The 144179-nt window shown below is 40.0% G+C and overlaps 7 protein-coding genes across 10 annotated transcripts in view; 4 read left to right on the top strand and 3 right to left on the bottom strand.

The window, feature by feature from the left end:
• Window positions 1-2971, bottom strand: part of LOC124117788 (sulfotransferase 1B1-like) — a 10612-nt gene extending 7641 nt beyond the window's left edge. Inside the window, exon 1 of the mRNA XM_046479798.2 lies at window positions 2850-2971. The gene's annotated coding sequence lies outside the window, so the exon portion shown is untranslated. The remainder of the gene's footprint in view (window positions 1-2849) is intronic.
• Window positions 2972-4898: 1927 nt separating this feature from the next.
• Window positions 4899-18298, top strand: LOC124117782 (N-acetylglucosamine-6-sulfatase-like). Its single transcript, XM_046479793.2, has 12 exons — window positions 4899-5083; window positions 5630-5689; window positions 6388-6591; window positions 7300-7365; window positions 8193-8291; window positions 8701-8871; window positions 10554-10636; window positions 11311-11429; window positions 12203-12306; window positions 14360-14572; window positions 17180-17296; window positions 18063-18298. The coding sequence occupies exons 1-12, from the start codon at window positions 4967-4969 to the stop codon at window positions 18219-18221; spliced, it is 1512 nt and encodes a 503-aa protein (XP_046335749.2). The 5' UTR covers window positions 4899-4966; the 3' UTR covers window positions 18222-18298.
• A 4682-nt stretch (window positions 18299-22980) lies between these two features.
• On the top strand, window positions 22981-33092 carry LOC124117774 (N-acetylglucosamine-6-sulfatase-like). The gene is made up of 12 exons (XM_046479784.2): window positions 22981-23152; window positions 23764-23823; window positions 24422-24625; window positions 24982-25047; window positions 26235-26333; window positions 26823-26990; window positions 28716-28798; window positions 29608-29726; window positions 30560-30663; window positions 31114-31320; window positions 32062-32178; window positions 32867-33092. Exons 1-12 carry the CDS (start codon window positions 23027-23029, stop codon window positions 33041-33043), a joined length of 1530 nt encoding a protein of 509 aa, XP_046335740.1. The 5' UTR covers window positions 22981-23026; the 3' UTR covers window positions 33044-33092.
• A 4717-nt stretch (window positions 33093-37809) lies between these two features.
• On the top strand, window positions 37810-42870 carry LOC124117780 (innexin-11-like). 2 transcript variants are annotated; one of them, XM_046479791.2, is made up of 2 exons: window positions 37810-37920; window positions 40546-42870. In XM_046479791.2, exon 2 carries the CDS (start codon window positions 40546-40548, stop codon window positions 41548-41550), a length of 1005 nt encoding a protein of 334 aa, XP_046335747.2. In that variant the 5' UTR covers window positions 37810-37920; the 3' UTR covers window positions 41551-42870. The 2 variants fall into 2 exon arrangements, with proteins under 2 accessions (XP_046335747.2, XP_046335746.2); XM_046479790.2 differs by having other exon boundaries at window positions 37818-37920; window positions 40543-42870.
• A 12286-nt stretch (window positions 42871-55156) lies between these two features.
• LOC124117766 (muscle LIM protein Mlp84B-like) lies at window positions 55157-85916 on the bottom strand. Of its 2 annotated transcripts, none has more exons than XM_046479770.2 (10): window positions 85804-85916; window positions 73677-73780; window positions 71696-71858; window positions 70705-70847; window positions 69466-69631; window positions 68148-68314; window positions 65646-65811; window positions 65319-65463; window positions 64537-64630; window positions 55157-63591 (listed from the first exon to the last, which is right to left on the bottom strand). In XM_046479770.2, the coding sequence occupies exons 1-10, from the start codon at window positions 85818-85820 to the stop codon at window positions 63527-63529; spliced, it is 1230 nt and encodes a 409-aa protein (XP_046335726.2). In that variant the 5' UTR covers window positions 85821-85916; the 3' UTR covers window positions 55157-63526. The 2 variants fall into 2 exon arrangements, with proteins under 2 accessions (XP_046335726.2, XP_046335727.2); XM_046479771.2 differs by lacking the exon at window positions 85804-85916 and adding an exon at window positions 81337-81729.
• A 5458-nt stretch (window positions 85917-91374) lies between these two features.
• LOC124117767 (fatty acyl-CoA reductase 1-like) lies at window positions 91375-127762 on the bottom strand. Of its 2 annotated transcripts, none has more exons than XM_046479772.2 (14): window positions 126827-127762; window positions 120494-120759; window positions 116391-116566; window positions 114051-114123; window positions 113025-113131; window positions 110637-110814; window positions 106421-106465; window positions 105911-106029; window positions 104964-105031; window positions 99199-99280; window positions 97779-97868; window positions 95225-95354; window positions 94704-94831; window positions 91375-93478 (listed from the first exon to the last, which is right to left on the bottom strand). In XM_046479772.2, exons 2-14 carry the CDS (start codon window positions 120689-120691, stop codon window positions 93319-93321), a joined length of 1554 nt encoding a protein of 517 aa, XP_046335728.1. In that variant the 5' UTR covers window positions 120692-120759; window positions 126827-127762; the 3' UTR covers window positions 91375-93318. The 2 variants fall into 2 exon arrangements, with proteins under 2 accessions (XP_046335728.1, XP_046335729.1); XM_046479773.2 differs by lacking the exon at window positions 126827-127762 and adding an exon at window positions 123756-125828.
• An 8065-nt stretch (window positions 127763-135827) lies between these two features.
• Window positions 135828-136985, top strand: LOC124117791 (extensin-like). Its single transcript, XM_046479804.2, has one exon. The coding sequence runs from the start codon at window positions 135828-135830 to the stop codon at window positions 136983-136985; it is 1158 nt and encodes a 385-aa protein (XP_046335760.2).
• The last annotated feature ends 7194 nt before the right edge of the window (window positions 136986-144179 follow it).

Here is a 144179-nt window from a genome sequence, read left to right as displayed (position 1 = left end):
ACCAAAACAAAGTGTCGAGTTGTAGCCTGAACCGCACACCGAATCCCAACATATACGAATATATGCATATCGTGACTAACGTATGCAGGTTAACACACGTATATACCAAGGAGCATTAGGGTGTACTAGTATGTACTAGGTCATTCGGATGGGGATACAGCACTGGAATGTACGTCCTTTCTGAACATAATCTAATGAGCATCATTATGGAATTATGTCACGTGACGAGTGTCTGACATTTTCAGATACGTTAATATCTGGTCGAGGCACAGCTGTGCTTACTGAAATCATACAGTACACTCTGTTTGCTAGCTGTTTCACGCTGCACTCCGCAATAGTCTAACCATATCATAGCAGCGTGTAAATAATTTAGTCTCCTACTTCAACAACTATAGAGTACTGGGAACCTCATCCTACCCGGGATCCCCACTTGGATAAAACGCTGAACCTTTCATATTAAAAACAAATATTTGTCATTCTTTGATAAATTAATATCAAATGAACATAATCTGAATGTTTGCGGAAAATGTCAATCAATATTGGATTGTGACTTTAATTGAAAAATGATATTACTGTCAATAGAGATAAACTCAAGGATGGAAGAACTTTTAGATTTTCGATACAGATTTATTCATAGAATGATCTACACAAAGAAGGGACAATCAACGAATCTCGTAGATAACAGTGTTTGTACCTTTGTGTGTTTGTTTGTTGTTTAACGCCGCACTCAGCTATATTCCAGCTATATGATGGCGGTCTTTAAATAATCGAGTCTGGACCAGATATTTCATTGATTGATATAATGATCATCGATCTACGCAATTGGGATACGATAACATACATCAATCAAGTCAGCGACCCTGACAACCTGAACCGAAAATAGATATACTTACTTGGCCACTTTTATTCTCAACCTTTGATTCTTAGATCTTTGATGATAAATGCTATGTTTGATTCTGATTGTGTGATTCAACCTTAAGCTTGAAATATGCCACCGTTTGTTCACATTCTTTACAATTGTTTTCACTTTTATTGTGTCATGCTATTGCAATTTGAAATATGTCTTCACTGAGTACTGTCGCACTTTGCAATTCAGGGAACAATATTTATCATCCAAAAATGGTTCCCGCAGGAGATATCGCTTGGGTAAGATCAGCGATATCTATATTGTAGATATCGCTGCAATGAAATTGCATCACAATGCTTTGCAGACCATTGTGATGCCATTGTTACCATGACGTCACAATCAAATGACATCACTAAAGCCTCTGCTACTGAAGCTCTTAGCAGTACTTTTTCCACTTAGGACACTGCTTATTACTGTCTACAAACTGAAAAAGTTGGAAGAATGATGTTGGATGATAAATAAAATCTCACCCTCGTGTCTTTTGATATCAAATATATCAACACTCGTTGATAAAAGTAGAAAAACTCCTCGGCAAGCCTCGGACTGTTTCCACATTAATCAACTCAAGTTGATATATTTGATATCAAAAGACACGAGGGTGAGATTCTCTATTAAAAACAAAAACAAATCTATATACTTTAGGGAAATCGGTGAATATATTTCTAATGGTAAAATCCAAGGTTCTACTGAAATGTGTTTACCCGTGTACAGAAACGGAAAACGGAATGCCATTTTACTACAATATATAACTGAACATCGTGATAAACATACATTGTATGATAATATACTTGTAAACGCGGTTGTTTACAAGGCATCAGTTGTGAAGTTGATTAATGCTGACTGTCGCGTTAATCAACATTCAGACTTGAGATCGTGCAGATAAACAGAATCAGCAAAGTGGTACATTTTCGGCAACGTCATGAAGTGTAATGTTAAATTTATAACAGTGATTTGTATGTTTTTTAATGCTCGTCTTTGTCCTAACTCGCTTGGTAATGATAACCCATCCTAGCCAGACAAACTTGTTGGGAATGTCACAATATACAATAAGGTGAAATGGGTTTCGACGTTGCGTTCAAAACAGATTGACTTTCCCCGGAGCGGAAAACAAATAAACCGCGAGGTAGAAAATCGTCTGTGTCGATTGAAGAAACAATTCAACCAGGGACTAAAGACACCCATCCAATTCGTGGATGCTGTAGGCCATCTGATCAAACTTAGTGATAGTGATAGTGACTTCATTAAAATGGTTTCAATGTGCTCCATATAGGTTGGATCTTTGTTTAAAAAGATGTGCCTGTCATATATTGGTCTATATTTTGTTATTAATGTACCTCAATAAATTATTCTCTCCAAACTGCTTTGTTCTCTGTTTGGGTTAATCCATTTAATCAACAAGGTAACAAGCAGGAGATAAGCTGTGCACTCAATTGTGAACTTCTTTGTTATGAGCTGAAGGGTCTATGGGACGTAGGGGTGTTGGGAGAATACCCTCAGACACAGTGTACTGACTCGGATCCAACCAGTCCATGTTTATCTCCTTAATGCCGAGCGCCAGGCAAGATAAGAAGTGCCATCTTTGTACTTCTTTTGGTCTCAGTCAAATAGAACTGCTAATTATTATCATAAATAAAGTGCAAAATCACGTCTGTGCTCACTGATCTCACTCAAAGTCAAACTTAAGCTCCAATATAGATGACAGGGTTATTTATTGATATAAACCTGAAATGGCATACATGCGAGTGCTTTTGTTAAGGTCGCATTAATAACTTGATCATGGCATCAGTGGTAGAATTCCTTACCACGGTATCTCGCGATGACGTAACATCGTGCGTGTATGAACATTTTATTACAAATAACGTTTAATGTGTATTTTACATCCTTAGAATGTTTTCAAAATGCTTACATAAATATCACGTATTTAATTCCCTATTGTACTTACCATTCACATTAAAGGGTCAACGTCCTTATACAGATGACGGGTGTTTCACAACCCAGGAACCAGTAAATGCCTGATGGAAATCTCGCGTTGATAACGTGATCAGCATTGGGATGCTTAGTCACGGAAACGTGCGAGGAGGTACCTGTTGATGACCTGAATCGTGTATGGCAATTTAAGATATAACCTCGTCTGAATGCAAAGACCACGTGATGGAATGAGGTAATTAAACCTACGGTTGTCGTGTTGGAATGTTCACACATGAAACTGTTCAAAAGCGCGGATATTCTTTCACGAAAAGTTTAGTATTCAGACAACTGGTTTGAAAACGTATCACCGAGTGAGTTAATAATAACGTCTTATTTCGTTTCCTTTTCAAATACCCGATTACATATAAAGGTCCAAATCTGTTATTTAAATTTGGTCGGGGTGCATTCCGCCTTCGGGGTCCAGGTCCACGTATGAACAATATCTACAATTGAGTATACTGGCTGTGTATGTCTAACTTGTTCATGTTGTCAATCACTGGTTCGCCCGCCACAGGATGTCGTGGTGTAGCAAGCCCCAGCATAAAACTCTATTTACTCCTTCGTTTAATGAAACCGTAAAACGCATATTTTTTTAATAATAACTCACTCTCTCCTGTTGGTGCGCGTTGGCGTGAATGAAGTAGTGACCATGCTTCACGTCATGATAATTAACATTTGTCGCCACTCGTCGCTTTCCGTAACCCGCATTCGGCTTCTTCCGTGAAGACACGAGTGGTCACGAATAGCCAATTACCAATTATGGAAACACAATAAACACTTGTCAATGTTTAAAAGTGTTGAGGGGTTAATCCTTCTTGAGTGACGGTGACTAGACAGAAGATTATCGACAATCGCCACCACCTTATTTTCCGGGGCGCGGGTGACCCAGTCATCTTAGGTGCCGAAACCCATTGTGCAGAGTTGCGTCCCTTGGGCGTGCCAGAATCCTAAGATCATTGGTTTGAATCCCAGGTGCGTCCTAATTTTTGGTTTGGCAGCACCGTACTCACGTTCATGGGTTTCACCAAAGTGTTAAATATCTAAGACCTTGCATCACTTTCGACTGCAGCTTTCTTGGTAGTAGTAATACATGCATTTGGGGTTTTACTTCAGCTCACCTTAAATGCAAGTATTATTATACTACTAAAATGGTAGTGAGCTAAGTCTATCCAAATATGTCTAGGCCATACAAATGCCTACAACAAACAAGCCACGCCAAGTTGTTCGCGCGAAGTGTGGACACCTCAGATGCACGTCTGCGTGTTGACATCACGTCACAGTCACGCGATATAAAATCATGCCTCTCAAACTGAAATGTACTCGCAAATCTAAATATAGCACAGGAATTTACCTGGTTACGACCAACGTCCGAACTAAAAGTTACTCTCAGAGTTTCACTTTACTCTTGGCTAAAAGTCACTCTCAGAGTCATTATGATTACACTCCTAAGTGTAGCTCTTGGCTAAGAATTGTTTTAGCGAGTTAAGAGTATTCTTCAGAAAATTCTGAGAATTTTTATGAATACCGCACCAGGGATCGCATCTGGGGGTTCATAAAAATCGCATGTACCCTTTGGTAATATCAGGTCACGAGACAACAGTGTATTGTTTCCGTCATCCGGACGGCATTGTTGACGCCATTTTAATCTTATTGTGACGTGAGGTCAGAATGACGTCACACTAGAAACGACGTCATAGCTGAAGATTGTTGACGTCATTCGACCAAGTGTTTTTTCCGCTGTTGCGACTTGCTGTCCGAATAGGTAAAACACTAAAATTCGTCTCTGTATGTCGACAACATCTTCGGTAATAAATAGAACATTATATGTCAATACATACTCGTATCGTAAACATAGTATGGCATGAACACTTAAATAATATCCTCTATATATAATTACAGTCACCGCATCACAGTCAGATTGATACTGCAGGTGACAACACTATAGTCTACACACATGTGTGAGTAATATTCAGAAACAAGAGTCCCTAAACTAGCTAGTCACGACTGCGTGATTCTGATAAGATTACAATAAACTAGATCACATCTGGGTCGTTTTTTGGACAGGCAGATTTCCCAGCAAAACTTGCAACAATGAAACTAACTGCAGCTATATTTCTGCTTCTTGTGGTATCCGTGTATTGCTCAGCTCAAACTCCAAATATCGTGTTTATCCTGACGGATGATCTAGACACCGAGATTGGTGGCATGGTGAGTAGTTGTAGTGTACTTGAAATATGTACTGAAGGCACAGCAGTAGCGAACATGATTTGACAAATTCTTATCAATATGGGTTTAACAACCTCAAACACACGAGCATTTCCGATTTATAAAGCCTTGAGTTTAAATTTTCGCTTTTAGACAAAAATGAGTTGGTGAAAACTCTGTGACCTCATTAGAGAATTTCGATGAATAGGAACCGTAATATTTTGAGAGTTACAAAAACAGACACATTGTGGTCGACTGACTATTTGCAATTCGCATCAATAACATAATTGTAAAACACGACTATTTTGCTCTCAGGTTGTTGTTTTTTTTGCCGATGTTTGTAATTAAAATATGAGTCATGCTCCAATATAGATGAAAGGGTTGTTTCTTAATATAAACCTGAAATGGCATACATGCGAGTGCTTGTGTTAAGGTCGCATTAATAACTTGATCATGGCATCACTGTTGGTCAAGGACCTGTCTGCATCGTTCGATGAGATACAATGATATTAGATGGTATTAAATAAAAAATGTTTGGGCATCTTTCAGACACCACTCGAGAAAACAAAACGACTCATCGGTGATAATGGTATCACTTTCCTAAATATGGTACGTGGCGTTAGGGTGTTAGACAGACATTCTTTATTTCCTCCAATAATTGAAGAGTGCTTATTATTATTGATAGTCAGCATTATTGACATCACATTTTATAGTTCAGCGTTGTCTGACTTTGTCTGGTACATGACTTTTATATTATCATTGCACGACGCCCGTGTACAGTACTATTTCTGCTCGGGCATGTTTTTTCAACACTTGTACTTGTACATGTAACCGCAGTTATATCATCTCTGCATTCACCAACAGCACGAAAAATAAGTTCAACGATACATAGAAAGTAATCATTTTGAAGATGAAATAAATGCTTCATTCAGAACGTCAGTATCTATAGTATGCAGAAGCTTTGGGTAACCTTTACAGTATATGTTTATGTCATAAGTGATGTTGATAACACTCTATTCGGGCAAATAAAATTTTAATGTTCATTATGAGCATGTTAAAGATAATGCTACCCTTGACATTGTTCTGTAAATTTATTAAAACAATTTAACCCAGGTCCCCCCTCTTGCTTGTCGTAAGAGGCGACTAAATGGATCGCGGATGGTCAGGCTCGATGACGTCATTAATTGCGTGTCATCGTATCCTAATTGGGCCTATAGATGCTCATTGCAGTCGTCATATACCTTGTATATTGTTGAATGCGGCGTTAAACAACAAATAAGCAAAATCTACAGAAATCTTGATTGCAGTTTGTCACAACACCGATTTGCTGCCCAAGCCGTGCCAGTATTTTCACGGGGAAGTATCAGCATAATCACCGGACGTTGAACAACACAGTCGATGGCGGCTGCAGCAACACTGCTTGGCAGCAGACAGAAGAACATAAGGCGTTTCCGTTTCATCTCCAGACACAAGGATATGATACATTCTTTGCTGGGAAATATCTCAATCAGGTTACTACTGTATCTACTACACTGATCTCTCGCTATCGCAAAGTCTGGATAATAAACGACAACATAATTATCCGCCGTTAGATATCCGTTGTACGAGACAAGCGAACGTCGTTTAGACAACTGTATGTTTCCTTAACTTTGCGGTCACCAAAGCAAATGGTTATTATACTTTTGAGGTACATAATCAACTCTTAATATCTCTGTTTACGGAAAGAGGTTTCATTTTCATAATGCGAGAGTTGTGTTTTACGCCGCTGAAACACGACTCTAGTTTCATCACGGTTTTCAATTTGATGTGGGTGGAAATTCTTTTCCAGAACATGTAACTGGCATCGCTGCCATACAGTAAAACCCTGTTGGTCCTGCCGAACGATTGCCAATAGAAACATCTATACAGTGAAATACGGGGCCCGTTAATCCTGATTGCCCTATGCCGGGCAATTACTGTTTGGGACGTCTATATGAAATTAAAGCGATATTAGAGCATACCCATGATTCATTACTCCGTATACTTATTACTCCGGACAAATCAACAGAAACGGTAGGGGTTTCACATGTGTACAAATGGACATTCTGTACCAATGATAACTTTCTCTTCCATTGTTTTTAACAATATCGAACAAATTGTATCCTCGGACACGATGCTATAATACGATAATGTTCCTGATGCAGATAGTAATGTCCCACATCTGTGTTTGTCTCTGACAGTATGGCATGGATACAGTAGGGGGTGTCGGACACGTCCCCCCAGGTTGGAGCTCCTGGGTCGGGCTGGTAAGTGAATATACTGTCACCGTTTCATGTATGTAAATACATTTAAAGTGAGAGAGTGAGATGGGTTTAACGCCGTTTTGAAGGTTTTTACAGTTATGTCACAACGTGTCAGCTTAATTTGGGAGGAAAGCCCGACGTGATGCATGTCTTAGACGTTTACCACTTTGGTGAAACTCACGAGCACGGGTATGGTGCTGACAAACCTAGAAACATAATCGGGACGAACCGGAACTAAAACCCATGATCCTACTTCAGGGTTCTGGCGTGCCCAATGGACGCAACATTTAGACGCCTGGGCCATCTGTGCCCCCAAACTAATAATATATACTAATACTAATAAACTAGTAATAATCAGCCAACACTGGATATAATTAACACAGTCATATGTCGTGCTCTGGACGTTGCTAATAACATAAAGTAATATTTTTCTCCTCACATATGACGTAATCAATCTTCAATGTCGATATCAATGTTGTCTGAGGCACCGCAAAATGTTTTGCTGAGTTGCGTCCCTTTTGCGTGCAATAATCGTATGAACATGGGTTTGAATCCTAGATTATCTGATTCCACTACTACTGGTTTTACTTTACAAGCCTGGATTTCCTCCACCCTGGCACCATAACCCTGTGTCCTTCATACACAGAATTATGTCTAAACTGTATTCGACAAGCCAAAAAAAGGCATCTTCACATCCGTTTGGGGAATGCAGGTTCTTTTACTTTCTTGGTTACAAATAAGCAACATAACAAAAGCCCGAAGCGAGCGGGAAGCAGAAACATAATACTATATTTTCGGCCTAACCCTTCTCTGTTTGTTTCTATTTGTAGGTGGGCAACTCGGTGTATTACAACTACACACTTTCTGTCAATGGAACAGCAGAAACCCATGGTCATGACTATACCAGTGATTATTTAACAGACGTCATTGTAAGTTGAACAACCCTGTGGTACCTTGCAACATATTCTGGTCTTAAGAGGCGAATTAATTGATCGTGTGATCGGGCTCGGTGACTTCGTGTCGTCGTACCCTGGCGGGGTGGAGCGCTGCCCATGATATCAATCAGTGGATTGTATGGTCAAGACTCAAATATTTACAGACCGCCGTCATATAGCTGCAATATTGCTGTGTGCGACGTTTAACAACAAAGAGAGAAAGAAAACAAACAGAAAGTGTACGTTGTGGGCCATTCTGTGTTTGTCAAGCAAGATTTAAAATTATATTTCCCCAAGTTAACATTGTATTTCAAAACCAGGATATCACCGATATCCTAAAAGATTTTTCAAAAAGGAATAGTAAAGCTATTTTATTTGATGCAGGTGTATGTTTGATTTAAAGCATAAACGCGCCAAGGAGTTCCTGGGAGACAAGACAAATGACAGTTCCCCGTTCTTCATGATGCTGTCCACTCCCGCCTGCCATGACCCCTGGGAGCCGGCTCCACAGTATGAGAGCAACTTCCCAGACATACAGGCTCCACGGTTTGGATCCTTCAATACTCACGGAAAGGTAACACTTACAACAAACATTTATTTAGACACACACGTGCATGCGCGTCGCTATGTAAGTGCAATAATCTTGAACGCGACGTTAAACCCTATTTCACCTCAGCTAAAACTTTCTTTGTAGTTTTAGAATAGTGTGTCATATTCACCCGTCTGGTAATGGTCCAGGTATGGATGTACACCAAGAAACATTGAATCTTGATATTTCAGTCAAAGTAAACAATTTTCCAGTTATAACACCGCGCTTTGTTGGTACCAATGGTCAACAATGTTGCAGTCATATCACTGTGGCTTGGTGATACCCATTATCAACACTATCCCTGTTATATCACTGTGGCTTGATGATACCCAGAGTCAACAATATTGCCGTTATTTCATCGTAGCTTGATGATACCCAAAGTCAACACTATTCTAGTTATATCACTGTTGCTTGTTGATACCCACAGTCAACAACATTGTCGTTATATCACTGTGGCTTGTTCATACCCACAGTCAACACGATTTTAGTTATATCACTGTGGCGTGTTGATACCCACAGTCAACAACATTGTCGTTATATCACTGTGGCGTGTTGATACCCACAGTCAACAACATTATCGTTATATCATTGTGGCTTGATGATAACCATACTCAACAATATTGCCGTTATATCACTGTGGCTTGATGATACCCACAGTCAACAATATTGCCGTTATATCACTGTGGCTTGATGATACCCACAGTCAACAATATTGCCGTTATATCGATGTGACGTGATGATACCCACAATCAACCATATTGCCGTTATATCACTATGGCCTGTTGATACCCACAGTCAACAATATTGTCGTTATATCGCTGTGGCGTGATGATACCCACAATCAACAACATTGTCGTTATGTCGCTGTGGCTTGATGATAACCATACCTTACTGTGGCTTGATGATACCCACAGTCAACAATATTGTCGTTATATCGCTGTGGCGTGATGATACCCACAATAAACAATGTTGTCGTTATATCGCTGTGGCGTGATGATACCCACAATCAACAATATTGCCGTTATATCACTATGGCCTGTTGATACCGACAGTCAACAACGCTGTCGTTATATCACTGTGGCTTGTCGATACCCACAGTCAACCATATTGTCGTTATATCGCTGTGGCTTGTTGATACCCACAGTCAACAACATTGTCGTTATATCGCTGTGGCTTGATGATACCTACAGTCAAAAACATTGTCGTTATATCACTGTGGCTTGTTGATACCCACAGTCAACAATATTGTCGTTATATCTCCGCGGCTTGATGGTAACGTGACCAGGCTGGTCGTAACTCATAATATCAATGACTCTTTCGCCTGGTCCAGACACCAGATTATTTACAGGCCGTCAGCTTAAAGCTGGAAAGATGTTATGTGAGGCGTTAAATAACAAACATACAAACAAACAATACAGGAAACCTTGATTTCAATTTGTCACGCCACTAGGTTGTTGTCCAAACAAATAAATGTGTCTGCACCATGGCCAAACTCGTTCATATGTGTGCATATTTCGTTGGAACCTTTTCTGTTATCCCTTCCAGATCCCAAAATCCATGGATATTATGGATCAATCAACACTGAACAGGTGACCTCCAACAAACATAACAATATGTTAACGCAAAAGAATAAGTTTACTTTATGTCTAATCTTTGTTTATGTTAAGGGAAAGCACTGGCTTATTCAGCAAGCTATAACGCCCATGGACAACGACACTATCGCCTTTGTTGATGACGTGTACAGAAGAAGGTACGTTCCTTACAATTGTTCTTGGTAGTTCAACAAACCTGACGGGATCCAGTTAGACCTTTTGCATAAAGTGCACACACTTGAATTGCAGATTCATCTATATATATGTTTCACTGTTATTGTTTCTTTGCGTATTTGTGGGTATTCCGAGAGATGGCGTATCATCGTTCTCCCATGGCGAGGGAAGATGTTTCTGCTTGGTATTCCAGACCCAAAGATTATTTACAAGCCCCAGTTATATTGCTTACTGCTGCAAAAATCAACAGACAAGGCCACCTCCGTGGTCTCGTGGTAGAGCGTCATGGAGATCGGAAGGTCTGTGGTTCGATCCCCTGCCGCGTCATACCAAAATACGTTAAAAGATGGTACTTGTTGTTACCCTGACTAGCGCTCGACATACATGCGATTAAAAGGACTGGCCAGTATACTGTGTCTGAGTGGGGTATCTATGTTCAACTGGTATCTCAGTGGGTTAGCATGGAAATGTCCGGACCAGTACAAGCACACACACACACACGCGCGCACGCACACACACACACACACACACACACACACACACACGCACGCACGCACGCACGCACGCACGCACGCACGCACGCACGCACGCACGCACGCACGCACGCACGCACGCACACACACACACACTTTCCTAATGTACATTTGTGCATTTCAAGATGGCGGACACTCCTCTCGGTTGATGACATGGTGGAAGATTTAGTGAACACGCTGGAAGCTAAAGGACTCCTCGCTAACACCTTTATCTTCTTCTCCTCCGACAACGGCTACCACACAGGTATGCTTGAATTAAAACTGTTATAGGCTAACGCTGTGGTTCTTGGGAATTTAATAGAGAAATGACTATGAAAGGTATTTTAGCGCGACAAGACATTCATTATGAGCAATTCGAATTGATAAAAGAACACTATTGTATCAAGGATTGAAAATTTATCTCCGACTGACTCTTACATTATATATAACTACTGAAGATATGTTTCTAAGTAAAATTGAGCGCCTGCGCCTCTGACTGCTGGTGTAGTGGATAGAACGTCTGCCCGGAGAGCGGAAGGTCGTACGAAAAGGGGGTAATTGTTGTTAACCTGCCTGGCTTTTGGATTTAAGGGGATAATACAAGGACTGGCCGGCTCTAAATGGAGTATCCATGTTAAACCTAGGCATGGTATCTTATATCAACCGGGACAATTCCATGTAGCTGTCTTAGTGCAAGAACTAATCTGATCCCGTTAGTCGTCCCTTACGATAAGCAGGAGACCAACTCTAACACGGTAACTTCAAGGGACAATGGCCCATTTAAGAAATGGAGCCCAACTGCAAGTTATTTGTTTGGAACTAACATAATGTGCATTAGATTTTAGTTAATGATCGTCAAGGTGAAATATCATTGACATATTTTCCCAAGACTCAATCCAAGACTCACCCTGACTAATAGCCACCAAAGTGATGATACTTGAATCACGTGAAACACACATGACAGTGAAATAATCGTATACCCCACTTCACGTCACCTCACCTCACCTCACCTTATACAGCAGTGTACTGCCCACCTAGGTCAGTTCTCGATGCCGACTGACAAACGTCTCCTGTACGAGTTCGATGTCCGAGTTCCCTTGTTGGTTCGAGGCCCCGGAGTTGCAGCAGGGTCAAAGAACGAGGTGAGAAACTGCCATTTGCTTACAGGTTTTCGTAGACAAGTCCAAGCGCATGTCATTAACTTTATGAGGAAATTGTTACAAGTTGATTTCCCAGTCTGAAGGTTAACCAATAAATAGAACGTATAGAACTAAATTGAGAAATCAGTAAATAACCACGCAAGACCAATGTATAATTAACAAATCACATTGAAACACACAGAAATAGGTTCACAATCACAGAAGACAATACAGTGGGTCAAATGTGAAGCATCAGCAAGAAATAAGGGTGCACTCACGAATGTCCAGAATGAATCATGAGTGTTTTAAGTGAGGCAGGTGCACCGTTCTTGAATCCGGGAAACAGTGTTTGAAACAGGCACACAAGTCGGCGCTTTCAGATAGGTACCACTGAACAAGTAGATACGTCATAAGTTAGATCGTAAAATGCCTTGTATCGCCCTTGTCAAACAACTCCTCACAGCGGAGGGTAAGGTGTGAAACGTAGTTTGGAATCGCAACAACTAAGGGAGGCTACTCCGAGAGGTAGATATGCAAACTACCCTAAAACTCGAGATTTTACGAACGCCTCAAATTTGCTGCCACTAAGAATTATTAGAAATATACTTACAAAAGAAAAGTTACAATATATACTGCCACATACCAAATATCCTCATGAGTTTAAGAGCAAACGTGCTATGCCTTTGCATGGTATTAAGAAAGGCGGAGTATTTTATCCGTTACTTAGGCAGGCATGTTCCTAGATCAAAGGCCCGTGAAGATCCGGAGTAGAAAAGGTCTTCAGCAACCCATGCTTGCCGTAAAAGGCGACTATGCTTGTCGTAAGAGGCGACTAACGGGATCGGGTGGTCAGATTCGCTGACTTGGTTGATGCATGTTATCGTATCCAAATTGCCTGGATCAATGCTCATGATGTCATTCACTGGATTGTCTGGTCCAGACTCGATTATTTACAGACCGCCGTCATATAGATGGAATATTGCTGAGTGCGGCGTTAACCTACACACAAACAAACCTAACTATGTTGAAACAGTGTAATACTTGTACGTCACCACAAATATGCGAGTAATGTTGATAGTAGTTCGCATGACACGTTTTCATAAAAAGAAACTTTGTGTAAGTGTGAATGAAATTATGCACCACCTGAGGAACTAATTTTGAACACAATTGCCCAGTGTCTTGATGGACATTGTACAGTTATTATAATTGTGACTTGTATACGTATCATGCGTCGTATGTAAATAGATACTCGCAAACAAGAAATCAACATCCCTTGATTGGCCAGCCATTACTCAAATGTTTAAATGTCAATCGTAGCGTGAATCCAGCTGATTTTCTAACCTATGATTATGACCTGAACTTATAGGTTACGACACCTAACGTGATTTACAAGAGAAAGTCAAAGGTATAAAATAGGCCCAAGTGGTAGAATATGGAAAGCAGACTTTAAAACTAACAAAGTCGCAGATTCAGGATAGATACGGCCACTAGTTCGTTAGTCAGAGACTAGTAACAATCAAGACGGACTAGTTGTATACCACAAAATCTAGTTATTTTACGTAACAACCAGTCCGAAATTAGGTGCGGACTAGTTTGATACGACCAATGGTGTCTGTCCCTGAGAAAGAATTGTGCTATTTTTAACAAATGTACTAAAACAATAAAAGTTAAGGTCAAATCTCCGGTAATGGCTTTTTAAACTGGTGTTTACATCAGCACAAGAAGGGATATGAACTCTTATTTTGGACAATTGTATGAAATTATTAATAAAAAATAATGACATTGAATTGTATTTATATGTTTGAAGAATAAGTGAGTGAGTGAGTATGATTTTACGCCGCTGTAGCAATACTCCAGCAACATCACGGCGGGGGACACCAGAAATGGGCTTCACACATTGTACCCATGTCGGGAATCGAACCCGGTTCTTCGGCGTGACGAGCGAACGCTTTAACCACTAGGCAACCCGACCGCCCCTGAAGAATAAGAATTGTTTGATTAAACCAAATCAGTACTGTCGCAATAACAGAGCCTTTTACACATCCACTATGTTCAGGAAAACGTCCTCAACATAGACTTTGGCCCGACATTTGTGGAGTTGGCAGGTGGTCATGTTCCAGACACTATGGATGGGAAGTCTTTGGCGTCGGTGTTGCACAACACCAGGGATGATTCGGTGCCGTTCAGGACGGAGTTTCTCACTGAGTACCAAGGGGAGACCAACACCAATATATTCTCCTGCTCGCAGTGGGAGAACCAAGGAATGGCGGTATGAGTACATCTGCAGCTTTCTTCTTTAATGTTCAGTGTTATACATACAATCTCCTACCAAAAGTTCTTTGCGGTCAACGTAGTACCTCTGTCACAGGCTATTCAACAAATTGCATAGGGGTTTCATCTATTTCATTATTGAAAAGTTTACACATTTAGGTAAGAATATGTCATGAAATCATTTACTTTCATTGAGCAAATATCCTAAAACATGAACAATTATTTCCATTTGTGTGTTTAACCTTTGCTTACAATGGTTGGACGGGTTGGACGAATAGCTAGAGATACGGCCACTTTCTATATGTACAGATGTAGTGTCATACTTCTCAACGTCGGAATTGTGGTAGCATATCTTAATAATGATGAACAGATTAAAATACAAAATGCAGCAAAGAGGGTTTCGGTTATCCTGACACAATAGGGCTGGTTAGGCTCATCATCAGCTCAGGGCCCTTGCCCCCTCTACACGCAGCCCAAAAAGCGAATGGGACTTCTCCCAAGAAACGCTCCCTAGTCAAACCCACCCAGAACTTTTCGGAGAATGTGAAGACTCCCCAACACATAAGCATTCTGCATTACCTAGATTGTCAAAAGGGCTGTATTCCATGGAGCAAACCCAGGTACTCTCCCAATATCAGTCAACAGATTGGGAGGTACCAAACCTAAGGCACCTAGAACAATGGGGAATAGGACAACTTGGTACTGTGGATGCAAGCGTGACATTTCGAAAGCGAGGTCCGCACATTTGCCATGTTTTTCATCAATCTTGTGTCAATCACATTAGTGTCAAAATGGACTGAAAATTCAATGATATAAATTATTTCATTGGATTTATAAAAAATGACAAGATCAGATTTGTTGGCCTGGACACGTCTGAGGCTGTATACGGGCCTATTCCAAAGAATTTTGTATTTATCAATTTCCATGACGCCCTCTACATATTCCGGGTCGTACCATGGATGGACCTCTGTGTCAAAACCACAAGCATTGCGAAGACGGTAATGAAAGGATCGAACCACTTCATTATGCCGCTTGAGATACCAAGCCAAGTGTTGGTGCCAAAGCTGGGCATCCACTGACAATGAGTTGGACAGTCTCATTAAATTCATTACATTCTTTACATTTCATATTTACATTTTGATGCAAAATCTTACATTGACGGTTTCGAGTTAGAAGTGACTGGTCCTGAGCAGCAAACAGAAAGCCTTCTGTGTCACTTTTCAGGCCAACTGACTTCATCCAAGTGAAGGACTCTGCAGGGTTGCTGATCTCCTCAACACACTGTACATAAACTCGATGCAGTGGTCGCCTTTCCTTGAAAAACTGAGTCTGGGCCGATTTGATATGGCACTTCGCCTGGTTGACACTCATTTCTGTACCGTCCAGCAGTACAGAACTAGCAACAAAATCAACACTGACATTGAGAGTATGTCCCACATACTTGGCTCGTTTAAGAAAACTGAGGAATGCCTTGTTTACATTATGGGTCATGACATGTTTCACAAGAGGATCATCAGACAAATAAATGTGTGCAAAAGTTCTCAATACAATTCTATCATGAAGAGCCCCAACGTTTATCAAACCACGCCCTCCCATAATGATTGGTAAATATACGCGATTGAGGGAAGAGCGTGGGTGGTGGGATGTATTGTCTAACATGATTCTTCGTGTGAGGTGTCAATACCCTGAATTTCCTGTTACGTCCAATCAACTGCACTAAACGAATATGAAAGGATGGGTATAGCATAAGTATTTGTGGCTTTAACTTTATTGCGAGCGTTCAGCTCTGAACTCCAGATTTTCCTAAGTCTTCATTTGTACTCTGCCCAAAGTCTTTCCTTGATATGGGCATTCTGGAGCTTGTCTCTAACCTGCATCAAGTAAACTGACTGATCCTCCATCTTCTACCTTGCCACGTTTCAGATGATGAATGTTGCATTTGTCGAGTCCAAAGGACATGCCAATATCATTAGAAAAGGGCTCGACAAGGAGAATCTGTTTTTTAGTGGCACTAACAGATCCTCCTCTGGTAATAAGTTCAAGGTCATCCATGTAAAGGAGGTGATTAAGGGGTGTTGGGGATCTGTGCTGAGGAGGTCCCGGAAGGATTAAGGCTTATAGGATTTTGTGACAAACAGAAAAGCAAAGGACTAAGAGAATCACCCTGAAATATTCCTCTTCTCATAGAAATGGATTCCGAAGTCACCACCTGCCCCTGCGAATACATCTCAAGTTGAGTTGACTAGTAATTCATTAAAGACTAAAACAAGTAGTCGCTCGGGGAGGTCAGTACATTCCAATGACTTCAAAATCCATTCATGAGGTACAGAATCATAAGCATTGAGGTCACGTTGGTAAGCTTTAGCCTCTTCAAGGATCATTTTCTGAACTGGCAATAGATCCTTGCAACCCCAACATGCCTCTGGCTCCTTTCTGCTCCATGTGAATAATGTCATTGGAAGCGCTTTATGATGACACAAGATCTGTAAGACACCCTGTGAATAGTTTGTAATGTGTATTCAGACAAGTTACAGGGCGGAAGTTTTTGGGATCAGCCAAATCACCTTTCTTTCGGTGAATTATTATTATAATTATTATTATTCAGTACTGTCCCGTGTGGGCCCATTGCGTCTGTGAAGACTCCTGGAACAACACCTACACGTGCATCAGACGGAGTGACGGAGAACAGAATATGAAATTCTGCCAGTTCGCCGATAGTGAGGTAAAACCTAGACAGGATCATGTTGCTATTTCAATATGAATCAAAACGTTAACGCCAGAGAATAATCAGTCTCGTTTATCTGCCGGAACAGATTCCATTGCGCGTAAAAGACAAAAAAAGTAGTGAAAATTATTTGTTATGAATGGATCTCAGAAAATCAGTGATGACACCAAGGGTAAGCATGCTCTAACAGCAGCAAAACGTCAGTTGTCTGAAAGTGTTTTAATAAATCCAACAAACAGCAACAACAAAAATTAAAGATTTGTAACAAAAAAATGAATAAATAATATTTGTACGAAGTATTTTCATGCTTTCGGAACACACTTATGATAATGAATTTATAAGATACGTAATTTGGGACGTATAATATTAGGCTAATTGCAATCTAAATAAACTAAAGAAGATGGTGTAAATTAGCATTTGGTTTCGATTTCATTACAAAAGTCATCGCAACCAATCATGTCTTTAAACACTTACGTTCTAGTCCTTTTTTCCATCTACAGTTCACTGTCATATAGCGGTAATGTTTCGGACATTCATATTTGACAACATTTACCCCAATCCCGTGTTTAGCGTACCATATTCTCACACATTTTATTGATATTAATATTATTCCATTCATATAATTGTCACCACTATTTTGCCATTTACTCCCAATGAAATCTGCTTGGCAGATATTCGAGTCTGGATATTCTTTTGCGTTGACGTTTAATATTAACACAGCCTGTATTTGTGCTCTGATGCCAACTGTCACCGTTTCTTTCAGAGTTTTGAGGAGATGTATGATCTGAGCCGCGACCACTATGAGCTGATGAACATCGCAAAGTCTCACCCCGAGGAGAGATCCCAGCTTCTGGATGCCATGTCTCGCCTCGTGGCTTGCAATGGCGCCTCATGCCGTTCTCCGCAAGCAAATCTCAGTTGAATTGTGTGGGATCTGTTGAGGTGTATCCATAATGTAATGAACATTTTGTGAATGAATAAAGAACGAACAAACTGGTATTAATCTTTTTTTTACAAGTCTTCTCTGTAAAAATTTATTTAGATCTAAACACCAAATTAAACACGTTCCTTGTCCCGTAGACCGCCTCTGTGGTCTAGTGGTAGAGCGTCCGCCCGGAGAGCGGAAGGCCCGGTGTTCGATCCCCGGCCGCGTCATACCAAATGACGTTAAAAAATGGTACTTGTTGTTACCCTATCTGGCGCTCGGCATTAAGGGGCTAAAACAAGGACTGGTCTGTATACTGTGTCTGAGTGGGATATTCATGTTAAACTCGCCGCATGGTATCTCAGTGAGCTAGCACTATAAATCAGCATCAGTCCGGACAAGTATAAGCAGCCACACACACACTATATACATGCTATATAAGTGCAATAATCTTGGACGCGACGTTAAACCCCATTACACTTCCACCACCCCAGGGGGGCACGGGTGGCCCAGTCGTCTAAAGCGCCGCGATTCGCTGTGCAGAGTTGCGTCCCTTGAGCACGCCAGAAACCTATGATTGTGGGTTCGAATCCCGGTTCGCCCCGATTATGTTTCTAGGTTTGTCAGCACCATACCCGTGCTCGTGGGTTTCACCGAAGTGGTAAACGTCTGAGACCTGCATCACTTCGGGCTTTCCTCCCACATTAAGCTGACACGCCATGATATAACTGGAATACTGTTAAAAGCGGCGTTAAACCCAACTCACTCACACTCAACCACCCCCGCCCGCCCGTACCTTAATACGTAGGCCGTCATTGCAGGTAATTTAAAAAGGGGTCTCTCTCTATGGGTTTCGCTGTGCGTCTCTGAGTGCCCGCCAGGCTCAAGGTTCTCCCTCGTACTGATCCTGGTTTTGTCAGCAATATACACGTGCCAATGGGTGAGTTAGTGATTGAGTTTGCTTTAACGCCGCTTTTAACAGTATTCCAGTTATTTCACGGCATGTGAAGGAGGAAAGCCCGAATTGATGGAGGTCATAGGTTTCTGGGGTACCCAAGGCACACAACTATGCACAGCGAATCGCGGCGCCTTAGACGACTGGGCCACCCCTGACCCCGGTATCGACAAGGCCATCGGTGTCCACAACCTGAGTCACCTCCTGTCTTCTTTCAGTGGCGTAGCTACCAGGTAGCACTAAAAAACAAGTGGAAAACACGGTGCTTGGATGCGTGGGCGATGGATGGGCGGTTCGTGATGGCTATAGGACGCCAAGGCTGTTTTAGACACAAAAGACTGTATTTCTGTTGGTCAAACCTATCGTCAACACTCCTGGCTGGGGGCTGGTAAAGGAAACGAAATCAAATATAACAAAAGTGGAATTAAACAACGAAACGAAATAATAGACATTTGGGCTCTAAAAGCTTTCCGATACAAGTGCTTACACTTTGAAATCGTTACAAAATGAAATCAAATAATTTAAAAAAACAAACATTTGTTACAGTTACATGTTCTTTCGTTAATTTTCAAGTTGACCTGCCTACCAGTGTCAAAATTGTCGGTGATGAGCTTGTTCGATGTTGTTTGGTTGTTACGTTACCTTTCCCCTTTTTGCGAACACTTGGTGTCATAACTGATTTTCAGAGTTCCATTTATATTTTTTCACAGCTGTTTTGCCTGTTATGCCAAATGGAATCTGTTTCGGTGGCCAGGCTGGAGTGGTTATTCTCAAGTATTGAAAATTAATATTTTATGAAGAAATCTGGGTTTAACTGTTTTATACTTAAAATGTGTTATGTTCAGAACGTGGTAAGGATATTTCGTGATATCTCTGTTTTAGAAATGTTGCAAGGCCTACTTGTGCTTGTGTTTAATAACCGTTATGTATGTTTAAGAAAACTAAGTACTGCAATATGATTGCTTACATTTCAATTTCCCCTAGCTACGCCCCTCTCCTCCCAGAACAAAATGAAATACTGTTTAAACCGGCGTTAAAACCTAGGCGAGTAAGGGTGTAGTTCTGACAAACCTGGTAACCTACTCAGGGCGAATCCTGCATTCGAAACTACTAACCTGAGTTTCTTGCACGACAAAGGCACCTAACTCAGAAACGCCTGTTGTAACCCTGCCTGGTGCTCGGTGATAAAATAAGGACTGGCCGGCTTGGAGTTAGTATATTGTTAAACTGTATACATGTTAAACTGCTGCGAAGTATCTCATGATCAGTAGCCTGACATCACAAAACCAACATTTGTCTGGACTAGTACAATAGTGCAATAATCTTACATGCGACGTTAAATCCCATTTCACCTCAACTATATTAGCACAACCTGCTAAAGTGTATGTAGAGCCATAAGCATTAAAGTTGATAAGGAAATCCTGTGCATAATACGAAGGCTTGTCAAATACTTCTAAGCCTAACAAACAAAACCAACAATTGTGAAAGTGTTTTTAATTTTATTTTTCAACATTATATGCTTTTCAATTCACTTCTCATATTTTCAAATCCCGTCAGGAAGAAGTTTTCTGAAGCCACCATGAAAAACCCATTCACGGCAGCTTTGAGGTCATCGTTGTCGTCATGGCTCTTTCCACGAAGGTGTTCCTTCAGTTTAGGAAACAGGTGGAAATCACTTGGTGCCAAGCCTGGCTAGTATAGAGGGTGAGGAAGCTTTTCGAGCCAACATTGTCGCACAGTCGAGAGGTGTGAGAAGAGACATTGTCATGAAATAGTAGAACTCCAGCAGTCAGCATTTCTTCTTTGATAGAATCTCTCAGGTGATGAAGCAAATCAGGTGATGATGCAAATAGGCACCGGTAATCGACTTTTGATTTTCTAAGTATCAACAAGGAGCATACTCTTTGCATCCTAGAATACAGTGGCCATAACTTTCTTCACTGATCTTGAAGACTTTAATTTCTTTGGTGCCGAAGAAGTGGAATGGTGCCATTCCAGGCACAGACGTTTTGACTCGGAATCATAGTGGAAGATCCATATTTCACCACCCGTTACTAATCTCTTTTTGAATTTGACGAAATCCTCCTCAATCAGCTCTAAATTTTCTCGGCAATGTCAATTCTTTTTTCCTTAACATCAGAATTTAGAAACTTTGGCCCCCAACGAGCAGATATCTTATTCATCTGTAAATGTTCAGTTGATCCATGGCTTAGACCTGTGTCTTCCTCAAGTTCAGCAATGGTAATACGCCTGTCTGACAGCATTTCTATCGCCTTGATTGAATCTTCATTGATAAAAGTTGAGGGACGTCCAGACCTAAGGTCATCATCAATGCTTGTTCTCCGAGCCTTGAACATAGCTGCCCAACGTTTAACAGTGGAATAGCTAGGGTACTTATCCAAATACACTTGTGACATGCGGTCATGAATTTCTTGGGGAGGACTTTTCTCTGAAGTAAAAAACTTGATGACTGCTCGGTACTCGATCCTTTCCATTTCTGTGTCCATTTGGACCAATATCACGTTCAACAGGGTGTCACTAATGTACAAACGATCTCAACAGACCAAATACACTTGCAATGAACTAATCAAAGTAGTACTACATTGACTAGTTCACTTTGTTATGGGACCCGTGAAGATTCCGGGGTAGAATAGGTCTTCAGCAACCCATGCTTGCCGTAAAAGGTGACTATGCTTGTCGTAAAAGGCGACTAACGGGATCGGGTGGTCAGGCTCGCTGACTTGGTTGGTGCATGTCATCGATCCCAGTGGCGTGGATCGATGTTCATGACATTAATCACTGGATTGTCTGGTCTAGACTCGATTATTTACAGACCGCCGTCATATAGCTGGAATATTGCTGAGTGCGGCTTTAAAAACAAACCAACCAACCAACCAACTTTGTTATGGCCCATAGTTGAAAACTAGACCGGCTTAGAACTTTTTGACCAGCCCTCGTAAATTGACTTCCTATAACAACACATAAACCAACCAAAAGCAAGTACATTGTAACTAACTTCGGTTGAACGAAGAGCGGTAAAACCATTTGATATAGAGAGTAATTCAAGCAGCAAGATTCGTTCCCTATGCAGTGATTGAATCTTATTATCGCACTTCACAACGAACCTCTTTTAAGAACTATACTATTGTTCTGCAACTGAAAAATAAACCACCAAGGACATCAAGTCATCACGGAAACGCCATATGATGAACACGTCGTGTCTTTGACTTAAACCATTATCGATAAGGTGACACTGATACAGGCGGTGTCAAGGGAATCTTTAAATAGCACAATTTCTACATGACTATGCGGAATCCCGGCTTCGTATCTCAGACAGGATTTACACTACTTTGAGTCAGGCTTTCAAAAGTATAATCGTAGATATGTGGAGGACATTTCTAGATTTGACGCATCCGTGATAACAGTGATGCTCGATGCATTTCCCAGTTTTGACATGTACCATATGTTCCCGTGTCTTTGTAGATGAACAATTTACTTGCCCTTGCATGTGTGTGTGACGGGTTCCACCGGTGGGGCAGGATACGCTCATCTGGTATCATCACTATTTGATAGAGTTTCATAAACGCATGCTAGTCGAATCGAAGAATTGACTCTTGCTTTTAATAAGTATAATCTTCACATTTCTGCATGCTCTCGTTTTGGATTCCGTTTAATGTCATGTATTTTTGTCATGTGTGTAGACTTGATGCTGCGTCATCTTTTTTATCTTTGTCGTAGATAAGCTGCCCAAGACAACGTGGGTTAAATAAACGTGTAAGAGATATGAAGAGAGTACTTTATCAGGCTGAAAAGTGGGACACGCTGGTTGTAGGTTAAACCACGAACCATGGTGGACGTCAAATTCATATATGGCGTATTGGCCATTTTGTACGTGTCAAATACCGTTACGGGAAAACCTCCGAATATTGTCTTCATATTGACAGATGACCAAGATTCTGAGATCGGTGGAATGGTAGGTTTGTTTTGATGGTTACCGTTCTTGGTTGTACAAAGGACTGGGTTTTACTTACTTCACACTAATGTATACTGACAGCAAGAAATAAGGGAATAGATTAGGAATTATTATACGGGAAATATATAGACATGTTTATGTTAATGAAGCAGCCCATAATATCAACATTCTGTGTTTTGTTGATATGAGTGAGTGAGTTAGAAGATGAACCTACTGTGTTTTGAAATTAGAGGTAGTATAACGGATTGATACTGGCTCTAATGTTATATTTAGAGCTAGTTTAAATCCGTTGTACCTCTAATTTCAAAACACAGTATATTGTTTGGAACTCTTTCATAGCATAGGTGTCAATACGTGATGAGACCTCGAATTCCAATCTCAAGTGGTATCGCCCGGATATACCTCTGACTGACTTTAACTGACCAATCAGTGTCTTCTGTAACCTTTATTACAGACACGTGAGGGAGGTAAATAAGTGTTCACGGCAAACACCCGGGTTCGATTCCCTTTGAGGCTACAATCTGTCCAGGTCATTCGTGATGTCCCCCGCCGTGACATGGCGGGGATATGTCGATATAAAGCGTAAAACAACGATAACACATTCGTTTCAGACGCCCATGGTGAAAACGAAGAGGCTCATAGCAAATAAAGGAATGACATTTGAAAACATGGTAAGACGATATACTGTGATTTTGTGATTTTTAAACAAAAATTAAAATGTCAAAAACAAAAGCGAAAATGTCAAAAACTAAAATGAAAATACAAAAAACTATTTCCACCACGGTGATAATATTACAAAACGCGGTGAAAAAGGTTTTCTGTATTTTCATTTTAGTTTTTGACATTTTCGCTTTTGTTTTTGACCTTTTCGTTTTTGTTTTTGACATTTCCATTTTTGTTTTTGACCTTTTCGTTTTTGTTTTTGACATTTCCATTTGAGTTTTTGACATTTTCGCTTCACATTTCAGCGATTCAATAGCTACTTAAAAGTACATTTTCCATGTTTTCGGTTGTTTTTATACATGATTTATCACTTATTTGTATGACAAATTGTGTTAATTTGCAAAAGGTTACGATAAAAGTAAGTGAAATATCAAATTATTCTATTCCCTTATGGGCCACCGTACCGTTGTGGGTCATATAAACATTAGTTACACATGACTATTTAATCCGGCAATTTTTCCAGATTATGTCCTTGGCGGTATTGCAATATACTTGTTATCTTTTATAAACTCGAATTTCAGATAATCGTATTTCTATCACTAACAGTTTGTGGGAACACCGGTGTGCTGTCCCAGCAGATCAAGTATTTTCACAGGGAAGTATTTGCATAATCACCTGGCAATAAACAACAGCGTAGAGGGAAACTGCAGCAGCCCCGACTTTCAAAGAACACAGGAAATCAACGCATTCCCTGTCTTCATGAAGCAGCAAGGTTATTCCACTTTCTTCGCTGGAAAATACCTCAATGATGTAAGGATGCATATATCATAATGATATTACGAACCGTTTGTTTTCATTTTTCACTTTACTTCATTTATGACCTGGTTTGTCTACTTATTCCAAGGGAGAGATGCGGTCGTTTTGGCTTACATGTAGAGGAACCACGGGTGGTCTACGGCCAGTAACTAACTGTGAAGGGTTACACCCCTCATTAGTTCTCGACATTTGTTTATTTTAAGACCAATATTTCATTGACAGCACAATGTTAAAAGGGAGGTAAGCACGGCTGTGTGGTATGATGGAACACAATCAACTATGTATTGACTAAATTCAGTACCGATAGTAATGTAGCCTGTTTTTATGATGATACGACGTCGACATTGCAGTATGGTGAGGATAATACGGGTGGAGTGCAGCATGTACCCCCAGGATGGGACTCGTGGGTCGGCCTGGTGAGTACGTAGGTATATTTACCGTGTGCCTGATGAGTTCGTATGTTTATATACATTGGTCCTGGTGAGTACGTATGTTTGTATACATTGGTCCTGGTGAGTACGTATGTTTGTATACATTGGTCCTGGTGAGTACGTATGATTATATACATTGAGTGAGTGAGTTTGGTTTTACGCCGCTTTTAGCAATATTCCAGCAATATCACGGCGGGGGACACCACAAATGGTTATATACATTGGTCCTGGTGAGTACGTATGTTTATATACATTGGTCCTGGTGAGTACGTATGTTTGTATACATTGGTCCTGGTGAATACGTATGTTAATATACATTGGTCCTGGTGAGTACGAATGTTGCCCTCTACATATTCTGGGTCGTACCATGGGTGGACCTCTGTGTCAAATCCACAAGCATGGCGAAGACGGTAATAAAATGATCGAGCCACTCCATCATGTCGCTCAAGATACTGTGTTTGTGCCAAAGCTTGGCATCCACTGACAATGTGTTGGACAGTCTCAATAAATTCATTGCATAATCTACATTTCATATTTACATTTTGGTGCAAAATCACACATTGACGGTTTCGAGCGGGAAGTGACTGGTCCTGAGCAGCCAACAGAAAGCCTTCTGTTTCACTCTTTTCAGGCCAGTCGACTTCACTCAAGCGAAGGACTCTGCAGGGTTGCTATACTGCACATAAACTCGATGTAGTGGTTGTTCAGATAGCCTCTCCTTGAGTCGGAGCCGATTTGATATGGCACTTTACTTTGTGACACTCATTTCTGTACCGTCAATCAGTACAGAACCATCACCAAATCAAACACTAACATTGAGATTATGTCCCTAACGTTTACGAAAACTGTGGAATGCCTTGTTTTCATCATAAGTCTTGACATGCTTCACAATAGGATCATCAGACAATTCTACCATGAAGAGCCCAAACGTTTATCAAACCACGCCCTCTCATAATGATTAGGAAATAGAAGCGATTGAGGGAAGAGCGAGGCTGGTGGGATCTATTGTCTGACATGATTCTTCGTGTGAGGGTGTCAATACCCTGAATTTCTTGTTTCGTCCAATAAACAACACCAAAAGAATATGGAAGAACGGGTACAGCATCAGTATTTAAGGGTTATTATTATTATTATTATTATTATTATTATTATTATTAATCTTATTATTTCAGGTTGGCAACTCTGTCTATTACAACTACAACCTGTCAATCAACGGAACTAGGGAGACTCATGGTTCCAATTACACTAAGGACTATCTGACGGATGTGATCGTAACTATCGTTATTAACTGTCGTATTAGATTTCAAGTAAAGAAGGTCATCCAGCAATAGCCAAATGCTTGACGACCTTAAGTAACCCGCATGGAATTGCTGTGGAAGCTTTCTGATGTAGTTATGTCAGGGTGCACAGGTGTAGTCTGGTTTCATATGCAAGAAGTAATTCAGTTCCTACTAACTGAAACAATGACTGTGTTTCAGTGATCCATTCATATAATTTTCATAACTCTTTTGCCTTTTACGCCCTTGGAATCTGCTTCAACTGATAATCGAGACTGATTATGATCTGGCTTTGCCTTTTTATATATACAAAGAGAGTCATACATACAGCAGCTTATGATGAAAGATTATTTACTTGCGTGTAAAGAGATGCTGACTTTAAGAAATGAACTTTGGAAATTATGTTTATTTATATTGCACTGTATATATGCAACAGAACAATTTGCAGGTTCGGGCAATCTTTTTCTTATTTCCCACATTAAGCATAGGCGCGGCATGGAGTTTCTAGGCAACCAGAATGACGACAAACCCTTCTTTATGATGCTGTCCACCCCGGCATGCCACGAGCCCTGGACGTCTGCACCCCAATACAAGGATCTCTTCTCGGACGTTGTGGCACAGAGAACAGGATCTTACAACACTCATGGCAAGGTCAGGTTCCACCTGTGTGTCAACGCACAATTAAATACGAATAAACTCGAAGGGATTCAGAGTGAATAAGTGCCCAGTACCCCATGCTCTTCGTAAAAGACATGCCTTGGGGTTTCCGGGAAGGAATAGGCGCCCTATATACAATGTTTGTCGGAAGAACCATCCTGTAGGGATTAGGTGAAGAATACATCCGTAGTACCCCATGCTTGTCAGAGCCACCCCGTGTAGTTTCGGGGATGAAAAGGACCCCAACACCCCATGCTTGTTAGAGCTTCCCCGTGTAGTTCTGAGGATGAAAGGACCCCAATACCCCATGCTTGTTAGAGCCACCTCGTGTAGTTCTGAGGATGAAAGGACCCCTATACCCCATGCTTGTTAGAGCCACCTCGTGTAGTTCTGAGGATGAAAGGACCCCAATACCCCATGCTTGTTAGAGCCACCCCGTGTAGTTTCGGGGAAGAAAAGGATCCCAATACCCATGCTTGTTAGAGCCACCCCGTGTAGTTTCGGGGAAGAAAAGGATCCCAATACCCATGCTTGTTAGAGCCACCCCGTGTAGTTTCGGGGTTGAAAAGGACCCCAATACCACATGTTTTGCGTAAGAGCCAACCCGTATGGTTTAGGGGATGAAAAGGACCCCAATACCCCATGCTTGTTAGAGCCACCCCGTGTAGTTTCAGGGATGAAAAGGACCCCAATACCCCATGCTTGTTAGAGCAACCCCGTGTAGTTTCGGGGATAAAAAGGACCCTATACCCCATGCTTGTTAGAGCCACCCGTGTTGTTTCGGGGATAAAAAGGACCCCAATACCCCATGCTTGTTGGAGCCACCCCGTGTAGTTTCGGGGATGAAAAGGACCCCAAAACCACATGTTTTGCGTAAGAGCCACCCCGTCTAGTTTCGGGGATGAAAAGGACCCCATACTCCATGCTTGTTAGAGCCACCCGGGTAGTTTCGGGGATGAAAGGACCCCAATACCCCATGCTTGTTAGAGCCACCCCGTGTAGTTTCGGGGATTAAAAGGACCCTATACCCCATGCTTGTTAGAGCCACCTGTGTTGTTTCGGGGATGAAAAGGACCCCAATACCCCATGCTTGTTGGAGCCACCTCGTGTAGTTTCGGGGAATAATAAGTCCCCAGGATACAACGTTTGTCGCAAGAAGCATTCGGTATGGAATAGGCGAAGAATAGGTACACAGTATTCCATGCTGTTGTCGCAATATCTGACTAAATTGGCTAGGTTTGAAGCCTTTGCAGATGCACGTACCAAAGACTGTGATTGTGGGTCCGTATCCCAAATTCTTCCTGATTATGTTTCTAGCTTTGTCAGCTCCATGTCGGTGCTCGTGGGGTTCACCAAAGCGGTAATGGTCCAAGGACTTATCACTTCGGGCTTTGCTCCTAAAACAAGCTGACACTAGTGCTCAAGGCGACGATAAACCAGACTCTCTAATTGTATACATTCAAGTAATTCAACTTCTTTATGAAGTACGAAGTTCGTCAAGAGCAATTGGCGTATAAAGGCGGAATAGATGTTTCTACATTCGTAAAATGTATATTTTTAAAAGATTTAGTTTCTCCAAAATGATGCTTTAAAAAAAGACACGATATTACTATAAATTTTATATAATACACATTTGTACATAACTGCATATATAATATCTCGTTATATCATCAAGTGTCAGTGATGTTAATGTATTGTAACACAATGATTTTATTTCAGGACAAGCACTGGCTCATTGATCAAGCAATAACGCCAATCCCTAACGATACTGCTACGTATATTGATGGTATATATAGAAACAGGTACGTTACATAGCAGCAACAGCAACACTGGGGGACACACTGTTTATTCACAAGTAAGCAACATTTCAGTCAAGGGATGTCTTAAGACTAATATATAGTCTTTGGTACATTTTATTGCATAATACAGTTCTCCAGATGCTGATTTGTGGAAAAGAGATGAATAGAATGCTTTTTAGATTGATTTTTAAAATACATATATTTCGCAGTCGTGGGGCAGGACTAGGTGTTTTTATTAGGTTTTTAGTGATACAAGACTGTATTTATCTCACAGTATAAAATCGATATTTTACTCGAGTGAAAAAACATTTAATACCGGAACTACTTCCTGTCTGCCTCAATGTCACTATGGTTTTAATAGTAAGACCATGAACGCATAAGATAATGCATTTGTCTATTTATTTCATTTCATGATCTCAAAAGTTGTCGGGCGTATGAGTGGCCCAGTTGCCTAAGACGCTGCAGTTCGCTTTACACAATTGCGTCCAGTGAACACGCCAGAAACATTATCCTTGGTTCGAATCCCAGTTCTCCCGGAATATGTTTCTGGGTTTGTCAGCACCATACCTGAGCTCATTGGTTTCACCAAAGTGGTTAAAGTCTGAGATCTGCATCACTTCGGGCTTTCCTCTCACATTAAGCTGACACGCTGTGATATAACTCGAATACTGTTCAAAGCGGCGTTAAACCCAACTCACTCACTCACTCACTCAAAAGTTGGCATTTCCACTCGTGGCGACACTCAGGTCACTCGATGAAAAAAACCTCATTTAATGCGATTACACCTGATATGAATAATCACGTGATTAAAGATGGCGTACTCTGATGTCCGTTGACGATATGGTGGAAGATGTTGTCAGCACGTTGTTGAAGAAGTTCAGCCTTGACAACACGTACATATTCTTCTCCTCTGATAATGGATATCATATAGGCAAGTATTTTGTCGTTGGTTTGTTGTTAAAGCCGATATTCAAGCTATATAAAGGCAGCCTGAAAATAACAGAGTAAACCATACAAACTAGTGGTTGATATTATAAGCAACGTTTCGCGGTTTCCGGGTACGATGAGAAGCCTCACCACCCGATCTGTGGCGCTCACCACCCGATCCATTTGGTCGCCTCGTACGTCAAGCAAAGGTGATTGTGGTCCTTTTTTTTAATAGGACCACAATTAGTGATTTTTAATAAGTAAATTAATATATCCATAGTGCCAGGCTCATTCAAATCAGATCTTTTTACTACAAACAATAAGACAGCTCTTTTCATGAACGAGGTCAACGTCAGGTCAACGTCGTAATCAGCCAATAAACGTCGAGGCTTCTAAATGCTCAGTATGTGCGAACGAAGCATTCAGAACAACATAACATGTTTCTGTATCTTGAAAACGAACATAAGCGGGCGGTTCCGAATGCAAAATGAAAAAGACGACCCTAGTTTATTGACGTTGATATTTTATGCACCCTGTCACGTGTGCGATATGGCATTTACAGCCCCAAAGGGTGAATTGCCGAGGGTGATTTTGTGTTATGTGTATGTGTGTTTTCCTTTGTTAATATCGAAATTAACGAATGGAGGTGGTAAAGAATGAATCTGAAGTGTTTTAGAAAGTTGACATCTGCTGGTTCAAGAAACCAAGCGTTTAGATTGACGCTTAAAGCTCACCTGACGCGACCATTTCTTGTCGATCTGCAACCAGAGAGGTACCTAACGGGGTATAAGATCTCATTTCAATGGAATTGTACATGTTGCTAAAACTTGTTTATAGGTCAGTTTTCAATGCCGATGGACAAGCGAAACCTTTATGAGTTTGATGTTCGAGTGCCACTGCTAGTTCGAGGTCCCGGGATACGCCCCCGCTCAGTCAACAAGGTCAGTGCCAAGGGGTGTGGTGGGGTGAAATGAGGTTTAACGTCGCGTTCAAGATTTATGCACTTATATAGACACGTCAGATCAAAGGCGGACCAATTAAAGCGTCGCGATTAGCGGATCACGGTTGTGTCCCTTATTAATGCCAGGATCTGTTGATCGTAGATTCAATTCCTATTTTCGAATTAATGATGTTTGGTGTGTCAGCACCATACATACGCTAGTGGTGTGACAATACTGGTACAAGTCTTCCACTGGTCAATGCCATGGTCACGCGACGTTCAAAGCAGCGTCAAAATCAAACTCACTCACTCGTCACATCAAATCAGTCATTGAACATACTAACCTGTTCATGAATTATCTCGAAACAAGCTTGTCATATTTGTGTGTGGATCAAGTGAATTCACTCTTCTTATAACTAGAGGTATTCAAAGGTTGTGCTCCTCTTTCTAGGACAATGTGTTAAACATCGACTTTGCTGCGACTTTCATGGACCTGGCCGGAGCGACGATCCCCGACTACATCGACGGCATGTCCATCGTGCCACTGCTTCACGACAATGCCAAGGAGCCGTTCAGGATTCATTTTCTCACCGAGTATCACGGAGAATCCATTCAAACAAACCCCGGTTGTGCTCAGTACGACAATCAAGGCATTGCCGTACGTTGTCAAACTCTTAGTTATTCTGGGTGGCATTGCCCAAAAGCAAATTAAGCCATTCGAAAGAGACGACCAAATGGATGGTGGTCAGGCACGGTGACTTGTTTGATAGCGTGTCATCGTCTTTGTCTTTTTGTTGTTTAATACCACACTCAGCAATATTCCAACTATATGACGATATTCTGTAAATAATGAAGTGGGCCAAGCATTCCAGTGACTAACACCATTAGCAGTTGGCATACGATGGCATGAATGAACCAAGTCAGCGACCCTGACCGCCCGATCCGATTAATAGTCGCCTCTTACGCCAAGCACGGGTGGATCGTTGCCAGCAATATCAATAACTGGTTTGTCTGGTCCAGACTCGATTGTTTACAAACGGCCGTTATATAGCTGAAATATTGCAGCATTGCAAACAACATACACAATCTTAAGCGTCAAATTCAATTTCTTTTTCGTATTTTGAACATTTTGTCTTGGCATCAAAGGTTAGTAAGTGTTGTTGGTGAGTGAATTCGGGTGAACGCCGTCTTAAACACTGCTTCACGCCGTTATCACATTCTGGTTAGGTTAAAGGAGTGTACTGATAACGAGTTGTTTATTGTTTTTAAACTATTTCGACAAATCAGCACTTCATGTCAATTGAAGAAAATGTTTGTGGCGTACAACAACATTCATTCATGAAAGTAATTTATCCTGACCTTTGATAATAAACTATTTATAGAAACGTGTATGTTTTAGTATTGCCACACCTATGCCCACTGTCAGTGCGAGGACGCTTGGAACAACACCTTTACCTGCGTCAGATACAACGACGGCCATCAACATTATAAATACTGTGAGATCGCCGACAACGACGTGAGTATTGACTGGAATATCTACTCTCGGAGACTTATAAACGCACGCAGCCACGCACTCACGCACACACACACGAACACAGAAGAAACCTATGATCGTGGGTTCGAATTCCGGTTCGCCCTGATTATGTTTCTAGGTTTATCAGCACCATAACAGCGCTCGTGGGTTTCACCAAAGTGATAAACGTCTGAGACCCAGGGCTCTTCTCTCACATCAAGCTGACACGCCGTGATATAGCTGGAATACTGTTCGAAGTCGCGTTAATCACAACTCACAATCAGTCAGTATGGTAAAACCGGTGAGACTATCGTTTTATTTTATTTTGGACACAAATGTACCTATGAAAACAAATTATTGATTATTGATTCTTGGGCCAAAGTACGTTTTAGTCATAAGCGAATTCTAACTGGTTTTTAGACAAGACAAAGGGGGGCGAGTCGTATTGCAGGTTACGGAAAGGGGCGAGTGGTGACAAATAAAAGGAAAAGTTTACAAAGTAAAACAGATTCATTCATATAAAAATAAACAGATATATAAATAACAGATCTCTACGAAGAGCAGGGTCCATGAATTATCAGCATCATACCCGTGCACTTTGGTTTCAGCAGCGTAAATGTCGGAGACCCGTGTCACTTTAAGCGCTTGATACAACTAGAAAAATGTTAAACTCACTCACGCATTATTTCAGAACTTTGTTGAGATGTACGATCTCGAGAGAGACCCCTACGAGTTCATGAACATTGCCAAGACTGCCGACCCTGACCTTGTCAACCAGCTCAAGTCAAATCTCGCCCAACTCTCGCAATGTGTCGGGCCATCGTGTCATGGGAATACAAAGCTACTTAAACCTAATTTACTTATTTAATTTGAGAGATGTCGAATTTAAACATTCATTAAATATATCATACGTCTTTTTTTTGGTGTCTTTGTTTCTTAACATCATTATTTGATGCCACTGCCGTGACCAATACTGTCCACAGATACATCCAAGTATCTGCTAGGTAGTTGCGGGTATGAATCTCAGGTTCACCTGCAATAATGATCATCCTTGAAATGTCAGCACCATATGCAGGTTTGGGCCTTGTTCTTCTTGACAATTATGCTTTTGCTGCTTCTTAAACACCGAGAGGCGGAAAACTCGAAAGAACAGCATTGCTCTCGTATTCCAGCTTGTCGGCTCTTCTTTTGAAGGCTGAAACGCTCAAAAGATCAAAATCGCTCTCGTATTCCAGGTTTGTATCTCAAATTCAAGAAAATGAAAATCTAATTTCAGTTTGTTTAAATGTTTAACGCCACACTCAGCTGTATGATGGCGGTCTGTAAATAATCACGTCTTCGACCAGACAATCTAGTGATCGATATTGTGAACAACGCCGAGTGTGTTCGATGACAGGCAATCAACTGAGCCTGATCACCCGATCGCCTCTTACAACCAGCATAGGTGCCTTGGCGCCTATATTCTTTCGCGGAACCCATACGGAACTGTTTGTTTGTCAGGCTCGGTGGATTGGTTGAGCGTTTTGTTTGTTTGCTTGTTTAACGCCACATATAATCATCTAGCAGACGCATATAAAGTAGGATAATTTAAGGCTTTTGACCGCCATCGCCGCCGACCGTTTTGTTTGACCCCACTCAGAGCGTGACATCAAGGAATATCACATGCATATCTCCACGATGACTGCGACGTTAAACAAATACAATGTGTATAGAAGACAACGTGGTTAAACCCTTGTTCCCCATTATGGTGCAATGTGTGAAGATCGTTATATTTTTTTATTTCTAAAAGCGGGGCGGTTGGATAGCCCAGTGGTTAAAGCGTTCCCTCGTCACGCCAAAGACCCGGGTTTCTTTACCCGACATGGGTACAATGTGTGAAGCCCATTTCTGGTGTCTCCCGCCGTGATATTGCTGGAATATTGCTAAAAGCGGCGTAAAACCATACTCAATCACTCACTCAATTATTTCTAAAAGCGAAATAAAGCCTTAACTCACTCGCTATCTCGAAATTCAAGGTCCACAAAGTGCGCGTGAAACGGTGATTTTAGCACAAGGGAAAACATTCCCTGTTTCACTCGAAGAGGGCCCGGAATACCATGGCGCATACATATCCAAATGCATGGACGTGCATGTAGTCCAAAAGTACTACAGAGAGCTTGGTGTTATTCTCCAGCAGAATGAAACTCCCCATCCAACTGTCACCCATGTTTCTAAAAGATCTGGAACATGAATGAGAGTGGGTATTTTTTAACATTACCCCACAAAAGTATTAGGGCAAAAAAACACCCAGCACTTCACGGGAAAACGTCACTGTCTGTGTTAGTGCTAAGGCATGCCGCCGATCTTTGTTTGCAGGGAGGAAAAAACAGCGACTATTGTTGTCATTCCATCCATCAGATGGCCCCACAGGGGCCTTCTGGACTACTCAAGAAAGGGGCTGGAGGGAAGACGCATGAGTTGCTGAAGACCTATTCTACCCTGGATCATCACGGGTACATCATAGTTTTAGGACTGCCCCTTCATTGTAGTCTGTGGCTCAGAGGTTATGAGTGGTTAAAGTTCACGGGCATTTCACCGCACAACCAAGCCTATATACCTGACGATGCCTTTGCTCCTTGTTTCGATGTCACTCGTAGTTCATGGGTTCCTTTGTTTGCAACAAGCACAGTGTCTGTGGCAACATCAACACACGTGATAGAATTCGCAGCTTCTGCCACCATTATATCCAAGGATATACTGCAGCTCACACCAAGTGTGCCCACAAACACAACAAGCACAGTGTCCGTCGCCCCAGGGTCTATCATCTCCGAGTCATAAGCCACCATTACATACGCGATATACTGCAGCTTACACCAGATTTGTCCTAAAAAACACAGAGCCCATTGCCCTACGCCCCAGGGTCTAACATCTACAAAACAGAAGCCGCATCACACACACACAACCTGTCAACACGCAAGTACATCACCACCATGCCCCAGAGTCTGCCACCCAACATCTCTGCACTATTACCATTTAAGGGTTGTGGTGACACCATTCCCGTTATCACAGACCCAGCAACTGTTCAGACATTATTGAGTGTTATCACAAATACAAAAACACTCAGATACTTGATCTAATGCCTGAACATGTTACTTGGTCTCTTGATGACAAGTTGTCCCGTGAAGATCCGGGTTAGCATTGGTCTTCAGCAAACCATGCTTGTCAGAAGAGGCGACTAACGGGATCGGGTGGTCAAGCTCGCTGACTTGGTTGATGCATGTCATCGTATATCAATTGCACAGATCGATGCTCGTGACATCAATCACTGGATTGTCTGGTCCAGACTTGTTTATTTACAAACGGCCGTCATATATCTACAATATTGCTGACTGCGTCGTTAAACAACAATCAAATAAACAAACAAAACATAGTCAACCAAGTCACCGTGCCTGACAAACATACAAATCCATATGATAGCGGCGTTAAACAACAAACAAGCATCATTGTTCCGCATCTACAACACTTACATCCACAGCACCATGCCGCTTGAATTACGCGTCGGGGTAGAATGAAACACTGTCAACCAAGTATCAGGGCCAGACCACCAGCTCTCCTGCCATCAGCATATAGATCATGAGTTAGTTCACTTGTTATTCTATAAACTATTTTACACAATACCCGAATGTCGACACTTGTTATCCTTATCACAGAAAATCACCTTCCATGCAGCCATATATCAAATATAGACTTTTACGACTGTCTAAGGACACGCATAAAAATCTTTTCTAGGTCAGAATAAAAGTACTTAAACAAACCAAGCATAACGAACAACAGAATACATGGGAGAATAAAACCAATACAAGTTTTATAACCAAAGACCTTTACACATTATGCTGTATTCTTGTTCTGACAGGGTGTGTTGCTTACATTCCGTCATACTATTTAGTATATAGCTCTGTACTGGGATAGGCAATGTAAACTATGTCACTCCTCGTCCTCGCTGTAGCGTTGGTGCAACCTCACCACGTCAGTATGTGCTAATTCATATGTTTGTGTGGCGGTTCACGACTACATGACGGTGGCATGTAAATAGTCGAGTCCGTATGAGGCGCAGTGGGCTTTTTACTATTCATTCGTTATTGTCTGATATGAATAATTAATTTACTGATATCACAAATTCGATATTTTGATATCATTAAATCAGTTAAACAGATCACAAATTTGAAATGTTTTATTGATACCTTAAAATTGATTTTATGATATAAATAATTCACTCCTTGGTAAGTGAAAAGAATAAGTATCCCTTAAAGTCACCCATAAGACTCGGTACCTTGGGTGATTGCCAGCGGCGTGGGACGTTACTCATAATATCAATCATTGGTTTGTCTGGTCACGGCTCGATTATTTAAAAACAGTTGTGATAATGCTGGATTACTGCTGACGGCGGTGTTAAACAACAAAGGTAAACAACAATTTTTAACTGTTTATACTATGTCGGACAAATTGTAGTTAAGGATGTATATGGTGAACAGCTTGGGGTTAATGTTTAATGAGACGTTAAGTCTGATGATGGGACTGTATTATCTGCAGAATATATTGCTTCTCGGCTAGACTGTGTTGGCTAACAGAAGCGTTGTGGTGACAGGGAAAGCCATGAAGATAGCATTCATGTCAAACTAATCGCATCATACTGTATGAAACGGTGTTGAACGATACACGTTAGGACGGAGGTCCTCTTAGCTTAATCAGAAGTTACTCATATCATAAAAACAATTCACTCACGAACGAACGACAGTCGTTAACCCGTGATATGAGCAGGTGAACCAGTTATATAAGGGACGTAGCTAAAAATCTTTACAATCTACAGCTTTAAATCTACAGTTGCAGTAAATGTATTTCTTAAACACTTACATTTGTTTTCTTTGTTGGTTAACGCCGCACTCGGCAATATTCCAACTGTATGACGGCGGGCGGTAAATAATCGAGTCTGGACCAGACAATCGAGTGATGACATCATGAGCATCGACCTACGCATCAACCGAGTCATCTAGCCTGACCACCCGATCCCGTTAGTCCTCTCAGGAAAATCAATTCTAACACTTACAACGCTTATCAGACACAGGCCAAACACAGGCAGGCCCGTACAATATTCTAAAACGGGGATAACAAAGATGTCCCTACCACGTTCTGGACATAACACATTCTGAGTGTAGAATAGTTTCATCATTATGGTATCAAACTCAGATATCCAAACAGAAATACAACAATATCGAACCAACTCATCAACGACAATTTCCATATTGGACAACCTGTAAATTGACCAAAGTGATTCCAGCAATATCACGGCGGGGGACACCAGAAATGGGCTTCACACATTGTACCCATGTTGGGAATCGAACCCGGGTCCGAGTCGGCGTGACGAGCGAACGCTTTCACCACTAGGCTACCCGACCGCCCCAAATTGACCAAATGTCATGTAACTATAACAAACGACAAAAGAAGAACAGCATTGTATTTTGGTAACAATTTCAAAGTGTAAACATTTGCTTTTAGTGCTACGTGGTAACAACACATACGATGCTGTCAGATACAGTTCTATGTTTCATTCGAAGAGGGCCCTGACATCCCGGGCTCGTCTGTTCTATTTATAGATTCTTACACGCGAGGCGCGGGAGGAAACATTCAGATTGTTACCGAGAATTATAACAGATATATTTGTTCCCCCGACTGCTCCTCGGTAGCTGAATCTCACGACTTCACACTCAGGTATTTACGTTCGTGCAAATATCAGTTGGTTCAGGTTGTTTCTAAAGACGGGCGTCATTTTTCCTTATTTCCCATTTTCTGTTAAATGGAATCTGTTCGCTTTGTACATTGCAGCGGACCGATACCATGGCTCTGTTTTCGCATAAGTATGTGTGGTATTCAAAATGCACTGCGTTAACTTTCAGGCCTGTATCAGGCTTATAGTGTGTGATGCATGATACCGATGATCAGATCGTGAACTGGGAATCTGAATGTAGGATCGCTGAGGCGTTTATCAGAGAAACTAAACCTAAAGTCACAAGCGGTTCCGCATCACTAACGCTTAGAAGGTGAAGGTCAGAGTCAGATATGAGTTGCACGACGTTCATATACGAAAATACTGAACTGAATCTTTAGGACATTTGTATTTACCTTGTGAAATCAAGGGGATTACGTCACTTTTTTGCAGTATTATCCACGAACAAAATGAACCATATCCAATCATCTAGATTTGATAAACTGATGTAAATGTCCCTGCTTGGGCATATCAGGGCTATATATCATACCAGACCCGTGAAGATCCGGGGTAGTATAGATCTTCAGTAACCCATGCTTGCCGTAGAAGGCGACTATGCTTGTCATAAAAGGCGACTAACGGGATCGGGTGGTCAGGTTCGCTGACTTGGTTGATGCATGACATCGTATCCCAATTGCGTGGATCGATGCTCATGATGTCAATCACTGGATTGTCTGGTCCAGACTCGATTATTTACAGACCGCCATCATACAGCTGGAATATTGCTGAGTGCGGCGTTAAACAACAAACAAACAAATCATACCATGTGGATCTCCTTCAGTACCACGTTGATATGTTACGTCAAAAGCCTGGGTCATCCTCAAGGTCATAGCCCGAATAAAGTTACCTTAACACAAACCTTAAGACGTTACTAAAGTGGTAAGTTTTTAAGCAATCTTCATTTTTAAGATAGTTTGTATACTGAACCAACCTCTATGTATGTATGACATTTATTTAAGACACCAGCACTCATGTTTTCAAAGAGAAATAAACAAGCGCGTGATTCGATGCAATTGAGGGTCAAAGTCATCACACAGGAACAGCACATTTCTGTCTTGTTAGCTATCAGCCAGAGATCATTTAACCGGAAGTGTTCATTGCTATACACGGTAGCTACAAGCATGGAACTTTCTGTTTCAAGGTTTTACTGAAATGGTCATCCGTTTTTGAAAGGTTATACTGAATTTGACAATGGGCATAAAAGAGTGCTTTTTGTTTTGTTTTTCAGTCAGCTGTGACATAATTTGGTGAAATCAAAATGGTTCTTAAAAAAGAATTCTGGTGGGAACGTTTTGGGGCATTGTGGGGAAGGACACCGCTTCTGTTAGCAAAAACAGTCTAGCCGAGAAGCAATATATTTTGCGGATTATACAGTCCCAGCAGCGTGAACAATCAAATTTCCTTCTTAGTGCGTGTGTGTGGTGGGAAGTGGGTGGATCCTTTCTTTTCTGGATCAAACACGCATACAAACAATGTTGCACTGACCAGGAATACCTTAAATGGGTGGCCATCTCCTGCACGGTATGTTACTGCAGATCGTGCTTGAACTAAACACAAACCTTACCTTACATGCTCATGTGCTTATATTTGAGGGAATAATCTGGATTTTGTTTTGAAAGTTTCATTATTACTGCTATTTAACATTTTGCCTCATGTTTTGCAACCATAAATAATCGTGTAACAATAAGACTATGTGTTTACTCGGCTTTTTGCAATATTCCATCAAAATCACCATCAGAAATTGTCTGCACATTGTACCCATATTGGGAATCAAACCCGGGCCTTTGGCGAGCCGAGCATTCGATTTAACCACTTGCCTAACCGACGGCCAGCTGATGAAAGAGAAGAGAAACAAACGTTTCAGAGGATGGGTTACTAGTATATGTCTCAAGCCCATCCACTCCCTACATGCACGCATGCACGCCCACACACTCAATAATTGTGGGTAACTAGAACAATTTGTCAAGTTGTCAAATATTTGGTGTAGATCGTCAAAGCCTATAATAGGTATACTTCAGTGGGGAACCATTTTCCCCCTTTTTTCTTGTTTTATCAGGGAGTATTACAAAACATTCTATGTCGGAGAAAAGTATTTCCTTAAATTTTGTGAAACCCTGTCTAGTGATGGATGCTGTTCGTTTTCTGAGTAGAACTAGGGGCGGTCGGGTAGCCTGGTGGTTAAAGCGTTAGCTCGTCACGCCGAAGACCCGGGTCCGAATCCCGACATGGGTACAATGTGTGAAGCTCATTTCCCGGGTCCCCCGCCGTGATAGTGCTGGAATATTGCTAAAAGCGGGGTAAAACCATACTCACTCAATCACTCACTCACTCACTGAGTAGATCTATGACGGTTAGAGTGTTTTGTATTGTTGGACGTAATGAGGGGTCCTAATCAGGATGAGTGTTGGTTTCAAACCACTGATCTAAATGTAGTGAGTGAGGTAATGCTTTACGTCACATCGGCAATATTTCAGCCATATCGTGACGAGGATCTAAATGTAATACTTGTTCAAAATGGCGTACAACAACACACTGACGCGTTATATAAATGTATAATTTTGTTTCAGAAGATGTTTTGGAAACGACGGAGAGACGAGGATGATGTTGATCGCCTTAACCGTATCTGGACCCTGCTTATCTTAGTGGTGGTTGGGATAGCCGCCATTGTCTACATCGCCGTCTTCCCAGATTCCGCCATCACCTGTCTACCAGCAGATGAACAGACAAAAGCCGGCACCTTACACTATGCTCTCAAATACTGCCTTGATGAAGGATCATTCAACACACAGTATTATGACGAAAACACATTCTCCTACCACACGTTCGTGCCACTGTTTATGTTCTACCAGGCCTTCGCCTTCATTGCACCCCATCTCCTGGCGCAGTTCCTCAAGAGACTCCTCGGATCAGACTCGGAGTTCCTGTTCCTTTGTGCAGAGAACTGCAAACCCGACACCAGCTCAGACGCGACGTTTATGTCCCGAGTGGCATCCCCACCAGCACCCAGCATCAAGAACACCGTAATATTCATGTTAAAGAAAGCTCTGTATCTTCTCAACTCCTTCATCCAATTAGTAATAATCGCAATGCTTTTTTCACCGGATAAACCTTTCAATACAATCAGGGACAGATACTCCAAAGGTACATCGGAGACTCCTTTTCCACGATATGCAAAGTGTCGATTTGATATTCAAGGCGAAAGCACCCAACATTATCAGTGTGCCCTTCACATTAATGCCTTATACCTCAAGGTGTACATGTTCCTCTTCTATTGGCTTCTGATCCTGGCCGTGGCAAACCTGGTAAGTCTTATCGTGTGGGTTCTATTGCTCCATGTTCCCCGGCTGACCGCAGGGAAGATCAAGCTGTACACTCTGACCTCCGGAGTCAATGATTCCTATTCACCGGAGAAGCAGCAAGCGTTTGTACAGGAGTATCTGGGGAAGGACTACCTGTTGAACATCCTCCTGGCACAGTCCACAGACAGAGAACCCGTGGCTGCAGATCTGACCATGAAACTGTGGCAATCCTACAAGCAAACTCCCTCACCTGAAGTGGAGACGAGTCAGATGTAGTCTTCCACGGATACGTATGAAGCGGGCCGCTTATTGCAATGTGGTTTGGATGTAAACGCATACATCACATGTTTAGATCTAAACATGTTTACGAATGTGTTTAAACGTCTGTATCTGAACACGTTCAGGTCTAAACACATGAAATGAGCTATCGTCTCACAGCTTAAACACAACATTCCCATAGTATTAACAAGTTTTTTACCTCTGCAGATGTCTAAAAATAAATGTTAAAAACACGTTAAAATCTTGTTATAAAATCTATAAAAAGTTATAGGGTTATGAGAGTTATGTACGGTATTCTTACTTGCAAACCGTAGCCTACAATACAGATATAGGATATTCTAATTGGCTTTAAGGTGTTTTTTATCAGCTTACCACCACCTACAATACACATGTACATTATTCTAAATGGCTAATCAAGGCCTACAAAATAGAGAGGGGCACGGGTGGCCCAATCGTCTAAGGCGTCGCGATTCGTCTAAGGAGTTGCGTCCCTTGGGCACGCAAGAAACCTATGATTGTGGGTTCGAATCCCGGTTCTAGGTTTGTCAGCACCATACCCGTGCTCTAGGGTTTCACCGAAGTGGTAAACGTCTGAGACCTGCATCACTTCGGGCTTTCCTCCCACATTACGCTGACACGTAAAACCCAACTCACCTCTTACTCACAAAACAGATATACGGTATTCTCATTGGCTACCCATGACCTATAAAACAGATACGGCATTCTAATTAGACATCCGTAAATTAATAAATAATGAGCTGCAAGGAGTTCTCTTCAAGGCGTCCACATTGACATTGAGGGACTGTTGCGCTAATAATTTTCTCAAAATAGGTGTGACTGAAACTGTCCATATATATGATCCTCTAAATAGGCATGACTGAAACTGTCCATATATATGCTCCTCTAAATAGGCAAGACTGAAACTGTCCATATGTATGATCCTCTTAATAGGCATGACTGAAACTGTCCAGATATATGCTCCTCTAAATAGGCATGACTGAAACTGTCCATATATATGCTCCTCTAAATAGGAAATATTGGACCAGTCTCTGCGTGTGCCAGAAGCTACTGCCCTTGAAAATGCGCGCACTCGTAACGTATTTTGTTGTTAAGCTGAGCGGTATTGGTATGGTACTTTTCCATCAATTAATTAATTAAACATTGCTGATGCGGCGTTAAACGCTATTCACTCATTCACTAACCGAGGATCAATGGTGTTGATGGTGTTCTATTCCAGTACATCAATGAAGTCTGTTTTTATACCTCCACGTTTTGATGTCTTTTTATACTCTAAATAAAAGACACATATATACTGTCTGTGTCTGCGTCTGTGTTTACTGTAAATTTTGTTATGCTTCATGCAACATGGTTATGACAAAATGACAAAATGTGAAACCTGAGAAATGATTCCTCTGGCGAATACCGGTAAATATTTCACTGATTGAGAGATTAAAAATACACACGCAAATAAAAAAAACTGCAGTATTCACATATATTCACTCAACATGTCTCCTCCGTGGGGAATTGGTCCCAGCCCATGCTTGTCATACGAGGCGACTTAAAGGATTGGGTGGTCAGACTTGGTTAACTGACTGAACGGGACGCTGCTCAATAATATTCAGAACAGATATTTATTCGTGAAAAAGACTTGGGCTTCTGCCCCTCGTCTACAGATATAATAAAAATATATATTGACAATGGAGGCAGGAGACGATTTCATATTTACTGTAAACAGGATATATCATCCAAAACTGGCTCCCACAGGAGATATCGCTTGGATGACATCAAGCGATATCTACACTGTAGATATCGCTGCAATGAAATTACATCACAATGCTTTGCAGACCATTGTGACGTCACTGGTTACCATGACGTCTACTGCTACTGAAGCTGTTTGCAGTACTTTTTACACTGAAGACACTACAAATTGAAAGAATGATGTTGGATGATAAATAAAATCTCACCCTCGTATCTTTTGATATCAAATATATCAACACTCGTTGATAAAAGTGGCAAAATCCTCGGCAAGCCTCGGAATTTTTCAACTTTTATCAACTCGTGTTGATATATTTGATATCAAAAGACACTCGGATGAGATTCTCTATTTAATATATTTAGAAATATATAACAATTGTGTTTTACAACTTGTTTGTAGCAGACAAACTAGTTCTAGTTCAGATGGTCTTTCCCAATAATGTTTATGTAAATATCTTGCTCTGTTATTTTTACGTTTAGGACATATAAAGTTCCATTTTTGTACATAATTATCAATGTCTTTGTTTACACAAAGAGACAAATAACCTAGGATTCACAAACAAGGGATTTAACTACACACATATAAAACCATTTGTACACAACGTATCTTTTACATATTAATCTTGAACATCAATACTTCTGAAGCGACAATAATATTCATTTACGGTTTTTGCTGGTGTAAAAAACAAATGCATTTACTTTTACATCAGACAAACATCCATTTGTGGAAGACTGGCCATCCGCATCGATGTTACAGTTATTAGAACCCATATTTAAATATGCAAATGTTCTCATTAATTTAATATTTTTGTTAGAGGCAGAATATATTTTCTGTCACTGCTTCGAAACACGCAGTTGTTTTCAATGAAAGCAGGGGCAGCTCAGACTAAGTTGTTGTCCACGCCACATTAGTAAAGGACAACAAGCATGTTCAGCGAACAGTTAATTCCTTTGAGTAAAAACTTTGGAGAGGGGGCAGGTGGGACAAATTACTTTCATTTTTAAAATCATAAAATATCCCACTTCCACCACAACCTCACAAATAAGATAGATTTCATAATGATTTGACGAAACTTGCTGACCGCGCAGTAAAATAAGATTTCGCATGTTGGTCATAATTAACACTCAAATATATTTCAGCTACACAATGCACGATACTGTATTACTATTACCTAATCTGTTCAGTTATCGATTACATTCCGAAGATGGCCTAACGCAGCCTGTTGATACAAACATTTGATCTATCTAGGGATATTGATTTACATGCATTATCTGTCAATTTACATTGAGATTCGAGAAATAACAGTCAACTGGACCTTCGTTTATTCAAGACTCGTTTGACACGTACATATATAATTATGTAAGTATACCACAAAATGCCTGTTATTTTCTAAATATACTTTATGCATTCATATAGAGGTGTCTTGGTGGTATCCGTTCCTTTGTTTATTTTCCATTTTTGAGCTATATCTAAACAGTCAAATGAACCATAAATACTGACGACACAGCGCACATTGTTTAAAAGAAACCTGACAAATGCCCTTCAAGGCAATAATACTCAAGTCCGAGCCTATCTGGTGTCGTTGTTGGAATGCGCAGCCAGTAAACAGTAGCCCAGTTAACAGAAACTTGCAAAGGACGAATCAAGCTCTTCACAGCGATAGCCCGTTCGCCGAGCTCTCTATACTACCGAGACTGTAACGAAGGTGTCACGCGCTGGGATGGAGCTTGAGGTAAAATAATAAGCTGGTTCCCGGCTCCCTTTGCGCGACGTCCACTTGCGCCTATCTTGTGATATTAGAGACGGGGCCCAGCTTAAAGTTGCAATAGCTTTTCTTTTGTGTTTATATATATATGTAGTCAGTATGTCAGATACATAAATCAGTGACGCGTGAATCAATAGCTGTTAGGCATCTGTGCCCGGTAATCTGCATATTCATGTTGCAACAGCTGGCCAAAATAAGATTTTCAAGGAAAGTCGTGGGGAAATCGCCGTTTGTTGTTTACAATTGTGCTTTGGTATACTGAACGATAACAATACCATTAACAAAAACGTCATAACATCCTTGAAAGATTGATTAAATCATGATTTCGTGTAAACGTTATGTAATGATTATATATGTAAAATTCACCCAATCCTAACGGCGGCCTCGTGGCCTAACGGATAAGGCGTCTGACTTCGGATCAGAAGATTGCGAGTTCGAATCTCGTCGGGGTCGAATTTTTTTCTCATTTTCCCCAAATTTATTTTAGTTTTATTTATAATTATCATCATTTTTATTAATTTAATTGTATATCAAAACAATAGCGTAGACATGTTTTATAAAACTTTTATGACTTCAAAATGCATATAGATCTATTATAATTATATCCTAGTTCAAATTGAGGTCAGCATAATCAAAAAGACAAAACAATTCTAAAGCTATACTTAACACATGAGCGAAATGAAATGAGAATACATCTACAATGTATCTACATGTATCACACACTGCCGTGCACATGGACTGTATGAGATGCACTAACTACATATGGCACACTTTCGCATCTTGTGGATGAAGCGTCGTACAATCCTTCTGAAACCAGTCATAAAATTGTCCATGCGATCAATGACCGCAAACGCATTAATCATTTCAAAACATTATACTCACAACATATTTATCCTTGAAACAAATATGCATCTCATATCAATCTTACGTTTAATTATAACGAGCATAACAATAGCTTCAAAATGTCTTGTAATAACCCCGTTCTTGTGTAATCTCCATATCTGTTCTTACTTGGGCCGGTTTGTACGGGTATTTTCTCGAAATCTTTCGTCGTTGGTCGAATTGTTTCCTTTAATGTCTACTTTTTAAGAATATAGGGATGGTGAGACAAGAAAACAAAAATTCCAGTTATCTATTTCCTTTATACAATTTTGGAAAAATGTAAATGTTTAAAAATGTTTTTTAAAAATGTATGTTGTTTCAATGCATGGGAACAAAGCCAAGCACTGTTAAGAGTATCGGTGACGTTATGAATAGTACTTGAGCCAACAATTACGGGTCATTGTAGCTGTGACACTTTTCTAGGTCGTCTGATTCGTAAACAAAGAACTTAAACAAATGACACCTTAGTAATGATTGGTTTGGTTGGTTGGTTGTTTTAACGCCGCACTCAGCATTATTCCAGCTATATGACGGCGGCCTGTAAATAATCGAGTCTGGACCAGATAATCCAGTGATCAATATCATGAACATCGATCGACGCAATTGGGATCGATGACATGCATCAACCAAGTCAGTGAGCCTGACCACCCGATCCCGTTAGTCGCCTTTTACGGCAAGCATAGTCACCTTTTACGGCAAGCATGGGTTGCTGAAGACCTATTCTACCCCGGAATCTTCACGGGTCTCTTAGTAATGAAATATATAGGTCGCATAAAGAACCCGAGTCTATACGACTGTTACTGCTTCAGTGCACCACACGCAAGTACGTAGTCTTGCTTCAGTGCACCACACGCAAGTACGTAGTCTATATTCTGATTAAAAATAGAAATATGCAGGCCACATACAAAAGCAACAAATATAATGGTGTCACATTCTATGACTGTATTGGATTTTCGGTTAAAGTGCGTATGAAGAAAACAGTAAACTGTGTTTATTATCTATAATAACAAATAAATTATTAAATATCCTAAACGTTTTGTTTAAAAAACATTACCAGAAAGTACAGTGTGTGAAAGACATGCAACAAGTCGCACTTAGCCTTGATAATGCTGATTATCCAATATAAGTTGAACATTCAATGTGAATCTGAGGACAATACACTTACACAGAATATACCATTATATTAATATACCCAAGGCCGAGGTATGAGTATACCATCCATTTTTGTTAATGCAGCCTTACATCGCACAAACACTTCGATAAATAGACATGCCATGATGAATGCATGCATCATTTACATACAACACACTTACACCCTGACGACGATATGTTATTACAGATTTCATATAAAAGAAATGCATACATGTATACTAATAAATAACGCCATAAACAGGTACTAAACACATCGAACAAAGCTCTAGAATATTTCCCAACAAAACACATGTAAACACCGAAGGCACCTACACGAGTTTAGCCTTGTCAGAAATAATCACGTTTCTGCTCCAGACCCACCCTATTTCCGCCACAGCGCTCCCAGACAATGGAATCAAGGTACGGCCCCGCTGAACTCGTGTACACGCAGGCCTGTGTTCTGTGATTGTTCTGGTATGTAGTGTATATAGCAAGACTGCCGACAATTCAGCTTGCACAATGACAACATGTTCGTAGCAAACTTCATTTAGTCCCCACGGAGAGGCTGACCCGGGCAACTCTCTCCGCCCCGGGCTGAACACTTGTGGTGAGTAATGGACATACATTTGGATCTCGTTTTCGTGGGAAGAGATGGTCAACAATTTACCGAATAACCCAAACCTGCGAGAAATTACAGATTCTATGTCCTCAGTGGTTTAATATTGTATTTGTTTGTTTGTTGTTTAACGCCGCACTCAGCAATATTACAGCTATATGACGGCGGTATATTATTGTTAATAATAGAGTCTGGACTAGACAATCGTAGATCGATGCACAAGGTGTCAATCACTGGATTGTCTAGTCCAGCCTCTATTATTAACAATAATATACCGCCGTCATATAGCTGTAATATTGCTGAGTGCGGCGTTAAACAACAAACAAACAAAACATCTCCACTTAAATTGGAAAGGAGCCCCAGTGAGGTGGGAGATTGAGAATCTGAACCTGTGGAAAATGTAGACTTGCTTCACTGAGACTTTAGCATTACACGAGTAAGGGCAGGGCGGAGCGGAGGAGAATTGATGTGGTTCGGGTACTGTGAGACAGACTACCTGATCTCAAGTGGAGACATAAGCTTAGTCTATTGTGGAAAGAAAGTCACATAAAATCAAATTTTTGCTTTCTGTTTCGACCTGCATTGATGTTGTTACTGTTTTGAGTAAAGATGTGGTGGTTGTTATGGTGTAGTTGAAAAGGTGAAATGTCGACATCTGTTTCCGTGAATATAACACATCGGGCATCTGCTGCTAATAAGCCCCAAGTTTGCTCGGGGTAGGAGACCTTTTTCTTTTCGATTGTCACACCCTCTACCACCACCACCACCACCTTGCATATGTACAGCACTGTTAACTCTACAGATCGTTGGGTTGTTTATGCATGCTCACATCCGATTCCAAACTATTGGACGTTACCAAATCATGTAGACTGATGAATGATATAATTATAAGACACGTTGCCTTCTGGTTTATTCATAGTTGCATATAGGTGTATTACTTCCAATCCCAGTACCCCGAACCGATTCCCCATCACCGTTCTCCATTTCATGTACCCCCCACCGGTTCACCATTATCTCGTACCCCTCTCACAACGTACCCCACCCCGTTCCCCATAACTCGTACCCCGCTCACAAAGTACCCAACCCCCGTTCCCCTCTCACAACGTACCCCACTCCTTTCCCCGCACCCGTTCCCCATCCCACGTACCCCCCCCCCCCCCCCCCCCCCCCCCCCCACACACACACACACACACACACACCCGTTCCCCACGCTACGTACACCTCTCATACCCGCTCACAACGCAACCCGCACCTGTTCCAAAACCCTCGCACCCGTTCCCCATTTCCCATCCCCCCGTAACAACGTACCCCGTAGTCGCTCCCAACCCCCCTCACATAACTCCCCACCCCACGCACCCCGAGAATTCAAGTTTACTCTATTACACAGGTCTCTTGGGGTCAGTATGGACGGGGAGGCTTGCCTGCTGACCCCCGCTGAGTCGGAGACACAGAGACTCTGGGACGAGGAATACAGGAGACGTCAGGAGGAGCTTCAGAGACGTGCACAGAATGCCTTAGAAAGGAGGTACATATCTCTTGGTTTTAATAGTGACTGAATGTTGTTTTAAGCCGTGATGAGCAATATCCCAGCTATATCACGGCGTCTGTAAATAATAGAGCAGTGACTAAATGCCAGATCATGTCAACCAGACCCAATTAAGTCGATCTCCTCTTGCGAGAGTGAATGCATGATTTCAGTGTTTTTAATAATGAACTTATTGTGTAATGCCTTGGGATGGGCCTTTTTCATTTATTTGTGATGTTTAAAGCAAACCACATTTCATATTTTTTTCAGACGTTGTTTGAGACAAAAAGTTACCGATCTGAATGAACGCTGGAGAGGTTTGGAAGATCGCAGACAGGCACGTGACCGGGACTACTTTCACCGATGCGCAACGGTGCACCGGCAAAATACGTTATAGTAACATGAACGTGGACTATTAATCGTACCATTCCTGGAAAACAATCCTGTAAACAAAGTAGCTGTGATACTGTAATAGAAAGGAGATATAATAAACGTGTACTAGTATTTTCAAGTGTCTTTCGTGAACATATTCCAGGGCAGCACGTATGTATCGTAAATCTTGACCTAATTTGCAAGCGGCTGGTGACAATGAGTTACAAATGTTTTACATAAGCTGACATACCCCTAAATCAAGCTTACGATATGGAGTACATTTATCTAGCCCCTAGTGTCTTCCTCAGTTCATATGTTAAGTCAGGTGGGGGTGTGCGCACCAGCGGCGCCTCCCCTCTGGACCCGCCTGTGACATTAAAAGTTTTAAGGCTGTCATTTTCCTATCAAAACAGTCTAACTCACTGTTGGCCATGGTAATGCATGTGTTTTCCTCCAATCTGTCGACAATTCCCGGAACAATAACTAGTCAATACCTTCCATTATGTGATCACAATGAGGCGTGTTCTATTTTCAATATGGAAGCGCGGCAAGGGGTGCAGTTGCGATTCACAGATCGTAATGCTGAACACATCCACGATGTTCCGAGAGTAGCACACCAGCAAGGACCTCGATCACACGCCAACATTTTGTCATATGTTTTGAATGAAGGAAATGCCTCGAAAACCATGTAAGGAACAGATGTTCCGAGTTTTCAAAGCTGTGTCTTGTGCCTGAAATATAATTCGAAAATGGTATCACAATTTGTTTTTATAAATAAAAGGAGAGCGAGTCATGTTTGAACATATTTCATTTGTATCAAGACTTGTCAGCTTGATGTGGGAAGAAAGCCCGAAGGTATTAGACGTTTTACAAAAGGTGAAACCCACGGGCACGTGTTGAACCCACGATCACAGGTGCGTGTCTGGCGCGTCCAAGGGCGTGCTGCTTGGCGTTAGTAGAACACAACAGACTCACATGCGTGCCTATTCTTGTAGTCCGCACTTGTTTCCGACCCACACTTGTCTCATCTCCCCAAGGCAAGGGAGTTAACTGACAATAAAAGTCCAGTTTCCACCGTTGTCGAACAAGGCTGGTATTACAAAGTTACATTTTGGCTGGCCTAGCGAGTCTATGCATAGTCCAATCAAAATCACGCAACGAAATCGAAATCTGGTTCGTAATCTGTCGTGCAGATTTCGGTCGATTGCAGGATTTGCAAAACATGTGCACCGCCAACTCGCTGTCAACAGATATTTTCAAAATCTTTTCATGTTTTTAATCAAGATGCTCACGTGATCTGATGCACCTCGCGATGTAAGACCCGTTTTATCACAATATAGATCTTGATTATCTATCAGATCGTCCTGACTGGGCGCCACCATTTTGTGTGAAGCAAACGCAAATGATACGAGAGGTGGAATCTGATTGGTCCATAGGAGAGGCTTAGAAGGGACATAGCTGGTAATAGCCACTTGTGGCGCTACGATCGAGCCCAGTAATTCCAGCCAAGTTCGGCAAGGGTGGAAACTCGACTTTTAAAGTCGGTGAACTCTCTTGCCTCGAGAAGATGCACTTGTCTGTGCTTGAAGGGAAGACCATTGGGTGTTGTTGGGTACGGGTTTCAGACATTCTTATTTATGCCACAGGGTCTTGAAACGCAAGAAATAGCAGCTAGAAGATATATGGCCACACCCCCTGTCAGAAATGAAGTTCAAGATCAGTTTTATTTCTCTGAAAAACCACCAACGGTTGTACAAGAGTGTGTATATATATATATATATATATATATATATATATATATATATATATACAACATATAATATTCAATGAAGATCAAGATGGTAAAGAAAACCCTAAAAAATCTTTTTGGTGGAAAGTGTGATCATGTCCATTAAAACTGATAGTGGTAAGAGCTCCCATAACCATTTTTTTATCTTGACGTCTGATCGGTCGCTAATATGTTAAAGAAAACCAAAGGAGGATACTTTGAGATCGAATGGATCCAATGGTTAGTGTCAGTTTACCGCAATGCGAGGTCTGGAGATATAGAGAAAGCAATTCCGTGGATTAGGTAGGGTTTTTCCTAAGAAGCGTCAACATCTTTGGTACACAACGTCCATATCCAGACCGGGTTTCTAATAAATATTGCACAGTATTGTACAGTGTATTCTGCAAAGTGAGTTGGGTTTAATGCTGCTTTGAACAGCATTTCAGAATTAATTATATCAATAAAACATTAGTGATATAACTAAATAGATACTGATATCATAAAAGGGTTTACAGAATCGGATATGCTGGTTTGAATGCTTGTTCACTTCTATTTCTTCAGGCCATAATTTTGGTAGTGCCATGTAATGATGTGTGAGACCGCCTCCATTATGTGGCGGATAGAGCATCTGCCAGAAGAGCGGAAGGTCAGTGGCCAATGCCCTGGCTACTGGCATTCACATCTTATTTCCGATCACAGATGTCTTCAACAAACTTGGTACTACAAAAGGTGACCATCTCACCCAAGTTTCAGGCATCTAGCCCTTTAAATTATTGAGAAGATCATTTTTTAGTTATTCTTGTCATAATCAAAAATGGCTACCTGGCAGCCATATTGAAATTTGATGCCTTGAATGAACTTGAACCCCTTATAGTATGGTGGCCGAGAGGGGACATCGCTTTCTCGCTCTATCGCTTTCTCGCTTTCTCGCGGTTAAGCAGTATCCCCTCTTGACCACTATAGGGGCCGCATGTGATATCTGCTGCAATTGGGAGGTAATGTTGAACTTTTCTCACTATTTACTTAAAACATAATTTAACTGTAGAGACGTAAGTGATTTTTAAACAATCCACAGATTTTTGCGTAAAATGTAATTGATTTATTTATGGCCCTATTCAGTTGTATGTGACCATCACGCCGAAAGCGCGTGGCAGATCATGGCAATACGCTCTAAATAAATCAGGTTAAAATCTAAATATATACTTTTCAAAAGAAGTTAAGAAGACTATGGTTAATAAGTCATGGCTGATTGTTTGGCAAAAATACAATCTTATAATTGTTGGTGTTCTATAACTTGTTTTCGGTAGTATATGATGTTACAGTGTGTCATAAGGTTGTCCGTAAATGTTCTTTACTTGCATATAGTAATTTGATAAACACCGCTGTGAGTGAGTGAGTGAGAATGGTTTCACGTCGCTTTTAACAATACTCCAGTAATATCACGGGGAACACCAGAAATGGGCTTCACACATTGTACCCATGTAGGGAATCGAACTGGGTCTTCGGCTTGACGATCGAACGCTTTAACCACTAGGCTACCCCTATGCTCCTATCGCTGTGGCGTTACCACAGTTGATATGTGTAGTTGTGTAAACTACACATATGGAGAGACATAATTATTAGTGTGGCCACATAGTTAAGGTTGATAACAATATGAAATGCATTACTGTGATTATCTATAGCATATATTAAATCAGCTATCATTGTAATATGTTATGTATATCTTAAGTATAGTTTTGTCAAAATTATGTATGTATGTGTGTGTGTGTGTGTGTGTGTGTGTGTGTGTGTGTGTGTGTGTGTGTGTCCGACTCATTGTCTGTGTAAAAAGGTAGTAGATAACTACATAAATCACATCAAAACGCACATTTGTTAACCATACAGTTTAAATGGATAGAGAATTGCTACATAAATATGTAGATTCCTGCCTGAGCCTATACTATAATTGGATTTCTAGTCTCTCCTGGCGGGAAAGTTAAACTTTATTTTACAAGCACTTTAGCATTAAATTAAATTCCCGAAGACAGTTTGATCGAAAGTCATTATAAAAAACGAGTTGTTTAAAAAAATAATTTTCAACGCATTTTATTTCTATTGTCCAAGGAATGGGGTTACGGGTTAATGACGCTCTCGAAAGTCGTATATGTGACTTAAGGTAGAGACATATATCTAATTCATCTGTATTTTGTAAGGGAAACATAACTGTGTACATGTACAACTTTTGTTTGCATAATGTACATGCAACTTAATGAACATAATTGAGCACATATTCGGCTTCAATTCCAAATCTAATGACCGAAAAAAATAATTCTTTGGACGTTGCAAACAATACAAACTGGCTAATAAAACTGACAATTATTTGTCAATATATGATCTCCTTTTTATCAGTTTTAAGATTGATGGAGAAATGTGTATTTTGTAACATATTTATCTACAACAGGATGTTTAAAAAATCTAATCTGAGAGGCAAAATAGCGGTGAGAATTACAGGAATGGATCACCACATATCAGCAAAAACCGTTTTAATGTACGGCATTATGGGAAATATCGCTCTATCGCTTCCTCTAATGACTAACCAGTCATATGGAGGAATCGGGTGTTCTTTAACTTCTTTAGAATAGTATGTACTGTAAGTCTTGAAATTAACGTTAGAGTTAATTATAAATGCAAAATAATTAGCGTAGACATAATAACCGTATTCGACGTAATATGCGCCAAGGGCGCTCTCAAAATTAGAATATTATTTTGGTGAAAAAAAAGAAAGTTGAGTTGAAAGATAAATTTCGTGGTTTATGCTGGCAACCTCAAATGTTTATGTACGACAGATATATTTTTCCCGAATTTAATTGCCCATAATTAGGTGTGCATATAACGCACGAGTGCGTATTATACGCAAATAAATAAGTCTTGTGTACATTAATCAATCGGAAGGGGTGCTAATTGGGATTGTTCACTAGCCAATATATTAGCAAATATCGCCGTGGGCGTTGATTAGAGCGGGGCGCTTATTACGTCGAATATGGTAATTATACTTTGCATTTATGTCTCAGAAATGACTGTTGATAAGACGGCCTCACTAAACACTTTGAATAGCGGAAATACCAACTTGAATATAAACCCAATCAACTATCTATTTCCACATTACGGTTACTGAGAACAATATGTGATCCAAAAACTAGAAATTACATAATGGACATCCGGTAGTTTTACCATTGCTTGGGTGAGGACTTCAAACTTTGATGACATCTACTCCGCAAACAGAATAAACATTGATATAAGCGTTGTTTTTAGGAAAACACTATTGCTTTTTAGGAAGTACGTACTACTCAGCGCTATTGAGCGGTGTTATTTGCTATTTGTTTTGATAACTTGGCCTGGGGGCGGGGGATCCAATAGCTAAATAGGGCCATAAAACAATCAAATTCTTTTTTTTTACCCAGAAATACGTGGATTGTTATAAAAGCACATATGTCTGTACTGTTAAATTAGATATAAGTAGATAGTGACAAAATTTCAACATTCCGTCCATATGTATAATTTGAAATGCGACTGGAAAAATCTCAGCTCTCTTTTGTGATTAAAACCCACAAGAGGGAATATTGCTATACCGCGAGAAAGCGAGAAAGCGATGTCCCCTCTCGGCCACCATATTATGTAATAAACTTCCACACACAATTTCAGAATGCATCAAGCTATTTCACCAAATGTGAAAATATTTTGGACGATGTGGATGACAGGCTCACATGGACTTTCAGGCCAGGTGAGTTAAAAACAAACAACAACAATACAAGTCCGTGTAAGCTTTAATGGTGAAACATTAACAAACTAAAGATAACATAATCATATGCACATGCATATATATTGTAACATGTCTCATGCCGCCAAGTCTAGAGCAATATTCCTGTTTATACTAAAAAGATAACGTGAAGTGATAACGGTTTGATTGGCATTCTAGAAGTTAGTAATCAGGAAAACATACAACTTTGTGGATAATAACTTCTGGATTACTGCATATAGCGAGGTTTCGATGTAGAACCTTACACCATTATCAAGCTGGAGTGACAACCAAGTGATGAGAGGTACATATGCATGACATGTTGTGATACATCAAACATCACTATATGCAATAAACCAGAAGTTGTTATCCACAAAGTTGTACGATACTTCTACCAACACAATTTTCATAACCTCCAGCAGCACCACTATATACACCTTAATGACATGGCTGCATGCATGTCTATGAAACTTTCATTTCAATCCTGCTCAAACTAAACATTCAAGAAACAAAGGAATGTTTTAAACCTTAACAATGAACTTTCTAATATTAGCCATGGAAGAAAAGTGTTTCGTGAAAGGCTGAAATTGCATCAAGCAACAAAAGAGATTTGCTTTTATCAATGTTATTTACAAGGTTTATCCTTTAAGCTAAGATCCAATCCCCGGATAATGTCAAGTGGGCCATGCAGGACAGAATAGGTCCTGTACCCACTGAGTGAGTGAGTTGGGTTTGGTTTAATGCCACTTTGCCACAACAGTATTCCAGCTCTGCACAGCGAATTGCAGCACCTCGGACTGGCTGGGACAAGCAGGACAGAATAGCTCCTCATACCCATATGTATTGTATAAGGCAGTTATCATATCTAACATAAGTAACAGTCATTATATTGTTACTTCTACAGTTGAATCCTGATGTCTGGAACCTTTTAAATAGCTGGTTGTGTGAACTCAGTCTGGTCCCAGTAAACTCTTACTATATTTATCACTTTTTTAACCTGAATGTGTCAAAGTGGATGTCACATTCCCGGTTTTGTGTTGAATTAATTTATAGTCCCAAGGGTTAAAAATAAATTAACACTTACCCTCATTACATCAGTCATATGACGTCAAGATAATCCTGTGATATTATTGAAATGTTACTTAAATAACATGCACAATTTCGTATGTTTGCTTTCTTTGGTCTGATAGGGTAGATGTTAATAATATCGAGTCGGATGTGTGGAACTATTTCTCTGGTCCCTGGAGTAACATAAACAGTACACTACGTGTACCTGAGGTTCATTCAACAATGACTAACATATCTAATCACTAATGAAAACATTTGTATCCATGGCAACTACCTGAATGATCATACACAATCTGTAAAAATGATTGATTTCACAGAAATGTCAAATAATCTGAACCAATTCTTCAAAAATCAAATGACATTTCAAAAACAAAACACATCAGTTAGGTTTACAAGTTTTACATTCAGAATGGAGGTAGTGTGGCTGCTTTGCATAACTGTTGTTTTGATAAAGGTGTTAGGATCTACACCGAAACGTCACTAATTGTAATAAAGAAGTTGTTCATCCATAGAACTTGTCTTTCTTCATACACCAACTACTAAATGCCACTGAAAGAAGTTGTTGTTTTACTGTTCCAATATTCTAAAAACGAAAAGAAGCATACTTTCATATCTGTCAACATATGTCAAATTTGAAAAGTAAGAAATACATTTTAGGATTAGGCAACACTTCTTTACCATTTTTATTGTTTACAGATTTTTACTCACAGGCTAGCTCAAGTGAGTCCTATTAGTGTGCAAACATAGCAAACTGAATCCGTTTATAGCGGAGGATGTTACTTATTTTCTTAACTTCTGTCAGAGAAGGTTTTGTTCTCTGTACAGAGCTTGTACAGTCGCCAGAGACTATATACAATGCATTGTAGTTCTTATATAAAACCTAACAGTTAATTCTTAATTCATTAAACACACAGCAGTTTGGCAAGTGCTCGTGTCATACCACAAGAAAACTCCAGTTATTGTGGTGGTGACTTTAAGGTGTTGTCATTTTGTTTTTGAAAACCTGTACTTGTTTCTGATGGTAGCAGTCCTATAAACAAACCCTAATATCTAAAAAAATGAAAGAATGACTTTTATTAAAAGTTCCAAATCACAATCATTATAATTCAAACTAAAAACTTGCATCAACTGTCTTTTCATATTCTTAAACATTTTTCCTAATCTGAAAATTTCCCTATTATTGTCTACTGACATAAATGAGAATAAAGGATGGGATTACTTTTCAACAAAGCACCACATTTATGGATTGAATAAAAACCCACAAAAAATATAATCCATAACTTTGTTAAGAGATGCCCTCTGTGAGTATTTAAACACAAGCATCTATGTATTTGGCTATGAAAATACATAGAAGCAATCACAACCCTGACAACAGTTCCATGAAAGACTGTGGAAGGCAAAGTGTGAAAGACAATGCCCCACCGATGCTTGGTACCACAAGCAAGCCATTATGGACTAATGTAGAAATTAATACCAGTAATCTAGCTTAAAGGCCCCGGTTCATGCCTATACACAAAAGAGGTGTCAGCAGTTGTTATAGAAAAGCGAGATGGGAGATCAATCACCTGTGTGGTGTCAGGATGCTGACTTGTCAATCAACTGAGACTAAAAGAGCGAGTGAGTTGGCTTAACACTAATTTCAACAGTATGCAGTATTCCAGTCATATCCCGGTGTTAAGACCTAAAGGAGCGTATTATCTATTCCTCTGATAATTGCTGTCAAATGTGACAAATAAAGGCAATGTAAGAATCAAATTTTATGAAGATTTTTCAAGGGCTAACCAACTATTGCTGAATCTCATTAAAACTATTTAAGTTCAAATTAACACCTCTTGACAAAGATAGGTATTAAATCACTATGGGTATTGCTACACTGAACTACATCATAAGCTCAAAGCTCTAATTATGTAAATGAAAGTTATGAAACATTATTTGGTTTATATCATGCTAGAACTACAGTTTTTCATGTTTAATAAAAATACCATGAAATTCAATTAGCAGGAACATGATACAATTACAACACTATTATCCTGCATTGTTAGTTACTGGACAATTATTGTCACTTTTTCCTCACTATCACATTCCTCTTTCTTAACCTACAAGACAACTGACAAACCATATCATAATAGAAGGCATGTTGACTTTTTTTTTATGGTTGTAATCTTAACATACAACATATCAAAGAAATGATCCCAAGAACCTTCAACAATCAAAGAAGAACAAATTTGTACAGTACTGCAAAAATTAAATTAAATATTGGTTGAATTTCATAATGTCCATACACCTAATTCAAAGTCTGCATTCTTCATTCTAATCAAATACTTTCCGAGCAATAATCTGTGTCAAAGGCTAAATTCAATCACATGAGTTTATGGAAAGTGTTAATTACCGCAACACAAGATTTGAATTTTCAAATTCTGTATTCAACAACATATAGCAGCTACTTCTTGCCCCTTCGTCAACTGAAGAATACACATCAAGAAATGCCCTCTAGATATAAGAGGGAGACAGACCAGAATAGAGAATTTGAAATCCATATATACTACTCAAACGAAGTTGAAGAACTTCCAGTTCCATCATTATTTTATGGAGAATCAGGTGGTCCTTCTTTTGAGAAGTACAGTGTATAGCCTGTGTTTCTATGTCCACCAACTTCTAAATGACTATCAAGGACCTGAGATCATAACATCTCATACAAAATACATGGAAAAATGGGAAGGTGGTGCATAAATGTACAAGTAAACAAAGATTTTTTATTCAACAGCATGGAATGGCCAAGTAAACGTGAATGGTAATAGTATCAATGGTCTTAAGTTTTCAAACTATTCATAAACACAACTTTTGATTTCAGTCTGAAACTAAATAATTCTCATTTGTGTGAAAGCACTTCCAATGTTTTATTGCTATTTTAACAATTGGAAGTAAATATCATATTTCCTTAAGCAGATGATCACCATTTGACTTTGTGAAATGAAATCATTCTTATTTGTCTTCTCTTTACATGTTGACTGTACAAATATTTTTAACACATTTACCATGTCTACTGTCCCGACTGGTTGAAACTAGACTGGTGAAACTATTAATGTTGCTTTCATGTTGTGGCAAGATGACAGCATCCATTCAAGTTACATAATATCAATTGGCTTTACCAACACAGACAAAACTCATCTCCATCCATTATTGGTCCTTTCATTCCTTCCAACTGTATTTCAAGAGCTGAATGTTATAAAAGTGCAACAAAATCAGTTTTACTGAGAATTTTGCATCAAAGTAGATCAGAATCAGATCATGGAGAAAAATTCTCTGCAAATACTTTTTTAGTTCCTTCATCTTTTTAACAGATGAACAAAATGACAAAACCACAATACAGTGATTTACTTGACGCAAAATCTTTCATCCTATACGCACATATATTGAAAAACAGATAAAGAAAATTTGCATGCATGTGTAAAAATGAATACTGCTATTCATAACTTGGTACCACTTAAAATTAATTTCCATATGTAATCATTTAAAAAAATGCAATTAGAGACTTTGAGTCACCTGGACCCCTAAAACAAATAACCCAGGTTTACCCCTGAATATAATAAACAAACATTACACATTTCGACTATATGACACAACTACATTTCTTTATCATCATATGCTGTTTGCACAAAACTTTCTTTCCATGTAAAAAATAACCAGAAATCATGTGTAAGGAGCTCACTCAACACTGCTTGTTCTCATATTATGGAATTATCAGAATGTTCTCAACAGGCAAACATCAGATCCCAGATCAACAGCATAAAGAGAAAAGGTTTAATCCTCATTTTGACATTATTGCATTTATTGCAATGCCAAGTCATCTGAATCTAAGCAAATAACAACTTTAAAAAATCCCAATCTTGGACAACCTTAATGTTGTTTTACTGGGGTTCTAAATCATACATATATCCATGTATACATGATGACAGTAGTGACACAAAAGTAGTGATTCATAGTGACTTTTCCCCTGAAGATACAATACATGATACACCTATCCATGTGTAAATTCATGTTTTAATTTTGTATTAATTCATGCTTCAATTCTTCAAACATGCTGCAAATAATAAATACCAGTCTAGCATTACCTTACCTTTCAAGAATCATAACTCTATATTTGACTGCATAATACCTTAACACAAACTGTTTGATAACTTGGCGTTAGCAGAGCCACATGGAAAAATGGCACAAATATATCATCAGGATTCATAGCGTATCTTGACTGAGGAGGTGCGATATGTATCGATACTTTAGGCAGACATGTTGTGATACCTCCCGATAACAGGGTACCATCTTCATCATTATCATCATAATAATAATAATCATCATCATCATATACAAGATCTTTTACTCTGATACGTTACCTCTGTGTGAAGATCAAGGACACCTCCATAGCAGGTCGTATCAGGTGAACTTTCTGATCTGCCAATCAGCATCAAGGCTTCTATATTCTCGGTATGAGTGAGCAAAGTATTCAGACAACTACAGGTGATTTATGTATCTTGAAAACAAAAAAAACTGGTGAGTTCTGAATGCAAACATCTGAAGCTGTGTTATTTCATTGATGAAGATATTTTATACATCTTGTCATTTCTGAGCACCAGAGAGAGTGCACGACATGTATTAAGGGTATATTTGTGTTCTGTGACAATTTTCTTTGCTAAGATCAAAATTTCTGAATTGAGATGGTAAAGAAATAAATCTGAATTGTTTTAGAATTCTGACATCTGGTTGGCTCATGAACCCATGCATCACTCAGTGTACACCTTCCATGGAGGCATCCTCAGATATTTACGTAGATAGGTGTCGTATCAGTAAAAGATGTGATAATTGGATTTATCAAGCAATGGCAAAATACGCAAGCACATATTAAAACAGGTCCCACATAAAAAAAAGCATGAACAAGAAGCGACTAGAAAACAACCAGGATATATTCAACAAGAACTGAAGCACCATCAAACACTCAAGATACAGGTGGACGAAATTACTCTGAAATATCTCACACAAAAAACATCCAACACTTAATCTAATTCTAAATAATATTGAATATTATGTCAGGGTAAATTGTCTTGGAATAACTGGCTTGATTAAAATATAATCTACACACCAATATACCCATTAAACAAATACTGAATATCTATCAAAATATGTGTAATATTATGTCGCAAGGATAACATAACCTTGACCTTGAGTAAAGTGTGATGTCTGAGGAGGGTGAAGGACATTAACTGATAGTTTAATTCATCATGATAATTGATATATATTTCATCATCGTTAAAACATGGATGTTGACATACTCTGCCTGAATAACAAAGTTGGGTAGTAAGAGAAGTAGAATCTTGCTAATTCTGCTAAATTGAAACCCAAGACCTTGCTTTGAATTTTGAATATGGCACATTTTTAGGAAAATGAACAATTAGCCAATCATGTAGGCATTTTCTAAATAACGGAATTCTCAACTTACAAGGACTATTTTCTCCACAATTAACCACCATTAAACTCTGCCTTCTTTTATTGTTTTACTTCCAAAATAACTTAAAATGGGAACAGAATTGGTTTTTTGTAAGCAACACAAGGAATCAAGCAATTTCCAGTGCCCAAAATATAAATTAAAAATAAATCTGAAAGACCTAAAGACAGCTAGAATGCATCTATATGGAAAACACTAACATTATTTAAACAAATGGAATGGCAGTACACAACATACAAGTACATATAATTTATACCACTGCCATTATTGTACAGATGAAGTGTTACAAACCATACAATAACATGAGTATTTGTACTAGCTACAGTTGCCCTGTGATACTGATTAACTGAGATATAAGTCACGGTTTGTCAAAGGGTACATATAAATAAATGTTATTAGAGACCACCTTTATTGCCATGTTATATATTCTCGGAGTGATAGCACTAGTGCTAGGCAAGTCTTAAGATCACTTTTTGGCTGTGAATAAAGGTAAACACATGTCATAACAATTCAAAATCCCAATCAGAAACATTGACATCACTGATATTCATTACCTTGCTAGGTTCACTGGATGACGACTGGGCTTGATAACATGATCAACAACTGATAAGTACTGACAAGCAATTAGTTATTGCTAGCAAGTACAATGTGTGTCTTACGGAACCTATAACTAAGTTTTTTAACTCAAGGTCATCACAAACTTGTGACACCATTGGGGATGCCGGGTTAGAATTGGTCCCAAGCAACCTATGCTGGTCAAGAGAGGTGATAAAATGGATCGGGAGGTCAGGCTCGGTGACATGGTTGATTGTGTGGCAACATATTGCAACTGCGTGGATAGTTGCTCACAATAACGATTATTTACAGGCCACTGTCTCGTGACTGGAATATTGCTGAGTGCAGCATTAAAAAAAACAAAAAACAAATAATAATTTTGTGAATTATAAGCATATGACACGTTTTTCAGCCCATAATGACATTTGTTCAACAACAGACAGTCCTTGGTCATAACAAAGTCTTCAGATTGTTCTCCATATGTATGATATGTTTGGATGATAAGCCAGTGTAGCAAAAGTAGTTTTGATGATCTTATTTCAGAACCAAATTTAACAGAATTTGCAAATTAGGAACTGGTATGTTCAAATTCTCTTTCAGTGACTGAGACCTAAAAAAGGAATATGTCTCCATGATCTCTGCACGGCTTCACCAACTTTGAGTGAGTGAGTGAGTTGTGTTCAACACTGCTTCAAACAGTAGTTCGGTTATATCTTGGTGTGATTCAGGTCACAGACATACAATATTTTAGTGCAAACAATGAGCATGGCTGTGGTGCTGAGAACCCAACATCATAAAAGTAGGGCGATTCAAGGATTCTAACCCACAATCTTAAGATCCTGTCACGCCTAAGGGACACAACTCCGCCCAGTGACTTGGGGTGCATACAGACAATTTGGCTCCCCCTCCATCACCAAGTTTGAAAAGTTGCAAGTAGTTAAGTAATCACTGGTCATACAAATTATTTTGGCTACCATGACCTATGAAAAAGGACATGAAGAATTATATTAGGCAAATTTACTTTCAGCAGATGATTAATGCATTGTGTTAAACTTAACAAAACAGAAACTCCATTTAGTTGGTGCCAGTTGTGAAGTGTAAATATTCTTAACAGTGAACGCACATGTCTCCACATATCATAAAATGTCTGTGTATATTACAGTAATCAGATACAGGTGTTCAACATTACAGTTATCAGATACAGGTGTTGTTCGTGAATAATACAAAGCTCCACAACACTGGCTGAAGCAGTTCAGACACAGCAGTTTAGGTAGTAGCGTTGAGAGCTCCGAATCCAAATCCTTTAGGTCCATAGGTCTTCCCATAGCAGGCTGTAGAAAGGGAAACAGAAACAGGGGGTGAGTGTTAAAGGTGTTGAGATGGTGCGAGTGTCAGCGTGTGTGGGCATGTGTGTGCGTGCGTGCGTGCGTGCGTGCGTGCGTCTGAATTATGGAAAATCGATTTGATAGGTCACAAATATTGATAACAATATGACAATATACATGATATTGGGTTGTGGGTTGTGGAAGTATATAGATGGATCACCAATATGGGTGATATGGGTGTATAGATAATGAGGAGATATGGACGGATAAACAATATGGGATGATAAAGTTGATAAACAGTATGGGGTTCATATAGATTGATAAACAACATGAGGGTTATATAGACTGATGAACAATACAGGGTCATACACATGGAAACACAGTTTGGGGTCATATAGATGGATAAATAGTATGGGATCATATTGATTGATGAACAATATGGGGGTAATAAATGTTGAAGAAAATGGAGGTCATATAGACCGATGAAAAATATAGGGCTCATATAGATTGCTGAACAATATTGGCGTCATATAGATTGATGAACAATATGGTGGTCATATAGATTGATGAACAATATGGGGTTCATATAGATTGATGAACAAAATGAGGGTCATATAGATTGATGAACAATATGGTGGTAATAAATGTTGAAGAAAATGGAGGTCATATAGACCGATGAAAAATATAGGGCTCATATAGATTGCTGAACAATATTGGCGTCATATAGATTGATGAACAATATGGTGGTCATATAGATTGATGAACAATATGGGGTTCATATAGATTGATGAACAAAATGAGGGTCATATAGATTGATGAACAATATGGTGGTCATATAGATTGATGAACAATATGAGGTCATATAGATTGATGAACAATATGAGGTCATATATACATCGATGAACAACTTCCTGAGAGTGGAGATTGTGTATGACTGGGATCTGAACTCACATTTACAGACGATCTTGTCTCCGGCCTCACACAGTGTGGTGGACTCCAGGGCCTTGTTACAATCCTCGCAGCGGAAACACATCTTATGCCACGACTGCAACACAACAATGAGTGAGTGAGTGAGTGAGTTGGGCTTAACGCCACTTTTAACAGCATTACAGTTATATCACGGTGTGTCAGCTTAATGTGGGAGGAAAGTCTGAAGTGATGCAGGTCTCAGACGTTTACCACTTCGGTGAAACCCACGAGCACGGGTATGGTGCTGACAAACCTAGAAACATAATCGGGGCGAACCGGGATTCGAACCCACAATCATAGGTTTCTGGCGTGCCCAAGGGACGCAACTCTGCACAGCGAATCGCGGTGCCTTAGCAGACTGGGCCACCCGTGCCCCCAAAACAAAAATGAGATGGTTGCAATGTCACCATTTGCCTTGTTTGTTTGTTGTTTAATGCCGCATTCAGCAATATTCCAGCTATATGACAGTGGTCAGTAAATAATCGATTCTGGTCCAGAAAATCCAAAGATTGATATCATGAGCATCGATACGATGACATGCATCAACCAAGTCAGCAAGCCTGACCACCTGATCCCGTTAGTCGGCAAGTATAGTCGCCTTTTACCATTGTTTACGGCAAGCATGGGTTGCTGAAGACCTATATCTATATCTCTAACTAGATCTTCACTGGGTTTGTCTTTAGTTATCACATGCAGTTACAAACATCAAGAACCCAATCTCCAGGCCATGGCCGACATGTAAGAAAGTTATACAAGCATCCTACCCGTCCTCCCCCAACAATTTTCTCAGCGAAGTAGACGGTCTTCCCGCATCGGGGACAGGCATCAGCTCCACCAAACTTGTTGCCACCACCATTATCTCCCTTGCTGTCCATTACCACTTGCGCCTTGCTGTAGGACGACACATTGCTGTTGGAAGGAAAATACTGGCTAAGTACATAGGACTCTTTCCAAAGGTGAAATGAAGAAAAGACAGAGCTTATTGTATCAATATTTTGTCAGTAACAAAAATCCCAAGTCTCCAAAGAATATGAAATGGTCTGTCAGAATGACCACTTTGTATGAAGTCAGTAGTCAGCTGCACTACTTACTCTCGGCTGATCTCGCCAGCTTTCCCAGTGTCCATGGACAACCCTGCCCCGCCCTGGGCAAACCCGTAGCCCCGGGGTCCAAACAGTCGGCCGTAGCAGGACTTGCAGTAGATGTGGTTGTCGTGGTTGGTGAGGGTGGTGCTGTCCAACTGCTTCTTGCACTCCGCTGAAATGTAACACAGTCATCAGGGATAGTTTTAAGTCAAAGAAGGAATGGTACTGTGTCACCAACCTGACCTGGTGCTAGGGCTGCAACGATACACCTAGGTCACGATACGATACGTATCTCGATACTTACATCACGATTCGATACATATCTCAATACGCTACGATACACATGTAATGGCTAGCAAACACAAAAGTAACAGTCCTACATATTTGTGACTTGTGACTAGATGGTAGGAGGAAATACTAAATGTACCAGTGTCCAGTAACCAATGATTTGCCATTATCATGTATAGAGGCAAAAAACCCAATTAAAAACAATTATAGCGACAGCCCTGTAATACACCATTTGAAAGGTCTAATCCTAGTGTTTATAACTATGAAAGTTATGTCTGTCACATTATTTAAATAATGCATTGACAACTTAATTAAGTTCGTTGTAAATAAAAAAATTGTAAGCTAACACATTCATAACGTCCAGATTAAGGACCAAGGAAGCGACAATTTGACGATTTTGGGCAAATATAAGATTTCAAAAGATCTATTTTTATTTTCATTGTTTACGTAATTGGAAATTAGCTATAACATAAGATTTCATTGGATACAAAATGGTTTCGAATGACGCTTTCTTGCTGAAATCTGCTACAAGGTTCATGATTGGTCAAATTTGAGCACGTGACCTGAGGCAGGCAATCAAATTACAAATCCTCGTCAATTTCAGATTTTACGAAATATTTTGGTTGAATCGTGTTATTCTGAAAGTTTTAAGCAGATTATCGCGATCTATATTAAAAATATGGAGCTTCGTGGATGTATCATGCTAGGTTACAAGCTGTGACAAAGATTTTTCATGCATATATTTTGGCATTGAACATCGTGTCCGGGAATTCGAGGCGACGAAAGCCGAGATGTCATTTTGACTAACATTACACGCGATCCAACGAAAAGATGGAAATCATAACTTAGCTGTAAGTGCGACCACTTTTAGATATATTTTTGTTGATTTTATTTATCACTTTGTATAATTATTTATTTAAAGATTTGCTTGAAACGTCTTTGTTTTGCTCTTTGACATGTTCGATGTTCACCCGTTGTCGAAGTGTGTGTCCGAGAATTACATTTTCAATAACATTGTGGGAAATAGTGAATAACTTTTAATCTATCGATAAAAAATGATAAACTGAAAAAGAATAAGCATGTGAGATGTGATAGATTTAATAAATGAATGGTAATGACAGGTAGGTCCATAAAAATATATACTATTTAGACGTGACTAAGTCTGGCCGGTTAACCGGCCTACAGTGCCTGGAGATGCGATGCTTCTTGGCCGGTCTACCGGCCTACGGTGCCTGGAGACGCGATGCTTCTTGGCCGGTCTACCGGCCTACGGTGATGAAAAGAGTGAAAACACATTTAGAACGTATCTGTGATAAAAGTTTATTTACAAAAAAAAGACGTACGTATATACGTCTTTGAAAAAACGTATCGTGAAAAATCGAGATACAGCACCTCACAAATCGCACACCGTATCGTATGGTGTGAATCGCGATGCATCGGTGTCCCGGGATATCGTTTCAGCCCTACCTGGTGCTCGATAGTGTGAGCAAACTGACCTCAACAAGTCCATTCAGTGAGTGTGTGACTGTTGGTGTGAGAGTGAGTGAGTGTGTGACTGTTGGTGTGAGAGTGAGAGTGTGACTGATGGTGTGAGAGTGAGTGAGTGTTTGAGTGAGTGTGTGACTGTTGGTGTGAGAGTGAGTGAGTTTGTGACTGATGGTGTGAGAGTGAGTGAGTGTGTGACTGTTGGTATGAGAGTGAGTGAGTGTGTGACTGTTGGTGTGAGAGAGTGAGTGAGTGTGTGACTGATGGTGTGAGGGTGAGTGTGTGACTGTTGGTGTGAGAGTGAGTGAGTGTGTGACTGATGGTGTGAGAGTGAGTGTGTGACTGTTGGTGTGAGAGTGAGTGAGTGTGTGAGTGATGGTGTGAGAGTGACTGTGTGACTGTTGGTGTGAGAGTGAGTGAGTGAGTGACTGATGGTATGAGAGTGAGTGACTGATGTGAGAGTGAGTGTGATGTGAGTGTGTGACTGATGGTGTGAGAGTGAGTGATTGCAGGTAAGACAACCTATGCTTGTCATGAGGAAACAAAACGGACTCTGTGACTCTTTGCATGTCCTCTATATCAAATGAGTGGATTGAAGCTCATGATGCAAATCACTGGACTATCTGGCCCAGACTTATTTTCAGACTGCTGTCACATAGCTGGAATATTGCTGAGTGCGGCATTAAACACAGGAAAAAAGCTTCCATCCAGCATGTCAATGCCTCAGACACTTACTACAACACAGGCAGAGCTTGTGATACTTCTTCCCCAGTGCACGCCTCTCCTCTGCAAAATACACTGGTTTGTTGCAGCGGGGACAGGCATCAGCGCCACCTACCCTAGGACCATCACCATTAGTTGCCATGGATACAGCTTGGGCCTTAGCTAGGGAGGAAACATTACTGAAATGAGAGAAAATTACATGACAACAAAATTTGCAATACCCAAGTACAGTTCATGTAAATCTATCAGCCTCCACTCACTAAAATGACATGGCATTGTCAGCACTTGTGTAATTATTCCATAATCAGAGTTTTATGTATATTTTATATATTTATCCTATCGACAAGGCCTCTTTTCAGCACTTGAGTCAGAAGACAGTATTCCTACTAGCTCTAGCTACGGCAGCCAGGGTTAGCGAGCTCCATGCTCTGGATGTCACTTGAGGCCAGAGGAAACAACACTCCAGGGGGTCTGACCATCTTGGCCTGTGCTGGTATTTCCTAGCTAAAAACCAACAACCTGGCCAACCAGCTAGACAATTTACCTATTTACCCCCTCGAGCAAACCATTCCCAGATTCCTGTTTATGGATTGTCATGACAGCGTGAATCTGGGACTCACTTACCAAACAATTAGCCTAGGTCTCCTTAGACCACCTAAAGTCCATTCAGTGAGTGATGGTGTGCGAGTGAGTGAGTGTGTGATGCTGTGTGATTGAGTGTCTGATGTGAGTGTGTGATGCTGTGTGAATGATGTGAGTGATGCTGTGTGAGTGACGTGAGTGATGCTGTGTGAGTGACGTGAGTGATGCTGTGTGAGTGAGTAATGTGATGTGAGTGATGTGAGTGAGTGATGCTGTGTGAGTGACGTGAGTGATGCTGTGTGATAGTGATGTGACGTGAGTGATGCTGTGTGAGTGAGTGAGTGCTTGACGTGAGTGATGCTGTGTGACTGAGTAGCTTATACTGTCATATTTGCAATGGAATGATCAATATTTAACAATTTCTAATCTTAGGAAATCATTCTGAGGCAAACAGTTAGTTTTCTCTGTCAAACATACTAAAGATGTCACTTGCGTTGTAGACAATAGGTCCGTGTAGGTTTTTTATAGTATAAAATTAGTGATAAATGCAAATTATCAGAAATTCAGTTTGGAATGCACTTTCAATAACTAATTTCCTGGCAGCCTCGGCCAGACATTGAGTTCGTCCCAGGAAGATCCCTGAGAACATGCTGAAAATAGTGGGGGAAAATCTCTACTCATCATTTCACAAGAGGTTTCACTTATCTGCTTTCTACCAACTGGTACTGATTAACAATTTCCAACTTACTCCTGAGTTACCTCCCCTGCTCTGCCGGTGTCCATACTGAGGCCGGAACTACCTCCTGCGAAGCCATATCCCCGAGGACCAAATTTCTTCCCGTAACACGACTTGCAGAATATCTCATCCTCATGATTTGTGAGAGTGGTGCTGTCCAAGGACTTATTGCAGCTATCTTTAACAAAAGATATAGGTTGCAGATTCTAAGGTAAAGCTTCGGAATATCTCACTTCTAGGGGTGTAAAGATTCACCAACACAAGTATCAATACAACATGATATAAGTATATACAATGATATACTAGGTTGACATGTAAAACAGAATGAACATAAATCGTAAAATACATTCTGTGTATATTTACCATGTTTACAAGAGGGATCAAGCCACTGTTCAATATTTGATTCAACCCACAAAATATTTTTTAATTGTGCTACTATTCACTTCCTTCCAAGATAGTAACATTTCATTAGCACGTCAAGTTCAAGTTTTCATGTACAGTACCGCGACCTTACTAACAAGATAATTATCATGTCACAAAAAGGTTAATCATTGTTTATCATTCCTCAGGAGATAATGCTTAGGTAAGATCAAATCTCCTGGGTGATATCGCTGCAATGAAATTGTATCACAATGTATTGCAGACCATTGTGACATCCTCGGTTACCCAGACATCACAATTAAATGACATCACTAATCTCTCTGCAACTAGCTGTCAGCTGTCCTTTTTACATTCAAGACACTACATATTACTGTTTACAAACTTAAAAAAAAGCCATCAGAGAATGACAAATCCCCCTGGGCCCAACAAATTCTAAAGAACAAATCATCTGAGTATTACTTGATGTGAGAATTTCTATCTAATCTGCCTGTCGGTATACAGTGTGTACAAGAGTAGTTATTGAGCTATGAAAAAGATACTATGGAATTGGGATTCAGACTTTTGTATTTCTAACTAGAGTACACACCAATATGGACAGAGTCAAATTCAAACTTGTTGGCATAGAAATGGAAAAAAATATAAATTTTAAAAATCCCTAAATAGCAAAAAGCACCAGTTGACAACCTGGTTTTGTGTGTGCACAGTTTCAAGAAAGAATACCTTTTAGTTTTAGAGATATGGTCTGGACAAACACACCACAATGAAAAGACATGCCTCTGAGTTCTAAATTATTACTGACTCCTATTGATATCTTTGATATCCACTGACACTCAGGTGAGATTCTCTTTGTATCGTTCCAGCCCTACTTACTGCAGACAAGACATTTCTTGTGGAACTTCTTCCCCAGTGCTCTTGCCTCTTCAGCGAAGTAAACTGCTTGCTTACATCGGGGGCACTGTTCAGTTCCACCAAATTTGGGCCGCCCATCAGTTGAAGCAGCGGACCCCCCACCACTAGACATTAGAACAGGTTCAATCAGCAAATCAGATTGAAAACACAGCCACACCATGCAATAATCAGCTTAATATACATAGGAATAAGTTTATCATCCAAAACTGGCTCCCACAGGAGATATCGCTTGGATGAGATCAAGCGATATCTACACTGTAGATTATGATATCGCTGCAATGAAATTACATCACAATGCTTTGCAGACCATTGTGACGTCACTGGTTACCATGACGTCACAATCAAATGACATCACTAATGGCTCTGCTACTGAAGCTGTTTGCAGTACTTTTTACACTGAAGACACGGCTAATTACTGTCTACAAATTGAAAAAGTTGAAAGAATGATGTTGGATGATAAATAAAATCTCACCCTTGTGTCTTTTGATATCAAATATATCAACTCTCGTTGATAAAAGTGGCAAAGCCTCGGAATGTTTCCACTTTTATCAACTAGTGTTGATATATTTGATATCAAAAGACACTCGGGTGAGATTCTCTACTTAAAACAAAAAAATTATTGAAGAATGTTAATCATGATATCGAATTACAACATATTGCTTAACATGGGCACCCCACTCAAGACATAGTACTGACTCCAAGCCAACCAGTCCTTGTCTTATCTCCAGGCAAGGAAACAACAAGCCTTTTGATATGACACAGCAAGGGTTCTCAAACCACCAACCTACTGCAGAGGCTCTATCCACCAGACCACAAAACATTTCCGATTGAAATTTATTATATACGCACACATTTATAATCATCTGGCTGCAGTTCAGTCCTCAACAGGTAAATTCTGAATTGTTCTGCAAAATATAGTCATTCCACTGCCAAGAATAAACTCTGCAATTACCTCCGAACTTGGCTGCTCTTGCCATACTCTGTAGAGAGTCCTGCCCCCCCTGCAGCAAAGCCGTACCCCTTTGGGCCAAAGTTCTTGCTGTAGCAGGATCGACAGAACAAGCTGCCGTCATGGTCGTTCACGGATGTACTGTCCAGCAGCTTGTTACACTTGCCTGAAACATTCAGTAAATTATTCTTTGAAACCACCAACCCGTTGCTGGGATTATGTATCACCCGATGAATGAGTAAGCATATACTCCAAAACATTGTGTTCCTCATAATAAAGAAGTTGACATCCATAAATTCTCTTCCTTAAGGTGAACATGATAAAAAGGTTTATTTTTTTTATTTCACCTGTCCTCGATGAAACTAACCCCTCATGGATGGTGGGTAGGACATTATTTACAAGTTTGTATGCAATGGAGTTCAGAAATATACATAAAACTATAAACATGATAAAATAGCTACAAACTGCTGACAAACCAAGAATATTAATCAGGCCGAAACAGGTTTAAGACCCATGATCAAAATGATCATAGAACATCATCTGTTAACAGCAACTTTCATAATCAAGACTTCATAGGTTTGTATGCACTACATTCCTTTATCACCCGTCAATGTATATGACTACCTTCGGTGTAGTTGCTATTTATAACCAACGAATCAAGCCACAGTATGGTTCCAGCAAGAGGTGAGGTAAAATGTGGTCTAACGTCGTGTCAAAGATTATTGCACTTATACAGCGACCCTCATGCATGTGTGTGTGTGTTTGGCTGCTAGTACAGACTGCTGCTGATTCATAGTGCCAGCCCACTGAGCATAGATACCATGCCGCAGTTTAACATCAATACCCCACTCAGACACAGTATACTGACTCCGAGCCGACCATTCCTCGTTTCTGCTCCTTAATGCCGAGCACCAGACACTGTAACAACAAGTACCATCTTTTAACATCTCTTGGTATGAAGTGGTCGGGGATCGAACCCAAGACCTTCAGCTCTTTCAGGCAGACGCTCTATCCACTACACCACTGACTGACAAGGAAGTACAGAAATTTAACTGATGAAAGTTAACACAAATATACAATAATAACCACGGACCAGATCCGTATATGGTCTCTGAATATAATAATAAATCAAAGGCCGAGAATATATTAACAAAACAGTATATCACACTGTGACAAAAGTGTGCATTTTTTAAAGTTGTAATCTCGTAGTACTTCCATGGATTCATGAGAATTACCATCTTTTAACATCGTTTGATATGACATGGCCTGAGATCTAACCCCTGACCTTCCGCTCTCCTGGCAGACACTCTACCACTAGACCACATAGGCTGTCGGTTCCAGCAAGAGGGAAACCATCAAATGGTCAGACCAATGAGCACTCACATTACATCCCCATGATCACACATACAGCAACATGTCGTGTGCAACATGCTGCAGCTTTACGGCCAACTGCTCTCCACATTGCTTTATTAGAACTAGAAGGCAAAAGCAAAGTTCACACCGAAATTATGCACAGAGTAGGGCTAATTTGCATGTCCTAACCATGCTATTTCACTCCTTGACATAAAATAAGTACATGCGTTAATATTATACCAATTTTGGCTGTATGTATTCATGGGTGATCAAAGAACTAGTGAAAACAAACCCATTTAGTACTGTTACTGAGCAGCAAACTGGGGGGTGGGGGTGGGGGTGGAGGTGGAGGTGGAGGTGGAGGTGGAGGTGGGAGTGTAATGGGAATGAGAATTCATCGAGAAAAGAACAATTTGTCCCAAAAAATTCTTTAAAAAATAATAATGCTTCAGACTGTTAAATAAAACAATTTTGCATGCCACAAAAATTACATTGTTGCAAGGTGTTTTTCTTTAAAAGCAAATCAGGCTCATATGTCATAAAAATGTTAAATCTCAAATTCTCAATACAAAATCCAAGGCCCTCCAAACATTCAAATGGTTGGTTCCTATATCATGTGTATATGACTTACTGCATTTCAAACAGAGTTTATGGAATGTCTTCCCAATTGCTTTCAGTTCCTCTGCAAAGTACACAGACTTGCTGCACACAGGGCACTTCTGGGCCATCTTGAATCTGCAGATAAGTCATCAATGTCAGTGTTATCATGGTTATAACAAGTTGAACATTTTCAATCCATTTAAGTTAAAAAATCATCATATTTTTATTGTCATAACTGTATAGAAAACTGAAGCATGGTAGTTTTGTGGCCATGATGACAAACTAGTTTCCCGCAAAGTTAGTAAACCACTCTGGCATTTCCTAAGTGCAGTTAAGAATTCCAAATTCATGTTGTCACAATAGGTTCCAGTACTGATGTACATATGGAAAAAGATGACTTGTCAGGGGCGTTCAATTAGTATACCCGACTTGCCCAACACGTGAAACTAAAGTGCCTGACAAGTAGGAAAAATAATTTAGTTGCCCTCAGGCAAGTATGAAAATCGGCAGTATTAACTTTCAAATTTAGAACAAACACTATTGTATGGTTTGTCAACTTCAGATAAAGTACCCAACTGGACATTTTTCTCTTCTACACATCTTTATCAGCTGTTGCTTCAGTTAACAAAGTTTTATTGTTAATACTAAAGTTTTCTTCTTTTCTATAATTTAGCAGGGCAAGCTGAAAATCGGGCTAGGCAAGTAGAATTAGGAAATTTTGATATTTGAAGTTTGAACACCCCTGCAGTTGTACTTCACTGGTAACAGGACCAATAATGAAACTTTCCTCAATCATAGTCATGCTTAGTTTTTACCATGTGTTTACATGATTGTTTTCTTGTCTTACATTCTTACATGAAAGCAATGTCAAAATACAATGCTACAATACCTCTGAATTTAAGAAAATGAGAAATCTTAATAGAAAATAAAAAACCGAGGTAATTTTGGACACCGAGGGCACTTTTAACCTTCCCAAAATTTATTGCTTCGGAAGAAGGCTTACTTTGGAAACCAGATAAATCCCAGATTTTTACCATGTTGACCGTTACCATGGTTACTGTCCAACTGCTGCTATCAGTGCAGTAATTTAAAGCTCAGTGGTAATCATTTTGTAATAAAGTATTTGAGCATGTTGAGTAATTGATGACATTACCATGATAGACATGACACATATATAGACTGTTGACAGACATGATAGGGAAATGCTATTTGATTTGATCTTTCAGCTTACAGTATTTTTTGGAAGTTCTTATTTTACTAAAATTGGAGGTATTTTAACATTGCATCAAATGCAATGTTGTAAAATTAAGAATGAAAGCCTCTTCCTCTTTATTGGTCCTGTTACCATGGTTACTAGTGGAATATACAAGTTTACCTCTTCATGCTCTACAAAGCCATAACACTTATAGTTTATAACAACATCATGTATTTTAACATAAATTGGGAAATGTTTAATTCCAAATTGGGAATTTTAACTGACATTTGCTGCAGACCTGGGGTCGAATATCAGACTCTGAGCAGGTCTAGCAAATTCCTGAAAACATTCTGTCCTATGGAACCAATTAATGGCTCTCTGGTTGAAAACTGGGACTTATATAGTTGTACTATCCATATCAACTTGATATGATAACGTTATCAGGATATTATGGCATCTCCTGAAGGGATGTATAAAACATGTCAGCTGTGGACCCTCCTACTGTGTCCAGGACTCCCACAAACACATCACAACACTACTGAAGGAATCTGAGGCAAAATTCTTTGAATTCCATGACAGATTTTGCTCAAATCTGCAAGCACTGGATTTCGTCACAGACTCAAAATTATTAAAATAACTTGTTAAGTGTTACCATGGTTATATAAACAAAAGTGTCTATCTAGCAATTTAAACCGAAGGCCTGGGGCATAAAAGTTTACCCAAATTTGGAATTGTTTAAGAGTCCATATTTTCTTAAATTCATAGGTATTTCAACATTGCTTGTTGTTTCTCTTATGCTTATAGGTTATCAGAGAAATAAAAGTCGCCTTTGCTAAAAACATAAGAACATGAATAACATGGAAATGATGCAGCAATGTAATTTTGATATATATAGACTTAAAAGTATCTTATATATTAATTAATGATAAAATTAATTAGTCTTTAGGTGTATAGATTTAAATGAAATTAAATTATGTAGACCTGCAGCTAAACAATTTAATGCCAGATTATAAACTTGGCTGATCCATAATATGTTTCCAATTGTATTTCAGCTTTTTCATTGTCCATCTTAACCATGCAGTTTGATATTTCAAGCATGACTGCATGTTATGACTGTTGCACAAGCTGTGGTTTTTGCTATCGACTTTCTTTCACATCTGTCATGATTTTATACAAAGTAACTCTATGTGTGAAAGTATTGAGGTGGGGTGAAATGGGGTTTAACGTCACGTCCAAGATAATTGCACTTATATAGCGACATGCATACACGTGTGTGTGTGTTTGTGTGTGTGTGGCTGCTTGTACTAGTCCAGACTGATGCCAATTTATAGTGCCAGCCCACTGAGTTACACATCAATACCCCACTCAGACACAGTATACTGACTCCGAGCACACCAGTACTTGTTTTAGCCCCTTATTGTCGAGCGCCAAACAGCTTAACAACAAGTACCACATATAAAAGTCTTTGGGTATGATGTGACCAGGGATTGAACCATGGACCTTCCGTTCCCGGGCGGACGCTCTACCACTAGACCACGGAGGCGGCCGTGAAAGTATTGACCAAACAAAACAAATAATTCTTGAGTTGTTTTGTCCAAGGTTGTTTTGCCAAGATTTTTGATTCTGCAGATGATTCTGTAAGATTTGTCACAATTAAACTGTAAAATATTTCAGCATGTGCAGGGACCGTTATACATTAAACATGATAGACGGTTAGGTGAAATTGGCTTTGCGTTCAAGATACAGAGATACATGGCATCAAACTTTTGGACTCATTTTCTGCAAAGTCCCATTTTCAGACTTATAACTGTTTATGTAATAATTTCGTTTTTTAGACATAATGCCTGATTAACTGAACGTAGACATGTATGCTGAATTGTTTTGAAATAATTATTTTCTTACATTACAAACTAACAAGAGAAAAATAATATATTTTTGTACCGTCCTCACACATGGCGACTTTTACGGAAGTAAGTTGACAAACGTCTTTCTTAATGACGTCACAGCACAATTGTATCCTAGCACCCTATCCTGGTGGGTGACAATTACTGTTTTTAAATAAGGCTGCATGATAAACTTCCAGTAAAGAATCAAATCTAGATCAGAAAAGCCAGTGATTACACATGTGAAAGGAAAGATGTTATCTCTGGAGCACACAAAGGTGTACAACAGACTGATTAGTTTGTCACCATGATCAAAGTTGAGATTGAAATTAATAATGAAAAGCCTTAAATGCTGTATCTGAAATACTGGCCATACAATCACATTTATAATATAATCAGGGTTTTACCACGACCATGATGACTGACCCCTAATGATTAATTTTAAGGGTCCTTGTAGGCAGTATGAGGGTCCTGTAAAGTAGTGAAATGGTGTAGTGTACTGTATGTTTTGATATTTACATTACGCCTGGAATGAATAAATGATCAAGTGGACTGTGGTCACGGTTGTGACCGACACCCATAACTGCGCTTGATGTGCTGTAGGTATAGTGAATATTATTGTGCATCCGCAGTATATTCTTTTTCTGCATTCATTCTCTACATTTGTCCATACTGGACGCACATTGGTGTGTCACGTAAACCCTAAATCATGTAAATGAATACTATAGCAGCTGGTATACTAGCGTTGCTGTTGCCAATATATTTGTTTCACACAACTGAAATCATAGCTGGCATTTTGATATTCTAATGATCAACTACAAACCATTTGACAAGTTACAACTCCTTTACAAAATAATCATCAGAGAGTATTTCTCCTCTAGAAAAATTGGTCATGTTGGTCAGCTGTGGTCAAAGCCGCAATGGCTGTACGTGAATAGAATCTTTGACAATATGCTGTTGACTGTTCTGTCCAGGGTCAAACAAAGGTTTGCCTGTGGTCAGCAAGGACATTCTAGCTTTAGTTAAGTAGATGAAGATGTGAATGTCAGAGGGCGAGAACTATACCTGGGCCCACAACAAATTCACAGTTAGAGGTTATTCTACGAGTGGGTAGACATTCCTGCTTTCTGTATGTGCTAAATGGAATGGGGAAACTTTGATAAGACTTCTGGGAGGAAATGTCCTGGTGCTGGAAGAATAGCATTAACATGTGTTGTGGACATGGTAGACTGTTCAAAATTAAAGGGGGTCAGGGCTGTTGAGGTTTGCAATGTATTTGAACATTAGCATGCCATACATGATAAATCTTCAACTTTAAAAATAGGATTTTGACCATGATGAAAAGTCCCCATTACTTTCAGACTTCATTCACAACACTATCAGACAATAGGCATGACAGGGGATGTGAAAGAATAATTTCTAACATCATGATCATGTACAAAAATAATAGCTTACTAAAATAATGACGTAGTACTTGTTGGTCATGTTAGCATGGTTAGTTGCTAAACATGATAAAGGTAGCTTTCAACATTTTTATTAGTTTCATAGTTTCTCATTTTAAAGTTTTTTGGACAACAATGTAAAATCAACAAACACATGATTTATCATGATCGTCTATTGAACATGTTGAATATTGAAAATAGTATGCATCCTTTTCTTAAGTTCTAATTTGAAAAGGTATTTTCAAATTTCAATAAATGCAATAATGTAATATTAAGCATTACACATGTTAAGGCTGTTCCTCTATTATGTTTATTAGTCCTGCTTTAAGCGAAAAACATTTCCCCTCGACCAAGCCATGACATTAATTACAGCTGTATTAACAGGGAGCAGGAAATTAATAATTTCCATTTGGAAACTTTTACAGACATTTGTTGCATACTGAATATTGGCCACTCAGTACCATTTCATTGTATCACTATTCCAATATTTCTGTTATTCTATCACAGTTCTGGCACATAAATTGTAAACAATAACTGGCATTGTTACTGTCGGATAATGTTACAACATAGTTGAGATACCTGATCTGCATATTGTGTGACAAGGGCATCAGGCTACAGATTGTACAACAAAGTTCTACCACAAAAGCCACACATGATGGGATAAAGGAACTGCTCTGTTTACTCATACAATATCATGTGCCTAACAGGATTAGTAGGTTTTTTGTGTGTGTGTGTCTTCTTAGTCAAAAAGAATTTGTGGTTCTGCTATGGTGAAAATATACATTTGTTTTGCAGGGCGTCAGTACTTATTCATGTAATTGTATAGGCTGTGCATTTTTTTGTGGTCTTGCATAACCATGATAACATGTATTCCTACATATATCTTGCTTTGAACACTTGTTGATCATATTCAGATTTATGTAATCATGTACTGGAAACCATTTTTAAGTCTCTAGTCAGAGACTTGTAAAATAAGACAAAATTACATAACCTTGTGGGCTACCACTTTTAACACGCAGATGACAACTCTGATCATTTTTGGGACTAGCGAAATTACAAGGTAATTTTTATACCCCTGCCATGTGACCCATTAAATGTGAAAATGCTCCCATTGGATTCCGGGTTAGAATATTAGAACCCTTGCAACGTATTCTTGTACAAGGCGAGGATTGGCTGGGTTAGGCTCCTGCAGCAACTTGGTTCATCATGTTCATTGTGTGTCATCATACCCTGATTGCATGGGATGTTCAGAGCTCCATATAACATTTGGGGCAATTGAGTTTTTACTCGACGGTTTCTATTTTAATTGGTTTATTACATTTGTCATCAGGTGACCAATATTTTTTCACTCATCTATTCATAACTCTTTGGGTTTTTTCCAAAAATGAGTATAAACATTTTGAGATTTAAAAAAAAATGAAATAATGTTTTAGATGTATATAACGGTTCTAAATACAGGCTTGAATCTAAAAGTAAATTAGCTCGTAAATGTGTTTTGGAAATAAGCTCCGTTGTATGCACGCTGAAAAAGCTTCATTGAAAAAGCGTGCTGCTTTTATACATTTGAGTTTTTCCTAAAATACATGTGTTTGTGTATGCAAGTTAATTTAAAGTAATTGAGTTTTGAATATTTGGGGGGGGGGGGGGGGGGGATTACGCAGCTTATCTGTAGCTCTGGATGTTGCTCATAATATCAATCACAGGATTGTCTGGTCCATATCAACATATTATTAACAGGCCCTGGTCTGAGTGCAGGCACTAAACAACAAACAAACCTGTGATGGACCATGTGTTAGAAATATGGGGCTAAGGGAACCATATGACATTTCTCGGAAATGGAGGGTCATTTATTTTTAGGGTTATGACTAAGGGTTTATGGCTTAACCTGCTGATTGCATTTATAGCTGCCGAACTTTGCGATATGTCAGTGATACTTTTTTCACTGACACTTATAGGATTTTTACACTGTTTACATTCACATTTATTCACTTGTTCTGAATTATTATCATGACTAGAATATGTGTTATGGCTTCATGACTGCAAGTGCAAATCTGTTGATGACCTTAAATTGAAACTCACTAACTCATTATCATGATTAATAGAAGTAGAATATGAAACATATGAGTGTTTTTTGGATGGGCTTCTGAGTTCAAAGTTCTCAAGTTCTGAAACTGGGATTACAATGGCAAATAATATGTCCTAGTATATGCATATAGTATATGCCTGTATATGCCTGTGATACAGTTCAACATAACCTTGATAACTTTTTAAAGTAAAGATCATCTTGTCAAAACATTATATATACATACATTATTCACTCTGATAAGTGTCCTGCTCCAATATGTGCCCATAAGCAACTTCCTGACCAGTCTGTAAGTAATCTTATATAAGCGCCTCCAACCAAGACAGAAAATTTACATGGCAGTCCATATTTTCTGGAGTATGTTACAGACATTGTTTTACAGATAACATCAGTGCAGATGGGGTGTATTATTGCACAGAAACTATTATCGAAAAAGTTTTAGTTTCATCAACATCTGAACTAAGTTCGTTCCCTACTGATAGCTCTCTGAAAACAAATTAAACTTGTATAATTTTCAAAGCAGCTGGGGTGCATATTAACATGTATACAGTATGTTTTCTTAAAATAATATATATTACATGCATGACCAGGGTTTCAGCTCTGTTAATTGTCTAGTAAATTAACTGACAGTCAATGAAAAAGAATGTCCCATCAAAAGTTGGGGAAAAAAAATAAATGTCCTATTAATATCATAAATGTGTTTCTAACAAAAGAATTACTATAATTTTTCTGCTATGACATCATATACGCTGATCAAAATGCATAATTCACACACAATTCCATGGCTGAATAGATCCGTTACAATTCCTAACAAAAGTTTCATGTAAGTACGGTGTTCAGCGGTTCTGTCTAAAGTAAATTTCTCAATTAAAATTTAACAAATTACTAATCAAGTCCACAATCTCCCATGATATGTACCACGTCCACTGCATATCATCCACTGTCATGATAAGTCAAGCATGTAATCGCCTATTACGGAGTGACGACCAAATGTAGCGGAACTACTTTAGTACTTATACATCATGGTGTCTATATTTCAAATATTTGACACGGAAGTGCCGAGCGGATATCGTGTCAACAAGATTTACCTGTATTGATGTTGCTATCGACAATCGTACTTCCCGCGTAAGATGTGGAATTGAGCAGGCTGTAGTGAATCACCTGTTTTCAGCTCACGTTTAGAATGTTCCTGGCAGACTGTCCAAGTCAACAATTACAGGTGCACCTTCGGAACACAACACCGCGCGCGCCCGATCCTCGCGAGAAGATTTAACACTTTGCACACGGCACTCTGCGAAAGCAACTGACTGGGACAAGCTCCATTGTCTTGTGTGGTAGATAAATCCCATTTTCTGTATCGACACGTCTTTCGTTATTGACACGGCTATATATGGGTCGATGTGTGCTTTCTTTAGACAACAATTAAGGATTTACATATGTACAAATACATAATCCCAACAGGTGCGCGACAATTTGAGTGACTAGTTCTTTGGGTATTTCACGCTTGCGCACTGCAAAGCACTAAAGATAAATAATAGTCGTACAAAAGACGTATATAGATCTATATACGTCTTTGGTCTAACCTATCTAACTAAAGAAAACGCGGAGAACATTCCCGAACTCAATATATGTCCGGGAAAGTGTATTTTAAGCGTCAAAAGCAACAATTGTACTAAAAATAATAATAAATGATTTCGACTGTAATAATGTATTGGTGTTTGTAATGACGTAACACTTCACCCAGTAGATCTAGTACATCCATCCATAAAAATATGTTGCAGACATAAACTTGAAAAAAATATGATGTAAGTCTGTCACAACTTCTGCAAATCTGTTTCTCAGTTCGCCGAGGGATATAAATTTCGGGTATAAATATATCGCACAGAATATGCATTTGATCTGTTATACAATACATTACATATTACAATATAAATACGTATATAATATCACTTGACGTGATGGTGTTTTATTATATATCTATACTTTTCAAATGCCATATTTATATAATGTACGTGAGAATCAATAAAAGATTGGCAAAGAGGCCGAGCCTATATAAATGCCTTTTATGCAATTGAGTTGTGTGACACATACATAGGTTTGCTTAACTGCAAGGGGCCTTGAGTGTGGCTGGGTCACGGCACGACTGAATTGGTTTTTTTACGTCAGTCAGTAATATTCCAGCTTCTGATCACTGCGGCCTAAAGATATAAATGCTCGAATCTAGGCCAGACAAACAGGTGGGTGACTGCATGGGCACAAATCTACATCATCAACCAAGACACATGCATTGTAAACACCCGTTCTTGACCGGTCAGTTCAAAGGACAACCATGGGTACTGGGACCTATTCTGAACCGGATACCCACTCACACTGACAGTTACTATGACTGTACCCCCGTGGAATTTCGGGTGAGAATAGGTACTAAGCAATCTAAGCCGGCCGTAAGAGGCGACCAAATAGATCGGATGGTCATGCTCGGTAGCTTGGTGTCATACCCCGACGGCGTGGATCGTTGCTTACAATATCAAGGACCTAGATTTTTTAAATAGAAAACAGTTTTATTTGAATCAAGTTGGGGACAGGGACACTGTAGGGGAATCATCCTCGAGTATCCAGGGTCTTATATTATACGATAAGTACCCTGCATGGAACTCCTCCCGCCACCATAGCTTCGTTTCAACAGTGGATCTCCACCTCCATCGCCCCTAACCCGTAGGACTGCCTCCGTGGTCTAGTGGATAGAGCGTCTGCTAAAAGAGCGGAAGGTTGATGGTTCGATGCCTGGACAAGTCTACCCAAAAGATGGTATTTGTTGTTTCCCCGTCTAGCATTCGGCATTGAGGAGATACAAAAAGGGTTGGTCGGCTCGGAGACAGTATACTGTGTGTCTGAGGTATCCATGTTAAAGCGCTGATACTTGGAGCTGGCACTATTAAACTGGCATGTATCGGGACTAGCACACGCACACGTGAATGCGCGTTCGTGGCTATATAAGTGCAGTAATCTTGAACGCGACTTTAAACCCCAGTTCACCTGGCCTCCTAATTCGTGAGGATCCCTGATAAATAATAGGTCCCCAGCAACCTGTGCTGGTCGTAACAGGCGACATCATTGATCGGGTGGTCATTTTCGGTGACTTGGTTGAAATTTTACATGTCATCGTATCCCAATTGCGTGGATCAGTGTCAGTCACTGTGTTTAACATCGTTTGTTTTATCTATCTATTTATCTATCTTATAATATTACCTTCCACGAAAGATGGTAAAATTCTCCATTGGTATGGCTAGAAGAGTTATCTCCCTTCGACCGCAACTTTCCTCTTCAGATGTGAATGGATGTGTGATATATTCTGATGCTCAATTTGTTTATGTTTCGGAAGTGATCGCACAACCACTGATTTTGATTCTCCACTTAAAAGCCAAAACATGTACCAACGCAAATGTCTTTGGTTAAGGAACACATCTGAGATTAAGGCTAATTATATATTGGCGGTAAAGTACACGTCAGGAATAACGTGTGGTCCTAATTCCGCCTAAGTCAACAAGGAAATGTATGTTTTATCCACGTGAGCGAAATTGCCTAGAAATACATCAGTCCTCTGTAGATCGGAAGGACGTCATCATGAGATCTTCCGCCAACCATAGAAAGCCGTTGGTTTTAAGCATTAACATGTAGCCCCCATTCATCAGAATTGTACTTTTCTTCGAACTTCTAACATTTACAACTGTTCAGCAATTTAAGATTATCCCAACAAGCAGTAGCATCACATATCTGGTTATCAGTGACTTTTTAAACTTAATTGCTCGGAAACCAACAAGAGAGCAACAAGATTGTAGTAATAAATATGTATCTATTTTCTTAATAAGGGACGTCATATAGTCATTAAGATTTGATCAGGCCCTATATCATCATCATCATCATCATCATCATCATCATAACAGACCCGTAAAGATCCGGGGTAGAATAGGTCTTCAGTAACCCATGCTTGCCGTAAATGGCGACTATGCTTGTCATTAGAGGCGACTAACGAGATCGGGTGGTCAGGCTCGCTGACTTGGTTAATGCATGTCGTTGTATCCCATTTGTGTGGATCGATGCTTATGATATCAATCACTGGATTGTCTGGTCCAGACTCGATTATTTATAGACCGCCGTCACATACCTGGAATATTGCTGAGTGCGGCGTTTATAACATAAACGATATCTTACATTAAGCTTTAAACCTTAAACTCTCAAACTGCACCAACAAATATTGAACCTGATTTGACGCATTTTTTTTGTTATAAAATAATCGATTTCGAGAGAATCTTATGGCCTTTCATGGGCATACCAGTGACGCGAAATAAACCATGCTATGGATTTTGCTCCTTGTCTGATGCATTGTTTGAAGTGATTGTTGACGATCCAATCAGAGCAACAGATAAGCTTTACTTGCTTGGTCACTTTTATCAATATTTTGCATATATGCAGCGTATACGTTAATACAAAGTGCTGAAACTGATGATCGTTTTAAAAAAAGTTGGGCCGATTACCTGATGCCGAATTCACTAATGCCCATAATCCCAGTATCTCAATATATACGGAAGTACTGCAAGGTTTAAAAAGGGCATTGAGAACGAGCCAAACATACTGTCTACATTCCTTTTGACCACAAATCTGTTATTTAACCACGTTGCGGGAAACGTAAAGGAAATGGCAATCGTTCGAAAATGTAAATTTAAAATTATTGTTTATCTTGAAGTGGCTTTAATATAACTCGCGTGAGTTAGTCTTTTTACAGTATCTCAGTTATATCACAGAGTGGTAGTTTGTGAATGAGAAGCACGTGGTGATACAGGTTGTCATTATAAGTGAATCTGTATTGGCAAGGAAATGTGTTAGCCTGATCCCTGTATTTGTTTGTTTGTTGTTTAACGCCGCACTCAGCAATATTCCAGCTATGTGACGGCGGTCTGTAAATAATTGAGTATGGACCAGACAATCCAGTGATTGACATCATGAGCATCGATCTACGCAATTGGGATACGATGACATGCATCAACCAAGTCAGCTAGCCTGACTACCCTATCCCGTTAGTCGCTTCTTACGACAAGAATAATTGCCTTTTACGGCAAGCATGGGTTGCTGAAGACCTATTCTACCCCGGATCTTCACGAGTACTGATCCCAATACAAAGTTCTTGCATGCGTGTGTTCTTGGGGTGAATGTGTTTATGCAGTGAATCCGCATGTTCAGTTAGCCCTGATATACTCCGTCAGGGAAACTCTGAGCTGATTGATAAGATATACGTTGATTAATGTTTTATCTTTTATCAACCGAAAAGACACCACATAAACACAAAACAGCAGAAAAAACACGAAACGGAACACAAGGACACAAAACAAAGCACAATAATACATAACTTACGAACGAAACCAAAGCAAAATACGACATCAAGCTACACACGCATACAATTAGAACAAGCCTAGACAGATCCTAGATTCTGGAGTTATGTGTATCACATCGTGGACTCTCCGTCATTTACGAGTAACTATATCATGTAAATATTGACTTACCTGTAGTTTCTCGGCATCCCTGGTGGCGAAACGTGTCGTATGAGGTTTCAACTTCAAGTTTATAATGTGAAATGATTACTCGAGTTATTTGAAGTTTAAATGTGAAGAAGGAACTAAATCATGCACACTAGGGTTTTGTTTCATAGAATGACACGCCGTGTTTCCGGGTTAGGGGAAGCCGAAATAGAAAGTGGAAGTTATTGCTTAGAACACTGCGCTGGACAAGTGTGAGTTAGTACGCCGCTTTCAGCAGTATTCCAGGAATATCACAGCTGGGGTCATCAGTAACGGGTTTCACACATTGTACCCATGTGGGGAATCTAACGTTCGGTGAGACGAGCGAACGCTTTAACCACTAGGCCACCCCACCGCCCTGGACAAGTAAGAAACATGTCAGTGTGGATCGACCAGTGTGTTCATGTTCATAATGTGACATTTTGTGCAGAATTGATACTTATTGGAGTTAAAGAGAGCATAAAACAGATTGACTTTTACTTAATACAAAATTCAATATTTATAGATGCAAATTCCAAAATACAAAACTTTATTTTCATGTTTATAAACAGGAAGATTTTTCACACAACATTGAAAAAGATATTTAATTCAAGACAAGTAATAAGCATAAGTTCTTTGGAGCTTGGATGCTGTATCATAAACTCTTCGAAAATGAGAAGCAGCTTTCACATTAATTTAGTTTTACACTTTTGACTTTAATGCTACAGACCATGTACCTTCCAGCACTGCAGTATAGCACATAAGCTTCAATAGTTTATGCATACGTGATGCTTGCAATATATTTGCATTACTGGAGTGAATGTGTGAGTGAGAAGTATGTTAATTTCTGTAAAAACGCTAAGACCTACAGATAAGTTGTGAAATTCTGCTACCCTAGGCGGGAGACTGTTGTGTGTAAAAAGAACGTTGAGACTTGCGTCTATTCACATTTGAAACTTATATGACTTGCAGAAGCTGTGGCTTTGTAATGGAAAAACACAACAAAACACAAAGCTGAATAGACTCGAACGTCAGGTGTCGGTATACATTTACTGCCTGAGTGAGTGAGTATGGTTTTATGCCGCGTAAGCAATATTCCAGCAATATTCCAGCAATGTCACGGCGGGGGACACCAGAAATGGGCTTCACACATTGTACCCATGTCGGGAATCAAACCGGGTCTTCAGTGTGGAGCTAACGCTTTAACCACTAGGCAACCCGACTGCCCTTACTACCTGGAAAGAAATTGAGAAATTGTATTGATATATTGAAAGTTATCTTTTATTTTAGATTAAAACTAATAAACGAGTAGCAGACAAGAAAAGTGTTGCTTGAATGTGTTATAATCCGGACTTGCTAATACTGCCCTCCCCAAATCTACATATGACAACCGCACCCCTGCCCCCACCCCAATTAGTTTGTTATTAAACCGGAATATATGACAAACCATTGTAACAAAACCAGTTTCACATTACTGATTGTAGTCTGTCTAAATGCTTTACCTGAAGTCTCCTGCAGCCTGGTGGTCATGATTAAAACTATTAGTATAAAGCAATTTTAATTATATCAATCTATTGAAGATATATATTGGGTTGAAGCCAGCAGTATATGCATTGACAATACACTACTCAGCCATATTCCAGCTATATGGCAGCGGTCTGTGAATAACCAAGTCTGGACCAGACAGTCCAGTGATTGATATCATGAGCATCTATCTATGCAATTGTGATACGATGACATGCATCAACCAAGTCAGCAAGCCTGACCACCCGATCCCATTAGTTGCCTCTTATGACAAGCATAGTCGTCTTAATACATTACTGATGCCAGCATATCCATGCATTGGTCATGAAGACAAGACTGACACAATTCACTGATTATTTTTTAATTTTATGAACCTTCTCAACAAATAAACTTTTTTTTTCAATTATTTTGTGTGTGTAGTTTTATACAAATTTATATTATTACACAACCGTCCATGAGTGGATTGTTGTACACAGTTATAAGTAATATTCCATCAATATTCCGGAGGCAGCACCTGGGTATTAAGAGGCTTGTGTTCATCCATCCAACTATTTGTACACTATTTGTATAACTATTTGACCAGAATTGGCGAAGTCTGCCTTTCAACAAGGTAATTCAACACTGAATTTGAAATCTTAAGAAGAACAAAATGTTCAAAATGCAATAAGTTTATTTGATAGAAAATCACATGAAATGTACATTCAGCAATTTCTCGAAGGTTTATATGTATATCAATCTGAGATCATCTTGATGGCCATTCATGTAGATGACATAGGTCATCACAAACAATAGTTGTATAGCAATTTAGGTATTTACAAACTGGAACCATTTCACCTCAAACACAGCATTGTTTTCAAGCAGTATTTAACAATGTGAAAGGCTGAATACACTATCGACAAATTTTGTTAATGTTTGTTCTCTTACTAGGCAGTCAACATTATCCAGTTTTACCATTGTGGAATAATAGATAGACGGGTCTTGGTAAGACAAACCAGTGCTTGACATTATGAGCATCATCCCATGCTGTCAGGGTACAATGCCATGCCATCAACCATGTCAGCAATCCTAGCTCGATCATGAGTATGGACATAGTTCTTTGCTAGCATGTGATAAACACTATCCAATCATAAATATACATCCTAATCTCAAACAATGTTTTTTTTTGTCTGCAACAACCTGAAGAAACAGAAAATCATGCAAGAAACACATTGCGTTCATAAATAAATGATATACATAGCATATGATATACCATGTATATTTCTTATGACACCCTGCAAATGACACATGACATAACCCGTCCATAGATGACACAACCTGTACATCTCAATAACCAGCATTTGGCATATGCCCCACAGTACAGTCAATATATGATATGAGGAGTGAGTGAGTGAGTTGGATTCAATGCCGATTTGAACAGTATTTCAGTCATGTCAGAGCTTGACAGCTTGATTTGGGAGGCAAGCATGAGGTGATGCAGGTCGAGATGAAACCCCCAAGCACGTAGAAACATAACCCAGCCAAATCCAGGAAAGGGATGCAATTCTGCACAATGTATGGAAGCACCTTAGCACCATGTCCGACTGTGCCAGCATCAGCCCCACAACATGTTCTTATACCAATAAAGTTAAAGTATTCAATGCAACATCTGCATCCCTTCACCAGGAATAATTATTTAAAAATGCTATAAAACATTAAAAAATCCAATCTAAAGTATTAGCATTTTTTTGTAAGCAGTAGACATTTGTGTAGAAATAAGTAAATTGATGATGCAAGTGTCATAACATTAAATAAACATGTATATTATTAAGTAGATTAGGTAAACATACAAAAATGATATGAAATAAAACCCTGAAAACGAAATAGATGGGTTGTGATGGATATGTTACAATTAAAATCAATGATTTAATGCAAATTGCACAGAAGTATCACATAATAAGTCTCTCATACAATCTAAGATAATATTTTAACTACAATTATTTTCTTAGTCCTGTCCAAAAAACATTGTTTCAAAAACACAGTTTTTGGGGATGGGGTGGGGGTCACTGGTCACTGAGGGGTCTCAAATGGTCATATACCTGCCCATTTACCCTAAGTAATTCCCATACTTTCAATCATTCAGGCCAAAAAAAAGATAAAAACATGTTCCTCGTTGTTCAAAACATGTCATGTGAACACATTATATTCAGTCCAATCAGTAATATTTGGTCTTGTGGGTTTGAATTATAGCTTTATGATTGTCAAGATTGTCTGAATCTTAATGGAAGAGTTGTCTTTCCTTACATGAAAAATGTCACCATCTTGACCGTGGTTTGATTGTTATTTTTCTGCCTAAATTAGCAGGTAAGTGGTCTTTATCATTTTCCAAATACTGGATCCGCCTCTGTGTTTGGTCAGTCACACACACACATACACATAAACACACATACTAACTGTGATGGATCATAAAGAATTAAGCTTGACAAGTTGTCTTTCAGAAAATGATGATATGGTGCAGCTTAATATTGAAATAATAAATATCCATCCAAGAGAATATCACACAAAGAAATTCTTAAAAATAATATACAATTAAGGGTGTGCGCACAATGCACAAAATCCCCGAAACACAAAAAAACCAATACATACAGTCTTCATATAATATAAGTAATATAATCTATATGGACTATGGTGTATGTCAGTTTGCTGAGTTGGAAAAGGTTTATGAGCTGCAGCTGTCTTAAGATTAAACAAACTTGGATGTGCTACACTAAAAGATGCCGATACTGTTTTCTTCTGACCCCCTTACAGCTTGTTCTATTCCTGATAGCATAACCTGGCTGTCTGAATAGGGGGCATTGTGTATGTTTATTAAGTGGCCATATATATTCACATGGATAAACATAGTGTTTACAAACCCATGAAGCATGGACGATGAAGAGAGGACAGCAGTATTGCAACAATGTCCTCATTTACCCATTTCACTATCTTAACCTTACAGCTGTTATAAGTCTGTGTTAAAGTATGGGAGTTATGACAGTCTTTGCGTTAAAATTGCTTTGTGAATCACACTCAAGGCATTTACTGTTACATAATAAGTTAATGGATTAAACCACAAGAGTAAAAATGGAATATGTAAAAACATTGATAAAGGTTACAATATAAAAAACACTCGACCCTTCAAAAGCTAAACTTCTAAATTGAGTGAAAAAAATGTCAAACAGATTGACCAACCACATCCCAGCATGGAAGACAACATGACAAATAAACATATAAAGAAATATGAACAATAGAGACAATATATCGATGGGATAAAAAATGGGCTCTTGTATTTGAGGACAAAAAATATAATATTCAGGTGGAAGTTCTCAAGGCATTAAACGTAAATACGGTAATAAGCTGACATGAACTAAGGGTACATGTATTTTGTTTAAATATATATTTTTAAACATTATCTGTTAGCCAAAATGTGCTGAAACAAATTTATTGTCTTCAGGTTTAGATTTCACTTGACATGCTGGATGCTCTTTGCAAACATTGGTTGTGGATTCAAAACATATTTTGGGCTCCTCTTCTCAGAGGTATGTTTTGAAGCACTTACTAAAACAAAATTCCAGCCTTTCCCCTCAGAATACCAAATGGGCAGTCCTCAATATACGAAAAAATAACGTTGTTCAATTCATGGTAAAAAATACTGTCGGATGAAGAAGGAAAATAATAATTACTTTACGTATGTAATAAATCAATCAATCTATCATCGACGGACAATGTCCTGTTGTGACGGGTAGAGAAGACTAGCAGCATGCTGAGGATATCCGTTGTCTTTCACTCACCACACAAAAACTTCTTTCAAACATCTCTATTTTCAACATGTACCGTATTCGACGTAATAAGCGCCCACGGCGATATTTGTTAATATATTGCCTAGTGAACAATCCCAAATAGCACCCCTTCCGATTGATCAATGTACACAAGACTTTATTCGTGTATAATACGCACTCATGTGTTATATGCACCCTTAATTATGGGCAATTAAATTCTGGAAAAATATGTCTGTCGTATATAAACATTTCAGGCTGTCAGCATAAACCACAAAATTTATCTTTCAACTCTGTTTTTTCCCCACCAAAATACCATTCTAATAAGAGCTACCTATTTCTAATTTTAAGAGCGGCCTGGGTGTTTATTACATCAAATATGGTATAAATGCAGATTTAAATGCACTCTTTCAATTTAAAAAAAAATTCAAAACAACACATACATACATATTTTAAAGCAGTATGCTATTGTTTATATATAACACCCTTGTCATTATACTGCTGGATATGAAGACTATTGGTAATTATCAAAGGCAGGGCAAACAAATGTCTTCTCTAAATAAAATACCCAGGTGTTTTTCTGGACTGGCAGCCATATTGATAACATTCTGAAACTGCTTCCCCAATCTTAGATGAAGGGTGTCCTGCTCTCTAGGATTTATTATTGTCTAAATAATGCACTGTTTTCTTTAACTGACTGGAGTGGCAGCATGTACCTATATACGTTAAGTGGCAGTAAATAAGTTGGTAATAAAAAAGTGGCGTGAAAACGTTGCATGTGTTGTAGAATTAAATATAAATATATGAAATACAGATGGCTTATAACATGATGTGGGTCAATCAGAAGGCATAACCAAGATACATAAACCTGAACAAACAAATCGAGCAATATCGTAGTCTAGTGTTGTATCTGTGAATGAATTGTTAATGACCCAATTACTATACATGCAATAAATAACAAATGTTTTGAGCATTCTCAAAATCAATATGAAAGCCACTGTTTCCAAGACACACAATATGATGATCCTAGCATTGTCTACAAAATCACACTTAAACAATGGCCGAGATCTAAAAAACTAATGTCATGTTCGCCATTTATGAAATCAACTAACTGCAACAAACTCAAATTCTCATCTCACTTATCAGGCAGACAACCATGTTTCTTGTGTATACAATAACACACTGACATATTCAGGCAATACATGCAGGGAGTTATCTGGGATTCCACACAAAGTACCCATGGCAGCAAATTGGATAAAAAATATTTTTTTAAATCAAAGTAGGGATGTTTTTAAAGCTTTTTTTTTCTTAATTTCAAATGTATTTTAACACTGTATCTTAACATTGCATTCAATGCAGTCATGTTAAATTCAGCATTAAGGCCTCTACCTCTTCACTGGTCCTAGTATCACCCCGACCAGGTCTTCACATTGTTTTATTCAAATTTAGAATTATTACTTGCAAATCCTCAGACTTTGGGCTGAATATGGGCCGCTGAGCAGATACAGATACATCCCTCGAATGTTTTCCATCATGTCTGTCATCATATTAACTGCGCATATTGGTTTAATATTCTCAGTCACCAACTGTCTTCTCATTAAGAGTATTGACTAGTACAATATCACTTCAACGCCTGTGAATACAAATAGATAATTTTAAGGTGGGATGGTTCACTGATACATCGATGTACCATGATACATGTATACTGATATATCATTATTTATGACTAGTGTACCAGTGGTTGGGATGGTTCACCGATATATCCATGTACCATGATACATGTATAATGATACATAATTATATTTGACTATTGTACCAGTGGTCAATGTACCAATACGAAACAATAAATACATAATAATTAGCACGTTATTAGTACCGTGGTTGTGCACAATAAAGCTCACTACAATGCGACACTGCCATGTTTTCGTGCTTGTTTGTGGCAATGTGGTTTGGCCAATCTATACAATTCAATAGGTATCAGTCAACCAACCAATCAAATATTGTATACCAGGGGTACACCAAGTGTTCATAAGGCTACCTTAGAACACTTTCAATGCCGTATTACAAGGGTAGACACCATGAATTGTCTCAATCCTGTCGCAGCTCATTTATGTAAAGTAATCTAGATTTTAAGTGATCGGTTCACCTACAAAGGTAAAATTACATACCTAATGCCTACAAACATCACAGTGATGTTGTTGAATGCCTAAGATGCTCGCCCTAATCTTGGGATTTTCTGATACAGCCAGATGACCCAGCTGAGAACCAGGTTCCACAGTGACCGTGCGACGCCCACCCGAGTGACAAGAACACGCCAGATGACCACTACCAGAACAGCGTTGATGACAAACTGGATCTGCTTCATTCTGAAACAAATTTAAGTCAGGTAATGATTACTGGATGTCAAAGGACAAATTGTCACAGAAACAAAGTGGGGAGTGAGGTCCTTGAGGATTTCTGCTGGGACCTCATTTTACTTTGCACATTAGCATTAGGGTTTCGGACACCTTGACTTTCATGTTTAATTTTCATCTCTGGTGTGATTGAACATCCCATCACCAAAGTCTATGCAATAACACTACTACACATATGTGAACACATACTTTCAATGATTGGCAGCTGTGAATTGTAGCCATGTACTGTTCCACTTTGACTGTCCAACATCTACTGGTTTTAATATGTAGCTATGACGCATGATTTAATAACATTCTACAAAAGACCAACGCTAATGTTGCACTGGCCTTCCTCAGCTCTGTATTAGAGCAAATTAACAAATATCAAAGAAGTATTTAAACCCCTTGTTCCCAAACCATTTATACCTTAAGTACAACAAATATTTCAACTGAAAATGTTATGAAGCTGTACACATGAAGGGGTCAATAATACTGCCTCGGACACTGTGTCTAAAAATAGTAACAGCGTCAGAAGCAGAGAACTCCCTTCGTGTTCTTAGACTCATTACTCAAATGAAGATATGTCCTCAAGGTATTCTTGTATGACAGATTATGACAAAGGAAAAGAATTCTTAGTGAACTATCATTTGCCAAACAATGGTCTTATCTTTGTTTGTTTGTTTGTTGTTTAACAAAATTCCAGCTATATGACGGCGGTCTGTAAACAATCTAGTCTGGACCAGACAATCTAGTGATTGACATCATGAGCATAGATCCATGCAATTGGGATACGATGACATGCATCAACCAAGCCTGACCACCCAATCCCTTTAGTCGCCTCTTACGACAAGCAAAGTCGCCTTTTACGGCAAGCATGGGTTGCTGAAGACCTATTCTTCCCTGGATCTTCACGGTGCCAATGGTCATATCAATCTGGGACTATAATATACACTGATGTAAACACAGAAACTACTAATATCACTTGATTGACATCGTCATCTTGAAGTTGAGTCATATTTTTTATAGTTTTAACGATGCTAAGTGATTGGTAAGTGTGCCCTTCAGGCAACGGGAACTTATCTTAAATATGTCATTACAATCTTAACCATGCTATTGGTACAAGAACACAAAGAATTTTGAAACCTGTCATGTAAATGTTAAAGAAAGAGGTGTAAGCTGATACAAGTGAGTGTCTGACCTGTACAGAGCTCTCCTAGCCTTGGGGAGTTGATCCAGCTCTTCCTTCAGGACAAACTGTTTTGTGCCAAGGCAGTAGCTCTCCATGTATGATGGCCAGTCTATGTGCCTGGCATCAAAGTCAAAGGTCTACAACAACCATGAATTGTAATTACTATTTTGCATAAGGGATTTAGATATTGTAATTGGGCTCCAAAAAGTGAGACGACTTACAAATAGTCAAGATCAAGGGTATTGGATTACAGTATTATAGTGTTTAGGTAAGTCGTTGATTACCTCCCTTTGACTGTGTTGGTCACTTACACTTGCAATATCGCAATATAAAATGACAACTCAACGATTATTCCTATTTGTAGGTTGCATAAATATTGCTGTAATACTTTGAGCAAGGGGTGCTGAAAAGGTTATCAAACAAATCAGAAACACTTGAAAACACTTTGGTGTCACTTGTGGGAAAAGTTTGATAAGCATGAGAAGGTTCTCTTGTATAGGATAAGAAGTTTTTTATGAAATGTTTCCTACATCTCGATCAGACTTTGACATCTTATCCAACAGCATAAATATATTGCTGTTGTCAAATTTCCACTCCCGAGATGTGAAGAACTCCAGCGTTGTCACAGCTTTCCACAGTCGATCCTGGATCTTCACAAATCTGAAAGGTCACACAACATAACTATCAGAAACAGCTTCACATTGACTGAGTCTTTTCAAGCCATCTTATGACATTTGAAGCAGTGTTTTACGAGATGCAAAATATTGCATTCACATTGAGAATGGATGCCAATAAATTACACTGCAAGTCCTGGTGGATGCCCCAAAACATATGTCGGTTGTAGTCATTAAATTTATGAATGCTCAGATATATATCTCATGCAACATGTGCCATAGCCTTGTGCCACCTATTCTACACACTGCTTCAACATCAGGCAATGGTAGACAGTAGAGTTCCATGAGTTACTGAAAATTATGAAATAAATGTGCTAAATGCTAGTGTCCCTTGCTTGCATTAATAAAGTGACAGATTTCTTTCTGAGGTGAGGTGAAATTGGGTTTAACGTCGTGTCAAAGATTATTGCACTTATATAGCGACGTGCATGCACGTGTGTGTCTGTGGCTCCTTGTACTAGTCCGGACTGATGCCGATTTATAGTGCTAGCTCACTGAGATACCATGCCGCAGTTTAACATGAATACCCCACTCAGACACAGTATACTGACTCCGAGCCGACCAGTCCTTGTTTTAGCCCCTTAATGTCGAGCGCCAGACAGGGTAACAACAAGTACCATCTTTTAACGTCTTTTGGTATGACGCGGCCGGGGATCGAACCCCGGACCTTCCACTCTCTGGGTGGACGCTCTACCACAAGACCACGGAGGATTTCTTTCTGAAGATACTGGAGTTTATTGTCACGTCAGGTTCACTGCACATGTCTATAACAGTGACACATACACAGCTGAGTGCTAGATTTAGTGTGGTCTGTTTGACCATATGACAGCCTCCAACAGTATATGCTGGCATCATTGTTCTTGGTTACCTTCATAGCTATATGGCTGAAATATTGCCGATGCGACGTTAAATTTTAACTCACTCACTTTTTGTCTGTTTGTTTGTTTGTTGTTTAACGCCGCACTCAGCAATATTCCAGCTATATGACGGTGGTCTGTAAATAATCAAGTCTGGACCAGACAATCCAGTGATTGACATCATGAGCATTGATCCACTCAACTTGGATACGATGACATGCATCAACCAAGTCAGCGAGCCTGACCACCCGATCCCGTTAGTCGCCTCTTACGACAAGCACAGTCGCCTTTTACAGCAAGGGCATGGGCATAGGTTGCTGAAGACCTATTCTACCCCGGATCTTGACGGGTCCACTCACTATTGGTAACCTTGTATAATAATCTTATATAAATATAATGCAAAACACTGCTGACCCATGCAACGGAAACTAACAGCAGTCGTGGTCAATACATAACACTGCTTAAAACGTTCAAAGTATTGTTCTATCAACTGTGTAACAACACATCAATCCTGTACAATCAATGTTGGTGAACTGACCTATCTCATTTGAATATGCCTTATTTGTAATTTCCAGCTTTTGATTTCATGGAAGTTTGACATAGTGACATACTTACATGCGTTCCCTCCCAATGAGGTACTACTGGCCTCTTACATCTACTCACACATCAGTGACACACTTACATGCGTTTCTTCCTGATGAGGTACTACTGGCCTCTTACATCTACTCACACATCAGTGACACACTTACATGCGTTCCCTCCCGATGAGGTACTACTGGCCTCTTACATCTTCTCACACATGAGTGACATACTTACATGCGTTTCTTCCTGATGAGGTACTACTGGCCTCTTACATCTACTCACACATCAGTCACATACTGACATGCGTTACCTCCCGATGAGGTACTACTGGCCTCTTACATCTTCTCACACATGAGTGACATACTTACATGCGTTTCTTCCTGATGAGGTACTACTGGCCTCTTACATCTACTCACACATCAGTCACATACTGACATGCGTTCCCTCCCGATGAGGTACTACTGGCCTCTTACATCTACTCACACATCAGTGACACACTTACATGCGTTACCTCCCGATGAGGTACTACTGGCCTCTTACATCTTCTCACACATGAGTGACATACTTACATGCGTTTCTTCCTGATGAGGTACTACTGGCCTCTTACATCTACTCACACATCAGTCACATACTGACATGCGTTCCCTCCCGATGAGGTACTACCGGCCTCTTACATCTACTCACACATGAGTGACATAATTACATGCGTTTCTTCCCAATGAGGTACTACCGGCCTCTTACATCTACTCACACATCAGTGACATACTGACATGCGTTCCCTCCCAATGAGGTACTACTGGCCTCTTACATCTACTCACACATCAGTGACATACGGACATGTGTTACCTCCCGATGAGGTACTACTGGCCTCTTACATCTACTCACACATGAGTGACATACTGACATGTGTTCCCTCCCAATGAGATACTACTGGCCTCTTACATCTACTCACACATCAGTGACATACTTACATGCGTTTCTTCCCGATGAGGTACATGTAGAAGTCCATTAGGTAGGCAGGGAGGATGTGGTCGAACAGCACGTTCACGCTCTTCCAGTATCTGACAACATAACAAACACAAGGGCTACTTTAATGCCTTCAGTGAGTGACTTGTGTTTTACACTGATCTGATATATCCATAATAACAAAGTGAGCTGGTTATATGCAGCTTTTATCAATATTACAGCAATATCACAGCGGGGACCACCAGAAACTGGCTTCACTCATTGTACCCATGTGGTGAATCATACCCAGGCCTTCAGTGAGACAAGTGAACACTATAACCACAATGCTCCTGAAATAGTCTCATGGGGAGGAGCATAATGTGGGTGGAAATCCCAAACTGAGGCAGGTCCTTACAAGATCAGGCCACAAGAGCTTCCAGTTGCTGTTCATAGCATCAGATTGACCATCTTCCCGAGGCAAGGGACTTAACTGACTATAAGTCCAGTTTCCACCCTTGCCAAAATAGGCTGGAACTATGGAGTTATATTTTGGCTGGACTAATGAGTCTATGCCTAGTCCAATCAAAATTGATATCTGGTTCATAAACATGGCGACTGTACTGCAGACTTTGGTTGACTGCAGGATTTGCAGAGCATGTTAACTGGACGTCGACAGATGGTTACCAAATCTTTTCATGTATTTGATCAATAATGCTTGAGTGATTTGATGCAATTCAAGAGGTAAGACCATTTTATTACAATAGAGATCTTGATTATCGATCAGATCATCTTGACTGGGCGCCGCCATTTTTGTTTGAAGCAACTGCAAGTGATATGAGAGGTGAAATCTGATTGGTCAGTAGGAAGGACATAAAAGGGACATAACTCATAATAGCCACTGGTGGCGCTACGATTAAGCCACGAAATTCCAGCTTAGTTTGGCAAGGATGGAAACTGGACCTTTACAGTCAGTTAACTCACTTGCCTTGGGCAGATACAGATTGACCAAACGATGAAACTATTAGCATGCATGCCTGAGTGAAAATGAAGGAGCTTTTTAGGATAACATAACGTCAGTTCATTTTGTGACAGTGAGAAATGCATAATGACCATGCGAAAAAATCTAATACTTCTAGTATCATATCTGTCTGTAAGTAGTATTCAAAATCTGTAGTATCAGTGAAGACAGGAATGACATGGATTTCAAGCAGTGATAAGGTTCTTACAAATATACAAAAACGTCACACTAAACATGTAAAAAAGACAATTTTAAGTCAGTCCTGTCCTCATTACAATATATTCTGTGATTGGTGTATTTTTATATATTAACTGTTTTATCAACTTGCAACCCATGAATAACACTCCAAACATATATTTACCAGATGTGTACAAAAGTAACTGGACAATATCTCAAAGTGTTCCACAGAGATAGAAGACTTGACTCACATTGACTTTGTGAACCTTGGGTTGGGCACCCTGGCAACTACATCCACTGGGTTCCTCATGAAGTTGTCAAATATCAATTTCTCTGAAAATAGGAATTAACACAAATGTGATCATACTAGTAATATTCTAGGTTTTTTTACATTTGTATACTTATCCTGCACAACTCCATAATGCATATTACTTGCTTGTTCTTGACAGAGAAAAGATCTGTGTGAGAGGTCTTTGCTTGAAGAAGTTGTTCCAACCAGCTGAGAGGCCAATCCTATCACGCAGCTGGGGCACGGGTGGCCCAGTCATCTAAGGCACCGCGATTCGCTGTGCAGAGTTGCGTCCCTTGGGCACGCCAGAAACCTTTGATTGTGGGTTCGAATCCCGGTTCGCCCCGATTATGTTTCTAGGTTTGTCAGCACCATACCCGTGCTTGTGGGTTTCACCGAAGTGGTAAACGTCTGAGACCTGCATCACTTCGGGCTTTCCTCCCACATTAAGCTGACACGCCGTGATATAACTGGAATACTGTTAAAAGCGGCGTAAAACTCAACTCACTCACTATCACGCAGTCTCATGTGACCAAAGGAGGTGAAGTCACGGGTCCTCACATTACTCTTGGAGTCAAAAACATCGGAAGGCATTGTGGGGAGGTAGATCTGCGCTGGGTGGGTCCCTTTAGACGCAGTAATGCAGGATAAGTATACAAATATAAAAAATATCTAGGATTTTACAATTTTTTTTACTTATCCTGCATTACTCCTTAATGCATCCTTATCAGACGGAACCGGAGGAGGGCATACCTTCAGATGTGGACTTTCATCTTTTATTTCCAGACTCTTTGGCTGTGTGGTTGGCTTCGGGTGACCACTCCATGTATGGGAACCTGCAATTCCCTAAGCCTGTCCGTCCTCGGCTGTGTGGTCGGCGTCATGTATGGAAAAACTCCGTTTCCCTCGGCCCGTCCTCAGCTGTATGGTCGGCCTGGATGACCATTACATGGAAGGGAAGAGTCAGGTATGCATTGTGTCCTGGTACTGCGCAGCCTGACTATAACCCTCAGTTAGGTCTAGACTGGAGTACCGAGCCGTATGCAAGTGGGGCATGAACCTTCTAGTCCCGGGCATATGCCAGGGGAGGTCAAAGGCCAGCTCTGGACTTGGAGGCAAGGTCAGTGATGTGTAGTAGTGGTGGCCTGTTGGGCACGGCGTTCCTTGGATCGTCTGATGTAGCAACAGCGCGCTCTAACCGGATATAGACGGAGCTCTAGTTCATCTTCCCCGCCCACAATCGAAGATAGGGGAGGGATGAGGAACGATCTATCTGGCTGTCATGGGAATTGATTCTTGGCGAAGAAGTCATAGCACAGTCCAAGATGCACAACTCCGTGTACTCTATGCTCAAAGTGGACGCGCGTGACATCCAAGGCGTGTAGCTTACTGACACAGGCTGCTGTGGCGAGCGCCAGTAGGTAGACCATTCTTTTTGTCAGATTGTAGAATGACGTTGCTTCGAGGGCTCGAAGGGCATGTCTCTCTGCGAGGTGTGAATGATATTCACGACCCAAGCTAGTGTAAGAGATTTCGCCTTTTGGTATTCCAGCCTGAATGAAAAGAGCAGAGCCTGTAGTTCCTGGATTTACATCATGCGCCAACCTTCCGGAACTGCCAGGACGGAGTTGAGTGCCACAAGGTAGGTAATGATGGTACTGCCCTTGAGCTTATGCTTGTGACGCAGATGGAGCATGAACTCGGACAGGAATTGAGGCGATGCAGATGTGGGGTCTTGTTGCTTGCCCCTGCAAAAGCTCTTGAAGGATTGCCACTTGTCATTATAGAGGCTCGTGGTGGTTGGGCGATGTGCCATTGTGATGGCCCTAGCCGCCCTGGCCGAGTAGCCTTTGGCATTCAGTGCTCTCTGTAAATGGACCAGACGTGAAGACATAGCCGTCTGGTCCTGGGTGTGGCTGTCTGCTGTGAGGGTGGATCAGCAAATTTAGCGAATCTGGAAGTGGCAGTGGATTGGCATCTGACAACTCTCTGAGGTTGACGAACCAAACCCTCGCTGGCCACCAGGGCGTGACCAAAGTCAGATCAGGGTTCCGTGTCGATCTGATCTTTTGGATGACTTTGGGAAGGAGTACAGGTGTTTTAGTCCTTTCTGGGGATGCTGAAAGTGTTGATTGCCCAAGCCAATGGATCTGGGTCTGGTGATATGTAGGTTGGGATCCGGTAGTTCTGGCTGGTGGCGAATAGGTCTATGTTGGGGAGACTGTGGTCTCGACAAACAAGAGCGAAGGCGTCTGGTAGAAGCTTCCACTCTGTGGGAGCAACTTTGCCTGGCCGAGATAGAGCATCCGCTGGGATGTTTCGGCAGCCCGGAATGTGTTGAACCTGGAACTGAATCCCCAGATGATCCACCAGGTGAAACAATCGGAACGTCTGTTGAATGAGTCATTCCTCGGTTTCGTAGGTACCATACGACAGTTATGTTGTCCGTCGAGATGGAGAGCCGGGCGTGTCTGAGGGCCTGCTTCCAGTGAGCGATGGCCAAGATAAGCGCCTCCAGTTCGAGGTTGTTGATGTGCCATAGGGGCTGATCGGCGGACCACAGCCCTGAGGCGACCTGTCCCTCCAGGTGTGCGCCCCATCCCTGCAGGGCCGCGTCTACGAATAGGCGCAGAGAGATCGTAAGCCCTGTCAAGGAGGCGCCGCCTAAGACATTTGATTCAACCGTCCACCACCGGAGATGCTGCTTGAGATGACCTGGGAGGACGAAGGATACTGATGGGTCCTGGTGCCTGAAGTAGGGAGCCAGGAACATCTGAAATGGGCACAGTTGGAGCCTTCCAACAAGTACCTTCCAACGAGTCCTGTGCTGTGGTTAGGAGGCCCAGGAGGACTTGCCATTGGTGCAGAGTGCGTGGTAGTGGAGAGCTGGAGTCAGGTGCACCTGCATGCGCTCCCATCGGTCTCTGGGTACAGAGAGGAGATCAAGGTCTGTCTGGAAGAGGCCCCCCCATGAACTGAAGGCGATTGGAGGGTGTCACCTCTGACTTCCTGAGGTTGATCTTCCACCCCAGCTGGTGAAAGAGCCGGAGTGTGAAGTCCCTGTGGCGGAGTAGAGTCACAGTGTCCTGATAATTCAGTAGGCAGTCGTCTATGTACACCTCAAACTGAATGTCCCGGCGATGAAGCGGAGGAATTTCCGGTCGTCAGGATGTATAGGGACATGTAGATAGGCGTCCTCGATATTCAGGCTGATGAGCACATCTTGTGCCTGGATCCGGGATCGCAGTAGCCTGAGTGTGGTCATCCTGAAATAATAAAATCTTCCTTGTCCAGCAGAGCCGTGATGTTGCTGCTCAGTAGCTGCTGTTGAGTAGGGGGGTAGGTGTCCACTATGGGGGACAACGTGAGTGGCGGGTCGTCTATAAGCGTCAGCTTGTACCCGTGTCGGATGGGTCCCCCCGGATCTCCAAATTCTGCCAGAATCGACTCAGTCTCCCACCTTTTGGAGTGTCGGCAACTTGGACGGCTGGGGGTGGGAGGTCCCAGTCATGTCTATCTGGCGATTCACTTATAGTCCCTGTGGTCGGTGTTACCTCCCTTGGGGTGGCCGCAGCAGGACTGGTATGCAAATGAGGACTTCCCTTTTCCTCTGCCTCTGCCTTGAAATTTTGAGGTGGAGCCCCGCACAGTAGGGTCCGCACAGATGGCCGTCTTGCTATCGACCTCTGGGAGGGGGCGGTTGCCTCCAATCTGTCCGCCAGCCAGTCTACAACTTGGTCATGGGAGTGTCGTCGTAGCATGGGATGAAGGCGCCCTCCGAGGAGTCGGACTGATAGCCACTGGAGCATCTGAGCACCTGGGAGCGGCTCCTAGATTGATGACCCTGACGATCAGACCTACTGTCATTCTGACATGATGACGTGCTTGGGGAAGCCAAGTCCACGGAGTAACGAGAAGTTGACGGCGTCTGTATAGTCGATCGACCATGCGGTGGCAGAGGCGCAGGCGTCTGTATAGGCGCTGTGAGATAGATAGGCGCCATCTGTATAGGTGCTTGAGGAGGCGCTTGTAGAGGCATCAGTAAGGGCGCCGGCATCGACGTCTGCATGGCCTGCAAGTACTGAAAGTACTGAAGGAGCGAGGCGTCTATCATTGGCGTCTGTGCGGCAGGCAGGGGTGCCTGTGGGACACCGAGCGTCTGTCCAGAGGATAGTATAGTCGCCATCTGGTAAGTGAGCGCCACCCCGGGCGTCAAGGTGGCCGCCGCCGTAAAGATAGACGCTGTAGTGATCGTCAGAGTGCTCTGGGTGGAGACTGCGACTGTGGGGTCTGACATCAAGGTTGTAGTTGAGTTCGGGGGGTAGTCATCCAAGATGGCCGATCTTGTAGGCGAGTTCTCAGAGAGGTCTGACATCCTGCGCCGGTGTTTCCTGGCCTGCTGTGTTCTGCGTTTCTTAGAAACACAGAGATTCTGACTGAAAGCTGTGGGTGAAAGCAGTAGACAGTCTTTACATCGGTGACCCTGAGTTGTACAATTAAGGCACAGTGAGTGAGTGAGTATGGTTTTACGCTGCTTTTAGCAATATTCCAGCAATATCACGGGGGGGGGACACCAGAAATCGGCTTCACACATTGTACCCATGTCGGGAATCGAACCCAGGTCTTTGGCGTGATGAGTGAACGCTTTGACCATTAGGCTACCCGACCGCCCCTTTAAGGCACAGGGGGTGGGGGATCCCACGTCGACATATTACGCCGGCACTTTGAGCAGGAGGGCATGATATCTGCAATGAAGCAGTGTAAAATCACAATGCGTCCCTACTCGATTAGGTATGCTAAAATTTGTTTATCCAGCTGTATGGGTTTATGAAACAAATATTACGACAAACGTAAGACAACATACAACAAAAACAATCAACACTTGCGAGGATACCCCAATCGTGGGGCACCAAGCAAAAAGAATATAGAACGCAAGCCAGTTCATTAACTGCAGGCCATGTAAAATATTCAAGATGGCTACTTGAAACAACAAGACACCTGGCATTATGTTTTCTTTTGAGAAAACGCCAGTAAGTGTCTCATAATGTTATGTCACATGTTTATCAAACATAGAATGTACTAGATACAAACCATAGGCACAACACAAAGACAATAAACATTAACTCAAAGAGCAAACACATGAGGGTTTGAATCAGTTTATGCTACAGCAAAAAAACAGGTCTTCACTCAGCAAGTGACAAGAGTAATGTGAGGATCCGTGACATCACTTCCTTTGGTCACGTGGGAGCTGCATGATTGGGTTGGCCTCTCAGCTGTTTGGAACAACTTCTTCAAGCAGTAATATGCAGGATAAGTAAAAAATAAACAGTCAATTAAAACAGACCTTGTTCTCTGGCAATGTGCACACAGACAAACCATGTCCATGCTTTTTGTGAATGAGAAATAAAAAAAAGACCTGACAAAACAGTTTACTTCAGGATTCAAGTGAGATTGAGATGAATAAATGATTGGTCATGTCTTCTAGCTGTATCTCTAAAGGTGGCTATCTTCATGAATGACATCATGGACAAAATGACTGCTTTGTACAACAGATCTCTGTAAGGGGTAGGACAAATCAGGGCAAGTCTTCACTGTACCAGTGTTTGACTGATACAAGCCATTAGGTTACGATGAGCCAAGCAACCAAACCATACACTGAAGCCATCCGATCCTCATGAATGGGCTGTTATGGGGAGTAGTGAGCTATATAGTGAACATGATACCTACCCATCTCACCCCAGGTGAACTTGTTGATCTGACCAGTTGTGTTGTTAAATACAGGTACCCTGGAGGGTCTGGGATGAAGGAAAAACATTTGGTGAGCAATGCATAAAAGACAAGGATACAGGATCGCAGGTAGACATCATTATGACAACTTAACATCGTTATGCTGCACATCAGCCCATTGGGATCGATGACATGCATCAACCAAGTCCGCGAGCCTGATCAACCGATCCCGTTAGTTTCCTCTTACAACAAGCATAGTCACGATTTGAGAAGTATTTCAATGACAAGCATGTTTAAGGAAAGCCCAAACTGATGCAGGTCTTGGAGACATTTACGACTTTGGTGATCCCAGGGGTCATGATAAATCTAGAAAGATGATCAGGGACATCTGGGATTCAAACCAGCAAGCATATATTATTTCTGAAAGTACCAAAGGACACAACTCTGCACAGCGAATTGCATGGTGTAGATGACTGCGCCTGGGCCCCGGCCTCCGACAACAAGAGAAGCATGTACATTTGCAGTACATGAGTGAATGTTGTTTATACCGCAGTCAGCAATATTCCAGCTACATCACACTGACATGTTAATAATCTGGACCAGGTCGTGGTTTTATAGAACTATGTCACACAGTTAGCAATGTCACACACTGTAACATCCCAACAAACATCAGTTAATGAGGGCCTACTCTGCCCGGAATCTCCACTTGGGTTGTGCAATTAGTGGGGTGAACAAATGATTGAAATAATAAATACCACACAAGGTGCTCAGCAATAGTAAAAATTATCCAAGGTGTACATTAGGGCATCCAAGCAATGCAGCCATTGTTGCTATATGATACCCATTTTAGTTTTTTCTTATAGCATTTGGTGCAGCGAAGTAAACTGCTCTGGCTATAGCACAGGGTATAACCTTGCTACAACATTGTACTAAGGGGAGTAACTCACTTGGTTGTACCAGTATACCAGGCTACCGCGATCATGAGGTTGGTGGCTATATCACAGGGTATTACATCAGCAGTACAGTGAGCGTAGCCATGCATGATTCGGAGGACACCTTTCCCAATCTGAAGAGGAGGCAAAAAAATATGTGGGCTTCATTAGGATGATACCATGTTATTACATGGTTGTTGTCAATTAGTCTTGGTATAGGTTAAGTTTGTTGTCAAAGGAGATGGTCACTGAGAACAATCAAGTTTTACTACCATTTAGACGTTTCTGGACATCTTCTACTTCCTACTAGTGGCCTAAAAACTACTACCCATCAATGACATCACAAACTCATGACTGCAGAAATCGATGAATAGTTTTTAAACAGAGAAAACAGTGCATGCATGGCTAAATTGCAAATGTATGAAAAATTTATGCCATCAGTTACAGGCATTGAACTGCATCCCACTTGACAGATGCAATAACTTCCTATTTTCAATGACTGTGAGGAAAGCAGTAAAAACTTACTGCTGCAAGCAAACCGGTGGGTCCATTGAAGTTGTCCACCCAGCCCTGAAAGACACAAGTTGAATTTCAAACTACAGCTTGGTTGCAAAAGCTGAGAATATGCACATAAATCAATTGTACACCGCTAATATAACAGCATTGTAGCATAGATCATCTTGGTAATAACTTTAAAAGACTAAGATAATTTTACAGACAATTATTGATTGGAATTGGAACAAAAGCCACAGATCCAAAGTCCAAGATTATTAAAATTTCTGTTTGTGCAGGATATTAAAGGTCCATATAAATATAAACACTAAAATCTACTCCAAATGATGCCCAGGCAATTTCAGACTTATACATCTAAAATGTTTGGGCACAGACTGCAAAAAAAATGTCATCGATGACTAAGAACCTGCGATAGATATTTCAAATATGGCTACCAATGCAGCCATATTCAACATGTTTAGAACGAACTGTTCACTAGAAAATTGTAAATGTTACAATATATTGTATATTCATAAATATTGATCCCATCTCACAGTGTGCATTTCCCTTTCTTTCTCGATCCCTGTGTGGAAACAATCCATGAACATGTTTCCAGCATTTAAAAACAAGGCACCCCAACACTTTCCAGCCGTCTCCATGACTACCACCACCCACAAAAGGCTGTACTCTAGCTAGCTTCCTGCCTAATTGATCACATGACGTCCCAAGCTTACTTTTTCTCTTTCGAATCGAAAAGGCTTGTGTAATCATGAGAGATTGGATAAGTTTTTATAAATATATATTTTATTGTAAAATTTACAAATTTTTATAACTTATCCTTACACTGTGCATTTATCCTACAATTGGTGGTGGGGTGCAGGTACCCAAGCCTGTAGATAAGGCCTTATCCGTGAGATTTACAAGAGGAAGCCAGTTCTAAACCATGATCCGATCTAATGATCGTAACATCGTTCAGATTTATAAAAATACTTGTCTATGGGTTGCTTCTGAAATTTTTTCAAAGATGAACCGTTTCCAGTGATGGATGTAGCTGGCTTGGGTGTGGCTGAAGTAGTAGGTCTGTCCGTAGAGGTAGACGATGTTTTTATCCGCAATGTTAATGAGTTTGGTGAACCAACTTCTTGGTGGCCAGAAGGGCGCAACCAAAAGTAGATGAACTCGTTTGATGTCTGAAATCTTTACAACACCTGAAGTAGAAAGCCTGGCGGAGGATATGCATAAGCGTGCAGTTCTTCCCAAGAGATGGCGAGCACATTGTGATCCCATGCTTATGGGTCCGGCATGGGGGAGACAAACCTCGGTAGTTTAGTGTTGTATCCGGTCGCAAATAGATCAACTTCTGGCATCGGAAAGAGCTGATCAATCCATAGAAACATGTCCAGATGGAACTGCCACTCCATCTGCCTATGTCGTCAGGCTGCAGCAGTACAACCATACAATCATGCACAACAACCTCTAAAGCGCACCAAATGGCTCGCATTAGGTCAGTCTGTTCTGATTCCAGAATAAGCGGGTTTGAAATGCAGTCACGGATGGAATACTGGAATCTTGCTGAACATGTGGTCAAAGCTCCACAAACTCAAAACCAATCATGCAACAATTCATTGTGAACTGTTTTAGGGCTGGGACGGGCAGCTCGGGTACTCGGATCGGGTGGGTACTGAGTAGGACCCGGGTATTCACAGGACTACCCGGACCCGTGGTTAGTCACATGATATATTGTTTAATGACAAAAGTTATCTTGAATTTCATGGTAACACTACAAGTCACTAATGTTCACATTTTTTTCTGACTATGCACACATTCCTTGTGACTTTCATATGTTTGAATAAAGATAAAGCTTCAGTCAAATTCAGTGTATGCATGACCAGATCGTTCTAAATGTGTATCTAAGTCCCGATCGTACATTTTGTACCTATATCTTCAGACCTACAGTAGGTAGCTGGGTAGGGTAGGGTAAATGGGGGTTGCATACCCTGCTTCTAACTTTGGACTTGCCCTAGCCCTAAACTGTATGTCAGACAAACAAAGTGGTGTCCCGAGTTCCCAAGAAATATCATGCACATGCAACCAGTTCCCTGTAGAATGATTCATGTGACCAGTGATTTCACCATGTGATCTTCAAGATATTTATGCATGTAAATAAGTCTTGAAAGCGTAAAGGATCGTCTAATCTCTGCCATATGTTCTGGTAAAAGGTTGATGAACAATCCTGTCGATCCTCACTTTCTCGACAATAATATAAGGATAGAAGGATAACATTCCTATTCCTGATCCTAATCGTCAATCATTCAATGATCCTCCTGGTACAGATACATCAGAGGATAATATAAACTGCAATAACATAAGCCGGGTGTGTTTAGCCGTAGGTGTAAATAATCATGGCTGTGAAGGATGATCCCAGGACGTGGGCAGCCCGTGACAACCCTGTCAATCCCCTTATCGATCAATCCTACTGTGATGACCTTCCCTTTCCAGACGAGGCTGTCGATCCTGAGACCGGCGATGATCCCACTAATCTCCGCCGATCCTTATGCTGAGGGTTCAGCAAATGCGTTTGTCAATCCCCTGTCTGATCGTCTTTTCCTTGTCGATTGTCCTGGTAATGCTCATGTCACTATCTCATTGAGCTGGTTGATGATCCCGATCTCTATGGTATCACAAGTCATTATCTCAATAAGACGCCGTGGATGTGATTGTGGCAGGCGTATTAATTTTCAGGACTACCAATCATAGGGGACTCTCTAATCTTTAACATATGTCAACCATCAGAAAAGAGTCCTTCTATCACAGCGCTCAAGGAAATCCTATCCATTAACTTCATTGACCAAGGGAGAGGACGACAATCCCAATCCCTACTGTTGTATCATAGACGATCCTCAGGATTCGAATGTCTGGAATGAGAATGTCCTGGCTTCTCCAATCTTTTCTGTAAGACGAGTGAGGAGGGTTGCATGGATCCCAATCTTGGCTGTGCCTGCGATCCTCTGACAATCGTGGAGGGGTAAGTTGACCCCAATCAATGTCGAATCTCCTGCGATCATCCAATCCCCATGAAAGAGAGGCAAACATTGATCCTTATTCCAGTTGAGAGGATCATAGCTCAGTTGATCCGCCAAATTCGATGATAGTGAAGAAGGACTACTCATAGCTGAAGCACAAGAAACCCTTTCAGGATTCTTCAGATCACCACAGATGATCCTCCGCCCCTATGTCAAACGAAGGGAGCATTGAAATCAGTAGAGATGAATCCTGAATCTGATGATAATCTTCAGCCGTTGGAATGGTAGCTGTCTTTGTTTAATCAATGACGACGTACGTCAGATGAAACTCTAGGGAGAATGGTCATGAGGAAGGAGTCCGATTCATTGATTTCATCTAAAACTGGCACAGGTGTAGTAGATGATTGTTCGCTTTAGAAGGAGGGGCACCTGATCTAACCTCCATAAGCATGGTCTCTTAGGTTTCTTGGCAGATGATGGTCCATGTTCCGCAAGATGTAGACTTAGAACGTCTATAACTGTCACGTTTCTCACATTTACGTCTATAGGTAGTAAAGTCTGCATCAGTGAGGTCCTTTCACATGCTGCCTCTGTCTGACATCGTGCAATGGCCACAGCAAACACAGCATCTTGAGGACGCTCTTGTGCAGAAAAGTTCTGTTTGCACTATCACATACCTAGCATTTCTTGCTAACAACGTAAGACCCACTTGGATGACTTTAAAAAAAAGAATGAAAATATATATAATTCTCCTCAAATAAAATCCCTGTCTCCACACAAGAGTGATAAGAAAGAGAAAGAGTAAACTGGGGATGTCATGAGACCAGGCAGCACAAGATTCATGCTTTGCATGGACCACTATTGGCGATGGTAACCATGGCTACGGCTGGGATGTGTTTGGGTGAGGTGTTTTGTTAAGCTGGAAACTTTTAGGATAGTTTTCATCCAAGGATTGAAGAAGGATGAAATGCATAGTGTGAGATAGGGAAAATTTAATAAATAGTGCTGCTTCTCGCTTATTGTAACATAGACATGTATTGCTGTTGTGAGCTTATATCATGCATATGTGACCTGTGCTTGGTTAGTAAATTCTCAATAGCTTGAGACATTATCTGGAGCCCTGTAACAGAATTGTGACGTAATGATTTCCTTCTACCTCTAACGCAGCTTACAGCTTTGCTGCAGCCCCTTGCTTAAAGTAACCCCTCCAACTGAACATCACTTACTGGGAGTGGTTCCTTGTAGGTGGCACCCACTATGGACGGGCGGACGATGGCCACAGGGAGCTGACCACATCCCTCAACCAGGAGGAACTCGGCCATGGCCTTGGTGTAGGTGTAGGTGTTGGGGCGGGGACCCACAAGCTTCTTGGTGAGGACATTCAGTGCAGCATTGTCCATCCATCTGTACAACAGTCAGTGTGTGAAAGGTGGGGATATCTCATATTTCCTGAGATGAGTTTTTTTTAAATTTTTGGTTTACAGATTATTATTTTTTTATGTTTTTTTGTAAGTGACATGGTAGGTAGGTGAAAATAATTTAATTTATTTTTTCCAGATTATAATTTTGACCTTTGTTATGCATGGTAATCTGAATATGTTGCATGATCAACCATCTAAGCTGAGCTTTTCTAGTTTATCTAACGTCCTAAAGTTTCATACTGCTTTTACACAGATTGGATTTTTTTTAAATCTTTATTTTAGCAGTGTCTGTATACAGTGTTATATGGCAGTGTATTGTTAAACAATGATTGTATTATCTGTATTATAATAACTGTATTATTACATTGCTTCTGTTTAGATTCAGTAAATGCTCACTGCATTGTATGTTGACAATGATTAGCTGTCAGGAATGTACTTTTGTAGTACTATTTAATGTAAGCAGTGGTGAGAAAGTTATTATTTTTTTATGCTAGAATTATCCGTTAATTTCCTCAATAGCATGGGTGTTTGTCAAGCATTATAGAAACTTGTGGAATATTCCGTGATGTCCATGTGACACTGGGCTGGTCTTGCACTGTGAAGAGGTGAGGTGAAATGGGGTTTAACATCGCGTCCAAGATTATTGCACTTATATAGCGACGTGCATGTACGTGTGTGTGTGTCTGTGTGGCTGCTTGTACTAGTCCGGACTGATGCTGATTTATAGTGCTAGCTAACTGAGATGCCATGCCGCAGTTTAACATGAATACCCCACTCAGACACAGTATACTGACTCCGAGCCGACCAGTCCTTGTTTTAGCCCCTTAATGCTGAGCGCCAGAGAGGGTAACAACAAGTACCATCTTTAAACGTCTTTTGGTATGACGTGGTCGGGGATCGAACCCACAACCTTCCGCTCTCCGGGCGGAGGCTTTACCACTAGACCACGGAGGCGGTCTGCACTGTGAAGAAAGTGCTGGAAGCTGGTTAGACTATTTAAGTGTCATCTGACATTGCATCAAGACCAGGAGTTGTGTGAAGATAGCTTTTCACCCAGGATTCCCAGCCTAGGCCTATCTCGGTGCTTGACCACTGTTGCGGATAGGTAAATATTATTATGACTGAACTTTTTGCTATCACCACTGACATCATATTTTGTATTTGATACTGCAATTAAATATTGTACTACCACTCTATTGATTACTGACATTGTAATTGCTGTGCAGTAATTTGTATTAGTTTGTAAACCTAGTTAATTGTGTTATACAATTGTTGATTGTATACCATTTGTTGATTTTTTTTTGGGTTTCACACTAAATGTTTTTACATACAGATTTCTGGGTTAACTAATTGTTTCAATTTTGGTATCAACGCGTAACAACAGATAAACTGAAGATTATTGCCATAGGCAATTCAGGAACCTAACCGAAGACATTAGAGAAGTTTGACACAGACAGGGAAAATTGAATAGCAAGAGTTAGTGGTTGAATAATGATCTATACCAAAGTCAACAATATTTCAGTGTTACATAATCTGAGTCTGGGCCATGAGTGGTTCACAGCATGAGAAAGCATCAACATGCGCATCACCATTGGGAAAGAACAAGTAGAACACCACATAATCAGCCAGGTCACAATTTGTAGCTCTCAATAGGCGGTATTTGAAAAATAATCAGTTGAAGAATCTGCCGATCTTAAGAAACGATATATAAGTTGAAAAAATCATAACTGAAATGTGCTATTTTTTTCATTAAACCAAATACACACTACCGTGTTCACAGAACTATGTATACAATGTATTAAAACTGTTAAACTGACAAACCAGATCCAGATAACATTTTCCAAATAAATAATTCACTTTTATTTCTGTTCTAGCCTACCAACCATGACATTTCACCAAAAAATCCCTGTCAAGAAAAAAAAGAGTCATGCCTCAGTCAACTTGTACGACAAGAAAAAGATACTGATGACCTATTTAAATCTGGAATCAACACAGGGGTTGTGTAACTGGAATATTTGCATACGTCATTTCTTGGTTGTTTAATGATGCACCCTAAGACAATGCAATGATTGATATGATGAACAAAGACCCACGTCATCAGGGTACAATGACACACCATCAACCAAGTCACCGAGTCTGATCTACTGAGTCACCTCTTATGTTGATGAGCAAGGGTATCCATACGGGACTTACTCAACAGCTTCCACCAGTTTCTGTGGGTGCAGTGGTGGTTCATACACCTGCTCAGCAACAGTCTCCTTATCACAGTTAGCATAGGCAGTCGACACATGGATCACAGCCTGCAACAACAACAACACAGGCTATGTCATGGGTTTCAGCAATAACAAGCAGGTGTCATTTGTTATTTGATCCACAGGTCATGACAACCTGTTCAAGGTGATGTTTTAACCCTCCTAGTGGGTGAGTTTAGCTTAACATTACTTGGAACAGTATATCAGTCATATCACAGCAAGTATCAGCTTAATGTAAGATTTGTTTGTTTGTTCGTTGTTTAATGCCGCACTCAGCAATATTCCAGCTATATGACGGCTGTCTGTAAATAATCGAGTCTGGGCCAGACAATCCAGTGATTGACATCGATCTGTACAATTGGGATACAATGACATATATCAACCAAGTCAGCGACCCTGACCACCCGATCCTGTTAGTCGCCTCTTAGGTAAAGCATAGTCGCCTGTTATGGCAAGCATGGGTTGCTGAAGACCTATTCTAACCTGGATCTTCAAGGGTCACTTTATGCAAGAGGAATCCATCTATACAATTGGGATACAATGACATATATCAACCAAGTCAGCGACCCTGACCACCCGATCCTGTTAGTCGCCTCTTACGTCAAGCATAGTGGCCTGTTATGGCAAGCATGGGTTGCTGAAGACCTATTCTAACCTGGATCTTCAAGGGTCGCTTTATGCAAGAGGAAAGTCAAAACTGATGCAGGTCATAAACATGGAACACCTTTACAACAGAGGATCAGATAACACTGGCACAATCAAAGGAGGCATGCTCTATATACATGATATAGCAACGTGCTTGCATGTTTGTGTGTATGGCAACTAACACTAATCTGGACATATGCCGGTTTTATAGAGCTAGCCCACTGAGATATCGTACACCCTGAGACATGTTTTATACAGAATTTCTTACTTACAGTACAAAGGTATTCATCTTTTATTCCAATCTATTTGTGAGGAAACTTACATCTAGCTTGTCAATCTTGTGACAGAGTTCTAACAACCTCTTCACTCCTATAACATTCATCTGTACTGATAATCTGAAACAGAAGACAGGTATGACATTCATCTGTACTGATAATCTGAAACAATAGGCGGGTATAACATTCATCTGTACTGACAGTCTGAAACAATAGGTGGGTATAACATTCATCTGTACTGACAGTCTGAAACAATAGGTGGGTATAACATTCATCTGTACTGACAGTCTGAAACAATAGGCGGGTATAACATTCATCTGTACTGACAGTCTGAAACAATAGGTGGGTATAACATTCATCTGTACTGACAGTCAGAAACAATAGGCGGGTATAACAGTCATCTGCACTGATAGTCTGAAACAATAGTGCGTGTTGTGTCTTGTGGCAAACAGGTCAACATTTGGGTGCCCCAACTGTTGGCACAGTAGACAGAAGGACTCTGTGTGCAGCTTCCACTCCGGGGGGGTAATGGGCGCTCCAGCCTTGATAGTGCATCGACAAGGACATTTCTGCACCCACAATTTGTCTCGCTGTGGCCTCCAATGGAATCCTACCTGTCAGGTGATAACAAGGGAACGCCTGGCTCAAAAGGGAGCCTGCTTGTTGATGAACTTGACGACCATTGTGTTGCTGTTGAGGTGTCGATGGTGATAGCACGCTTTGAACTCTGTCAAGGCATTCGATGGCATAAGCCACCAGTCGAGGTAATGGTCTGACAACGTGACTTAGCAGCACTTGTCATTGAAGAAAGGATTGAGGGCCTGCTGGTGCCATCTAGACATATGTAAGTGACAAAGGAGGAGGAGGGTGGAAAGGAGAGTTCCTAGTTGTGCCTATCCCCTGGAAAGTCACTTCTTCAAGCCTCTCAGGTAGGTGCGACCATTTTTGCCTCGAAAAGAATCCTTTTTGTGTCTCTTCTTAGCCCATTTGGTGTCGATCTTCTATTCCCTTGACTTGTTCCACCACCAGGGCTATGCCGTTATACAGAGGGTTGATGCAGTCCAAGGTTGATTAACCAAAGACGCCTTGATACGAGGATCCCTAGAAAAGGCAGATAGGTCGCTCTGTCTCCTGAAGAAGGTCAGCGAGGATAAGGTATGGAGCATGTGGTCCCTTAGAAAACCAAGATTGGTACAGCTTCCAAGACAACACCGACTATAACTGTGGTTTTCATCGCCCATGGCTGCAAGGGACGATGCTAACATGGAAAAATGGGGAAGAGTCCTCCTCCATCCAGTGTCTAGGGATGGGATCTGCGAGTCAGAAATCTTGTAGAGCCTGTCATTCTTGACAAGTCATTGTCAAGGGAGGCCACCTTGTGTGCAGAGCTCTGGCCATGTACTGGTTGCCTCTTAGAATGTGGTGGCCGGAACAAAGTGTTATGGGATTCCAGGTTGATAAAGTCCCTATCAAAGGTTACCAGAGCCTTCTGGATAAAAGGATCTGGTGGCAGAGTCATGGAGCATGTAGTTGTTTCCTCTTATTGACAACTCTGGTATAAGTGAGATAGACTGTATTACAGACGGAAGTGCACTGGGCACACATTCAGGAGGGAAGACTCAGTGTTAAACAATCTGGGCAGTGGAGATGTGGATCCTTAGCCAATTTCTTGCTGTTACATAAACCACACTTGGAAACAAACATCTGTAACATGGGACAACCCAAAAACATCAAAAAAGCCCCTTCACGTCTAGTTATTTGAACTGTGATGAGATGTCAGAGTGAAATTTACAAGTGAGTAAAAACACTCATATTTTGTATATTCTGTGTTGCAAGTAAGTTTCATTACTCGATAATATGAAGGATATATGCAACAAAAGTAAAATAACACTCATATCAAACATGAATCACGCCGTTGATAACAACCATTCGCATCTTCCGCCAGCAGGCAAAATGGTGGCCAACACAAAGCATGGCCCGAGGTGGAGGCATGGATTTCTTACTTCTATGTGTTGAAAACGCTGAATAACCCAGTCCATTGAGATGAAGAGGATGGATAACACACCAACTACACTAAAAAAATCAACCAGCAAAGGACTGAATCTTAAAAACAGGAAAGATCTCGTCTCTCACATCCTGCTTAGTTAGCAGGAAGAAAATAATGACATATAGGGGCATGTTTCCGACTCCAAATGTTGCGAGGGTCATGGAGGTGATGTTAGGCAATAGAGTTACTGAAAACGCAGATAGAATTCCATTCAGGAATTTGGTAGAAAAAGCATTGTGCAATATGCAATGCAAGACAAGTTAAAAATATACAAATACGAAATGAGAATGATGTCATGTGAGAAATTATTCAATGGCTCAAAATGTTATCTGTTACTTACTTCATTTCTTCATCAAACTTGACTGTGGCAGCTGAGTGAAAGACGACTGATACATCACTACACACTTTTCTTTCGTCTTCCTCACAGATTCCAAAATTGGGTTCCATTATGTCTCCTTCCACTGCGATGACCTTTGATGCAAAGTCTGGAGTGACTGTCTTCACCTTGTTAAATAACTGCAAGGGAAAAACACTATCAACTTCAAGTTCAATAAAAAGAAAGGGGGCGGTAGGGTATCAATGATCATAACTTTCTGGCACACACAGGGATAGACACAACCACTAGTATATTAGTCCAAAGTAGGTAACAATCTAGAAGAACTAGTTGTTTTATCCCCAAATCTAGTTATTTTATGTAACCACCAGTGGGGACTAGTTGGATATCCCATGACCAAATGTGTCAACCCTGATGACACATAATTACTAACTGTGCAAGAGACAAATGGCACTAGGACATTTTCATAATTTGATTATTTTTATCGAAAATATTTCAATATTAGCACCAAATTGAAAAAAATATAAGACATTTTTCAGTCCATGTCTCAGAAAAGGAACAGATCTGAAACACTGCAGAAGGGATACAACTCTGCAGAGTGCTTTAGGCAAATGTGCCATCCATGCCCCTGCCACAGAGATTTATATCAAGGTTTCAAAATCCTTGTATTCGAGAGTGGCATGGTCAAAACCACAAACAAATGGTTAAGATAACTTCCCGGTACTTGAAGGGCACACTTAGAAAACTTTTAATGAAAATGTGCGTGATATGAAGTCAGTGATAATTGAAAATTTTACATTAAATTGTATATTTATATACTTATCTTATCTCACACTATGCATTTCTCCTTCTTTCAATTGTGGCGTGGAAAGTTTCCAGCTTCTAGGCAAAGGAGTTTACTGACTATAAAAGTCCAGTTTCCACCCTTGCCGAACTAGGCTGGAATTCCAGAGTTATATTTTGACTAGACTAATGGGTCTATGCATGCTCTAATCAAAATCAGGATTTGCTAAGCAAGTGCACCGTCATCTAAGTGTCGACAGATCTTTTCATGTTTTTAAATGAAGGTGTTGAAGTGATTTGATGTACTTAGTGATGTAAGGCCCATTTTACTATAATATAGTGCTTGATTATCAATCTGATTGGTCAGGAAGAATGACACAGAAGGGACATAACTCATAACAGCCAGTGGTGGCACTACAATCGAGCCAAGAAATTCCCGCCTAGTTTTGGTAGGGTGGAACGACTTTTATAGTCAGTTATCGCCTTTGCCTCCGGAAGATCGGGATGGTTGGATGGGCATATAGCATGTGAGATAGGATAAGTACATAAATATACAATTTAATGTAAAAGTTTCAATTTTTTAAACTTATCCTATCTCACACCATGCTTTTATCCGGTTGGATGGTGGGGTGCAGATAACCATAGCCTGTAGGGAACCTATTCAACCTATTCAACCATGACTACAACCATGTGATGTACACGAGGAAGCTGGTTCTAAACAATGCTTCAACAACAAGATGCTACACATTTTCATGTCAAGAGACATGAATTCGTGAGTGGTTAAGACACAACAAAAAGTCATAAGAACCCCTTTACATTACTGGGATCGCATAGTTTTGAAGTAGGGAACCTATTCAACCATGACTTGTAACCAATTCAGAATGGGTCTCTGGTCAATTAGTTCTACAAGACAAACCAACACATACGCTCCAGGATGTAAGGTTAGTCTGCTTGGCATCTCTTTTTACACATGGTAAAAGCTATCAAACACAACTGCAGTGAATGAAGCAAGATGAGAAGAGGAAAGAATGACAATATCCATAAGAGGATTTTCAAACCAATACTAAGACATCCCATGCTCAAGGCAGAAGCGAACAGGCTTGAGATACCGCCAAAATGGTTGCTGTTTGCATCCTCCAATGGGTTCTTATTCTGGGAATTTTAGTTCTAAAAAATAATAAACAGGGGAAGGACCTTGTACAAAATATGGTGTATGCGTCTGCTGCAGAGGGTACAGTGCCATCAGCTGTTGTGCCAGGACCAAAGGATGTAACTGGCCTTGAACATTGGTGACTGAGATGTCACGTAGATAGTGGGAAGCAAAAACTGTCAGACTTCCAAAAGTAACCCTCCATTATGTTGGATACTGAGCAGTTGCTGTGCAGCGCCATCGTGGAAACAACTGCTCTAGTCTCATAAGGAGGCTGGACAAATCAACAAGTGTAGGCAAAAGGAAATCACGGTACCAGTGAGTGTTCGTGCTGACGCTATCAGACCCAGCAGCTGCTGCCATTGGCGAAGAGGCAAAGGTTGTTTGATTGCCAACATCACTAAAAATTGTATCTTTGACCATCTGTCCAGGGGTGTTCAACATGTTGCCCAACTCAGTTTTGAAGAGCGCTGCTATAAACTGCAGATATTGAGTGGGAGTTGTCTCAGATTTCACTACGTTGACGAGCCACCCTTGCTGTTGAAATAGCCTCTGCGTGAACTGTAGATGCTTCACGGTCTGTGTGGGCTTGAATGCAGTCGTCGATATAGGCTTCAACTTTGCAATACGGGTGAGTTCCTTCCATTGGTAGTGAAGGCCTTTGAAAATTAACCAGAGGTAATGGCGGTGCTCCTGACGGATAGGAACGTCTCAAAGGTCCAGACTGACCATGTAGTCACCGGCTCACACATAGTAGCGTGATGGAAATAATGCAAAAATGAGGCGGATCTTCAAGGTACCGCGTGTTGCTTCATCTTGAAGATCATCCAAAGCTTGTCGCTGTCTTTCCTCGGGACCAGGAAAATCGGCAAGTAAAACCACGGGGTATCTGGACTGGGACCTAGACAATCTATGACTTGTTTGGAGATCAACGTTTTTTCTTGCACAGGCGGAAGTTGACTGGTCGGATAATCCTTCTGTAATGACGTAGACGTGTAAGAGGAGTCCTGGATAACAGCAGCCTGTAACCTTCCTTGAGAAGATGAGAGATGAAGGGGTCAGCCAGCACTGCCCAGTTCCCTGCAAAAATACCAAGAGCGGGAATCTGGATATGCCCTTTATCGATAACAATCTACATAATGCCCAGGGTAGAAACGCATGTGCTTATATCGATCCCTAGGGGAGAGGTATCGATGCCTATCCCAGCTGGAATGTCGATCCCTTGAGTCACTATATCGATGTCGATCAGATGAGTATCGAGATGAAAGTCGTTGCGAATCTTATTCTGACGGTAGAGACCTATCCATGTGTCAAGAGAGATCCGAATGGTGACGGCTGTGAGATTGCCCTCGGCTTGACCTTAAATGTAGTAGTGAGCCAAAGGTCGATAATGATATGAAGAGTTGCATCGACATTCTTCATCAGTGCGATGTTGATCTTTTCGATATTGGTTATCTTTCTGCAACCGCTTAGACTGCTTGGATCTATGTCACTCTTGATATGGATGTAATTGATTGGTCTCGGCACTCTCGGCTCTTCCGTCCTTGTGGTGAGAGGCGGAAGAGCAGGATACATTGAATGTATTCTAGTACTGCAGATAATGATGAGGAAGTGCCGAGAAAACGATCTAGTTGTACAGCCGATACAGATGTAGTTGTGCTGCAGATAATAATCTAGTCGTGTTCCAGATATTGATGTAGTTGTAGGACTAAACTCTCAGAAAAAAAGAATCCCTATGTTCAAAAAGAATGATGTGGCAGGTTATGTCAGGTGATTACAATGTGACCCATTTGTTTAGGTGGTGACAATGGTGATACTGGGGTGTGTTCACATGTTATGTTTTTTGAAGCTGGAAATTTTGTTCTCAGGCATTTCCACGCCTCCATCAAAAGAAGAAGGAGAAATTAATAGTGTGAGATAGCATAAGTTTGAAAGTATGTACTTATGCACACGCACACATGTGAAACATATAAACATACTTAATGGACAGTACATATTATTAAGTAGGAAGGGGAGAAACCCTTTTTTAATTATCATGATTATCCAGCTCATGGTCTCATGATATTCACTGAGCACACTTAAATTCCAAAGGACTCATGAGTGCCCTATGTCACACTTGAAAGAAAATACATTCCTTCCCCTGGATGTGCAGTATGTGTTCAGTGTATATGCCAACCTTTGAGTTGATGAGTCCTTCCAGACGTTGAGCGACAGACTGCCCTCTCTTGGGACGGATGAGGACATAGCAGCACCGTATCCCAGGACACGCACGGAGCAGCTTCTCAAGCAGAACTTTCCCCATGAATCCGGTCACCCCAGTGATGAAGAGACTCCGCCCATCGTAGAACTCAGCAATGGACGGGATACCAGCCATGGTTATATATCAAAGGCTGTGTAGGGCAGGTGAATGTCTTCAAGCAGGAAACAGGGTTGTCACCAAGTCTGAAATAGAAAAGGGGTGTTTAATATTAAGGAGGGTTCCAGCCTTTTTCAAAGAACAGTCCAGAGGAATAGTATAAACCTTTTTTCACTGGTCCTGAGAGTTTTTAAACTTTCTATCAGTTTTATTCAGTTCCGATTTGAGGCAAAACTAAATCATTGAGAACTTGTTCAGAATTATAGCCCTTAAATGCTCTAGTCAATATGGACTAGATTTTCAGTTGTCCTCAGCACAAGTTATCTGTCTCTGTCTTGCTGACTAGCGAAAATTTTGAAGGCTGGGGATGTGACAAGGACGTTTTGACTTTCATGCTTAATTTTGAACGCTGATTCATTTAGCATGAGTAATGTCAACAGGCCTGACTAGCTAGATGTTTAGATATTAACATGATAAACAGTGCTCAAATTAGTACATAAGTCAAGGGGTTCTTGTTATAACTAAACTGTCAAAAGTTGAAGATTTAGGGGGTCGTTAGATTCAAATAGTAGCAAACATCAAGGTACCTTGTGCACAGACAATCACCAAGCTATGAAAAACCATCTGCCCCGAGTGAATGAACATGATGAAAGTCCCCTGCCCCTGCCTTTGTTGAGCTTGGAGTAGAGTGTTCTATATTCTATGCAATGTGACTTTATGAAATTTAGGCACATCTCTGAACATAGGTTAGGCAAGTTTGGCTACTGCTCTGATAACATAGTTTCATAGATTTATGACTCATGAACAATCTTTGACATCACACTATATTGTTCTCAAGCAATGTAATCGCTAAAACTGGCTAATCAGCATTAATAATTGTTGAAATAAATGTTGTTTTTTGTTTGACTAATGTCGCATAAAGCCCTGCAACATCATTATGACTGTGAAAATAATCAAGTCTAGGCCAGACCATCCAGTGATTGAAACTATGTGAGTTAAATTAAAATTAAGCGTCGCATCAGCATTATTTCAGCCATATAGCGATGAAACTATGTACAATGATCCATGCCGTCAGGGAACAATGAAATGCAAGTTACTAAGTCGCTTAGTCTGACCAACCGATCCATTTAGTCACCTCTAACGACCAGCAAAGGTTGCTGGAGACCTATTCGAACCTAGAATCCCTAGGGGGCAAAATTCATATCTGCAAATGTCAGTAATTACACTCACTCTTTCAAACCCTATAGTTCATTAAATACATCACAATTACCATGATTACCATTGATTACCCTTCTCATGCCATTCTACAGCAACTTAACTATCATTACTTTGCCAGTTGTATGTGTTCCATATTTAGAAATAATTAATAATAAGAATAAAAACATTTACATTCTATAACAGCCCTGAGAGCATCAGCCTGGGAAGTGTAGCTTACATTATTTATATTGTTATGATGTGTAACATGTGCAGTGACTCATGATATACACACAGGATGCAAATATCCTACTTCAACGTCAGTGATGATTTGATCTCCTTTCCTCGTCTTCTTCTATGCATACTCTTCATGTTAAACATCAAAACAGCACACTTCAAGGAACTTAACCTCCTTAGATATAGTGAGTGCAATGATGTGAACAGCATATCGGTTATATCTAGGTGTGTCAGCTATGTGGAAGGAAGTCATGCAGGTTTTAGATGTTTACCATTTTAGTGAAATACATTGGCCCCGTAGTCCTGCACCATAACTGTGGAATATATATATTTATCATATACTTCAGTGCGGGGGACACCAGAAATGGGCTTCACACATTGTACCCATGTCGGGAAACGAACCCGGGTCTTCGGCGTGACGAGGGAACACTTTAACCACAAGGCTACCCAACCACCCCCTGATGTTGGGGAAAGTTATATTTAATTGCAGTGAACATAACACTTTGACGGAACTATTGTCATACAAGAGTTACCTCCCCTCAAATTGTCTCCCTTTATCATAAGTGTCAAACCCATACACAAACTGTTGATGTCCTTGTTATGTTAGTACCACACCGACAAGGCAAAATAATGACAGATGGCCATTTATGGGGTTAACATCACATTCTCTTAAAAAACTTTTCGTTACAAACTGTAAATTTCTCATTTAATTTTCCAGTAGACAACTACACAAAAAGTATATAATAAATATGATATTCCATGTGTCTTGTGAAATATCATGTTTCTCTCCTTGTGTGACGGGGAAAAGGAGATATATTCGCAAAAATATCTCCGTTCCCCTCGTCACTCGATGATAGAAACATGATATTTCACTTGACACATGAAATACTCAAATAAATAATCAAGTCTTGACCAGACAATCCAGTGTTTGATATTGGGAGCAACGATTCACGCCATCAGAGTACGATGACATGCCATCAACCAAGTCACCTTCATCATGTTCATTGAGAAAGTTCCCAGACCTTTCCATCATCTGCTCTATTGAATATGCAGGGACTAGGATTTCAATTAAAGTGCCCATGGTGGGAAAACTAAAAAAGAACATGTCAGTGAGTGAGTTTGGTTTTATGCCGCTTTTAGCAATATTCCAGCAATAACACGACGGGGTACACCAGAAATGGGCTTCACACATTGTACCCAGGTCTTCGGCATGACGAGCGAACGCTTTAACCCCAAGGCTACCTGACCGCCCCTAGAAAGAACATGTCTCTTGATAAGGGAGGTTTTCATAAAATGCTTTTTTTCTTTGCATCCAAGGGTATTTTAACAGTGTATTCAATGCAATAATGTGAAAAGTGGGGATGGTATCATATATCATGATATTGATGTATATTTTTAATGTGTCAATATATATTTATTAATATTGATACTAAATTAACAATTCACTGCCACAGAAATGTTCACATTATAAACATAGCCATGGTCATGATAGTTTAGATGCACAAAAGGCAGAAAAATTCAATTTCAAACATACAATGGATAAGCCTCGTTCATATTTAGAATATAATTAGTAGCAGGTCTGTAAAGGTAATTTTTATCTATACACATACAGATAACTAATTTAACTATTAATCAATATATTGATACATACCTTGAGCCACGCATGCGCACCGGAAGCATGTGGCCAATGCTGTAGACTTGCCACTCTCTCATTTTCGCACCAGCTGAATATTTCAGTAATTGGGACACTTGTAATATCAGCATTCTGGCTAGATAGATCACTTTGCTTGTTTCTCAGTAGTTTGTTATTTGTTTCCATAAAATTACTTTTCCGAAACTTGTGCTTAAAAGTTCAGCTTATATATGAAACACAAACTGCTATGGGCTTAATTTTGTGTGTGCTGGCAGTGTGATAAAATAATTTTCATAATTTTTCCATCTGTAATGGAGAATTGACACACCCCTACATACGGCTAAATATTGAAATTAACAAACATTATACATGTTGTATACTTTGAAATACAGTCACAAATAGGCTTGATATTAAAGTCGATAAACTACCACTACTGATAATTGCAATCAATGAATTCCCTGAAAGCAACAAGTCAAGTGTGAGTAACAGGTAGCAGTGAACATTTCTATGGAGTTCTGTGACTTTTGAATTTTGATAATTACAGTTGACTTTAAATTGAAATAGGTCAAATGTGGACAGCAGGGATAGAAATAAGCACTAGCCCACTAGCCTGGAACAGCTTTGTTAACGTCCTAAGGGCTGGCAGAATGTCCAACATTATTGGGGTATTGCTATATATTATCACCATTCGGGCATGGAGATTTTCCTTGTTAATTTCTATCCCTGTGGACAGAATAAGTCAGTTCTTGAGCTACAATATTGTAAGATTTCAATTTACAGTTTCAACTTCTTGAGTCTGAAACCATGATGAGACATAGAAGATAGTTTTAATTTACATTGTTTATCTTTATTAGCCTGACTTCTCTCTTTTTGGATAGAAGAAAAAAAGTTACAACAACAAGAATCTAACAAACTTAACCACAGCATTTAAAATGGACGGGAGTCCTTGGGTTATTGTGATTTGTTGCAATAGTATTTGAACCAAGGGCAGCATTAGAAATTGGCACTAGACCTGAAGTCCTTGCCAGACTGGCCAATAGTTAAGGTATCATAAGGACTAGTAGAAATATGCCATTTTTAAGGATTTTACTGTATGTTATCATTATAAGGACTAGTGGTGAACATGGTGAAGGTGAGGTGAAATGGTGTTTAAGTTCAAGATTATTGCATTTATTGCAATCATGCATGTGTGTGTGTGGCTGTTTATACTAGTCCAGATTAATGCTAGTTTATCAATGTTTATTGTGCTAGCCCACTGAAATACCATGCCTCAGTTTAACATGGTTACCCCACTCAGACACAGTATAATGAATACAATTAAGCTGACAAATTCTTGTTTTATCCTATCAATGCCGAGTTCCAGGCAGGGTAACATTAATCCTGGGACACGCTAATCATTACCATGGATCTTAAACTATGATAAAGACCTTAATTTTGAACACTGGTGATGTTGGTTTGTCTTGTTTGGGATACAAATTACAATCACAAGATTGGCTGAAAATGTATAATCATGTATTAGGCATTCCTACTTAATTCCTCTTAATAAGATTGTCAATTTTCAGTGTATGTTTGGACATTTTTTGGGACTTGTATACACTCTCAGACAATATATGACATTTTAGAATGTCACTGTATATATCGTTGTATATAACATTATAATATGACCACCCCCTTCAAAATCTTTGCGAATTTATTTACAGGGTTAGAACTTAACACTAGCCTGCAAGTCCAGGGCTAATACAAATTCCTGTGGGCTAGTACATATATCCCAATTTCCCCATTGTTTAAACATGACAAGGGCATTTTATCTTTACCCAGGCTATTAAAGCTTTGGAGTTTGGTTCAAACCCTGATATACCCTGTCTACACAGCGATCCAGACTGAAAAGCACATGAGATCTGATTTTATGGTTCTTTGTCGCATGAGTAACTCCAGCACTTATTCTCTCTATTTTTGTATCGATGGCCAGCCCTACAGCATGTTAGATAAAGTCATCTTCCCGAGGAAAGGGAGTTAACTGACTATAATAGTCCAGTTGCCACCCTTGCCAAACTAGGAATTTCTGGGTTCAACTGTAGTGCCACCAGTGGCTATTAAGAGTTATGTCCCTTCTGTGTCCACCTATTGACAAGTCAGATTCCACCTCTCATATCATTTGCATTTGCTTCAAACAAAATGGCAGTGCCAACAATTTGATCGATAATCAAGATCTAATTTGTAATAAAATGGGTCTTACTTCACGTAGTGCCTCATATCATGTGAGCACCTTAATTAAAAACATGAAAGGATTTGGAAGATAACCGGTGGCGCTGAGTTGACGGTACATATGCTTTGCAAATCCTATGATCGACTAAAATCTAAATGGCAGTTTACGAACCAGATGTTCTGGTCTAAAATAGGCATCAGTAATAAATAAGGACTATGCTTCTCTGTCTACTCCAATTTCCAATCTAGGTCAAGACATAATTTGTGTAAACAGTAATGTTTGGTCATTATATATAGGGTTTGGGAAAGCAAGCAAAGAAATTAGTATTTCTGGGACTTGAAGCAAACTTAAAAGAATGAGTCTAGTCCCACTTAGAATCTAGATCTAATAAATTTTATCCAAAGATAAAATCAAACAAAAATATTATCATGCTAAGAAAATAGTATTATTAAGTATTAGGCATTCCTACCTAATGTGTAGGACATAAACTAGACCTACGTCCCATTTGCTGACCTTAGTGAATGCATACTCATTGACCGCCCTACTGGTTAGCGCCTGTTTCCAAAGCTTACAGCATGGTTACCGGAATACACTGATCTCGCAGTAGCAATTTTTTGTCACAAGGAATAAACACGGCATGGGTCCACAACATTCCCAAACTGACTTTACGAATAAACAAATCGATCTCCTTACATTCATTATTGCAGTGATCAGACCGAAGATCAAACAATCACATCTTTGACAGGTAGGCTTATTGAAATCCACTACTACTAGCAACTAGGCTAGCATAACCAACGCGATGAAGCTACCGGCTTCTGTGGAGCGAGTAGGGAGAAACGAAAGCTCAGTTTGAGAAATAGTTACAAAAACCTCTTTCACTCACCTAATGTTGAAATGTCACCAGTCAGTATGTAATGTTATCGCATAGTCGAGTGATATCAATAGTTCTTATCACGCTTAGTTTTCGGTCATCTCAAGAGACACTCGGTCAACGCCCTCTGGTGTAAGAAGGGAGGTTACTCGTGATACAGACCCAATTGCTGAAATATTTCAAAAACTATGTGCATTCGATGTATATCGAATGCATGGAATTAAATGTTAGCAACTTTGTGGGGTTTTGCACTATTCGTGAAACACATGTGAAATCATAACGTGTATATAATTAGCTTCTGAAACAGTTTTCAGTTTCTATTGATCGTTATTAAATACTATTCTATTCAATGGAAGGGAGTTGAACTTTGAGGTCGCATCAGCAGAATGTTTACATTACATAAGATATAAATATGTCGACTTACATATATCCCATTGCTCCCCTTTAATTATTAAGCCCCAAAGGATGAAGTCATCACATTTTCCAAATTTTTATTTCGTGTAGATCTATGTAAATATGGTTTAGATTTAAAAAAAGGGTAAAGGTTGATTGTAAGGAGGACTATATGCTCCACGGCCCTATTTTACGAAGCATTTGTAGCACTACGACTGTCGTAAGTCCATGTTAAACTTTAGGAGTTACGACATTCGTAGCGCTACTATAGCTTTGTGAAACAGGACACGGGGTCCTGTCCCAATCCTTGTCCATAGGGCTTTTAACTAACGTACAGAAATACGGGATTGCCTAAAAGTCGGACCGGGCCAAGATGGGCCAAAGTTGTATTGGCTAATTACTCCATTATCGGTGACCATACCTACATATTATTGATGCAACATACACACATGACATAAATTAACAATCACCAACTAAGAATGTGAACCATAATTAAGTGATTCGAAGTAAATCGCTTGAAAACCAGAAAGTAGAGCTGTGTGTAAGCGTCGCTGATCCAGGTAACATGTAAAAGGGCAATCGTTAAACGAAATAGGATTTGAAACGTATGAAATACTTCTAGCTATCGTGATACAAATTTCCATCTGTCGGCATAGCGTTTAAATTTGTAGGACAGTACAATCTATATCTAAGTAAATACCACTTAATAATGTCACTGTTCTTCGTATTCAAAGCAGACACGTTGGTTAAGTAGCCCTCTCTCCCCACACTCTCACAAGTGTTCGGTCCGACTAGGCCCGGGCTGTCAAAATCAACTTTAAACACACAGATGTATCATCAAAATGTGTTTACATCTATATATTCGTATTATATCTACCTATATACCACTTTATAATGTCACAGTACATCGCATTGAAAGAAAACTGATTCGTTAAAGTCAAGCACTTTTACTGTATTTTCTTACGAAAATCTGTCAGAAGTGTTTGATCCGACTTGGCCCGGGCTGTCAAAGTCAACTTTAAACACACAGATGTATCATCAAATGCGTTTATATCTATAGATTAGTATTACATCTACCTATATACTACTTTATAATGTCACAAAACGCGGTATTTAAATAAAACAAGGTGCTCAAAGTGAAGCCCTTTTCCCTATCCATTCTCAACATAGTCTGCATCAAAAGTTTTTGGCTTCTGTTGGGTCCGACTTGGCCCGGGCTGTCAAAATCAACTTTAAACACACAGATGTATCATCAAATGTGTTTACATCTATAGATTAGTATAATATCTACCTTTATGCTACTTTATAATGTCACAGATTGCTGTATTTAAAGAAACTAATGTGCTCAAAATGAAGCCCTTTTCCCTCTACATTCTTCTCTATCAGAAGTGTTTGGCTCAATTCTCATATTGTTTCCATATCATTATAATACACGTGTTTTAAAATAAACTTGTTATAATGTGCCTTCTTTTTATGTTGAATGTACTTGTGTGTTTTGCACTTATTGTGCATATATTTTGTAGTTTGTGATAGTGTTATATTGCCACTGTTTCTTCATGGAATGTTACGCAATACATATCTCATCTTAAACATCTTTGTTGTATGATAGTTTGTTACAGTTGTGTACGGGGGCACGGATGGCCCAGTCGCCTTATGTGCTGCAATTCGCTATGCAAAGTTGTGTCCCTTGGGCACGCCAGAAACCCATGACAGTATGTTCGAATCCCGGTTCGCACCGTTTATGTTGTCAGCACTATACCCGTGCTCGTGGGTTTCACCAAAGCGGCGAACGTCCAAGACCTGCATCACTTCGGGCTTTCCTCCCACATCAAGCTGACACGCCGTGATATAACTGGAATTATACTATTCAAAGCGGCGTTAAACCAATCTCATCACTCACTACTCTTGTGTACGGTTCCGTTTGGTTAGCTGGGTTTGTGTTGTGATTACTTCCGGTTTATATTTAAAGTATGTTTAGAAGAATGTTACTACGTTTAAGCCAAACATCGTGAATATATCATGCAACCGAATTATTTTTCAGGAAAATAATTGCAAACTACAGGCCAACATGTCGATTTCCAATGTATCCAGAAGCAAAGAACTTATTCGGGTGTGTAATCTCTGCAGGGAGTTAAAACAACTGTCAATACAATAAACCATGCAGAACCATAAACCGCCGTATGAAACGGTATGAATCATACTTTACATACAGTGAACTACTTGAAACTGTGCTCAAATCTGCACAGTAAGCACTTTACATGTGATTGTGAAGACAACTAATTACAAATTTCTGATATTGAACCCGTTGTTTTACATGTGTTGTTTATTGAAGCATAGAAACCTTGTATTTAATCGTGTTGAACAATAAGTTGCAATAGCAGTGTGAAGGGAGAAAGATTGAGTGCGCGTTACATGCTTGACCTGAATTCCTCCCTGGAACCATTCTCGCTGGCTGCCCGAATAACATGAGTTACATTGCAAAGGTAGTGCGCAATAGAGCTACTCGGGCAAGGCAGATAATCACCCACTTTCAGTGATACAGCTTAAATAAGATCCGATGTACAGCATTGCAAGGTCACGCGTGATAAAGCTCTATACTACGCATATAGCTAAAGGAGATAATCGCTCAATGCCCAATAGTTTATTCTTACAAAATATAGACTGGTAAACTTTAGCGAAAGGAGATATACACTCATCGAAAAAAGAAACGCACAGGTAGATTCGTAGTAAATGTATTGTACCTAATAAAGTCGATATACTTAATTTAATATCATAGATACAAATACGAAATTTTGGATTCCGATAGTCACATGTTGTCGTTGTACAAAGGCATTGAACTGTCTATTGTCATGTCACATAAGGCCACAAGGGTGCGCTGAACTTAGTATTTCGTTTCACCGCCCTTGGCAGCAATCATGGCTCTGCACGTCACAGAATAAAACATCAAGATGGCAGTTTCCATATAACGATTAAGTATTTCTAAGCAACTTAAAGATACATATATCAAGATATTATACATATCTTTAAGTTGCTTAAAAATACCTAATCGTTACATGGAAACTGCCATCTTGATGTATTATACTGTATTGTATATTGACAGATTGTGATTAATTGTTACCAGATGGCTCTAGCTGGGGTAGCAGACGACACACTTCCCATCAATGGGGAACAGGGTAAAAAAATGTTACAATATGTGCAGGCTGGTCATCATCGAACTCTAGTCTCACCAGCCAAAGATGTATTGAAAAAACACAATTAATTCTCAACCTTATCTAATGTTAATTCAACAATTTATCATATACTTAGCAGTGGGATATTCTGTTAATAAACTGTCATAATTCTATTGAATGGTTCTGTACATTCTATCAATGTTTATTTGTACAAAGCTGTTTTTTGCATGTACAGAAGTGAGACACAAATAAATTATTGTCTGTCTGTCTACAATGTATACCGTACAATTAAACCAATTACACACAGATGCTTCACTTTGGACTCCTTGTTTTCTTTAAATACCGCAATCTGAGACACTATAAAGTGGTATTTAGGTAGATATAATACTAGTCCATAGATGTAAACACAGTTGATGTTACATCTGTGATGTTTAAGTTGATTTTGACAGCCCAGGCCAAGTCGGGACGAACACTTCTTACAGAGACTATGTTGAGAATGTAGAAGGGAAAGGGCTTCACTTTGAGCACCTTGTTTTCTTTAAATACCGCGATCTGAGACACTATAAAGAGGTATATGTAGGTAGGTAAGTATATAGGTTGATTTTGACAGCCCGGGCCAAGTCGGACCCAACACTTCTGACAGATTTTCGTAAGAAAATACAGTAAAAGTGCTTGACTTAAACGGACCAGTTTTCTTTAAATGCGATGTACTGTGACATTATAAAGTGGTATATAGGTAGATATAATGCTAATCTATAGAGGTAAACACATTTGATGATACATCTGTGTGTTTAAAGTTGATTTTGACAGCCCGGGCCAAGTCGGACCCAACAGAAGCCAAACACTTTTGATGCAGACTATTTTGAGGATGTTGTGAATGTGGAATGAAAAGGGCTTCATTTTGAGCACCTTGTTTTCTTTGGATATATGAGACACTATGAAGTGGTATATGGGTAGAAATAATACTAATCTATGGATCTGAATCTATGGCATGATACATATATGAGGTTTAAGTTGATTTTGACAGCCCCGGCTGAGAAAATACAGTAAAAGTGCTTGACTTTAACGGACCCGTTTCCTTTAAATGCGGTGTTCCGTGATATTATAAAGTGATATGTAGGTAGATGTATTACTAGTCCATATATGTAAACACATTTGATCATACATCTGTGAGTTTAAAGTTGATTTTGACAGCCCGGGCCAAGTCGGACCGAGCACAGACCAATCACTTCTAATAAAGAACGTTGAGAATGTAGAGGGAATAGGGCTTCCCTTTGAGCACCGTGTTTTCTTTAACTACTGCAATATGAGACACTAAAGTGATATATAGGTACTATATAAAATACTAGTCTTTAGGTGTAAAGAATGTTTAGTAACTTTTGAAGTGCTAGGACAGTTATTAACACGTGTCGTGTCAGCCCTATGACATTCGAAGAATATCCAGTTCCAGAAAACATCCTGTGTTGGTTTAACATGAATTAGTAAAGGTTAATTAGGGATGCCCAACACGTTAATTAATGAAAGAAGAGTAGTCAAAACACTGTCATTTCCTGCCCAGGACATCACACCCCTACACGCTACAGTCGGTGAGAAACCTTCTCATCAAAGAAAACACACAGTCAAGACACTAACTTTTCTACGAGGACTCACGGTATGTAGTCATAATTATCAATTTATTACATTGTTGAAGATGCATTTTGATTTAAACTCAATTAAATGAGAAAAAACTATACGTTTGTGGACATTTGAGATCTGCCGAGATATGTATGTTTCACTTTATCATTCTGCAATCCATGTTTAGTATTACCCGCTGGCCCGGCCCGGTACGACTTTTCTTGGCCCGACTTTGAGGCAATCCCCAACTCCCATACCTTACATTTAGGCTTCAAAACGACAGCTGTAGCGCTGACATGGCTTTCCGAAATAGGTGCCTAGAACCCATTTTCAGGATACCTTGAATCGAACTTGATAGGACTGTTAATTTGCACCTGCCTATCCTCTTATCCAAAATATACTACTCAACATTTGATAAGGATGTTCGGAGCGTCCAGGCAGGGGGTAAATATGACAGGTTGTTTGGAGATGTTGTACGAATAGGATTTGTTTGTTTGTTGTTTAACGCATGGGTTGCTGAAGACCTATTCCGTTAAGCTTCATTTCACGATAAACAAAAGTAAACATTTATATACGTAATTGTTTCCTGACGTTCGTAAGAATGTGAGCTAGCACAGTATCAGAAAGTAAGAAAACGTACAACGTTATGGATAACAACTTCTGGTTTATTGCATGCATATAGCGACGTTTCAATGTAGATTCTCACACCGTTATCAAGCTGGAGTGACAACAACCAAGTGATGAGAGGTATATTTGCGTGACATATTGTGATAAGAAGCAGATTGACATTGACAACGACTGGGATCAGATAACAAGTATCACACAGATACACAGTATTTGGATGAAGCGAAATGTATACAGTAAGTATAACATAGAGCACACAGGTAATGAAGCACACGGCTCATGAAGCCAGGTGTACAGTAATGATAAGGACTAAAAGGATTAATCAGTTGTGACAAGCTGATTGGGATCTAGTTAAAATTGTTTATTGCTTGATTAGGTCTTCATTGGCAGACCAGATGACAGACAAGTTAAACACATAGGTAAAACATTTCGAAGCCCAATAAAAGATTAACATCAAGCCATATCTTGGCTTACGAGACACAACTAATTGATTACTTTGTGTACGGTAAAATACTATTTACAATGATATAATCTTTATTAAATTATGTAGATCAATAAACAATACATATCATATGAATAATAGCGTCGTCTAAAAAAATATTTTTCATAGTAGAAGCAATACATTTGACGCGCTGCAGATTATTTTCTGATAACAATTTTAATGAACCGATCTTTAGGTTCTGTAGAATGGTAACAAGATAAATTAATGTTGTATTTTAGGTTCTTAGAAAAAATACACTCTGAAAGGAAATGAACTTCTGTTTCTACTTTGTTACCAAAAATAACAAGTTCTGTGCTGTAAAGGGGTGAGGGAGGTTTATTGTGTCGACCTGTCTCCACATGAAGGGAGAGACTTCCACGACGTAGTCTGGGGAGATACTAGTATATTCTCAGATCCCTGTATATAATGGTTTGCAAGTAAAGTTCCGGGACAAGATCTTTTTTAAAAAGACGATAGTTGCGCAACTTATTTCCACGCTGAGGATTCGATGTACGGTTCCAGAGTCGTTCAAACTAAGTATATTCGTCTTTTGTAATACCCTCGATCTTTGTTGATCTAAGGTTTGTGACGGCGGCTTCTGAGAGTTTTCTTTTGGTGAAATTCTGATGTTTGGTTGAGAGGATTTGGACTTTGTCAAACTGAAATTGATGGCTAGGGAATCTTTGCTGGTGGTGTGAGAGGGCTGATTTGCTGTCTGCTTTGGCTGTCAAAGGCTTATCGCAACATGTCATGCATATCGCGTACACGCCTCGTCACTTGGTTGTAGTCAGTCACTCCAGCTTGATAACGGTGTAAGAAGAAGCTACGTCGAAACGTCGCTGTATAATTTGCAATAAACCAGAAGTTGTTATCCATAACGTTGTACGTTTTCGTTCTTACTCACCAACTTCTAGAATGCCAATCAAACAGACTGTATCAGGAGTTGATTGAAATTTAGGACTTCTATTGGGGTCGTTTGGGGAGAGAGAATAAAGCCTGTATGCAACAAAGATTAACTTTTTCCCATTCAGCAGACTCTCAACACAAACACCTTCTGTTTTAACTACAGATATAATTTATAGTTGTGAGAACAATTGTACAAAACCATGAAATGGTGCCTGTCATCCATCTGTCCCACGGGTTCCGGGTGAGAGTTGGCCCCCTGCAACCTATTCTGTATTCTGCATGCAACTGCTGTTGTGGTATGATTACTTTATACCCGTGGTGGTTCAGGATTAGAACACTGGTCCCCAGCAACCCATCTTTATCGTAAGAGACTAAATGGATCGGGCGGTCAGACTTTGTTGATTGCATGTCATCGTATTCCAATTGCGTGGGCCGCTGTTCATGATGTCAATCCCTGGACTGTCTAGTACAGACTTGATATAGCTGGAATATTGCCGATTGCCGCTAAACAACAAACAAACTTTGTATTGGCAAACATATGTTCTTTATGATAGCTGTGTTTGACCCGACAAGCACTGATTGTTTTCGATCAACAGATAATTATTATTTTTCCATTGACAACTCCCAATCAAGGGCCAGTGTCAAATAATTGTAATGATACTATTGTCCTTATATAACAGCCTTGTGAGTAAAGGGTTTCGATGTTCCACGTTATGACAATGTGTGAAACCCACCCATGAATTGGCTGGACTGTTTCTAGAAACTCACTCTCTCACCGTGATCGTAGTGATCGTCCAGAGGAAGTGTTTACAGTAAAGATATGACTAACTGTGAATTAACATGTGTTGCTAATAGAATGATGGTCTTTTAGACTTAACTGACACAACATGTACTTCACTGCCATGACAAAAGTAAATAATTATTGATCTATTGGTGTTTCCTTTTGATGAGTGTTTAATATTTCCACTTTCAGCCCTAACATGTATGTATACCCATTCTTTATGCGAAATAGATTAAAGAGCACCATGCTATAATATCAACAAAATTTAAGTCATTTTTTTATTCAGGGAGTATGAAACTTTAGGGTTTATGTTGCTTACAAGACTCAAGTGAGGTATCGTGTTTGCATATACGAAGTCTATGTGACGTGTAACAACGTACATGGGAAGATAACGTAGCCTATATGAATAAGCACCTATAATCATGGCAGTTTCACGGGAAGAGTTTTTAAGAAATACACATTTTGGAGGTGTTAAGAAAATAGTCATTTCAATGTTGAAAGTATAGAAAATTACTTTGAGATTTCCATATAAATACATTGCTGCAGGGTATTTGTCATTTCGCGACTCACTTAAAGCACTTATGTAATATGTGTGGTGTGTGTATATATGCATATATCCTGTGTTATCGATACTGTTGCTGTTTCCTGTACATGTAGATCGTGCGCTGCTTCAAGAATCTGGCCAACTGCTTGTTCCCATGCAGACTGAGGAGAGTCGCACCCCTTCAGCCCGCTTCTGAGTCTGAATACGTAAACGAGGAAGAGAAGGAGAGTAAGTCAGATGACTCACCTGTCGTCCATTAACACCTGTCTTCCCTGCCTCCTACACCTGTCTACAATGCCTACCCTGTCCCCTACACCTGTCCACCTTGCCCCTTACACCTGTCAACCCTGCATCCTACACCTGTCAACCCTGCCCCTACACCTGTCCACTTTGTCTCCTACACCTGTCTACCATGCCTCCTACACCTGTCTGCCCTGACCACTACACCTGTCCACCTTGCCCCTTACACCTGTCAACCCTGCATCCTACACCTGTCGACCATGTCTCCTACACCTGTCTACCCTGCCCCATACACCTGTCCACTTTGTCTCCTACACATGTGTACCCTGCCCCCAACACCTGTCCACCTTGCCCCTTACACCTGTCCATCCTGCCTCCTAACCTGTCTACCTGCCCCTCCACCTGTCCAGCCTGTCAACCCTGTCCCTACACCTGTCCACTTTGTCTCCTACACCTGTCTACCATGCCTCCTACACCTGTCTACCCTGACCCCTACACCTGTCCACCTTGCCCCTTACACCTGTCAACCCTGCATCCTACACCTGTCGACCATGTCTCCTACACCTGTCTACCCATCATCCTACGCCTGTCCACCCTGCACCCTACACCTGTCGACCATGTCTCCTACACCTATCCACCTTGCCCCTTACACCTGTCCAGCTTTTCCTACACCTGTCGACCATGCCCCCTGCACCTGTCCAGCTTTTCTCCCACACCAGTACACCCTGCCCCCTACACCTTCCCAGCTTTTCTCCTACGCCTGTCCACCCTGCCTTCTACACTTGCCCAGCTTCTTCCTACACCTGTCCACCATGTCTCATACACTTGTTCACCCTGCCCCCTACACCTGTCCAGCTTTTCTCCTACACCAGTCGACCATACTCCCTGCACCTGTCCAGCTTTTCTCCTACACTGTCCACCCTGCCTTCTACACTTGCCCAGCTTTTCTCCTACGCCTGCCCACCATGTCTCATACACTTGTTCACCCTGCCCCCTACACCTGTCCAACCTTTTCTCCTACACCAGTCGACCATACTCCCTGCACCTGTCCAGCTTTTCTCCTACACCTGTACACCCTTCCCCCTACACCTGTCCAGCTTTTCTCCTACACCTGTCCACCCTGCCCCACACACACCTGTCCAGCTTTTCTCCTACACCTGTCCACCCTGCCTCCTACACCTTCCCAGCTTTTCTCCTACACCTGTCCACCATGCCCCGTACACCTGTCCACCCTGTTTCCTATACCTGTCCACCCTGCCTCCTACACCTGTCCACCCTGCCCCTTCACCTTTCAAGCTTTTCTCCTTCACCTGTCGACCATGCCTCCTACATCTGTCCACCCTGCCTCCTACACCTGTCTACCCTGCCCCCTACACCTGTCCACCCTGCCCCCCACACCTGTCAACCCTGCCTCCTAAACCTGTCCACTCTGCCTCCTATACCTGTCCACCATGCCCCCTACACCTGTCCACCCTGCCCCCTACACCTGTCCACCATGCCTCCTACATCTGTCCACCATGTCTCCTACACTTGTTCACCCCTCCTCCTACACCTGTCCACTTGGTCTCCTACGCCTGTCCACCTCTCTCCTACACCTGTCTTTTCACACCTTGGCCCCGTTCAACAAAGCGATCTTAGCGCTAAGTCGATCGTTAATCCAATTCTTTAACACTGACTTACGACAGTCGTAGCACTAAGATCGCTTTGTGGAACGGGACCCAGGTCTGTTCACCCTACACCTGTGTTAGTAGCCCACATCCACAAAGCCACTCTGTGTTGACTCTACTTTACCTATTAGTGCGATAATGTTCTTTTAGCCATCAATTGATGAAGCAGATGGACTCATACGGGGCTACAAGTAATCCTACCCGAGCTGGATCAGAACCCCATATGAACCTCCTCCTTGTGTCCAGGCTTCGTTTGTAGCTGTTCCTTGTATGTCTGTATTTCAGCTGTTGAGTCTGCTGTCGCCCTCGCTATCAAGGCCTCCCTCACCTCGGAGCTGGACGACACGCTCTAAACATCCAGGCAATGACAATACACAGTCTAAACACCCAGGTAATGACAATACACTGTCACTGTCACTGAACACTGAGGAAACGAAAGTGTTAGTTTTCAAAAAGGGAAATAAACTATCAAGTAGGGAAAAATGGTTCTTCAACTCACAACCGTTACAAATTGTCACTTCTTATAAACATCTGGGGGTAACCTTCACAGGCAGATTATCGTGGAATTACCACACCGGTAATGCAGCAAGTCGTTATTAAATGATTGCGGCTATGGGTATGTTTGGCATAATGAATGTGTACCAAACAATCCAGATTCATTTTTAGTATCTTTACGCCAAAGACTTAAGGATATATACTTACAAAAATGGGCATCGCATGTTTTAAGTTCAGAAAAAATGCAATTATTACAAGCTTTTCAAGACAACAATTTCCCCAGAGTACTATTTGTTTGACATCAACTTTAAAAGGTTTAGAATAAATTTAGCACAATTTAGATGCAGCTCTCATAGACTTAGGATCGAAGTCGGCAGGCATAGAAACATAGCCAGAGAATTGAGAATATGTGAGCAATGTGATTTAAATGTGATTGAAGATGAGTTTCATTTTCTGTTAGTTTGTCCAAAATACGACCACCTTAGAAGAAAATATATTGATCCGCCTTGTTATGTACATCCCCCTCTACAAAAATTTACAACGATCATGTCAACAACTGATAACGATACTCTAAAAAATCAGTCAATGTTCATTTATCATGCTATGTTAATTAGAATATGACCTGTTAAAGGGATCTGTAACCACTCCCGAAAACAGAATTGTACTATGGGCCTGAGGCCTTTCAATATGGAATAAAACTTATCCTATCCTATCCTAATGACAACACACAATCGAAACATTCAGGCAATGTCAACACTCTAAGCAACTAGGTAATGACAATATGCAGTCTAAACATCCAGATAATGACAATACAAACTCTAAACATCCAGGTAATGACAATACACACTCTAAACATCCAGGCAATGACAATACACACTCTAAACCTCCAGATAATGACAATACACAATCGAAACATTCAGGCAATGTCAACACTCTAAGCAACAAGGTAATGACAATATGCAGTCTAAACATCCAGATAATGACAATACAAACTCTAAACATCCAGGTAATGACAATACACACTCTAAACATCGAGGCAATGACAATACACAGTCCAAACATCCAGGTAATGACAATACACAGTCTAAACCTCCAGGTAATGACAATACACACTCTAAACCTCCAGGTAATGACAATACACACTCTAAACCTCCAGGCAATGACAATACACAGTCTAAACCTCCAGGTAATGACAATACACACTCTAAACATCCAGGCAATGACAATACACACTCTAAACCTCCAGATAATGACAATACACAGTCTAAACCTCCAGGTAATGACAATACACAGTCTAAACCTCCAGATAATGACAATACACAGTCTTAACATCCAGATAATGACAATACACAGTCTAAACCTCCAGGTAATGACAATACACAGTCTAAACATCCAGGCAATGACAATACACAGTCTAAACATCCAGGCAATGACAATACACAGTCTAAACATCCAGGTAATGACAATACACAGTCTAAACATCCAGGCAATGACAATACACAGTCTAAACATCCAGGTAATGACAATAAACATACAAGCAATATATATCTTCTATCTTGATGTTGTATTACTGTTTCAATATTCTTGTGCAGTGTAGCAGTGGATGCAAAACATGCAAAGAGGAGGATACACTCCAAAACTTGGTTGAAATGTTCGTGATATTCTTTCCTTCCAGTTGTTAACTTAATCAAGAGAGTTTCTACCTGTTTCTGTGCCTGAAGTGTCATGACCTGTTCCATCGGGATGGATCTTGGATCCAAGCAGCCTAATTTGGGATCGATGTAGCCATTTGCTTCTTGAAGGACTGCATGATTTGTGTTTGAAGTAGCAACTGAGAGGAGGAATGAAAGGCATTCAAGCTTGAGTGCTGTCTCGCAAATTGTCAAAGAAAGTTGCTGTTCATGTTTTGAAGGAATCTTATTGCGTCTTATGTTTGAAATATGGACAATATCGAATGCTGATGTTTTTATGAATTTATCTCAATTTAATCACGAGGTGTTTTGGACATATCTTTGAATTTTGTGTCTGTGGTCTTTTGATAAACAAGTTCTTGTACGTAAGCAATTAAAAATGTATAATACCTTTATGCCAAAAACAATGTTATATGTTGTTGAAAACCAAGGAAAAATTCATTCTTTTACTTGCTATTTGTAGTTTCCAATTGTATTTGTTTGGAAATGCAATATATTAACCCATAAATGTTAATGGTTTTGTTTGTTCACAAAACGTTGTTTATAATCTTGCATAAAAAGCAGAACATTTTGTTTATAATTCCACCAAAAATAAAAGAAAACATAAATGCCCAAAACAATCATATATGTTGTATAATAGTGAAAATATTCCTTGCTGATTACAATTGTGTTAGTGTCTGTTAGTCAGTGTTGTGAGAGTTGATTTGTGTGCACAATGCCAGTATGTGAATGTCTGATTGTCAATGTTGGAAGAGCTGATGTCTTTTAAGCTTTCTGAGAAAGTAAAGAGTGTTTTGAAAGCTGTTGTGTGTGTACAATGCCAGTATGTAAACGTGTAATAGTTAATGTTTTGAAAGATGTTGTGCGTGTACTTATTGCAGGTATGTTAATGTGTGACAGTCAATGTTATGAGAGTGTTTTCGCGTGTACTTGTTGCAGGTATGTTAATGTGTGACAGTCAATGTTTTGAGAGTGTTTTCGCGTGTGCTTTTTGCAGCTATGTAAATTTGTGACAGTCAATGTTTTGAGAGTGTTTTCGCGTGTGCTTTTGGCAGGTATGTAAATGTGTGACAGTCAATGTTTTGAGAGTGTTTTCGCGTGTGCTTTTTGCAGGTATGTAAATGTGTGACAGTCAATGTTATGAGAGTTGTTTTGTGTGTACAATGCAAGTATGCAAATGTGCATGGTCAATGTTTTGAATGCTATTTGGATTTTCTGAGGTTTCCCTAATAAACTGTTGTATATAATCAATTAAACATACATATTTAAATACACAAAAGAACTTTATAATTTGTTTAAAATCAAGGAAACATTTTTAACTTTTTATGTTCAAAAAGCGAAAAACGAATCGTAAACATGTTAATTCTAAATTTTTGAATTTCCTTGTAACCTTTCCATGTATGTATATGCTTAATATAATAATTGGGTTTGGATAACATACACTTTCACCTATTCTTGTATTTTAAGCCATGCCAGGTCTCTAAATGTGCAGTGTTCCTGGAAGTATGGGAAGTCGTTGTGTTGGCATGAAGGTATCCTGAATAGGATACTCATATAGACATACATATCTAAATGTCTCAAATAACTATATAAATTGTTTAAAATCAAGTAAATATTTCTGACTTTTAAATTTTCATGAAAGGTAAAAAAAAATTGTGCGTGTTTCATTGTTATTAATTTGTGTATATATGCTGAATATATTATTATTTTCGATCGCTTATAGTATTGTTGAAACTGAATTGTTTTCAATTTAGTGTATATTGTCAGAATTTAAGGAGTTTTGCTGAGAAAATGTACAGCAGTATATAACACTGTTTGTTAACTTTCTACACTGGTCACCAGCTGTTCCACATATATTCAAGGGACATCCTAATTCATAAACGGGAGCATGTATACGATACACACCGAGATATGCACTTGCATGATATGTACGTTAGAGATCCGTTAGATGTGCGTGCGTTTTCCCCTGTGCAAGTTAGCGAATGTGAAAATAAGATTTTATTGTTTGTCATCAAATGGAAGTGTAAGAGTGTATATGTCAGAGTATTTATTTAAATGCCCAAAATAACTATATCATTTGTTTAAAACTAAGGAAACATTTTTCATTTTGTTTGTAAGGGAAATAGGAATCCCAAACACGAGCTTTTATGTTGTCATTTGATGTATGTTTTGCTTAATATATACTCTCCACCGAAAGAAACGCTAACCACAGAAACAAATAGAGAAATATGTACCTTAAGAAGAGATGTGCATCACGTACAAAATTAACAATAAGTCAAGTGTTGCTACAGCTTGTCTTTATTCTTATCGCGATATGCTGCACATGATTTCCAAACTTCACACGCTAATCCTGCACGAGACAAATGGTGCATCTTGAGTCATAGATCTATGACGTCACATGTGATGTGTTCATGAGCGTAGGTTCATGCAACATAACAGTATGTTCGTTCGTGCATCGGTAACCTACATGTGTGGTGTGCGCGTTTCCTTTGGTGCTGAGCATACTGATGATTGCAGATAAATTGATGTTTGATCTTTACTTTGCCATATCCTTGGCGTGAGAGGATGTCATTGTGATTGTCCGAAATTTTCCTGAATAAGATTGTGAAAATTAAATCAATTAAACATACATATCTTAATGCCAAAAATATTTATGTAAATCGTTTTAAATCAAGGAAACCTTTTTACTTATTCGAGTTTGAAGAGTGAAAAGAAAATCCTAAACATTTTACTGTTTTGTGTTTTTTGTTATCACTCCATGTATGTATATGCAATATATGTAATATATCAATGGGTTTGGGATAACATGTAGTTTCTCATATCCTTGTAATTTAAGCCGTGCCTGGTTTTTAGATGTGCAGTATCCCTGGAATGAGAGGATGTCATTGTGATTGCCGAAGATTTTCCGAAATAAGATTGTGTATCTAATCAATGAAACAAACATATCTAAATGCCCAAATTAACTAAAGAATTTGTTAAAAATCAAGGAAGTATTTCATATTTTTGTTTGTAAAGGGAAATAGGAACCCCAAATAATGTTTATGTCCTGAACTTTATTGTTGTGATTTCTTGTATTCGCTAAGTATATTAATGATTTCAGGTAACTTCATGCTTGATCTTAAACTGTGACATATCCTTGGAGTGAGAGTTGCGTCCCTTGGGCACACCAGAAACCTATGATTGTGGGTTCAAATCCCGGTTCGCCTCGATTATATTTCTAGGTTTGTCAGCACCATACCCGTGCTCATGAGTTTCACCAAAGTGGTAAACGTCTGAGACCCGCATCACTTCGGGCTTTCCTCACAAATCAAGCTGACACGCCGTGATATAACTGCAATACTGTTAAAGGCGGTGTTAAACTCAAGTTACAATAATATTAAAAAAATATATAACATTGTTTTTAAATTATTCTATATTTAGTGTATATTGTCATGTGTGGAATTTGTTAATGTTGCATATACATATAGATCTTCGTGAGCATAAAATACATTTTAAAAAGGTTCATCTGGTGTTTGTCTTTAATATTGAATATCTATGGTAGGGCAGTTGAAGGTTTGCTGATGTGTGTGTGTGTGTAATGTCAACCAAGTGCTGTCGGTTAGTTTGTACTGGACTTCCCCGAGAAGTATGTCAGCCATATGTTTTACAGAGTGAATGAGTGAGCGCTGCCTTGGTATTTCAGTTATAACACGGTGTGGCAACTTAAGGGGTCGCATGGTTAGACTCGCTGACTCGGTTGATGGAGGTCATCGTATCACAATTGCGTAGATCGACGCTCATGACGTCATGGATTGTCTGGTCCAGATTTGATTATTTACAGACCGCTGTCATATAGCTGGAATATTGCCGAGTGTTGCGTTAAAAACAAAACAAAAAAACAAACTGAGTGGTTTTCAATAGACCAGTAGTGTAGTTGTTCAAATGTTGAGATAGTACATCAAATATCCGGGTTTAATTCCGCACAAGGGTACAAAGTTTGAAGTCTATATTTGGTGTCCCCCAATCTGATAATGGCTCAAATATTGCTCACCCAAATAAAGTTATATACCAGGTGAAAAAATAATTCTATGAACCCTTAAGTCTCTTCATTTCTGGAGCTGAAAAGGGGATCAATAGGCTGCTCCAGCTGAGAAATAGATAAGTATGGGAAGGGGATGAGATTGGGATGGGGTGATTGTTTTATTACCGGTACATATATGCCCTGGGATCAGTAAGAGAAACTAGGGTAAATAAAATGCCATGACAATAATAGATTTAAAACGAACAATGCTACTAAACTATCAACTGGTTAACAAACTTATTAAAACAAGTGTCAGCTGAAATGAAGTGAAATGTGAGCTAAAGTTAGGATAGTGCATCTGTTGTTTTTTTTTATATCAATGTTCTTATAAAATAGTAATATATATTTGTTATTTTTAATATTCATTAAACCCAAGCACAATAGTCATCATGGTAGACTGGAGCTGATTCTGGAAAGTAAATTATTATATAACTTTTTTAAAATTAATTGTTCAACAGATGGACAGAAGATGGACAATGTGTTGTTTTGTGTCATAAGGTCATGAGGTCACTTGATCTTTTGGTCCCCTAAAATCCTTTGATCCAATAAAACCTGATTTTAACCTAAAATAAAACAAATTGTTGTCTGATTATCATCTTTATTCTGATGTTAGTAACTTAACAAAGAGATAATGTAAAAACCATCCAAAATTAACTCAACAAACTTAAAAGCAAGGAGTTTAGCATCTGATGCTATTCT

This window comes from Haliotis rufescens, unplaced genomic scaffold, assembly GCF_023055435.1.
Source record: "Haliotis rufescens isolate VD_foot unplaced genomic scaffold, xgHalRufe1.0.p SCAF_6, whole genome shotgun sequence".
Classification (NCBI taxonomy): Eukaryota; Metazoa; Mollusca; class Gastropoda; order Lepetellida; family Haliotidae; genus Haliotis; species Haliotis rufescens.
Note: the sequence above shows the minus strand (reverse complement) of the source record. Positions and strands in the feature narration are given on the sequence as shown.

What these genes read in the sequence shown, in the direction of transcription:
- LOC124117780 (XM_046479791.2), top strand. Translation starts at nt 40,546, where the DNA reads ATGTTTTGGAAACGACGGAGAGACGAGGATGATGTTGATCGCCTTAAC.
- LOC124117791 (XM_046479804.2), top strand. Translation starts at nt 135,828, where the DNA reads ATGTCTCCTACACCTGTCTACCCTGCCCCATACACCTGTCCACTTTGT.
- LOC124117767 (XM_046479772.2), bottom strand. Translation starts at nt 120,691, where the DNA reads ATGGCTGGTATCCCGTCCATTGCTGAGTTCTACGATGGGCGGAGTCTC. An exon ending in AAGTTTGATGAAGAAATGAA is followed by an intron (nt 114,124 to 116,390) that starts GTAAGTAACAGA and finishes CTTCTGTTTCAG; the next exon opens with ATTATCAGTACAGATGAATG. An exon ending in GCTAGGAGAGCTCTGTACAG is followed by an intron (nt 93,479 to 94,703) that starts GTCAGACACTCA and finishes AATTTGTTTCAG; the next exon opens with AATGAAGCAGATCCAGTTTG.
- LOC124117766 (XM_046479770.2), bottom strand. An exon ending in AAGAGCAGCCAAGTTCGGAG is followed by an intron (nt 70,848 to 71,695) that starts GTAATTGCAGAG and finishes TCTAATGTCTAG; the next exon opens with TGGTGGGGGGTCCGCTGCTT. An exon ending in GCAGGGGAGGTAACTCAGGA is followed by an intron (nt 68,315 to 69,465) that starts GTAAGTTGGAAA and finishes CTCTCATTTCAG; the next exon opens with TAATGTTTCCTCCCTAGCTA.
- LOC124117782 (XM_046479793.2), top strand. Translation starts at nt 4,967, where the DNA reads ATGAAACTAACTGCAGCTATATTTCTGCTTCTTGTGGTATCCGTGTAT. An exon ending in GTATCACTTTCCTAAATATG is followed by an intron (nt 5,690 to 6,387) that starts GTACGTGGCGTT and finishes TCTTGATTGCAG; the next exon opens with TTTGTCACAACACCGATTTG. An exon ending in CGACAACGGCTACCACACAG is followed by an intron (nt 11,430 to 12,202) that starts GTATGCTTGAAT and finishes CTGCCCACCTAG; the next exon opens with GTCAGTTCTCGATGCCGACT.
- LOC124117774 (XM_046479784.2), top strand. Translation starts at nt 23,027, where the DNA reads ATGGTGGACGTCAAATTCATATATGGCGTATTGGCCATTTTGTACGTG. An exon ending in GATGGTATATATAGAAACAG is followed by an intron (nt 28,799 to 29,607) that starts GTACGTTACATA and finishes ACGTGATTAAAG; the next exon opens with ATGGCGTACTCTGATGTCCG. An exon ending in TGATAATGGATATCATATAG is followed by an intron (nt 29,727 to 30,559) that starts GCAAGTATTTTG and finishes ACTTGTTTATAG; the next exon opens with GTCAGTTTTCAATGCCGATG.